Raw genomic sequence first — 132,949 nt, 5'->3', positions numbered from 1 at the left:
AGCCTATAATCATAATATTCATCAATTGATGTTTTGAAATACGTTACTGAGGGGCTGTTTACATGTGTCAAGTTGGCGAAGCGTATGATGATTTTAAGGTATTGGAATAAGTCTTTATTAAATCAAACAAGCGCAAGCTATTGTGAAGCTAAGATGATTACATCACAGGATCATGTGATACATATGTATACTTATTTCATTTCCTCAAAATCATCATTCACTTCTTTCAATCAATATTAAACGAGCTTATGTAAGCAGCCCCTGGCTTTACATTTCGTAGATGCATGGTAACATTTTTGACTGTGAGAAGGAAGACCTCCGACTTGGGTTTCAACAACATCTTTTGATGGTTCATGTGCTACAAAACTGTATTTTAATCAAAAGTTTCAAACCTATTCATTTGGTTAGGGTTTTATGATCCCGGATACTCGAGATTAAAGCAGGCGTGAAATGACTTTCAGGTATTGAAAAAAGTAAATAACATGATCTCTGGCAGTCACCTAAACTTCCCGGAATTAGATGTTATTGCTTTTATAAGCACTTACTCAAAGTTAACACAAGTAGACAGGTCTGAATTTTTGCATTCTTAGTCCCTAGTAACTATCACTGACTTAGGTCTGTTATTATACTGTTATTATACCAATTGAGTATTTTTTGCGACAGTATGATAGTACTAGTAAACAATCACAAATTGATTTGCACGCATTATTCTGTTTCCAATTAGAAAAAATCAACACACTCGATGTTCTTGCCAGTAAATATGTTTATGATGTCCCTGCCAAAGCTCGTTCTTTTCTTAGAACAGGTTTGGACGAATTTTCATCTCTGTTTCTTTCTCAGGAATATAGTGCAAGCTGCCCCATATTATTCCGCTGCTACCAGTCTGACCTGCACCAAGGTACAGGCCATTCAGGTTAGACCGATAACAATGTTTGTACCACCAAGCTCCTTTGTATCTCGTAGCACAATTATTACCGTCAGCATCATTGTCACTATCCTTGGTAGTGAACTGCATTTGATTGTGATAAGCAAGAGAATCAACTTCGTTACCTTTTAAGCAATACAATAAAATCTTCATTGGAAAAAAAGATTAAAGCAAAAGAAAATATTATTATTTAAATTTTGCATGATGAAAATTAATGCAAAGTAGGGTAGTAGCAGTGAAGTCATTGCTGTTAAATCGCATCGACGTAGGTTCAATTCGACGAGGCAAACCAAATTTGCCTGCCTTTCCTGCAATTTTGCCAGTTTGGTTTACTCGATCTCTATACGGCTAATCTGCGCGCTATCGATTGGATTGCGTTCATTCACCGTGTGAAAACCTGCTACATTTGTCAATCGGGGGAGCTCTAAATCATCTTGAAGGTCTGTAATTTTATCAACCGCTCGGTCAATTTTCTGGCCATGCTGTTTTTAGTGGTCAAGCGCTTTGTGAAATTCCTAGAAATATTCATATGAAATGGAGAATCTTTTTAAGCCATTCTTAGTTATCCTTCGTTTCATTAAAAAGATATTAAGTTCAACTTTAACAAATCGTAATGACAAAATGTGTAATAATCTTGCATTGTGCCCCAAAAGTAGCACAGAGAGAGAATGCAAGATAATTAATTTTTATGAATCGCTTGATTACCTCCTCGTTTTTTGTCACGAAAATAATAAACGAATTATTAAAAATAATTAAAATGCATAAAAATTAATATGGTGAATGCAAAACTAGTGGTGGTGTTATTAGCTGTGAAAACCAGCGTACAACCATGAAATATGATGTTTAAAATCTTTATGCATAAACTGCGTGATATAGTTCTTAAATGACTTGATATAAACAAATATTTTTGTTGAAATTAGCGTGATTCGTGTAATCGCTGCATACCTGCTATTATGTACGATTAAATAAAATGTCAAAATCTATCCCAGGGTTTGATTTACCTGAATAACTGCCAATATTCAATCTGTATTTGTCTGATTCATCAGCCACACTAAACGTTCCATATTTAGCGTAACGTTCAGCGCCATTGAAATCCATCAAATCAACTCTTAAAACATTTTGGCCAGATTTCCACAAACGATGTATTTTATCAAGGCCCAACCAGAACTCGCCGTTAAGATCACCAAAGCCTGCTTTATAGTCTGACCATCCAAGGTAGAAATCTTGACTTCCATCTTGTCTTCTTTGAAACACGGTCCAGCCTCCACCGTCTGTGCTCATATTACATCTGACTTGGAACGATCCCTGGTTGTCAGGATTGATGGTATAAACACCATCTTCCTCTCTCCTAATCCGTACAGATGGGCGCAGCTTCTAGCTAAAGAATTGTAAAATATCAAAGAATAGATCGATATGCGATATCCCCTGGAAACTGACGTTGTTGGCAATTGAAACTATTTGACTGTTCCAGTCTTTAGAGAGAGTTAAATTTGCATGTATATGAATAGAAAATTCTTAGGCACAGTGAGCAACACAGTGTACTTCAGCATATTTTATAAACGTAACAATCGGTTTACGAAGGAATCAGTAGAAAATCGTAAGACAGTTGGAATAAAAAGAACCGTCTAAGTTGTATATAATTATTTTTATTGCAGAAAAAAACCAAAATCTTCAACAGAATCCAATGCTTATAGATTCAATCGTTGATTCATAAGTATCATTTAAAAAATTAATGATTTTAAGTTTTACGTGCGTGTACGAATGTAAGAACGCGACAGCGGAAAGCAGCGCTTATTTTTGATGCTATGACGTCGTTCGTTAGACATGACGGTTCCACACATGCATGGGCTGTTAGGGTTAAAAGGCTGTGAATTAGTTTTAAATAAATAATAACGTATGATAATGCGTGCGTAAGAGGCTAAGGGGAGGAATGAGAGAAAGTTTTACTGCAATTGTCCTTCCTTGAGAATACCTGAAGTGTCATTTTTGCTCTTCTCGTCCTCCTTTCTTTCCTAAAAGAGAATGATTTTAGGGTCTGTTCACAGATCCAATTTTTTGTATCCAATTAACCTCTGACGTATGGAATATAGTGGTAATTCATAAAGCAGAACTGCGTTAGCTTCAGTGCTTTGCTGCCCATATACAAGACAATTAACAGACTATAAAACATCCATCAGAAGGGAAAATGATCCAACAAAATTCGATTTGTGTGAAGAGACCTTTGGAAATGATTGCATGAAGTACGCTGGAGTACGTATGACGAGTAAAACATGAAAGTTTAGCTAACGTTCGTCGTCTGGATGAGTTTTTTTTGCTGCCTAAGTTAAAGGTTTAATTTTACGACTTATCCGCTATATATTTCTCTCCACACAAGCTCTTTATAAACATAACTTTGCAATACATACCGCTTTATTATCGTATCCATTTCCCTTCTTCCGTTGTTTCAACGTGATTTCCCTTTCCAGTGATGTTGGTCAGTTGGCAGTTCACAACATTGATCTTGTCTCTGTAGTTGAATCCAACACATTTCGGTTCCTTTTGGCAGAGTTCGTAACATTCTATCGGGAGAATTCCGTAGTTGACGGTATGATTTGATGATTTCTTCTGGACGTAAAGACGGACCTCCTAAAAGTAGCAAAAATGGTAAGGAAAGGAAATATTCAAAGGAAAAAGTTCTCCAACATTGGAACCCGATTCGTTTTAACTAGGAAAAGCAACCGAGATATTACCGTTTCTAATAGTAATAAAAATCGGAAGAACATTTCTGTGAAGAGATACGTGCAATTTTGATTATCAGTAAGATCAAGGTTATTTCTTTAAACATGATTTCACGAGGTCGTCAACTAGCTGTGCTTTCTTCGACAAGCAGTCGCTGAAATGACACTTACATACAATCAACAAAGCAGGTATAAGTCAGCAGGTCTGGGCGTAATTATGCTAGTTATGAATATTTTATACTCTATTCATTGTAATGAGCAAGCGCATGTGTGCAGTAATAATTTCTGGTTTCATGTCTTGCGCGGAAAAAAAAAAAGACAAAATCACGCACGAGTAGCAGGAGAAGGCCGCAACATTTTTGTCTTCTGAAGCTGTAGCGTCCGCTGTGCATTACTGCAGTACACATGACGTGCAGTTATTTTATATATCAACGACTAGACGTTGAATATTTTATTATTTTTATTGCGATGTCATACTCGTTGTTGAATAATGCACTTATCGACTAATGCACTTTTGACATTAAGCCCGCCGCAAACAAGAGCTATCAGCTGTGCTAACGATTTCGCGAGGCAGTTAGTTCAGCCCGAAAACATGAGCTAACAGCACACGAGGTCTTTAGCTCAGCTGTGTGCGGCGGGTTTAAACCATACCTGTTGTAACGTACATAAAAATATCTGAAGCAAAAATATGGGACAAACCATTTTGATCTTAAATCCTCCTTCTCAACCGCCTTTTTCTGTAGTCCACATAATAGTCTCACTACACCACATACCCTACACTTTCAATAATATAAAAAACTAAGCTAATATATTATTTCTCTCTTGCGTAACTCGTAACTCATATATCGTAAAAATAGTTTAGTTTCTCAAAAGCGAAGCCGAAAGTTATTTTGACTAGGCTGAAAAGGACAAAAAACCAACCTTTCTTTGAGGGATTTGACAGATTTGTATTGCGACTGCTGCCTATGACGCGTTTCTCAAAATTAGGCTCGCAGGTATATTTCATGACTTCATGACAACCGAGAACAAATTCTGTGCATTATTTTTCATTCATCAATATGGACACAAGCAAATTATTTCTTATGTGTTTAAGCGCTGTCAAATGTGTATGCGCAATACTTTTGCGTTTTCGAATCATGCACATCATCAAATATTAACTTTCCAAGTTAGAAAGCGTCTCGTTCTAAATGGATAATCTGTACTTCTACGCATTAGCTTTTCGGTAATTATGATGTTAATATTTATCATAATAAATATAATAAAACATTAATGAACTCAAGCAATTGACGATTTTGACTACACGTACGTTGACCGGAAGCAAAGTTTTTGTTTTTCACTAATAACAATCCTTGACCCAGTCTTTTGACATAACTGATGCCGTTCGTATTGTATAAAACTTCACGTAAGCTCGACAAACGTTCATTTATTAGACAAACGTTTTACACTGGTCGTAATCCATCAACACCAGTGTCTTAAGATACCCAGCGATGTCACAAAAACGAGCTACATTCATGGAGTATGCCGCTTTCCTAATTCCTATGTGGAATCACAGGCTCGTATCAAAATGGCTGCCATTTTAGGGGCGGACTAAATATCAAATCACTCAGTGCATGATAGTATCAAACATTTAATAGTTGAAAAAAATGCAACTGTTGCTAAGAGCAAGTAAACTGCATTTTCTTATATTCTAACAAGCGATTCCAATGAGCCTGACGTCGAACACGCTGAATAAGATCGTGTGATTTATAACTTCTTATTAACCAAGCGCGACGTCTTTACCGAGAAATATTGGTTCGAGGTCTTTTTAAACCGACCGAGCTCGAAGAGCGTAGTTTGTACAAAAAGATTGAGGTGACTCTATTCAGGGCCGTAGCTAGAAGCTTAATTGGGGGTGGTGCATATTCATATATTCCTTATGCCCAAATGATTTCTTTTGTATGCTATTGTTCCTACGGTATACAAACATGAATATATAAATATACACCCCCCCCCAATTAAGCGGTCTAGCTACGGCCCTGACTCTATTCCCTCACGTGGTATACAAATCGATCAATCAAAACGTAAGTTTACAAAAAATGACTATTAAATATATTTCATCTCTACCGTAACAACTACAAAATTTCACCTGTGGACGATGGGGACGATTTCAGCCACGGAGACGAGGATGGTTTCGATAGTAACCCGGTACTCTAGCTTTTAACGGGGTGCAGGATTATTTGTACTCGGCTTAAAGTGCCTATATCACTCGTTGGATCTTTATGCATTTGAAGTGAACGTAAAAAGTTAGTTAATACATTAAAAAACATGTTTTGATTTAGTGCAATAATTTCGAAGATACAAGCCTCTAAACTACCTGCGGCTCCTGAGTCCCAACCTCCTGGGCTTAAACACGGCTATTCAATTTGAAACTGCCCATTGTTTACAGGAGCCTGGACTCGATGCAGTAGTTAAGGCTAGTCTTCAAAATTATTGCACTAAATCAAAACCTTTTTATATTAACTAACTTTTTAGATTCTTTTCGAATGCATAAAGATTCCACGAGTGATATAGGCACTTTAACCCTCCTGGTTAATGATGATGTCACTATATAAGCTATTATTTCTAAATACGATAGAATCTTTCGTTTATACGTGAACTTACTGTCACTATTAAGAAATGTTATATATATATATATATATATATATATATATATATATATATATATTTATATATATATATATATTTATATATACGTATATAATATCACTGTAAATCTAAGAGTGTTGGCACAACACCGAAACCGGTGTAAAATCTTGCAGCAATATGAGCACCAATATGGGTTTTTTTATGCTATATTTTGGGTTAAGTTACACTATTTATGGGTAAAATTTATGCAGCCATGTGTACACTATCGCGGTATAAATATACACCATTAGTGTAAACTAACACCTCTAGGTTTTCCTACACCTATTTCGCGTAAAAACTCTTGCAGCAATATGGACACCAACTTCGTGTATAAATACACCGCGAGAGTAGACTTACCCCTCCAAAGGTTTTCTACGCCTATTTAGTGTAAACGTGCTTGCAGCAATGTGGACACCGACCTGGTGAATAAATACACCGCGAGGGTAAACTTACCCTTCCAAAGGTTTTTCTACGCCTATTTAGTGCATATATGCTTGCAGTAATATGGACACCGATCTGGTGTATCAGTACACCACAAGAATAAAATACTCTTCTAAACAATGGCCTGGTGCGAAATTAATTAATTCTAGTGCAGTGGTAACATATTAAACATATTTATTTCTATATGACAGAATATATTACATTGTACATAACAAATGTACAAACTAGCCATATAACATGCATTAATGCCTATTATCATTCACTTTATAGTATTCTCAATTTTGATTGGTTAATTTACCTGCAGTTAACTGCGTGCAAATAATACTCAGCTGCAAATAATACTCTGAGCATGCGCATTAATGTCAATTTTATAAACAATGGCGACTCGCTTTGCCGAACTGTCCGATAAAACGAACTCAAAATTGAAAATTGAGTGGTGAATGAATTGAAAATTGAATGGTGAATGATAAAACAATTATTGAACTCGGTTCTCGCAAAATATCGTGATTTGTCGGTGGCTCGCAGATCAATTATTTGCCTCTGCCTTCGGCATCGGCAAATAATTGATCTGCTCGCCACCGACAAATCACGATATTTTGCTCGACCTCGTCCAATAATTGATAAATATTTAATGTTCACTGTTCCAGTTCATTTAGGAATAATAAGACTTTGGTTGGCACTCTTACCCGGTCAAAAATATTTAGAACAGTACGTTGTAAAAAAAGGAAAGTATTAAAACACTGTTTCGGGTGTTCTAAATTAAAAACATAATAAAAAACAAAAGGGACGATACTGCTGAAAAAATGTTATCTGCTTCCAAACAGACTTGCTTTTCCCCTGCAACGAACATTTTGTTCAGTATATGACTATCACTGTCCTCCACGAAGATAATGTATGGACTGATGGGGCTGGCGGCTTTCTTTCACAATACCTCTGGGTTTTCTGCCGTCTACATTTTAAATAAAAAACGTTTAAAAAATCATAACAAAGTATTCATATTCAAACTATTCACGATCGACCACTTACAGGTATATGATAATACATTTCTCCAACAGAAGGTGGTTGAATAACATTGATAAGCATTTACAAGGTACTAAAGTATATTACATACCTGATAAAGGAAATTCTCTGGATGTGGATTACTTTTTGTTTTCCTTTACAAAAGGTGTGGCAAGGTACAAAGTGCCACAACAACTTTCTCATTTAGGAAGAAAGAAAAAATTACATAATTAATTTATTGCTCTGACTCTGTTAATAAAGAATGGGAATAATCACAATAAGGTGAATATATTGAAACTACACACAGCATAATAATTTACTTTTGATAGTAGGAATATTTATTGGACCTGGAACTAGTCCCTAACCGCTGCTTCTTCTTCTTCTTCTTCTTCTCTTCTTCTTTCTTCTTCTTCTTCTTCTTCTTCTTCTTCTTCTTCTTCTTCTTCTTCTTCTTCTTATTCTTCTTCTTCTTCTTCTTCTTCTTCTTCTTCTTCTTCTTCTTCTTCTTCTTCTTCTTGTTAGTGGGCGACGCTCTTTAAAAAAAAACTAAGGCTCTATCATTACTTGTTTGATCGGAATGAAACTTGGCACAATTATTCTAAGCAATATTCCGCATCGATTGACGGAGTTCGAATTTTTACTTTTGACCGTTGAAGCAAGTTACAAGCAATTCTTGACTATATGTGCGGCAAATAATATATACATATCATTAATATTCAGCCTATATATAATTAATATTCAGCTTATATATAAGAATACGCAAACGATTAGAAATACATTGTCCTCTCTATTGTTGTAAATACAATGCAGTTCAGAAACTCGGTCACGCAGTTCCTGGTCCACTATAGTACGATCGTACTTGTTTAAATGAGTAGATACTCAAGTAGTATAGCATTACAACATTTATGTGACCAGTCATACAATGGGAATTTCTTTATGGATCAGCACATCAATTAATTAATCTGTTTAGCCAAGCTCAATATGAAAAATTCCACAAAACAAATATATTGTAACATATTATTATGAAGGAAAATGCCTTTGTACGATAGCAACGTTGGTATAAACTTTAATTGGCATGTATGTATATTTATTCATTATTACAGTACTTACCATCTGCCAATCTATTCTCCTCATCTAGTTCATTCTCATTTCTTATGCAAGCTTGAACTAGTTCTTCAAGTTGAGGCAGTTTCTTCTTGCTGGCAACTTTTAAAATCTTAGGTGCAAGCTCATGCACGTACGTTTTTAACAACCAAATCTTTATTCAATCGTTCATACTCATCTTGCAACTATAAAAAATCAATATAGAGTTATAAGAGTTATATAAAAATAACTTATCAATTATATTACCCAGTGCCGAATTATATGTTTATGCACAGATATTGTACCAATGATACTAACATGATCATTTTAAAAAGAAAGGGGTATTTCGCATCAATTTCACTATGGGAACACTTCCCAGCATTTATAAACTTTCTTCTGAAGGAGAAAGTCAATTGCGTTTTCTGCTTAACAACTCCCATGTTTGAGTCTTTTTTTTCGGTACTCCTTCTGCATCCATTGCACATGGGCTTGTGTTGAATGTTGGTCCTCAACATCTACAGCAGGAGGCTCCCAATTTATTATTCCCCTTCGCCTGCTTCCTGGCACCTGGCACTGGGAATTGTTCACTGATTTAATGCATGTTGTTGATATATTGTTTGCCCCAGTGATTGAAAAAAGTGCTACACTCTATCTTCGGCTCATAATCAGCGTGTATCTGGAACAGTTTAAAAGGCTCTATCAGTCCTGAATTAAAACATTACCAGAAATTTGCGACATGATAATTTGCATGTATACTAATTTGCATTTAACTTTCAGCATAATGGCCTTCAACTTTTATTATTAAATACATATGGTAAATATACAAAACTTAAAAATGCCGTTGCCCTAGACCTTGCCTACTGTTTCCCGACGTCTAAATGGGTAGAGCAGCTGTTTAGAAACGTTTTGGTGACCAAATTTTAGCTTGGGCATTTCTGCAATCTGCCAAATTTAAAATTATATTGCTCAACGTTTTATCCGTGTTCTGTCAACGAACTTATAAAATCGCTCACATTGATTCGAATATCTCGATTCAGGTAGTTGATGAATTGGCGTGTAATATACCAAAAAAAAATGTTAAAGATATTGTCTTTCGTATTTGCGTATAGACTCTTCTGTACGGCTCGGATTCTCACTGCAATCACTTTAAAAAATATTATCAGTCTTATCAGGAACTTAAACAATACGAAGGCTATAATCATACACATTTGTTCACAATCAGTTGGTACGTAAAAGTACCTAAGGTATATAATTCGATCATTAAAACGTTGGGAAACGGCTGTTTTATTGACCCAGAGGTCGGAAACAGTAGGCAAGGTCTAAGGCAAAGGCATTTTTAGGTTTTGTATATTTACTATATGTATTTATAGTAAAAGTTGACGGCCATTATGCTGAAAATTAAATGCAAATTAGTATAAATGCAACTGAATTATCATGTCGCAAATTTCTGGTAATGACTTATTCCAAAACAGCATTTCATGGTTCATTACCGAAACCAAATTCTAAGGTATTTTATTCATGTTGTTCTGACAGGTGGTGGCTTCAATGCTGAACACCCCAGTACATTCGATAATTTTAATTAATCAGTTTGTTCTGTACAGGGTGTATCAAAAAAAGTTTACAGTTAGAAAAATGTCACTAAATTAATCAGCGCGCAATGCTTGGTAAAACCTGTGGTGGAAATAAGTTGTTTAACGCCCAATGGTTTATCTGGCAGCAAAATTGTCTGAAAAAAGAACCATTTGTAGAGTGAGAATTTTGTTAGCGAAAAGCATTTTGAATGAGCTTGCGCCGAAAAATGACACGTTTAAAATGCAATCTGATTACATGGAGGGGAAATATGGAACATGTTGTTTTAACTAACAAAGTTTCAAAGCATTTGGTCAATACCAACCCGAACGCACAGCCGCCAAATCTTGGATTATTTTCTCTTTTTCGTTTTAAAATGTCATTTTTAAAGCCTCATTAATTATGCATTGTCATGTCTTTGCTCGCTAAGATTTTTGCATGAATTTTAACACGGATTTCCCCAAGGGACTTAACGTATAAAGCGTTTATTTAAACATTGTTTCGAACATTTGATCGTAGATATTATTAACAATATTTATTTACAATGATGTTTATTTACAAAAATACATTGTTCTGTTTAATCTTCAACGTGACCGCCATTTTGTTCCATACATAAACCAGCCCTAGCAGTCATGCTAGCGCTATTAACAGCACGACGAACCATGGTTCTCTCCTGCCTTAGAACATCCATTTCGTAACGGATTCTCATCTCGAGGTCGTCCAGATTAGCCGGCGGTGTCACATAAACTTTAGACTTGAGGTAACCCCAGAGAAAAAAATCTAACGGAATTAAATCTGGGGATCTCGGTGGCCATTCAACTGCATGGTTTAATGCAACAATTCGTTCTCCAAATAATTGTTGCAAGCGCTCTGAAACAATAATTCTCCTATGAGGTGGTGCGCCGTCTTAAATCCACCAAACACCCCCAAATCGGCCGTTTCTGTTTGGCCGAAAACGCCGCATTCTTCGTAATGCAGGAATTACTTCTTCGTTTAGCATCTCCAGATAACCCTCACCGTCCAAATTCTGTTGAAAAAAGAATGGACCATTAATGCTGCCGTTACTCATTAAGTCAACCTATACTGTCAGTTTACGGCGATCATTGCTTCGCTGGTAGTCGAAGTCTAAAGGCTTTTCACTGCGTGGTTGGTATTCTCTCATGTTGTGGGTATTCACAGTGGCATTCAACGAAAATCCAGCTTCGTCACCAATAACAACATTTTCGAGAAATTGCCGATTTTGACGACGTAGCCACTGGCAAAAATTTATTCGTCGCTGATAATCGTTGTTTAACAATTGATGTCGTTTGATCATCTGATACAGATGGAATTTCAAATCAAGTCGAGTAAGCGGTTGAATGTAGCGGATGTCAAACCAAGACTATTGCGATGGGCGCTTATCCTAGGTGCACCATCTTCCTGGTTTTCCTGTGCTTCTCGAACTGCCTGAATATTTCCTGGACATCTTTCTGTCCTGCGACGGCCAGACCTGCCCTTGTTTAGGTTGCAGCTTGTCCCGTTTACGGTGTACTTTGTCACATTCTTATAAACAGTTACACGAGATGGACAACGCACGTGAGGATACTGTTCTCGAAACCTTTCAGGAACTCGTGTAACATTTCTGTTTTTGCGATCATACTCTCTAACTAAAAACGCTCTTTGTTGAGGTGTGTACTGTGGCATAGCCATGATTTAAAAAGAGTGGCGAAACAATTGGGCCATCAGTGGGTCTGATGTTAAAAAGAATTCCTTGCAGTTCGATTCATTTTTTAATATACTTGAGAAAATTTCAGAGCTGAAATGTTGCTGAGACAGCGCAAACATACCGAAACTGACGGAGAAATAATAACAACAGGCATGACAAAGCTATTTTCCGTTCTGCTTAATTACAACATAATTACGAACACAGTAAAATTAATAACGAAATTTTGAAGAGTGTAAAGGATCGACAGTGCAACAGTTTTTATAAATAAACGCTGTAAAAAGTTCTCTAATTTATCCAAAAATCTTAGCGTGCAAAGACATGACAATGCATAATTAATGAGGCTTTAAAAATGAAGTTTTAAAACGAAAAAGAGTAAATAATCCAAGATTTAACGACTGTGCGTTCGCGTTGGTATTGACCAAATGCTTTGAAACTTTGTTAGTTAAAACAACATGTTCCATATTTCCCCCTATGTAATCAGATTGCATTTTAAACGTGTCATTTTTCGGCGCAAGCTCATTCAAAAGTGCTTTTCGCTAACAAAATTCTCACTCTACAAATGGTTCTTTTTTGAGACAATTTTGTGTGAGATAAACTAATGAGCGTCAAACAACTTATTTCCACCAAAGGTTTTACCAAGCATTGCGCGCTGATTAATTTAGCGACGTTCTTCTCATGGCAGAAGATTTTCAATGAAATATGCTATAAACATGCTCCTTATAGAGATGTAAAATTGAGAACGCAGTCACTCCCTTTGATAAATGCCGAAATTAAGCACAAAATGAATCTTCGGTTAAAAACTTTAAAAGAAGCACAACAGACTAATAATCCCGTAACATTGGCTCGGTATAAAGAACTCAGAAACCAGATCACCGCTCAGGTAAGAGCGGCTAAATATGCAACTATTATAAAGGACTGTTTAACGAGGTAAAGAACTGTACGTAAGACCTATTGGTCTTTGATAAAGAAAGACACAGAGAAAAACCGAATTCGCCCTATTATAGGGATCATGAAAGAGAATGGTGAAATTGAAATTAGTGATATCGGTAAAGCAAACATCCTAAACGAGCATTTCTCAACGGTTGGCGAGAAACTAGCTAAAGAATGCATGACGACTTATAACAAGAATTCAGCAGCTCACATAAACCGTATAAACCGTACTACCCCGACTATCATGAACATAGATGTAAGCCAGGAGGCATTAGCACGGACTTTGAATACATTAAAAGCAAACAAATCCAGGAAATTAGAATCCTTGGGCTCCTTTAAAAATACTATTGATAAACAAGAATACTTGAGCGCTACAATGTTTGACTAATTTTCTTATCTAGAAACATTGCATGGTTCTTAAAATTGTGAATAATAACACTAACTTATTTGTACATTTGTTTTTTGTAAGCGCAATTTGAATTGTTAGGATATACTGTAAGTACACAACCCCATCAGCCTTTGCTGTAAATACATATCGTGTTGAAATAAATGCTATAAAAAATAAAAAAAAGCGATGATGTAAAGCCTTACACGGTCGGTTAGCTCATTGCAAAACGACATACCAAGCTCATACTTGTCAAAATAACAATGCATTCTTACAGCAAACACTGAATTAGAAAATATATACAGCTACCACTTCAAAGATTATAAACTACGAGTCGTTCCTATTTCACCAACTGCTTCTGTGCTGTGATGATCCTTAAATATTTTATTATTGTTGTTTAAATTTGACTCCATGACTTCATTTTATATTTTTAAAAAATAGTTTGCAAAATGACGGTTAAAATGCTGACGCTTCAATGCATGCTCTCTTTTTGTCTTAGTCAATCAGCAAGTTGTAGTCGACCGTTTTTTCTTCGTTCAAATTTCGTGCATGCGCACAACTACCATGACCATTGAACGTCCATGACATTTGGGCAACTTTGGATTCGCCTATGTTCTGTCAGAATACCCGGGTGTAATTCCTAATCTCCGGGCGGGATTAGTACCCTCGCACAGCGCTTACCAAGAATGTTATGTTAACAACAAATATATCATTTTTTATGAATAACGATATTAATTTAATATAAATTATATATTATACTAATTTGTTGATGAGTATCGTTCTAAACGCTTATGCACTGCATAAGTTCAGTTTATGCACTTCATGAGTTGAATATCTTAGGGACAGACTGTTGCGAGTGTTTTGTTCATTCACAAATTAATAAACGCACGCGCTGACCATACAATGTACGAGAAATTTCAATATGGAAATTTCGAGTTCGCTGTATGGTCAGCAAGTGCGTTTATTTCTAAACAAAACACGAACATAAAGTCACTAACAGTTTTTATATACCAACTTGAGTTCATTGCATGATTGGTGCATTGAAGATCTAAGCTTCATTGCAAGCTGTCATTTTTGAATAAACAATGATTTTCATTGGGTATTGCGAATAAATTAAGATCCATGATTTTTCGCTCGGCAACAAGAAACCACGTGATTGATTTTGACCAATCGTGTGACTTGATTCAGGCCAATGCACGAAGATTGTATATTAAAAGAAATAAATTATCACCTATAGACCGACCGTTATTTCATATTGACTAACCAATCACCCTTTATTCCTTAAAGCACCTTTTTTGTGTTTCTTTGTATATACACTGGAGATGAATGGAAACATCTTTCTCAGACTCTTTCTCGATAGCAGATTTTTCTATATCACTCAATTGAAATAATTTATGGTTTCATGAAAGACGTATATTATATAGGCAATAATTGAAAAGGTTAGATTTTGCATGTGCCCAGAAAAGTCCAAAACATGCATATACATATGCATGTTTTGAGCGCCACTATGCACTATAACATGATGACTAATCTTCTATTAGCTGCTAGTGAGATACAACTCGTCACTCGAGCAACGGAAAAGACGTTGCCGATCGCTTTTGGTCATTGAAAGCGTCGAATCTGATATCCGACACAACGATATAAATATATACTACACATTATAATATTTATACATATATATAACATTGACGGAAGTGCTGATATGCCTTATATCTGGTTATTTTTAAACCCAAAAATATCGTTATGCACTTAGGTCACAAGAAATATATACATGCATATGTACCATATGCAGAATACAACACAAATTTAGATGTTCTATATCTGCTATAGACACGTATTAATTGCCACACCGGCATCGTTTTGATTTTGTTTCAGATTTCTTTGACAAGTTTATAAAATCAGTACACTTTTCAAAAAGATATGCATTGACATATTAATTAATAAGATATATTGGTCGAATTTAAAAATACCCGTATAATGTTTAAAATATTGGCCACTGAATGAACTCAGGTGCTCTTTCGATCGGCTGTTGATAGTATATACAGTTGACAGCCATTATCGAGGATGACGTGTCAAACATTACACATCTAGATTCTGGCTATGTCTATATCAGGCGAATGTCCTCTGTCAAAAGGCATTGAATCCAAGCTCTTGTATATAATACAGAATCAGGCATTGACATGAAAGAGAAAACTTTATAATTATATTCGTATAAAACTATTCCGATATGCTTTGGTAGTAATGCATGACTGCATGGCATCATCACTGCATGGCATCGTCACTGCATGGCATCATCACTGCATGGCATCATCACTGCATGGCATCATCACTGCATGGCATCATGACGCAAATAGTGGTTTGTTTGGAAAAAGTGATATTTTTTTTTTTTTTCACCCGCAATTATAGTCACTCTTCTTAATTTAATATGCAATCATACATATATAGATTGCAAATATTAAATTAATATATTTATATATATATATATATACATATAATATATATAATATATTATATTAATATATATATAATATAAATAATATATATTATATATATATATATATAATATATTATAATATATAATTATATATATATATAATATATATATTCAATATATTTGTGTCGGATATCAGTGGGTGGGCTCTAAATTTACATGCTCGATCAGCACCGTCTTTCCGAAGTCCATACTAACTTTTTGCTTTTTTAACAAAAATAGCGTGCGAGCCAGCTAAAACGAAGACGATAATATCTGCATACATACTAGAAATACATGCATGCAAAAACCCCTCGCCATTTCAAACAAAGAAAAATATTTCCTGAGCTAGCCAGACCTAACCTTCAATATTACGAAATCTCCTAAATGTAAAGCCGATAGCTGATGTTTCAAATATTTCGGAAACAAACACAGTCGTATAAAAGGTGAAGTGAAATCACCCGTTTTCTTGCTGCTTTCCGTTGCATTAAGTTATAGACTTTCATAGTTTAAGTGAGAGTAAATACTTCATTATAGTTAAACCTTCAAAACATCAAAACAGCCCAAATAATATAAATAACCAAGCAGTGAACGTCGAATGTTGTTTTTCGATTATTAAATTCATGCAGTGATTGCAGTCGACTAATATAAACCTTCAAAGTGATATTTGTTATATTAAAACTCCGAATTACACTTTTAAGGACTCTTTTGGAAGTTAAAACGATGATGGTAAAGCCTTAAATAGTCAGTCACGTCTTCGCAAAACCGAGCAAAAGGACAAACTGTACCAAGGTCATAAAATGTTTTCGTAAAGCAAACACGAAATAAACCTAAAAATAAACAAAAAAGACTCCTACCATTTCAAGGATTATAATCGAGTTGTTCCTTTTCACCGCTAATTCTTCCAGTTCTGATAATATTTTAAACTCTTTTCAGTGTTTTATCTGTTATTTGATTTCACATTTCATATTTTGTTTTCGAAACATTTTTTCAAAAAATAGTTTGCAAAATGACAGTTAAATTGCTGACGTTTTTCACTGAAACACAAACGTTTCGTCTTAGCCAATCATGAAGTTGCTGACTACCTGTCTACACTCGTTCGCATTTAGCGCATGCGCACCAGTACCATGACCATTGAACGTCCATGACATTTGGGCAACTTCGGTGCTCCGCACCGGCTCGGGGATTAACCACAAGGGAAGTTTGCAACAGCATCTGCGCGTTTGTTCATCCGGGAAAGTGATTATAACTTGATTAATGATTATACCCAAACTTCGCATGTCTACGTTTTTCCAAGAACATAAACTATATTTGTCATATTTTTGAGATTCTGCGCATGGGCTGGGAATTTCCCATTCGAGAAGGCTAACGGGTTTGCATGCATGGTTGTTAAATGAAATTTTAGTTGTACGGTATGAATTGGTTAATCAAGATACAGCAGTAGTGGACAGCGATCGGATATTAATGCTGGTTGGTAATACCATTCCCATGATCAGAACGAGCTTAACGGAATTTCGATATTTTAGGGGATTTAATATGTCTATGGCAGAAATTTTAAATGTTGCAAAATCTCAAGCAGAAAATTTGATACATGCAGAAAGTTTGCATATGCGCAGTAAAGGACTGGCAACAACAATAACGACAACGCAACGTTTTACAAGTTTATATCATATCTGCATGAATGTAATCCCCGAACATACACCGCACACGTACCCTGTCTATATGTTGTCAAAGTAAAGTAAAAAGCAAATTCCGAATAAACAAGAAATCTTGAGAATTGAAATATAATTCAAACAAGACACCGATTAAATTTTAGGCTTTATTACAAGGTCATCTTCATTCAGTCTGAAGATGACTTTGTAATAAAGTCGAAAATTTAAAGTTTCAATCTGTGTCTTGTTTAAATTATATTTGATTCGCAAGAATGTCTTGTTTGTTCGGAATTTGCTCTTTGAATTGTTGGCTGGTCATTAGTTACTCTTCTTCAGCGTGTAGTTTACAGAAATTATATGGCACAACGCAGCAGCACACAACAAAAAAGTCAGGAGAAGTAGTTCCGATATTATCCCCATCGTTTTAGCTGATTCCCACGTTATTGGTATTATAAAAGCAAAAAGTTATTATGGACATCGGAAAAGAAGGTACTGACCCATCATGTAAATTTAGAGCCCACCCACTGACATTTGATACAAATATATATATTGACCATGTATACATTCGTTTGTTTGCTTGTCCAATTCTCTTCCAATCGAGCTACTAGGTCAAGACGAATATGTGATATTTCGGATCTAGTCCCTTTCATATTTATGTAAAAACAAGTCTTGCGGATATTGTTCTATTAAATACATAGCCTAACATTGATGCATTATTTCAAACTGGAATATTGCGCTACTTAAATTAACTGAATTCAATTGGCGTGTTTCTAAGGACTGAATATAGATGTACTACTATAGATGTAAATAACGATATACTTGAATGCAGAGTTCTTGAAACACTTTAAAATACCAGTAATCTGTCTGTACCGAAATACAACTGAACCGGTCTGGCCGTTTTTCCGTATAAAGGAGAGCACCTATTGTTTGATTTAAAACCTAAAAGTCTTACCTTACAAGGACATTAAGTAAAAATTTTTAATATTAGTCTCTTGAGAAATAGCAGTTTAAAAATTGCTGTTGCGATTGTATAACGCGAGCGAGCGAAGCCTTTCTTTGGTAATAATTCCATCATGTTGTAGCCTGAAGAGCGATATTTCCCCTGAAATATGTTCGCTTAGATTTGCTTTTGGAAATTTCGACGGATTCATGTATTAATGCATTCGATTCAGCCTGAATCAGCCAGGTTGCAGCGAACAGACCAATTTAACGTGTTATGTATAAACTATATCCGAGTTCGAAGTCGAGAAGTGTCGAACTTTATTGTTTATCATGCTTATTGCGCAATCAAAAACAGGCCACCGTGTCGCACCGTGGCTCACGTGGCAAAAGCTTGCTCTGTGATTGGTTTGCTACATTGCACCGTGTCCGAACGTTACTATATTTGTAACAATTGCGCAATAATCTGCACGCTGACCGTGTCAACTAGCTGCTGTGATCGCAGCTTCGAATGCACGACTAGCTTCCGAACATACTCGGTACAATTCGGCAAGCTTTCGGCGAATTTTATAGTTCAGTGTTAACTGAACAATCATAATATGAAACAAGGAATAACAATTGGGAATTTGTTTCCACTTTTAGCAGGAATTGATAATAATATGACAACGATTACGAAAGATATTGCTCAAATTATTTGTTTTAGACATATATTTCCTTAATTTTGGTGTGATTCAAAGAATCAATATGTTATTCTAAATAATGTGTGAATATTAGATTGCAGATGGGAAAATTCTGGATGGGAAAATCTGACCGAAAATCTGAGCCACGTTCGATACGGTCTATATCCGCGCCTGTAACCTGTGTTGTTATTGTTATTTGACCTCTATATTCGCTCTTCAACGCCCAAATTTAGAAGATGGGCAGGCCTTCGAGTGTCTATATTGAATGTCAACAGAACTCGTGCCAATATTAAATCGATTCTATCGACAATGATACAGTCTACACAAACGCACTTTGAATCTAAATTCGGTTTATTGTTCTTTAGAGATTTCTTCTGCGACATACTAGCTGTGTTTATTTAATTTAGTTTATTGTGTGAACTGCTATTTTTTCGTGGCAGTATGCCAGCTACTGGACTGTCACTAGTGCTAAAAACAGCGGAAGGGGTATATCGACTTTGCAACCCCTCCCTTAGATATGAACTTCGCGTTAATTAAAAATCTCCCATACTTTGGGAGATTTTGCGCTGTAACATGACAAGCCTTAACCAAGGTCTTCGCGGCGCGGCGCGGCGTGGACCATAGAGCGTAAGTAGAAGAGCCTGGCCTCCGAGGTTGTGTAATGTAGCAGTAAATATAATTTTAAAATCGAAGGAGCACTTTTTGTTCCTACGTATGCCCATCTACATGTGCCTAAATCATTTTATGGACCAAAATCTCGCTCTACGGGTCGGTCTCCTACTGATTTTTTCTCATTCTCCCAAATTCCCACGCTGGTTTCTATTTAACAATTAGACAACGAAGGCGAGAATGAGCTCCATGCATTGCATGGAAATAAATGTTTAAGCGTTAGAGACATTTGTGAGTGTTTTGTTCACAAATTAATAAACGAACGCGCTGACCATACTATGAAGGAGAATTCTCAATATTGAAATTTCGAGTTCATTCTATGGTCAGCAAGTGCGTTTATTTGTAAACAAAACCGGAACATAAAGTCTCTAACACTTTTTATATACAATCTGAGCTCATTGATTTGTGCATTGAAGATCTAAGCTTCATTGCAAGCCGTTATTCTTGAATAAAGCATGATTTTTAAGGGGTATTACGAATAAATTATGATTCCCATGATCTGTCGCCGGGCAACAAGAAACCACGTGATTGATTTTGACCCATCGTGTGAGTAGTTTCAGGCCAATACACGAAGATTGTATATTAAAACTAAATAAATTATCACCTATATATATACATGCAACTTGAGTTTTTTTCCGTTCACCGACCGTTATTTCATATCGACAAACCAATCATCGTTTAAAGCACCTTTATTGCTTTTCTTTGTATATACACAAGAGATGAATGAAATCATCTTTGTCAGACTTTTTCTCGATGGCAGATTTTTCTATATCACTCAATTGAAAAAATTTATACTCTTCATAAAAGACGTAAGGCCATAATTGAATATGGGTTAGATTCCATTACCAGAAATTTGGGACATTTTGCGTCCGCGTTCGTGGGCAGCGTCCGCTTCTTGACCCAAGGAATTGGTGAAAATTTCATAAAATGGCTCGATGGTATAATTATGCAATTATAATTATGCTTCAAATGTATATGGCCGGATGCTTAACACACTGAAGAATCATGAAATTTCAAACGCTGTGGGAACCGTGGCGGTAAAAAATACGAAGATATTTATGAGTTGTATCGGTAGCTATATCACAGCCAAAGACATTTCCAACTCCGAAATTTGCATCGTCCAAAAGGAAAGTGGTGTATTTGACCAGATTGTAGAGCATGTTTACCGATATTACTATGGTTTATATAGCCGAATCATTCAAATTGGACTTGTATATAAATCGCACTCAGGTACCTAGAGGTTTTGCTAGTGAGTGAATATTTTTTGTTATAACTCTTCCTTTCTAAGCGATTTACAGAATTCGAACTCCGAACCAAGAAAAAAACACACATAGGAAGCGTAATTTAAAGTTTTGTGATTAAGCCATATTGTTTCGCATTAAATTTGGCCGCCATGTTTGTTTTTATCCGAATGCAAGACGCCATCTTGTCCCAAATTTCTGGTAATGCTGCATGTTTCCGGAAAAGTCTAAAACATGCATATACATATGCATGTTTTGAGCCCCATTATACACTATAACATGATGACTAATCTTTTATTAGCTGCTAGTGAGGTACAACTCGTCACTCGAGCAACGGAAAAGACGTTGCCCATCACTTTTGGTCATTGAGAGCCACGAACCTGATATCCGACACAACGATATAAATATATTATACATTATATATACAATATTTATATATAAATAACATTGACGGAAGTGTTGAATTGCCTTATATCTGGTTATTTTCAAACCCAAAAATATCGCTATTCACTTAGGTCACAAGAAGTATGTACATGCATATGTACCACATGCAGAATAAAACAGAAATTTAGATGTTCTATATCTTCTATAGACACGTATTACATAGCTTGTTAATCAGTATTTATTGCTATAGTTTTACATTGTATGTGTTCTTCTCAGTTGATTCTATAAGTGTATTTAATTAAATATCTGGTATCAGTCAGTTCAGTATGAATTTTCTAATTTATATTCTTACGTAACTTGCTACACCGGCATCGTTTTCGTTTTGTTTCAGATTCCATTAACAAGTTTATCAAATCATTATACTTTTCAAATGCATATGCATTGACGTATTACTAACCAAGATATTTTGCTAGTATTTAAAAATACCCGTATAATGTTTAAAATATTGGCCACTGAATGAACTCAGGTGCTCTTTTCCTCAGCTGTCAATTAGTATAAACAGTTGACAGCCCGATTAACGAGGATGACGTGTGAAAGATTACACATCTGTAGATTTATATATATATATATATATATATATATATATATATATATATATATATATATATATATATATATATATATATATACACCCGTTTGCAAAAGCGTTTGCCGCAGATAGATCTATAGATAGATACCCGAAATCTAATTAGAATTGCATATGTTGTGTAATATGATTGAAATCCCATGCAAATGTATTCATATACACCCATTTGCAAAAACGTTGGCCGCAGATAGATAGATAGATAGATACTTGAAGTCTAATTAGAATTGCATATGATTACATTTGCATGGGATTTCAATCATATTACACAACATATGCAAGTCTACTTAGATTTCAAGCATCTACCTATATATCTATCTGTGGTATCCATACTAACTTTTTGCTTTTTTGACACAAATAGCGTTCGAGCCAGCTAAAACGGTTAAATATCTGAACAACTTCTCCAGACTTTATTACTGCATGTGCGGTTCTTCGTTAATTGCGGCAATTTCTGTTCGATTTAAATAACACTGTCGGAATTGTTGAATTGCATTATGGCATATAGACAAACGTCGGAAGAGCTTAGCTGCATAATGTATAAATTTTTGATTATATAAAAATGCTTGATATATAGCGATCAGGCCAAAAGAGCCACAATTCATTACTTGGCTGAAGTTCGAAAGTTTTGTACATCTTCACTGTTGAAGGGATTGAGGTACGTAAGTCCATTTTAGTGTTGAAAAATTTGACGCTCAATTTTCATAATAGAATGGTTTAAAGATTTCGCGCTATTTAGCTACACGTATTGGCAGACGTACAATATTCTGAAAAAAAACTTTTCTGTTATATTATTTTCCTCAATACATGTTTTCTGTCCCCCACCTTTATCCTTGTTCCTCGATATAATTATTCCTTCACACATCTAGCAAAAATGGATTTTCGTCTGTGTCTGTTATAGGTTATCTTCGTGGCAGTTTTCGGCGTTGATGGTCGTAAACAAGTTAATAAAGGTAAGGATTTGTTATCTGTATTAAAGAAGGGTCATACATGAATGCGTGATAGAGAAGGAACTAGGTAATCCTTTCCATTCCAAAATCAAAAATGCTGACGAAATAAGTTCCCGTGAGCAAGGGTTATTAGTGTGCGCGCACTTGGAGAAAGAAGTTTGCATGAGAACATATTTCTGCATGTTCATATTGATGATCCCTATGTTCACCTGAGCAACAATTATACCAACTGGAACGATATACCCTTATTGTGGTGTGGAAGTCTGTCGTTTTCAGGAGGGCCGAAAGAATTAGTATCCTAATTTCGTTAAGTTTTGACGAATCCCTAATCCTTTTTGGCAACGTCCTACAGCAAAAGATTATCAAATCCTCTTATACATTAAATCATAAATTTCTTCGGTAAAATTTGCAACAGAATGGCTTAATTAACAAGAGAATCGTTTGAATTAATCTTAAATCCTAACACTAAATTTTAAATCAAATCCGCGGCAGTACTTTGTTGTTGTTTGCTGATAATTGTAACCAAATTCGTGCAGAGCGCGTTCGTATTTCTTTTGTGTAAAGTGGAAGTCGAGTCGGTATAAAAATAAACTGCTTCTTTAAACCTCTATATTTTTTATTTTTTTACAATTAACTCCACGTTAAATGAGTAGTAATTTCCCTCATTTTATTTATCTCCAGCCTGGTAAATGACGTATAAATTATTGTATACACATTTTAAATCATATGTTGCATTATATTATAATATATTGTAGGTGACAAGGGGTTGAAAAGAATAGCTCTAGAATGCGTACAAGTCGGTGGTGTGTGTGTTCAAGCTCTACAGGATGCTTCCGTTTACTGTCCTCCAGGATTCTACTACTGCGGCCCCATGGATTGTCCTCCTAATTACGTGTGCTGTTGGTAAGTATTATTTCGTATGCTATGTATTTTACACAAAGAAACTTTTTTGCTAATTTTTTGATGCTCGCAACTATTTGAAGAGAAAGTCGACGAATTATAAATTACATATTATCATGACGTGCGAGGCTGCTAACTCTCCTTTAGACTTGTCGTTTGCAGTTTGCTGATTTCATATTGTTGCCATGGACGGCTTCATTCTGCCCGTGCATGGGACTATAACTCATCCGTCTAATTCATATCTTATTAATTTTTATGATACGTATAATTATGAAGTAGTTTAAATTAGTTGAAATAATTCTCTTGGGATAATTCATTATAATGTAAATGTTTACCCATCACGCCATTTATCTCTCAATCGTCATCAAAATCTTTATTGAATATTATTTAAAATCAATCTAAGTTATAAGATAACTAAGGCAAGAAGAAAAAATTTAAATCTATAAAGTCTCTGAATAACTGATGCTCGAGTTCATAAGAAGTAGCTCTCGAATGTTAACAAGATATTCAATTCGATTTCTAAAAGTCGTGAATACCTAATTAAACGCGTAACTCTTTTTTAATTTCGTAAACCCAACTTGATCATAGCATCAAATGTGGTATAATAACTGCCTAGACTATAGGCGCTAAAAACACTTCTCGATGTTTCGACGACTTCTATTTCGACGTCTCCAGCTGTCGTCTCCTCGCGAATGTAAAAGACTTAAGGCCCTCCAGTCGAAACGTCGAGTTTTTGTGTATTGTGGGCAGTTGTTATACCATATTTGATGCTATGTTATTTGAAGACGCTGCCACGCTGCTCCATGCACTGACAACTTGGTCATGCATTTTTTTACCTCTCTAAAATACACAATTAACTCCGTAGTGCTAATTCCTTAACTCTGGATTTCCGTAGTTTTCTATATTTTTAGTGTATATTTACAATCGCAGAGTATATATAATTCACGTATACTAGATATGTTGTATAATGCAAACTAGTATACATAAAACTGTAGAGATCTGAAAGAGATTTCTTTATTTTTAGCCCAATGTAAGGTTGAAGTAAAAGTGGAAATGGTTCGCTCTTGGGGAATAGGAATTAATTAAAGGGGTGTAATCAGTGTTATTTTGAAAAATGTTTGGAAACATTTTTTTGTTAGTTATATGTAGGTCAATAAAAGAATTTGTTCAACTGGTATAACGTCATAATGATTGTTGATTTAGATACATATTAACCACAAGGGAGAATTGCAACAGCATCTACGCCATGGCGTAGCCAGCGTGACGATTTAGTCATGCTATGGAAATTTTATGTTATTATCTTTATTCATTTTTTTACAAATTTATTGTTTTCACAGTCAATGAACACCAAAATATTAGCATAGCATGAGTAAATTGTCGGGCTGGCTACGCCACTGCATCTGCGCGTTTGTTCATCTGGGAAGTAACTTGATTAATGATTACCCAAACTTCGCATGTCTACGTTTTTCCAAGAACATAAACTATTGGTCATATTTTTGAGATTCTGTGCACGCCTATGGTTGTGGAATGAAATTTTAGTTCTACTGTTATTCAAGGCACAGCAATAGTGGAATAATAGTTTTTCACGTTTTCATTCAGAGTTATTCACTGCTCGAAAAATTTCTAGAAATTCGGGAAATTTCTCAGCATGCATATCCTTTTGAGCTAATGCGGCAACAACTGCCTAAATTAGACAAAAGAGTTCTCCACGTACTTCTCGACTTAAGGAACTTCGTCAGGGTTAGTTTGAAAGAAATTAAGGGAGAACACATTTTTATACTATAGTATGGGGGCAAAACGCGTGATAATGGGCCATTATGAAATAAAAATCTGAAAGGCCTAATTATGGGCTAAAAATAGCCCGCAATTAAAGAATTCGAAAACTGATCTGGCAAAGGCAATATATTACATTCCATTTTCGTGCAACTGAAAACCTGACCTCCAAGTCTGTGAATGCAAGGGCGTAGCGTTCAGGGGTTGCTACACCACTCCTAAATAGGTATGAACCAATGTGTTCCGAATATTTTTATCGTGCCGAAAAGTGATTAGAGGTTATGGGAAAAGGTATCTCGGAATCACTCTCCAGAAGAATATGGAGCCCAAATATCAGTTCAGGAATCGGCGAAAGAGCATGTTTTATATTAGCCAATGCCACAAGGGAATGTGCTATTGCCTGGGCTCTGTTCTGGCAAGCTAACTGACTCCCGCAGCTACCTCATATATTCTTCCTTCTTCTCGAGCTACACTAAGAGGTCTATCCTTCTTTCGCAATTCCTTCGTTTTTGTCGCTTTTATGATTTAAATGAGGACTTCCAGTCGAAATGTTTCAAGATTCTTTGTCGATCGTAGCTACCCATCTAAAGGCTGATTTCTATATTTAATCGTTACGCTCGCATGAGTCGTTCCGATCGCTAGAAAAATTTCGTAACGATCGTGATCGCTGACATGGCTGAGATCTATCGCAACGATCAGGATCGTTACGATCATCGTGGTCGCCGGTATCGCCAGCTAGCTAATTGATTTCCATTTAGTCTCTACGGTCACCAGTAATTTTTTTTTAGTGATTGTAATGACTGAAGCCATCGTGCGATTCAATGGGAACCAGCCTTAAGGCTATCTTAACTTATTGGCACTACATGCCTTATCACATATGTACATCGCACATGTGCCCTATACTATTGTGTCTACATGAATCGTGGCCATGCGGTGGCCACGATCGTTGTTTACATGATCTGCATGTAAACCCCGAACATACACCGCACACATACCCTGTCTATGTTGTCAAAGTAAAGTAAAAGCAAATTCCGAATAAACAAGACATCTTGCGAATCCAAATATAATTCAAACAAGACACTGATTAAGACTGTAAATTTTCGACTTTTTACAAAGTCATCTCCATTCTGTCTGATTGAAGAAGGCCGTCATGACCACTTTGTGAAATCGACCCGCGATCGTTGGTTTGCTTGTCCAATTCTCTTCCAATCAAGCTACTAGGTCAAGACGAATATGTGATATTTCGGATCTAGTCCCTTCCATATTTATGTAAAAACAAGTCGTGCGGATATTGTTCTATTTTATACGTAGCCTAACATTGATGCATAATTTAAAACTGAAATATTGGATTACTTAAATTAACTGAATTCAATTGGCGTGTTTCTAAGGACTGAATATCGAGCAATGCTGTACTACAAAGCGAAGTAACCTGTGTTTTTATTGTTACTTGACCTCTATATTCGCTTTTCAACGCCCAAATTTAGAAGATGGGACAGGCCTTCGAGTATCTATTGAAGATCAACAGAACTCGTGACAATACTAAATCGATTCTATCGACAATGATACAGTCTACACACACACACTTTGGATCTAAATTCGGTTTATTGTTCTTTGGAGATTCCTGCTGCGATAATTAAAAATCTCCCATACTTTGGGAGATTTTGCGCTGTCACATGACAAGCCTTAACCAAGGTCCTCGCGGCAGCGTGGACCATGGAGCGTAGGTAGAAGAGCCTGGCCTCCGAGGTTGGGTATAATGTAGCAGTAAATATATTTTAAATCCAATTTCTTTTTGTTTCCTATGTACGCCCATCTACATGTGCCTAAGTCTTTTTATGGACCAAAAACTCGCCATATGGGTCGGTCTCCCACTGATTATTTCTCGTTCTCCGAAACTCCCACGCCTGTTTCTATTTAACAATTAGACGTCAACGAAGGCGAGAATGAGCTGCATGCATTGCATGGAAATAAATGTTTAAGGGTTAGAGCTGTTGTGAGTGTTTTGTTCACAAATTAATAAACGCACGCGCTGACCATACTATATGAAGGAGAATTCTCAATATTGAAATTTCGAGTTCATTGTATGGTCAGCAAGTGCCTTTATTTTTAAACAAAACACGAACATAAAGTCTCTAACACTTTTTATATACAATCTGAGCTCATTGATTGGTGCATTGAAGATCTTTGCTTCATCGCAAGCCGTTTTTTTAATAAAGCATGATTTTCAAGGGGTATTACGAATAAATTATGAATCCCATGATCTGTCGCTGTGCAACAAGAAACCACGTGATTGATTTGACCAATCGTGTGAGTAGATTCAGGCCAATGCACGAAGATTGTATATTAAAACGAAATAAATTATCACCTTTATATACATGCAACTTGAGTTTTTTCCGTTTACCGACCGTTATTTCATATCGACAAACCATTAATCACCGTTTAAAGCACCTTTATTGCTTTTCTTTGCATATACACAAGAGATGAATGGCAACATCTTTGTCAGACTCCTTCTCGATAGCAGATTTTCTATATCACTCAATTGAATTTATGCTCTTCATGCAGAAAGACGTAAGGCAATAATTGAATATGGGTTAGATTGTGCATGTGTCCAGAAAAGTCCAAAACATGCATATACATATGCATGTTTTGAGCCCAACTATACACTATAACATGATGACTAATGTTTTATTAGCTGCTAGTAAGGTACAACTCGTCACTCGAGCAACGTACGGAAAAGACGTTGCCCAACGCTTTTGGTCATTGAGAGCCTCGAACCTGATATCCAACACAACGATATAAATGTATTATACATTATATAATATTAATATATAACATTGACGGAACTGTTGAATTGCATTATATCAGGTTATTTTCAAACACAAAAATTTCGTTATGCACTTGGGTCACAAGAAATATGTACATGCATATGTACCACATACATGCAGAATACAACACAAATTTAGATGTTCTATATCTTCTATAGACACGTATGACATAGCTTGTTAATATTTATTGCTATAGTTTAACATTGTATGTCTTCTTCCCAGTTGGTTCTGTAAGTAGATTGATATATCAATATATTTGTGTCGGATATCAGTGGGTGGGCTCCAAATTTACATAATCGATCAGTATCGTCTTTCCGATGTCCAACTTTTTGCTTTTATAACACTAAAACGAAGGGGAAAGTATCTGAACAACTTCTCCCGACCTTTTTACTGCATATGCGGTTCTGCGGTAATTGCGGCAATTTCTCTGGGGTTTTAATAACACTGTCGGAATTGTTGAATTGCGTTATGGCATATAGACAAACGTCGGAAGTGCTGAACTGCATAATTTATAAATTTTTGATATTATGCAAATGTTTGATATATAGCGATAAGGCCACAAGAGCCACCATTCATTAACTAGCTGAAGTTCGAAAGTTTCGTAGATCTTCACTGTTGAAGCGATTGAGGTACGTAAGTTTATTTCAATGTTGAAAAATTTTACGCTCAATTTTAATAATAGAATGGTTTAAAGATTTCGCGCTATTTAGCTACACGTATAGGCAGACGTACAATATTCTGAAAAAGGACTGTTCTGTTATATTATTTTCCTCAATACATGTTTTCTGCCCCCCACCTTTATCCTTATTCCTCGACGTAATTATTCCTTCACACATCTAGCAAAAATGGATTTTCGTCTGTGTCTGTTACTGGTTATCTTCGTGGCAGTTTTCGGCGTTGATGGTCGAAAACAAGTTAATAAAGGTAAGGATTTGTTATCTGTATTAAAGAAGAGTCATACATGAATGCGTGATGGAGGAGGAACTAGGTAATCCTTTCCATTCCAAAATCAAAAGATGTTGACGAAATAAGTTCCCGTGGGCAAGCATTATCAGTGTGCGCGCACTTGGAGAAATAGGTTTAAAAATATAATTCAGTTCACATGATCGATGATCCCTATTTTAACCTGAGCAACAATTATACCAACTGGAACGATATAGCCTTATTTTGGTGTGAAAGTCTGTCTTTTTGAGGAGGGCCGAAAGAATTAGTGCCTTAATTTCGTTAAGTTTTGACGAATCCCTAATCTTTATTGGCAACGTCCTACAGCAAAAGATTATCAAATCCTCTTATACATTCATTCACCAATTTCTTCGGTAAAATTTGCATCGGAATGGCTTAAATATCAACAAGAGAATCGTATGAATTAATCTTAAATTCTAACACTAAATTTCAAAACAAATCCGCCGCAGTACTTTGTTGTTTTGTGTTTGCTTATAATTGTACCAAATTCATGCAGAGCGCGTGCGTATTTCTTTTGTGTAAACTGGAAGTCGAGTCCGTATATAAATAAACTGTTTCTTTAAACGTCTATTTTATTAATTTTTTACAATAAACTCCACGTTAAATGAGAATTAATTACCCTGATCTTATTTATCTCCAACCTGGCAAATTGTATACATATTAAATCATATGGTGCATTATATTATAACATATTGTAGGTGACAAGCCGTTGAAAAGAATACTTCTGGAATGCGAACAAGAAGGTGGTAGGTGTGTTCTAACGCCACAGGATGTTCCCGTTGACTGTCCTATAGGATACTACTACTGCGGCCGCAAGGGTTGTCCTACTAATTACGTGTGCTGCTGGTAGGTATTATTTCGTATGCTATGAGTGTATTTTGTACAAAGAAACTTTTTTACTAATTTTTTTATGCTCGCAACTATTTGAAGAGAAAGTCGACGAATTATAAATAATACCATCATGACGTGCGAGGCTGCTAACTCTACTTTAGGCTTGGCGTTTGCTGATTTCATATTGTCGCCATGGACGTTTTTATTCTGCCCGTGCATGGACAATAACCGGCCATGCATGGCTCAATTGTGAGCCAACTATAACTCATTCGTCTAATTCACACCTTATTTTACGATACGTATAATTATGAATTACGTGAAATTATTCTCTTGAAATTATTCTCTTAATAATAAATAAATAATGAATAATAAATAATAATTCTTTATAATGTAAATGTCTACCCATCACGCCTTTTATCTCTCAATCGTCATCAAAATCTTTATTGAATATTATTTAAAATTAATCTGAGTTAGATAAATGAAGGCAGGAATTAGAATTTTAAATCTATAAAGTCTCTGAATAACTGATGCCGGAGTTCATAAGAAGTATAGCTATCGAATGGTGACAAGTTACTCAATTCGATTTCTAAAAGTCGTGAATACCTAAACGCGTAACTCTGTCCTCATTTCGTAAACCCAACTTGATCATAGCATCAAATTAAGTGTGGAATAATAACTGCTTAAAGTAGGCGCCAAAAACACTTCTCGACGTTTTGACTTCCATTTCGACGTCTCCACGTGTCGTCTTCTGGCGAATTTAATTAAACGACTTAAGGCCCTCAAGTCGAAACGTCGAGTTTTTGTATAATATTTTAGGCAGTTGTTATACCACATTTGATGCCACGTTATTTGAAGACACTGCCACGCTGCACCCCTGCCAACTTCGTCATGCATTTTTTTACCTCACTAAAATGCACAATTAACGCCGTAGTTTTAACTCCGTGACTCCGGATTTCCATAGTTTTCTATGTCTTTACGTTATGTTTACAGTCGCCGAGTATAATTCACGTATACTGTTTATATATTTTATAATGCAAACTATAGGTACATAAAACTTTGGAGATCTGAAAAAAAATATTTATTTTTAGCCCAATATACCGTTGAAGTAAAAGTGGAAATGGTTGGCTCTTGGGGAATAGACATTAAAGGGGTGTAATCAGTGTTATTTTGAAAAATGTTTGGAAACATTTTTTCTTAGCTATATGTGAGTCAATAAAAGATTGTTCAACTGGTATACCGTCACAATGATTGTTGATTCAGATACATATTAACCACAAGAGATGCTTGCAACAGCATCTGCGCGTTTGTTCATCCGTTCCGGGAAAGTAACTTGATTAATGATTACCCAAACTTCGCATGTCTACGTTTTTCAAAGAACTTAAACTATTGGTCATTTTTGAGATTCTGTGCACGCGCTGGGAATTTCCCATTCGAGAAGGCTAACGGGTTTGCATGCATGGTGGTTCAATGAAATTTTTGTCGTACGGTAATGCTGGTTGGTAATACAATTCCCATGATTAGAACCAGGTTAACGGAATTTCGATATGTTAGGAGATTATGCATGTTTATGGCAGAAATTTCAAATGTTGCACAATCACAAGCAGACAATTTGATATATAGGCAAGCAGAAAAAACGGGTGCAGAAAGTCTGACTAGCATATGCGCAGTCAACAACTGGCGACAACAACATTAATAACGGCAATGCAACGCTATACAAGTTTATCTTAAAAAGTACATAGTACGCGCGTGCTGATTGGTCGGGAAGCTTGTTTAAATGAATATCAATGTTTAAAAACACCGATCATTCTCGTTGCTCTTTTTTTTTTAATTTAAAAACATACACAAAACCATTGATAGGCTAAAGAGGATTCCCTGCACAACTTATACAACAATATTATCAAACTTAGTTCTGTCATAATTATACTGTTGTTTGCGCCTACAATTTTCATTGCAGTTTGAGTGACCCTGTGAGGCCTTGTTTATATACTTGGGATGACTGTTTACGGAATGTAACACATTTTTGACGAAAGATTTTACAGTTTCTTATGGTCAGATTCATTAATATCAAAATGTCCATTTACTGTAGGCTTGCCGCTATAAATATATAGCTTTAAGGATTCAAGTTCCTTTCACGTTTTTATTCAGAGTTATTCAATGCGCGAGAAATTGCTAGAGTTGCGAGAAAATGCTAAAGATGCATATTTTCCGCATCAATTGCGAAACAAACTGCCTAAATTGGACAAAACACTCCACTTCTCGAATTAAGGGTGTTCGTCAAGAGATCGAGTTACTTTGGAAGAAAATAAGAGAGAACACATGTTTAACATGGGGGGGAAACGCGCGATAATGGGCCAATATGAAACAAAAATCAAAACGTCTGATTGTGGGCTAAAAATAGCCCACAACACAGGAATTCGAAAACTGATCTGGCAAAGGCAATAATATTACATTCCGTTTTCGTGTAAAGAAAACATGCCCTCCAAGTCTGTGGATGCCGGGCGTAGCGTGCAGGGATTACTACACCACTCCAGTTTTGACAAGGTGGTCGGGCTCGTTTGCCTTAAAGAGATATGAACAAATGTGTCCCGAATATTTTTATTGTACCGAAAAGTGATTAGAGGTTATCGCAGAAAATGGCAGGTTTCGCAGAATCACTCTCCAGGAGAATATGGAGCCCAATTATTAAACAATTCAGGGAGTCGTTAAAAGAGCATGTTTTATATTAGCCAATGCCACACAGGAATGTGCTATTATATGCCTGGGTTCTGTTCTGCAAGTCAAATGACTCCCGCAGCAGGCGCAGCTACCACGTATATTCTTCCTTAGCTTCCTCTCGAGTTACATTAAAAGATGTATCATTCTTTCGCAATTCCTTCGTTTTTATCGCCTTTGCTATTTAAACGAGGACTTCCAGACGAAATGTCTCGAGATGAAAACTTTCTTTGCCGATCGTAGCTACCCATCTAAAGGCTGGTTTCCATTTAATCGTTACGATCGCTTCAGTCGTTACGATCGCTAGAAAAATTTTGTAACGTTCGTGATCGATCACGATCGTTGCGATCATCGTGGTCGCTGGGATCGCGAGCTAATTGATTTTCATTTAATCACTACGGTTGCAAGTAATTTTTTTAGCGATCGTAATGACTGAAGCGATCGTGACGATTAAATGGAAACCATGCAGCCTTGAGGCCATCTTCACTTATTGACACTGCCTTATCACATTGTGTACAACACACTTATGTACATCACACATGTGCCCTATACTATCGTGGATACATGAATCGTGGCCAGGAAGAAATCCTGACGATTAAATGGAAACCAGCCTTAATGTTATTTTCACTTAATGACACTGCATGCTTTATCACATATGTACATCGCAAATGTGCCCTATAGGCTATCGTGTCTACATGAATCGTGGCCATGGTGGCCACATTCCTTGTTTACATGATCTGCATGTCATCCTCGACCATACGCCGCACACGTACAAATAAACAATAAAATAGTTAGTTATAAAATAATAGTTATAAAATAATAAACTAAATTTATAAAATGTATTATAACGATAAAATATATCATTTTTTACGAATAATTATATTAATTTGATATAAATTATGTGTGGTACAAAACGCGTATGCCCTGCATGAGTTTAGTTTATGCACTGCATAGAATTGAATGTTTAAGGGTTACAGACTGTTGTGAATTTTTTGTTCAGAAATTAATAAATTACAGCACGCGCTGACCATACAATGTACGAGAAATTTCATTGTATGGTCAGCAAGTGCGTTTATTTGTAAATAAAACCCGAACACTTTCTCATGTGCAATCTGAGTTCATTGATTGGTGCATTGAAAATCTATAAGCTTCATTGCAAGCGTCATTTTTGAATAAACCATGATTTTCATGGGGTATTGTGAATAAATTATGATTCCTATGATCTGTCTTCGGGCAACAAGAGACCAAGTGTTTGATTTTGACCAATCGTGTGAGTTGATTCACGCCAATGCACGAAGATTGTATATTAAAACGAAATAAATTATTACCTATATATACACGCAACTATAGAGTTTTTTACGTTTACTGACCGTTATTTCAACCAATCACCGTTTAAAGCACCTTTATTGTGTTTCTTAGTATATACACAGGAGATGAATGGCAACATCTTTGTCAGACTCCCCGATAGTTTCTATATCACTCAATGGAAATAATTCATGCTCTTCATGAAAGACGTATGGCAATAATTGAATATGGGTTAGATTGTGCACGTGTCCAGAAAAGTTCAAAACATGCATATACATATGCATGTTTTGAGCCCCACTATGCACTATAACATGATGACTAATCTTCTACTAGCTGTTCTATTAACTCGTCACTCGAGCAACGGAAAAGACGTTGCCGAACGCTTTTGGTCATTGAGAGCCTCGAACTTGATATCCGACACAACGATATAAAATATTATACATTATAATATTAATATATAAATAACATTGACAGAAGTGTTGAATAGCATTATATCTGGTTATTTTCAAACACAAAAATATCGTTATGCACTTGAGTCACAAGAAATATGTAATGCATATGTACTACATGCATTCAGAATACAACACAAATTTTGATATTCTATATTATCTTCTATAGACACGTATGACATGACTTGTTAATATTTATTGGTATAGTTTTACATTGTATGTCTTCTTCCCAGTTGGTTCTGTAAGTAGATTTAATTAAACATCTGGTATCAGTAAAAATAGTATGAATTTTCTAATTGATATTTTCCACGCAAATTGCTACACCGGTATCGTCTTGATTTTGTTTTAGATTCCATTAACAATTTTATAAAATCATTATACTTTTCAAATGGATATGCATTGACGTATTAATTACCAAGATATATTGGTAGTATTTAAAAATACCCGTATAATGTTTAAAATATTGGCCACTGAATGAACTCAGGTGCTCTTTTGATCTGTTGACAATTAGTATATATACAGTTGACAGCCATTATCGAGGATGACGTGTGAAACATTACAAATCTGTAGATTTTTGCTATGTCTATCAGGCGAATGTCCTCCTCGCCTGTCAAATAGCATTGAATCCCAGCTCTTGTATATAATTCATAATCAAGTATTGACATAAAAGAGAAAAATATATATAGTCGTATTATAACTATTCCTATATGGTTTGGTAGTAATGCATGACTGCATGGCATAATCACGCAAATAGTGGTTTGTTTAGAAAAATCTGAATTTTGTTTTTTTAATTTTCCTACCCGCAATTATTATAGTTATTCTTCTGGCTCGCACGCTAATTTACGTTATAAAAGCAAAAAGTTGGACATCGGAAAGACGATACTGATCGATCATGTAAATTTAGAGCCCACCCACTGATATCCGACACAAATATATTGATATATCAATTTGTTTGTGTCGGATATCAGAGGGTGGGCTCTGTTAAGTTACATGATCGATCAGTATCGTCTTTCCGATGTCCAACTTTTTGCTTTTATAACACTAAAACGAAGAGGAAAATACCTGAACAACTTCTCCCGACCTTTTTACTGCATGTGCGGTTCTGCGTTAATTGCGGCAATTTCTGTGGGGTTTTAATAACACTGTCGGAATTGTTGAATTGCATTATGGCATATAGACAAACGTCGGAAGTGCTGAACTGCATAATTTATAAATTTTTGATATTATGCAAATGATTGATATATAGCGATAAGGCCACAAGAGCCACCATTCATTAACTAGCTGAAGTTCGAAAGTTTTGTACATCTTCACTCTTGAAGCGATTAAGGTACGTAAGTCCGTTTTAGTGATGAAAAATTTGACGCTCAATTTTCATAATAGAATGGTTTAAAGATTTCACGCTATTTAGCTATACGTATAGGCAGACGTACAATATTCTGAAAAAGGACTGTACTGTTATATTATTTCCCTTAATACATGTTTTCTGTTCCCCGCCTTTATCCTTATTCCTCGACATAATTATTTCTTCACACATCTAGCAAAAATGGATTTTCGTCTGTGTTTGTTACTGGTTATCTTCGTGGCAGTTTTCGGCGTTGATGGTCGTAAACGAGGTAACAATATTCTGATTGGTAATTTGTATTAAAGAAGGGTCATACATGAGATGCGTGATAGAGAAGGAACTAGGTAATCCCGTCCATTCTAAAATGAAAAAATGATGTCGCAATAAGTTCACGTAGACAAAGATTATCAGTGCGCGCCCACTTGGAGAAAGGAGTTTGAGAATATACAGGGTGAGTCAAAAAAACTGACACCTTTGAAATTCAAATTAGCCGCGAATTTATGGCTGGAATTTGACAATTCCCATTGTGTACAATCAACAAGACGTCGTTAATTAATGCGAAAATGTTTAAACCAATTGAACTAATTCAACGTTCTTTTTTATTACAGAGCTTAGAATGTATTTTAACTCCCAAAGGGAACAAACTTTATATTCAAGGTTAATTAATGGCCATGTGTTCACTTATTTGATATGCTTCGTATACCCATGAGATATTTAGGCAACTTCTGTCACAATACATCCGATTACAGACACATACATTGCAGCTAACTAGAAATACATGCATGCAGCAACACCTCGCCTCGGTTAAACGAAATTAGTTAATGATTAGTTTTATGTGGTTTGGGGGTTTTGGAGGGTACATGGTATCTGATGGTATGTTAGAAATAGAATTGAGAAAAGTATGGAAATATTTTTCTGCACGTGGAAACACTGTAGTCATAGCAACTCGCAACGGCCGTATATTTTTTAAAAAGAATCAAAGTTTACCCTCATATTTTTGTGAAAAAATGGCAAAAATACGACACGATTCTTACCTTTTTCTGGAAGTTAAGTTACTCATCTATTATCAGTGTTATGGTAAATTATTTTAATTAATAAATGCCATGAAATATAACATCAGACGTCTCATACAACGCTTCGACTGGTTTTTGTACGGGAATGTTTTGATTTTGTTTTCTTTTTGTCACTATGAAAACGAAGTTTATAAATACAATTATAATGTCGTTTACAACATAACAATTCAGATTTATAGTGAAAACATTGAGCATATTAAAGTTGAGTTTGCCACAAAAGTTACTTTTTAAAGCTGTGCCGGTCTGCCGGATGAATATTATCAACTGTAAAATCTTCCGACTTCATTATACACGGTGAATTCGGTCGAAAATTTGATCTTGTTATTTGTTAAATCGTGAAAAGTCCTGACATCATTCGAGTTTCCCTCTAATTTAGTAAAAATACATATATTCCATATATATAAAATATAAATTTGTAAATTTCATCAAAATTTTGCGAAATGACAGCTATTCATTGACGTTTGAAAATACAAATTTTTGTCTCGACCAATCAAGAGCTTAGTAGTTCACACTGGCGCATGCGTAAAACGTAGAAGACCGTCCATGGCGTGAGGTCCATTGCATAATGGCGGACGACTTTGATTTCAAATTTGCATATCATGGGTATAAATATCCGGGCGGAATTAGTACCCTCGCACTGTGCTCCGCACCGGCTCGAGGTTAATTTTGAATTTCAAAGGTGTCAGTTTTTTACTCACCCTGTATTTCTGTTCACCTGATCGATAATCCCTATGTTCACCTGAGCAAAAATTATACCAACTGGAACGACATGTTTTATTTGTGTGTAGAAGTGCCTTAATTTCGCCTGAATTAAGTTTTGATGGATCCCAAATCCTTATTCGCATCGTCCTACGGCAAAAGATTTGTAATACATTCATTCATAAATTTCTTCGGTAAAATTTGAATCGAAATGGCTTAAGTAGTAACAAAAGAATCGTTTGAGTTGATCTTGAATCCTAACATGCACTGCATTTCAAAACAAATTCGCGGCAGTATTTTGTAGTTGCATGTTTGCTTATAATTGTAACCAAATTCGTGCAGGGGGTGATAAAAATATGGATCCCACTAACGAAATTTCTCGTCTCTGTACAAACCTTAATAATGCGAGCGTATTTCCTTTGTGTAAAGTGGAAGTCGAGTCCGTATACAAGTAAACTGTTTCTTTATATCTGTATATATTTTAATTTTTTACAATAAACTCAACGTTAAATAAGTAGCAATTACCCTGATCTTATTTATCTCCAGCCTGGTAAACAATGTATAAATTATTTTGTACACATATTAAATCATATGGTGCATTCATATTTTAGGCGACAAGGCGTTGAAAAGGGAACTTCTAGAATGCGAAATTCATGGTGGTGTATGTGTTCTAACGCCACAGGATACTTACGTTGACTGTCCTGATGACTACTACCCCTGCGCCATATATTGTCCTCCTAATTACGTGTGCTGTTGGTAGGTATTATTTCGTATGCTAGGAATGTATTTTCTACAAAGAAACTTTTTTCTAATTTTGTGATGCTCGCAACTATTTGAAGAGAAGTTCAACGAATTATAAAGTGTGTATTATCATGACGTGCGAGGTTGCTAACTCTACTCTAGGCTTGGCGTTTGCTGATTTCATGCTGTCGCCATGGACGGCTTCGTTGTGCCCGTGCATGGTATAATAAGCCATGCATGGCTCAATTGTGAGCCAACTATAACTCATCCGCTTGATTCACATCTTATTTTACGGCACATACGTAGTTGAAATTTTTCTCTTGCATCTATGTCTTTCTGTGTCTTTAATTTTATTGTCGCATGCAGAGTATAATTCACGTATACTCTTCATATTTTATAATGCAACCTGTACATAAAACTTTGGAGATATGAAACAATATTCTTTATTAATTTTTTAGCCCACCGTTGAAGTAAACGTGGAAATTGTTCGTTCTTGCACGGGGAGTTGGAATTAAAGGGGTGTAATCGGTGTTATTTTGAAAATTGTTTGGAAACAAATATTTGTTAGCTATATGTGAGTGAATAAATGGATTGTTGAATATGTATACCGTCACAATGATTGTTGATTTAGATATACTATTTACAAGGGAGGCTTGCAACAGCATCTGCGCGTTTGTTCATCAGGGAAAGTAACTTGATTAATGATTACCCAAACTTCGGATGTTTACGGTTTTTCTAAGAACATAAACCATTGGTCATATTTTTGAGATCCTGCGCAAGCGCTGAGAAAAGGCATTAGAATTTCACATGCGAGGAGGCTAACGAGTTTGCATGCATGTTGTTGAATGAAACATATGCGCAGTTAACAACTGGCAACAACAATAACAGCAAAGCAACGCTATACAAATTTATAATCTCCGAGCAGGCGCTGAGCGCCGTGCGAGGGTACAAATCCCGCCCGGAGATTAGGAATTACACCCGGGTATTCTGACAGAACATAGGCGAATCTAAAGTTGCCCAAATGTCATGAACGTTTAATGGTCATGGTAGTTGTGCGCATGCGCGAAATTTGAACAAAGAAAGTACGGCCGTCTACAACTTGCTGATTGGCTAAGACAAAAAGAGAGCATGCATTAAAGCGTCGGCATTTTAACCGTCATTTTGCAAACTATTTTTAAAAATATAAAATGAAATCACGGAGTCAAATATTAAAACAATAATAAAAGATTTAAAGATCATCAGAGCACAGAAACAGTTGGTGAAATTGGAACGATTCGTAGTTTATAATCTTTGAAGTGGTATAGGTGTTTATATTTTGCTTATTCAGTGTTTGCTGTAAGAAATAATGCATTTTTTTTTACAAGTACGAGCTTGGTATGTCATTTTACAAGGAGCTAACCGACCGTTTAAGGCTTTACATCATCGCTGAAACTTTAAAAAGAGTTCTCAAAAGTATACTTCAGATTTTCGATAAAACAAATATCACTTTGTAGCTTATATAGTCCCTAAAATCATTGAATAAAATAAATAATTAAAAACAACATTAGACGTTTAGTGCTTGTATGGTTGAAGGTTTAGCTATACAAAAGTTTAACACTCACTGCAACGTAATGCAGCAGGCAAACGGGTGATTTCCCTTCATTTTAACGAGTTGCCTTTGTTTCTGAAAAATTTGCACGAGTTATTTCATAATATTAGCGTAGAAAGTTAGGTCTGGGTAGCGCACGAAATACTTTGCTTCGTTTAAAATGGCGAGGGGTTGCTGCATGCATGTGTTTCTAGTATAAATTATTATATGGCACGCGGTCTAGCTTGTGACTAAATGGCGTCCGTTGATTGGTTCTTTGCCGGTCTGGAATCCCCCAGTGTTAGACCGTTGCCGTTGTAACGGTCCAACTCTCATATTTCTTAACAAAAACAAGCTTGCAATGTAGCGGAATAGCGAATAGTACGACCAACAGTCAAGTTTCGTATACCTTCATTTACATTGCGAATTGTCGTTAAAAATCGTTCCGTGTAACATCAGCTTTATGTTCTTATACAATTGTGGACATATGCATACATATACATACAACTGTGGACATATACATATATTTTGTTATTTGGTAGCTACATGTGAATATTATATTTTTTCATCTTTGATTTTGTTTATATAACTTTATCATTCTAATTTAACGAGTAAAAAACAAGGTTTTCGAAGCCACTTCAGTGCTTGCTTGGCGACTGGCCGGCGAAAGAGCCGGCAAGAATGATGCAGCGCATTGTATAAATAAATAAACTAAATACTGTATTACATGCCATATATAATAAATCCCTTATTAACCGTATACGTTCTATCCGTACTGGAAAAATATCAGACCTCGGTCTTTTATACGGACCTCGCTATCGCTCGGTCCGCACTGTCGAGACCTCGGTCTGATATTTTTCTAGTACGGACCTCAAATGATTGGTCGAGAAGCGAGTTTTTAGCCTTTCTCTTTTTAATTTCTCTTCTAATTTCTTGTTTGTCTCAAGTGTAAATAAATGCCTTATGCCATATAATAAACTTTTTATTAACCTCGCTTGCTCTGACTGTCATTACCGAGAAATATCGGACCTCGATCTTTTTGTACAAACCTCGCTCTTGGAGCTCGGTCTGTACAAAAATACCTTGGTCCAATATTTCTCGGTAAAGACCTCGCGCTCGGTTAATAATAAGTTAATAATTAATGCCTTGCTAACTAATATTACTGATCTTAAACTTGAACGCGACAAAATCATTTTCATTCGTAATTCCGCTATAATAACAATCATATACGTTCTATTTAGATAGATAGAAAGATACATAGATTGTTTAATAATTCACACACATTGCAGTTACATAGGACTGAATTATAAGTGGTGATTACAGGTGAGAGTAAGCTAAAAATTATGTTTATATTCACAATAATTGAGCTAGTATAGCTATAAAAAATTACAGTATAGTATAGTATATAGATTATAAAATTTAATTATTTATTTAGGCAACTGTTAACAATAAAAGAGTTTTTGAACCGGTCGGTAAAAAATTTAGTAGCAACCGTAGAACTCGAGTCTCAACGCAGGATAGCGATGCCATGATTCCGGCATTACACGGATGTACTGAGCTATTACATGTGTTTTGAATGTGTGTGTAGTTGAACTTGGACTGTTGCTCCATTGAAAAATCTAAAAAATGAAGATCAGTTTCGTTACCTAAACTCTAACAATTGAAAATTCCGAACTTCTTTTAAAAGTGCACAATGGATGACTTGCGCTTTAGACTAACTTTTGATCAAAGTAACTAGAGGAAAATAAATCAGCCCAGCTAGAAAGATCTTACTTAATTTAGTAAAACTGCCAAGTTTGGCTGCGAAATTTTGTAAAATACGGAAAATATAGCCATGGGAAGTTGGCAAATTTTGTATACTTTTGTATTACGTGCAGAAATGTGTAACTAATTTAGTTACAAACTTCCGGTCGTAATACAAAAGTATACAAAAATTGACAACTTCGCATGGGTATATTTTCCGTATTTTACAACAATTCGCAGTCAAACTTGGCAGTTTTACTTATTTTAGTAAGCTCTTTCAGAAAATGTCAACTCAAATGTCATTCAACAACCTTAAATTTAGTTTTTAAGTCTGCAATCAGTTCGTTCATATTCTAATTCTATAGTAACTGAAAGTTGCAATCTTCGAAAAAAGTCGCCAAATTAGCAAAACACTTAACAAAAGAATATTGGAAACTTTTAAATAATTTTTGAAAATATTTGGACAGAAGCAATACATATCATTTTACTAAAAAAACTATATTGAATAATTATAATCGTTTTGTTCGTCACACGTGAATCTAATTGAATGATTAAAAAGATTGTTACCTTAGATAGAAATAATTACCTTCATACTTCCTGACTCGTAATAAATATTCCAATTTTCACCATCATTGCTGTATGAAAACGAGGAGGATTTCGCATATCCCCCGTCAAAGCATTGGCCTTGAGTTGTCATTCCGGTCACAGTTGTCATTTTTCTCAGATTAACTTGAATCCACGAGCCTTGCATTGCTGTATTTATTGGCGACCAAGCACAATGAGTACCACCTGTCTTATCCAATCTTGCAAAGTATGGTTTGTAGTCATAGCGAAAAAACGATGATGCTGTGACTGCTGAATCAGGAATGGTGCCACTTTGCATTCCCAATGGCTTCGGGTTCGTGCATAAACCTGCATGTATGAAGCAACAATATTTTAGCTTTAATCTTTCATAATTATACACTGTTAATTACATTTACAATCGCACATTTAAGGACCCTATGAGGCCTTTTTTGTATATACCTGGAATAACTATTAGCAGAAAGTAACGTCTTTTTAACGAAAGATTTTAAAGTTTGTTATTGTCGGATTCGGTAATTAAATGTGTGTTTTTATTAATTTACCGTAGGCATGCCGCTATAGTGGTAGGGATTCAAGTCGCTTTCGCACTTTATCCTCAGAGTTATTTACTTCACCTAGTGCGAAAAGCAAACGTATTCTTGGCATCATGCAAATGCGGTATAACAACTGCTAATTAAATTATGCCGAGAAGACCTTCATTTCTCGACCCAAGGGTCAGGAGAGTTATGATGAAAAAAATAATAGAGAACACGTGCTCAGTATTGCACAACAAAACGCGTGATTATGGGCTAATAGAAAACAGACCAAAAATGAAGGCAAATTGGAATACTTTACGTGAAATGCCAAAAAATAGCGTAGTAGTATTGTGATAGTGCCCCCCGCACGCTACGCTCCTGCACCCACAGCTTAGAGATGACGTGTTGTTAACATCAAAGCAGGTTCTAATAGTTCTAATATATTTCTTTTGCCAGATAAGCCTTCCTATATTGCGGGCTAGTATTACGTATTTACGTAATGTATTCCAATTTGCTTTAATTTTTTGTTTTCTATTAGCGATTATCACCCGTTTTGCGCCATACTAGCACCCCCCGTGCTACACACGGTTGTCGGACTCTGAACAATTTTGTTGTAGAGAGCTGCGAACCAATGTGTCCAGGATATTTTTGGAGCCGAAATAACAGTTCAGGAATCAGTCAAAGAGCATGTCTTGCATTGGCCAATGCCACAAGGGAATGTATTTTGGGCTCTGTTCTCTAAGCCCACTGACTCACATAGCTACAACTTATAGCTGTATCTATTTTTCGCAATTTCTTCGTCTTTGCCACCATTAGGATGAGGAGGTCTGGAGATGAAAACATTCTTTGTGAGCGCAGCTACCCATCTTCACTTATTGACACTGTCTTATCTGCAAGGTCTTACACATTTCCCGCTTATACACCTTAAGAGACCATGTCCCCTTAGAGACCCATAGACTTTATCCAACCCCATTGTTCTCACACAACAGGAATGTTATACTTAGGAATTTTCACATCCTGCATAATGGTTTTTGTGGCACAATTTTTCTCCGATAACCCTCTATTATCTTTTCGGCACTACCAAAATATCCGGGACACATTGGTTCTCAGCTCTGCACAGAACGGTGGCACTTTCCACTTTGACCGTTTTAATTTTGTATGAACTGCTATTTCGGCTCCAAATTCAGAGATTTTTAAAGTCACGATTTCACACGCCTCTCCCTAACCTCACCTTTTGCAACTCATGCACTATTATAAATGTGGTTTACTATATATCGGCGAAACTGGAAGATCGTTTCACACACACCACATAAGAATTACTATGTCGCGAAGCGTTTGAAGACGCTGCCTCATTACCCCCTGATTATACTGCAACATGCATAAATGTATCCCGTAAAAGACGTAACTTACCTAAGGTTGAATGAGAACAGATTTCGTTCAAGCACAAATCATCTTTGCAAATCCTAGGCTGAAAGAAAAAAACAGCTGGTCTGAGAGCAAATTGCGTAGTCAAGTGAATTATCATTTCTTTCATTATATAAAACCTCGGCATGCATCTTGATGAATGATTGATCTTGAGCAATTCATTTATTCCTATAATTTTATGCTGAATTCCGTTTGTTTTTATAAAAGTAATGAAAAGAAGAAATTCAATTTTTCGTCTTTATGCTACTAGTAGGGGCAACGGAGACAAATAGCTGCTGTGTCCTCTCACGTGATAATCCAACGTTGCCGAGCCGCTCTATGACGTAATCATCTCAGGTCGGCTGAGAAAAAAATCTATACTTGTTGTAGAGCAGACACGTTTTATCTAACAAAAGCAATGTCATGAATTTTGTTTGAATTTACGTCGAATCCACTTATGAATAAAAGCATAATTATCACTCCTGCATGTGTCAATGTGAATACAAGGTATAAGGTTACAGTGGTAGTTTACGCTATTTTGGGTCGAAGGGAGTATCATTTAAATTGTGAAACAAATACTTTCCTTGGCAGATTAAAAAAAAATCGAAAAAAATGCATTAACTTGAAGCTGTGGAAAAGCTGTCTGTGAGAACACAAAAACTTTCTGTTATTGGTTATATGCAAATGTGCCAAATTTTAGCGTTTGGTTTGTAACCAAAGAGTATGTTACAATTCTGAATTTGAGCTGAATTTTACAGTAAAAACATGTTTAATGTTAAAATTAAATAATTAATTAAAAATATTACTATCATTATACTTGCAGATGAACACCTGTTTATGTTATCAAAAAAAATGTATTTGACAATGTGTCGACTTCCGATGCCGATATTATTAATCATAATAATAGTTATTCTCATATACCGATCATTTGGTGGAGGGGCATATGTGACCTTCCACGGGAAAACATACGTTAACGCTATTTCGTTCGTTCGAAAATATCGTTCGTTATCCGTTCGTTTGCCGTTCAAACGCTTGAAGCGTTCGTTGAAACGATTTTCGAGATCGTTCATCGTTCGAAATTGCCCGTTCGAATGCTTAGGAAAAAACGTTTGAAAATTGGTCCAAAAGCGTTCAACCGTTTGATTTACCGTTCGTTGAAACGTTTGCCGGAATTTCGTTCAATCGCATTGGATTTGGTTCAACATATTAGATTAAACATTTGCAATGTTACAACTTTGTAGAAGAAAGCGCAGAATGTGCTACACAGAAATACTCCCAGAAACGCATTTAGTTCCTTAGTAGAAGGCTTGTAAAGGAAATATCCCTTTAGCCTAATCGCGAATGCTATTTTGTGCGCTTCATGTTATGGTTCATGCTTAGCGTCATGATCATGCAGACATGAAGGCTATTAACATTCAGTGCATGCAATTATTTCATTAGCGTCAAATTTCACGTCGTAAGCTTTCTTTCAAAAATTTATCGTCTTTTGAATTTCGGTAATGCACTAAATGGTTAGAATTTGTGCTTTACTATACTTCTGTAGCTTCCATAAGCCAAATTTCACCGCGCGCACAAACAACGTCGCAAGCAATATATTAGCATTTACGAGCCATAATATGCCTTGGCAAGGTGCTAATTAGGTTGCATAATTGTCGGAAGTCTCTAAATGTATGTAAACAGACAAAACCAGATTTTAAAATGAATTGAGGGATTTTGCGTGTTACATATTAATATCGTACTTTTGAACCATGTGTATTTAGCTAATTTATTTACATCTGATAAACTTATCTAGCTGGGCCTCCGACGAAGCAGCTACTGATTAAAAACTATTCAAAATTAAGGACCGCATCCTAGGACGGACATTTCAGCTTGAAATTCGTTGTTTTTAATGCAGTCTGACATAGCTACAAACACTGCATGAAAAGCGCCGTATTCCAAGGTATTCACATGTGAATACGGGTGTGAATAAAACACATATTGCAAGCGTATTCCGACATGGAATATTAGTGTGAATACGGCATCGTATTCTTCAGTATTCTAAGTGTGAATACGCCGTGAATATGCCGCGTATTCTGACCAATATTCACACTTGGAATATCTCACTTCTCACTTAATCCGTGTTTCCACAAAATAAATTCATCAGCTGACATTTTTAAACTTTATTTTGAATGCTGAAAAATTGAAGTGGAATTTTATAAATAATTTGGCGCAAAAACCAAAAAGCGCGCTTTCGAGTTTAATAAACATTGAACGAGGAGATCGTGCGTTTGTGGCTGTAAGAAATCTTTTTGGCGCTTATAAATAAGGAAAGAGAGTGAAGGATGCCAAGGGCTTGGTAAAGTCTGGAAACTCTGGTCGCAGTTAAAGAGCATGCCGGCCAGTATTTGTATGCTACGATTCCCACGAAGTCTGATGAAGAAAATGCGCGAAATAGAAATGAGATTGCATGGCGCGATTTCCACAGCACCTTATGTTCGCTAATACGTGTAAAATGATAACGAATATTAACCGTATTTCAAGGATTTTTTATTGTTCAAAACCGAAAACGCATATACTGTTTGTGCGTAAGGGACCTCTTCGGTGAGTGACTAAATATCGTGCAGTTGAATTCAATAGCCGGCCTATAGACTATACCCTATGACCATGTTGGGAGTAATCTCAACATTTTATTAACAAATTACCTGGTGATAAGAGGTTAATGGGGTTAAATAATAAGAGGTTAAATAATTATCCACAGTTAATGTGGTTTATCAAGGTTGATCAAATGCAATACTAAGATTTCAGTCAATTATTTAAATTTTATACAGTCCTTAACAGATCATGTACATGTGATGGGTTACAACATTTCACATTTTATAAAATATTATTGGAACATCACAAATTGTTCAAAAATATGTAGCAAAAACACAGCCTATCATGAACTTCTACTAAGCTGTTATGATTTTCAATCTTTCATCAGCTGATTGTTAATTTATAAGCAATGTTGTTTTAGTATATATGAAACATTGCTCCTGGAGTATGTCAGAAATTATACTTAATAGTAAATTGTTGAGCAAAGCAAGTGATGTTTTTTCACTTGGTAAGATATTAAAAACTATAGGTGAGCAGATAATGAATCAGGAACTTCTTTCACTGGGTGAAAAATCCTCTTCATCTTTAGCAAAGTTAAGGCCAACTCTTTTGGGAATTTTCTCAATCTTGCAACCCCTGATGGCTAAAAACAATTAAAACCACCTTAAAGCAATTATTGATAGAATTTATGCAGTGTAATGAAATTATAATATTCCTAGGAGAATGTATATGTACAATGTACAATGTACACACCATTCATATAATTTGGAAGCTAATCAATTAGGGTAAAAATGGAAACAAATTCTTCCATGAACTTAAAGCTGTATATACACATAGCTACTCCTAGTATGCAAACATCGAGAAGCTGTAGTAAACTCATCTACACTTTAATGGTATATTCTTTAAGTATTGTGATTATAATTTAGGTACGGAAAAGTAATTGCAAACAAATCAGTAAACAGTCTCAGTTATAAATTATGATGAGGGCAATGTTAAAAGGCTTCACTTAAAAACACAGTCTAGCATGAACTTCTAAGCTGTTAAGATTTCTGTCTTTGGGCAGCTGGTTGTTAAGATTCCTATCTTTTGGCAACCAGTTTCAATAGCTATTTGTGGTAAATATTAGTGTTTAAATATAATTCATATATGCTAAAAGGAAATATAGGCCATTATTTTGTTAAAAAATATGTATTATATATAACTAAAAAACACAGTCTGGCTTTGATTTCTAAGCTGTTAAGATTTCTTGTCTTGGCAGCTGATTGTTTAAGATTTCAATCTTTTGGCAATCAATCATTAGCTATTCTGTGACAATTATATAAAAAATATATACACCTATAATATATAAATTTGCCTAAATAATAAAAAATCCTCATGAAATGCACCAATGCACCTCATTTCAATGCATCTTGAAACGTCTATCTTAAGGTTTATGTTAAAGTTATGATTACAGCAGCTTTCTGAATATTTGTGGTAGGTAAGAAAGTAATGTCCCTTTTCAGTATTGGCAAACTTTTTAAATTTGTTTGTATTGAGTATGGCTTTGAAATGGCAAACATTTGTACCTACTATAATTAGTGTGTGATGGAGGTAGGATTGATGAAAACCATCATACAATTTATTTATTTACAAGCAGGTACAGTTAGCTGTGTACAAATTAGCTACAATAAACACAATAGTAATCTATTTATAAATAACAAAAAAAAGTGATGAGCCCAGCCGTAAAAGCGTTTGGCCTCGCACTATTGTTGTTGTGTTGTGTTGTTTCAGGACTATAGTATGACATAACTCTTGTTATTATTAAATAACTTACCTGATTTTAGCGCCGCCACAAGAATTATTTTGGGGCATCGCGAATATCTTTAACAATTCAAAGTTGAACAGCTTGAACTTCTGTTGAAACCACGCATTTATATATAAGCGCCCTGGTTGAAACCAATTGACATTTGTGCCATGTTATCGTTTTGTAAACAAAGGGTACTGGACAACTTTTGCGAGGAATCATTTTTAAGACATTTATTTGTTATTGTTATACGACCTCCGAATTTCGCCATTTATTCGCAATTTCGCCGCAATTCCTTGGCGCAAAAATTGTCACTAACATGTCGAAGAGGAAATTTCCCAAAGGAAATTTCCTACGATTTCCCAACACTGAACTGTATATATTACGGATGCTTTTGACGATACAGAATCATCAACTTTCTACCCATGTGTTTACGTATCCAAGCAAAAATAAAAGTATTTTTTTATATATAACTTCTTTTACACAAGTAATTAAAGAAATTGATGGACATTTCTCTTTTTATACAGCTTTTTTACGACTTACGAGGCTACTCAGCGCTCATCGACTGAGGATATACGATACTCGACATCCCCGCGGCAGCAAAAAAAATAATCAAATAAAAATCATCGTGCGTTTGGTAACATTTATTGTCTTTATTGTCTGTCGCCTAAACAAATCAAGTGCAATTTCAATTTCTGACCGTGATGAGAAGAAATGCTGGATAACAGTTGACACCGGCATTGAACTAAAACAACCTTTGCCTATTCCGTGGTATATAAACGCATTTCCTGCAATATTTACACAATATAACTCGTTGATTATCCCGTATTCATGCGTACAATCACATTTTCTATGCCGAAGTGTGAATACTAGGTCTTGAAAAATATTCACAGAGTATTCGAAGGTATTCTAGCTCAGAATACGCGGTGTGTTTTATTCACAGGTATTCACATCGGAATACCCCCAATATTCCGAGGATATTCACAGTGAATATCTGTGAATACGTGTGAATATGGACCATATTCGAACTCATATTCGCACGTATTCACCTGTGAATACGCGGTTTTTCATGCAGTGAATTATACAACAATTGAAATACCCTAGCTAATATTTGAAGACATAAATACAGTGACCCAACGCGCGTTCGGTAGGGTTACGACGCGGAGAACTAAGAGATCCCCATTTATTGGGGGCCAGGATAGATAACGAAACATCATAGTATAAGCAAAACGTGATTTATGACAAACAGCGAATTAAGGGACCCCGCAGTACCAAGTATAGCTCAAGACCCCATCCTCGGCTCTGTTCGTTTCGCCACTGCATGAATATCATAGCAATTTAAATATGTACGTGCATCTAGTCTAAAACTGGAGCCGGAGCAACAAGATCCTCAGTGCCCCGCTTACAAAATTGTCTTATTTCCTTAAAAAGGTATCTTTGTCTCCCCAGATCTAAGCCATCTGGCTCGATCGTTGCTGGCATGTTGAAAGGTGGCAATTGCATAAATATAACTTATGGCATAAATATAACTCATGCATTGTAAATATTTATTTAGACTCTTAATTCACAAAAAAATACTTCATATATATTGATATGTGCACATTTCAGCACAATTCACTCCCCGTGTATATTTTGGTTGTAATTTGATTTCTCTCGACTTGCTCCTCGAATCGGAAACGTGGAACGCGGAAAAGACTCAAATCGTATAAATGATAGAGACTGTATGAAAGTAATGAACCTATATCAATGATGTTCATTGTGTGACATTGTTTATTACAAAAAAAATTCCGTGTTTTGTGAGGTTGAGTTTTGCGCTATGTTTTAAAATGCGTGCAGTCCTTCCTTGCGCACAACTGGGCTGACACAAGCCTAAAGGGCAAGTTGCCAAGCTAACGTTTACAAACATTTAAGTTTGACCTTTCAGATATTTTGCTACATATATTTCGCTATATATAATTCATCAGAAAAGGAGCATTGGAATTTATCTTGCTTGGACAACATATCAGCTGTTGGGAAACAGGAAAATTTTAACTAATTTTGATTTGGACTCCTTTATTGGGAAATTACATTCCGGATATTAAATTGCAATTATGCATGGTCATTGCACCTTGAAGCCTGCCAGCTAGAGCGGCAAAATGAGCAAATTTGAAATGGCGCCTATCAACTGTTTATGCGTGCATGAGCGCGCGGGTAAAGATCTTTACCAATAATTTCGCAAAGACTGTCCCAAATATACTCGGTGGATATTAGCATGTATGGAGAAGTCAAGGCGTTTTAACGCGTGCATATATAAAGGTTAATACCAGGTATGAACACTAAATGAAACATTAGCTATGATATAAGGAAAGTCATGACTGGGCCACTTTATTAGGCGCACTTGCAATTATTTTCCTCCAAGCATTGAAATCCGGCTTATCAATGAGATCATCAACAGAATTCGTATGACGGTTGGCTCGATTTAAGGTATTTTTTTCTTGAGTGTGTTTGCTTGGCTAAACTGTAGCTCTCTATTGATCCATGCATATATCGAAATATGACACGCATTCGAAGTAAGATTTCATATAGATGATCATGCAATTGTATATAACAAGGCGTTCTCAATTGCATTTTTGTATGTTAACGCGAGTAAAATGTATTCGGATATAAATGCGCACTGCAATATAACCCTTTAGATTGCTTATCATGGCCGGTGAAATCAAGTTGGGCCACGATCATCCAATCATTCCGAATAAACATGACATGAAAGGTTGCCAGACCTTCAAAATGGCTTGGCTGAGGTTAGAGTAGTTGTTAGCTTGGTGGTTACAATTTATAGGATGCATTTACTTACATTGAAACAACAATTGTTTACAAACTTTGCTGACATTTTTCATAAAAAAAGGGTAGATGCTACCTCGAAATATATATAATTATATGATATAAAAAGATTTCGCCAGACAAAATGGATTAATGCTTTCATGCATGTCTTAATTAATCTTGATTAGTTAATTTTACTGTAAGCAGGAGGCACAAATTGTGTCACAAGTAGATGTCTCGAAGATGTTGAGGATCGTTTGTTTCTTAAAATGGTGAGTATAAACTCCCCTGTGCATGCGTTTGGCATTGTCGTTTCTATATGGGCGTCAGCATTGCTATATGCTTTGCAGAAAATTATTTGCACTCTTTGTGATTTAAAAACACGGTTTCTATATGGGCCGTCTGCTATTGCTATATGCTTTAGTGAAAATAGTGTGCAATTTTTTCTTGCTGCCGGGGTTGAGTATTAAGTTGCTTTGCAGGGCGGATTTTCGGACCTTCAGGATTGCGGATTGCCGCGATCGTTTGAAATGAAGATTTCGAAAATTATCCCATTAATTTACGCGTTCTATTTCTTTAGGTCACTATTGTTAGGCTCATGCAGCTAGCATAAGTATTTACACAGTTAACTATGTAGATGGTCGAATATTTGGGGGGAAATAAAATATTTCCTGATGAATATAGTGACCACCAAGAATTTAGTTAGCTAATTTAATATCACAAGTATTAATTAGCGATATACTGGTTCATAAGTCATTACACATGCAAACGTCATCGTATGGTCACAAAACATATCACTTATATGAAAAAATATGGCGGCAGAAATAAGAACATTGCAGCTTTAGCTTTGCGAAGAAAATATGGCGATGGTGCGTGCAGTCGATAAAATAGATTATTATCATATTTTAAAATATTCTTAAGGTATAATGATGCCCTTAGTTGCTACTGACAGTACTGTGTATAGGCGACATTCCGCGACAAGCTTGACCGCAGCTAGAGGCTATTGCCGCACGGAACATATTGTGTGCACTAGGTAAATATTCAAGCTTATATTTTAAATATTTTATTACCGCGCAATGCATTGCTGAAATTTAAATGTGGATTTTCACGTGCATAAATGGTTTGGATATTTAATGTAGTAGGCTATTGATACCAAATAAGTTTTGACAGCATGCAAGCACACGTTACTACGCTGGTTCGCATACAAACGAACTTTCCGTATGCGATATTCTGTATAACTGTTATTAATGTCTGGTTATCATCTGTAAACAACTTGATCCTTGCGCTAATTAATTTAGTCGTTTGCGCGTCAAAGAGTACAAGCAAAAGTGTACAATGGAATCTCTTGTGTTTAGTTTAACATAAAAATGTATCCATGCAGTAGCTGAAACTCAACCAAACTGAGACGGTGACCAATGACATTGCCTATGATATTATTATCGAAGTCAGGCCATTTATGGCAATCTTCGTTTACTCTCGGTTTAGAGCCGTGTTAATAAAACGGATGCATGCATGATGTGTTTATATGTGTCCTTAACCACCCATACATATAGTTTGTCCGTGGAGAGATTTACAACATCTGTAACGTTGTTGCAAATAAACACGCGCTGAATATTTTGATGGGTATAGTTGCAGATGATGCATTGATTAATTCGACATAACGATGATAATTTGTACTAATAACTGAAGGCTTTCTAACGAATAAACCCGAATTTTGATGCAAAATGCAAATGTATATATGTATATAAAGTATATAATATTGTGATTTAGGTAGTATAGCTAATAATTTTAGTTAAGCATTAAAATGAAGGTATAGCTTTTTATGTACACGCATATTTGCGCCAACACATGTTACGTGTTTGAAAATATTTCCTATTCTTTTAATTATAGTCAATAATATCTTGCGTCAATCATACGCGCAACAGGCGTTCAGACTAGATCGTTAAAACCGTTCATAAACATAAAACGTTCAAACGGCTTCAGATTGAACGTTTATTTATCCGTTCGTATTCTCGACTTCAAACGTTCACTTTTTTAGCTGAATTCGTCAAAACGTTTTTTGGGTTCGTTGAAACGTTATGACAAATCGTTCACTACCCGTTCGTTATCCGTTCGTTTTGCCGTTTCAACGAAATATCGTTAACGTACGTTTTCCCGTGGAAGGTCACATATATTCATGTAATTTATTCGTTTTGTGCCACCAATTAGTTTTGAAAGTTTGCGTTTTGTTTTTAAGAAAGTGTATAGCATAATCTTGAATTCACTACCCAAAGCAAAAGGTGAAAGGATTAAGATTCTTCATTTGCCTACGCCTTGCGGGGAAAAATATGATTATATCAATTAATTAAACTAATTTTACTCATACTTGCTTGTAAACCTGTTCATGACATCATGAATAAAAAAATATTACAAAGTGGGTAGATTTTACTATTTATCGCTGTAAATATTAATAATAGTATTTTTCCTACCGCGATAATTGGATGGGGGCATATTCATATTATTCGACTTGTTTTGTGCGATTTTTCGTTTGTAAAAAAGTATATAGTATAATGTTAATTCGCAACCTAAAGTATAGGAGGCTAAAGGATTAAAATTCTTCACTTGACTAAACCATTACAGTGATTACACTTACGATATGCTTTTTTTAATTAAAAATTTATTTTAATTATACTGACCAATGAAAAACTTCTTTATGATAACAATGTGTTATAGTTGATGTTGAAATTAATTAATAGATTTCTCTTACTGACAATTGGGGGACGTGTGCTTCGACATGATTATTCGACATGATGTGTGCGATGAATTTGCTTTGAACTACGCCACTTATCGGCGTCAGTCCACTGAATGTAGTATTATTGCAATTATTAGTGTTAATATAGGATATAGATTTTATCAGCTTTTTCTGTAGTTTTTTGTTGTTAAGAATTTTGATTAAGAATTCGTAGCACCCCATTTTTTTGCAACTGGCTATACCCTCTGCCGAACCATAATTAGAATTTCAAGCCACCTCTTAAGGAGGGACCAAATGAAGTAAATAACTGTTATAAATGTAAACTGAATGAATGTAAAAATTGTTCTATATATTAACTATCGAACAGCAATGTCAACCCCATCTGAAAACTGACTGAATAAGAGTAGTTTGAATTCGTGTGAAAACCACATCATTATTGCGTAATGGTGCAATATCAATGACTGGCAATCGACTTACGCGAACTGGTTCAAGAAGGATGTAATAGTTGTAGCTTTCGTTCCTTTCAAGATACTCGGGATTTTCTGTTGCTAGAAAATGTAGCAGTTCACAGTTTTTGGTTTGGTTGTTGTTACTGCAGGCATCGTTTTTTCGGTAATTTGCAGAACGACAGCATTGGTGATTCAGGCAGTGATGAACGCAATCAGGTCCAGACGAAGAATCGACACGGTCTAGTAAGCTCACGTTGAGACGATAGCCTAAATGTATTATGGACACAGGTCATAAATTTCTTTAAAGATATGGACACCGGAACATACTGCAACTACAATGAACTTATATAGAAATACCTAATTAATACATGACATATAATGATACCGTTTAACATTTTGTTGTCTTCCTAATGTTAATAATGTAATTTGTTTATTTATTTTCAACCTTCGGCCCATGTGCCCAACATTTTTAACAACAGCAAATTTTCAAGGAAACATAAATTTCGTATTATTTTGGGGACACACAGAATAATCATTAAAAAAATTACGAACTAATACTGTGTCTTTCTAAACTTTAAACAACGCCCTGGTCACCATATAATTATTGTTAAAAGAACTGTCCTGATTTAGTAGTGAAGTTGATTCGACACCTATACGATAGGCACGAATTCATTGCATCTTTCTGAGGGGCAGCGGTTGGTTTTGAAAATCATATAATTTAAGGGCTTTGTTTTCCTAGAAAGCCTAAGGACTGTATTTTGATGTAATACGTATTTCCGCTGTAGTTTGTATTGAAAGAATTTTTAGACAACCAACACTATCTGAAGGATTTCAAATAAAAACACCTGCTTTGTGTTATGTTTGCATTGTTTAATACGAACGCCATTTCGGAGCGAAAAGTCGAGAAATCTTTGTCTATCTCACACAGGTGTTATAAAACGAGTTATTCAAAAGCACTGTCACGCCGTTTCTTATTGCTTTTTATCGGTTAACCCCGTCAATCGGTTTTACCGGTTTAACCCAGGTAAAACCTTTAGACAGAAAACGGTTTAATTGATGGACGCGCTTTCATGTTACAACATACCTTGCCTAACCTCTTTGAAGCAAAAACTCACGCCATCGTCCGCGTTAACGTTCTTTTCCTCAATACTGTTCAAAAAAGTTGATATGAATAAGACCAAACATTTTTCAATCGATTTCATGCCCGTTACAGATTGTTGCTAATAGCCGATACAGTGATAAATGGCGTCATTGGAAATTAAAACATTTGCACTATAAGAATATCGTCATAAAAAGTAATTTTCGACTTTTATCTGACCGCTATAAGCAATTTTCGTAAATTAAATTAGATGACACAAATATATAAAACTGGGTAAAATTAAAAATTTAATTTCATTGAATAATTATGTAGCGTGCAATCATTAATTATGCAGGTAAATGCAAAATATTAATACAGATGCGACATCCTGTAGTGCATGGTTTGTTGCATGATTGCGTCTTGTCAGGAACCACGCAGATAAATTTTATTGTTCATTTTTACTTTTTTACATTTTCATTTTTTTTATATCTTCAGTTTACGTCTTTAAGGTGGTCTATAACAAAATTACGATTTATCCTGTTTTGAAGATTTCAAGGGTTATACAATTAAGATAGCATAATCCTAAATAATGACTGCATATTTTTTTCTTTTATATATAAGATATGAGAAATAAACGAATACTTTAATATTCATACATTTTTTAGAGTAAATTGTTTAGTAATATAGGAAAGATAAAGTTTTCATGTAAGCCAAGAAATGTAAGCCAAGATGTCTGCCAAGCATGGGCGACTTAGCGCTAATTTAGAAATCCAAAATGAGTAAATTTAAGTCACGAAGCATTAAAATAAATTATATTTGTAAACGAAGACTTATCAACGTAACTGCACACCGTAAGACCAAAGCGTCGAAAGCTTCCACTGTTTACATGTTTTAAATAAACTCTGTTCTTTATTTGTATTCATTAAAATTGTTTATGGTAGATCATGTCTTAATTACTTACATACCGTGAATTCAATACAGTTTTAAAAGTTTGCGGTGACTTAGCTTCAAGTTTTGGTTTCCGCGCCGTTCCAGTTATTTTCATTTCACTGACTCGAACCATGCGACGTCAAAAGCATCGATAAGAGTTTGTGTTTGTTTATAATCGGGCAGTATTTGTAGTAGTAGATTGGGCAGTTGGTTGATAAAATAAAAACAATCCCCACATTGTCTTTCTCAATTCAGCAACACTGATCTAAATAATGAACTGAAAACTGGACCGTATGAGACAAAAAACACCTCAGCGGTTTGCATTTCTGGCCATGCTGCAAAATAAATAATTGTAAAAAAAGCAATATAACATTAAAGGCAACATGGCTGAATATGCCGCTTTGGAAACCGAATCAAAGCAGAGGAATGGCAATTACATCACATGCAATATTGCCTTTTTCAGGAAAGTGTTACAACCAAGTGTTACATACAAACTGTCTGTAATAATAATATTTTGTATGTTTGCGTGGTGATATTGAATATAATATAATACTGCAATATTTAATACTTACGTGGTGTACCTACAAGCTAATTTACTTGTGTTTAAAATGTTGCCTGTTATAAGTTGCCCCATGATTGCAGCTACGAGCCTGCAAATTCTGCTGCTGAACAGAACGAGCCTTCTTCTAAGTATCCAATCAAAGAGACGCCCTTGAGCAGGGACTTGTGTCAGACTGTCGCTTCCGCACTAATTTTTATTCATCCATATATAATGCACGGCCGCTGAGTTCTACTACTCACTTTCATTGAAATATAAACCGTCGTAAAATTGTCGGAGCGACACATTGTTTAGAAATGATTTGGTAAACGAATTTTTTCGACTCGAGTATTTCTTCAATCAGCTAAACTTTAAAAAAATTTGCTCCGGCAAAATTTTGCCCGTGCTCTCTCGACGAAATTATAAATATATTGACGTGTGGTGTAGCTACTGAGAAATTTAGTTCAAGATATAAATAACATTTTCCTGTACGGTCCGGATTTTTTCACTTTAAAAAATATTGTAAGACCGATCAGGCAGTTGAACCGTATATATTAAGCATGCAATATATACATATTTGAACACAATAATTTAATTGGCCAAATGTAGAGATACCCAAGGAAGTTAATTAATCATCAAAATTATGAGAAACGACTGTTCTGTTGATTTAGAGGCAGGGCCCGCTGAGCGTATCTGAAATGTGTGGGGGAGGGGTAAGTCTATATATAGGGTCGCCCCATGCAGTGAGATTATAATTTTCTAGAGGTCGGAAAACAATGGGCAAGACACAGGTAACGGCGTTTTAAGCTTTGTACTTTTACCGCGTATATCTATTTTATATAGCCAATTGTTGAAGGCTATTATGTTAAAAGATAAACTAGAATTATAATTATGCAAATGATGTCGCAAGTTTCTGGTAATTATGTACACAATAAAAAGCCACTTTTTCCAAGGGTCAAGCCATGGCTTTTCTCCTATATAGGTATACGTATATAAAATTCGTTGCGTGTATATTGGTTTCTTTTCGAAAGTATATCAGTACAGTTATATATTAGCCATTATAATGAATACTGTTTTTTTCCTCATATACGCGTTTTAATTACCCTTCCATATGCTCTCTTTGAGAGTCATTTATTTGTAGCTATGACAACAAATATACACAGATGTTACTTGAATAATATAATGAATTCAACAATTATAATATCAGGCGCAAAATTGCAGGTGTATTTATTTCTTTCAAGACTTTGCATGCATGCCACAGTTAGCATAATACTGAAATGTTATTGATGAAGTTTGTCTGTCTCATATTCCTTTGCGTTGTGAATATATGTTTTCTTTTCTTAGGAATATGTTTAAATACTTTGGTCATCATCATTTTCTACAGATCGACGCAGCTTCGAAAGAAATTGTGTTATTTCATGATCATGTTCATGTCCTGTTGCGATATGCTTGTGGTCATACCGAATCACTCTTTGATGGCTTATATTACGATTATATTGTTAAACGGAGGTGGGAATGCTATTACGGACAACTGGTTATTCATTTATGAGCTAACAACTCTCTTCATTGGTTTTTCCTGGCTTGCCGTTTTGGTTTTGAACTGCAATCAGTATTTAGCGACATATCATCCAATATATCATCGAACGTCTATAACGAAGATGAAACTTTTAGCGCTTTTTGCTGCACTTGTCTCGTCGTTACTCATTTTATCTCTAATTCTGACCTTTGTAATTTCCTACGACGTTGCTTTTCTAATTCTTCACGTTATTTTCACTCCTCCGGTATTGATTATGAACTACAAACTGTTTACGATCGCGAGGAGAAGTCGAGATAGAAGAGGCGCATCGTCTGAAGTGAGAATCGCGCTTTCAATGAAAAATATATCAAGCTGCTTGTTAACGGTCGCTTGTTTCATGGCATTGTGCATTCCCGCATTAGTCTATACTGGGCTAAGCATGAAATCGGAAACACTTTCTTTTGATGACGCTCGCCTCGTTTCCATGTTGGCTAGAACTATAGCTTCAATGAATGCTACATTCAACTGCTTGATCTTTTTTTGGAAAAACACATCTTTACGCAAAGAGGGAATAAAAGTTATTAAAAGTGTAAAAATCTGCATATGACAGTACAAATGTCTCAGGTTTCCTGAGAATAAACGAAGCGAAATGATTTTGATATTGGAACATGCATATAATTATACGACCCCGTTTTCACTATACAGATTTCACATGGTAACAATATAAGTTTATGTTATTTAACGGCATCCTTTATCAACAGAATCCTTTCATTTGGCATGTTAAAGCAATCAGGCAATCATACCTTGAGACCATGTGAATCGGTATAGTGTAAAGAGGGCTTCTGAATCTGACTTTGGACGGGTGATACCGTCATCAGTTCTTAATTAAAAAAAAACTTACTGATAAATTATACTTAATTATATTGCTAGCTAGTTATAAAAGTTCTTTACGCATCAAGGGAATAAATATATTAAAGTATAACCGTTTATTTATTTTCATTTTGTATTTTTCAGTGTGATAAAGCTTGCATGTCATTATCCTAAAAATGCCAAGATGGCGCAGCGGAGGCAGCCCGATCATTTAGTTCAACTTTTGTAATATTTTGGCGTTCTCAATGTGAAAGCAATCAATTTCTAACGAGTGTTCTCATAACGGGTCTAAGTGCCGCTTTCTACAGACGCGTATTTCATATACGCACGTTCACTCACGCACGTAAAAGTTTAAATTATTATAAAAATTATACTGTTATCTTTGAAAAAAAAACAACTGAATAAATAAATCGATATAAATAAAATTAGTTTTCGGCATATTTTAGTAGCTAGGCAAAACGTTTCTAAGCTTTTTTGGCTTATACGTGCCGGCGAATTATATAAATAACGCGTAAGTGGTAAACAGCTTTGAGTCGCCTACGACACTCCACTTGACACCAACGCGAAAGATGCATCATTCTTGTGGGATCTTTGGGCACAATCCCTATTTAGGGCACAAAGACTCGCATTAATATGCCAGGCTTCCAAACAACGCCTTTGTCCATACCACTAATGATCGTTATGGACAAAGGCGTTGTTTGGAAGCCTGGCATATTAATGCGAGTCTTTGTGCCCTAAATAGCGATGACGGAAGCTATTTGCCAAAAGAATATTTAAATTTGATTGATAGATGACTTCATTTTGAGAGTATATAAGGAACCGAGTTTCAATATCAGATCACCCCTGATGAAGACACTAGACCGGAGTGTTGAAATGTTGGGTCGTGAAAGTTAATCTTTGTGTGGTGAAATTATTTTTTTCTTGAAAAGCGCAAACTATATCGCAAGTGAAACTCTTCATGTTTACATTATAAAAGACGGCGTGTTTGCAAATCACTCCTGAGTCCCAGTCCCCCTAACCGACGTATTCTCGAACTATTTAATTATATCAAAAAAGGTTGTAGAACTTATAAACAAAATTTTCAAGCCCTATTGAAATCCGTAAAGATCCCACAAGTGATATAGGCACTTTAACTAGAAATACCTCTAGCAGCAAACCCATCGCTATTATATTTCAAACCAAGTACACAATTTCCTGATCTAACCTGACCTAAACTAAAATATCATGAAATGACTCAAAAACTCAATTATAGTCAATACTATACTATACGTAGTCTATACTATATTCCCCGAGCCGGCGTGGATTTCTTGCAAGGGTACTAATTCCGCTGGGAGATTTATTACACTAGGGTATTGTGACAGAACATAGCGGGATCCAAAGTTGCTCAAATACTATCATGGACGGTCGACGTTGCGTGGTTTTGTTAGTTATGCGCATGCACGAAATTTTGAAGGACAAGACTGCTCATCAGCAACATCCTGATTGCTGAAGCGAAATGTTTGAATTTAATTGAGAACGTCAGCAAATTATTTAACTGTCATTTGCTAAACTATTTTTTAAAAATATCTCACAGTAAAATGAGCATTTTTTTGTTTACGAGCAAACTTATCGATACCTTTTTTAAAAAGGGGATAAAATTTAAGTCTAAGCGGTTAAAGGAGAGTGATGTATAATCTATATAAGCTACCAAGTATTTTAAACATGTAGGTGGCTATTTTGTTTACTCCGCCGGTATTTCGCCGTATTGAAAAAGATGTAGTTTATTTGTAGGCTATATATTAAGCTTGATATGCTGTTTTGCAAAAATAAAATCGACTACGAAATACTATCACATCATTGCCGTTTACCTTGAAAAGGGTTTTGAAGTTTACTTTACTGGCTGAGCCAATCAGAGCATTTTGATTACAGTTGTTACTCGAACGTCGAACGTCGACCGACCACCGTCCTTGACATAGAATTTGGACAAATTTGGATTCCGCTATGTTCTCCCGGGTTCCGGGTGTAATTTCTAACCTCCGAGCGGAGTTAGTACCCTCGCAGGTGCTTTAGAAAAATTGAATTAGTAGCGGTCTCATTAATTAACTAACAAAACTAAAAAGTTTAAATGAAAGTGAAGAACGTCAATACGCAACTACGCAATACATGAAACATGCATGAAAAGCCTTTAGGGTATTGAAATACAAGTAAGTAATATGATCTAGTGATGAAAGTGAGCTGGTGATTAGCAAAATTTATAAGTTTACATATTTGCTAAATGAGTAAAAAAATTAGGAGGGGTTTTAGCTATAAAGGGCTTGAAAAAAAGAAGAGATGACAAATGAATATTTTGCGGACGAGGCATCTCTCCTACTAAGGAGAAGGGTAATTGGTAGGATTATAATTATGATATTGACAAAACGTAGAGTATAATAATTGAATTTGGTTACAAGTAGTGCTCCATGCATGAAACATCATAGTGAGAGTAGTATACGGAATCCTAATGAATGAAATTTAAAGATAGCGTAATAATAGGATATTATGCAATACACTCACTATAGAAAGTAATCATACATTCACTTTATTTTCAACGTGAAGGAAAGTTACTAGGTTGGTATGTTTCATTTTTCCAATTATATTATTTTCACAAAAATTATTATAGAATTGTTTTTTCCCAACAGTAACCTTTTAAGGCCTACCAAGATATTCAAAAATAGCTAAATATTTTGAGTTATACACATCTGTATGTTCCAGCAAATAATCACACTGGAGCATACAGATGTGTGTAACTCAAGTTACATGCATTGTACAATGCCTGAAGTAGACGCATCTCTTATCATTTTTTTATCATTAGTATAGCGCAAATGTGAGCTTTTTATCGAGAAGTTTAGATATGTTCACGTGATTGACATACATGACCAAAATTCCCAAAACTTTTTAACATTTTTGAAAATAATTGTTAATATTTCGTGTTGCATCACACAGCGAAAATTCAAGTAGTCGCAATGTCTGCTAACTTTGAGGGTTTATTTTCATTATACAACAGTTAAAAATATGGAGACAATATAGAAGTATTGTTTACTTTAAACTCATACAAGAGAGTCTACGTACACGTAGCATCATCACGAAATAATTGCAGCCGTCTTGAAAAGATAAGGACTGTAAAATTATATGATGCAAGACTAAATGAAGCGAGAAATGAAGCTAGCCTTCCATGCAAGATTAAATAAAGCGCGTGAAACGATTTCGAGGCACCGTTGAACTCTTAACAACAAAAAACGTTTTAGTTCTAAACAAGAAATTTTTTGAACTCTGCATGACCTGAGTCAATAATACCGCGTTTTTTATGCACGTATGGAAATTTAAATGCCGTTAAATTTTTATTTTTTTTTATTTTCATCTAGATCGACAAATGCATGTTTACATAATATTATGCGGAAAACTAAGATATTTTCATTTATTAATTTAGTTTTTACATATCTTTATATCTGTTTAGACTTTAGACTTTTACGTGCGTGTATGCATGTATGTATGTATGTATGTATGTATGTCAACTAACTCAATATCTTGCAGGGCATAGTTCTTAATTAGCGTCTCATTGTATGAGTTTTCTAGGTTTAGAAGCTCGACTTTCTCTATTTTCGTAACACGTGCATTTAGACCAAAACTTCCTTTCACTGATTCGAAGCGAAAACTTTGAAGTGGAAGTACCCATTAAGGTAGCGATTCGTCGCGTTTCCCTTTTTACTTCACTTTCTTGCGTGAGCTCGACTAATTTGGCGGAAACATACGAGTGACTGGCGCCGCTATCTAACAATGCGCAGAATTTCATGCCGCCCACTTTAACCACCACGATTGGGTGAACAACTGGGTTGGACAGATTTTGCGTATCGACGTTAGATGTCATAGCCGGTTCATCCTCTTTTTTTCGATCTTGTAGACCCAAGGATGTATGGTGCCTTTTCTTGCATTTTTGGCATAAGAATTTACCTTTGCATGTACTGGCAGCGTGCTGCCCCGCGGCGCAATTAAAACATAATTTGTTATCAGCCAAATATTTCTTGCGTACTTCAGGTGATGAAATTTTGTCACATTGCGTGGCTTTGTGATCGGCTTCAAAATAAACCACACTGCAATCATGCGAGTGAAATGAGTTTCCGTTTGGAAGTTCGGATCGCCTACCGTTGCGCCTTTCAATTTTAACAACCGCGTTTGTCTCTGTCCATTTTCTTAAAGCTTCGGGGAGCTCCAAAAACGACCAATCCCTCCAATCACCTGAAACATGCGTGACTAACTCGCTCTTAAGTACTTCTAATTTTTTGATGATTACGTAAAATGCCGCGCCCTCGATCGTTTCAAGTCTCTCTAGTGTCCTGAGGCTTTCAACGTTAAACAGCAGCTTTTCGTAAAACTTATTATTATTATTATTAAAGGTTTATTGAATATATAAAATTGCACCGAAGTGAAATACTTTATATTTACAAGTATTGTAACTCTATTAAAAACAAATATATAGTAGCAGGATAATTTAAATATAAAAATTCTATTTACATGATTTCTTCTACATACATGCATTAAATGTTACAAAAAGTTGTAACGATTATAAATAACTATATAGATATTGTTAAAATATTGACGATTTGGATATATACTATATGTCCAACATACGTTAAAAATATTATAATTAACTGGATATATTATTTGAATATTGGGTTAACGCTGGAAAGAAACTGCGTTTAAATCGGTCCGTACTACATTTAAAAATAGACAAGCTATCCGAGTTGCGGAGTGATCGACCATGTTTACTGAGCCTTGAATTAGGTATAAGTGCATTGAGTTTGTTATCACTATTTAACTTTATCTTTTGGAAGAGATTAAAGCACAAACGTTGTCTATTTTCATCCAGCCGCACGCAATCTGCAGCAGACAGTGCTTCTCTGTACGATAAACTTGGGTAAATTATTCTTAGAACTCTCCTCTGTAACCGTTCAATTTGGTCGCTAAGATACGATGGTAGGTTTGTGTGCCAAACTGGGCAACAGTACTCCAAGACCGAACGAATAAGTACAGTATAAATTGTTAATAAATCATCTGCGGTCAACTTGTGAATCTTGCTCACATCGCGCTCTGTGACGGGCGGCAGCTCTGGTAACGCAACGACATAATGGACGGCAACTTCGCTGGGATAACCGAATTTGTCAAGCAAGTACTTCATAGCGCGATCATATCCCTCTTCCGTAAATGGCAGACAGTCAAGAGCGCTTCTAATGCGTGGAACAATAAGCTCCTTTAGATGCGAAAACTTCGTGATCGCTGATACTTTCTGACTCCAAAGGGGTGCCGTTGAATTTTGTTATCGTGAGTTTTGGCAACTTAACCGCAGCAGACGATTTCTCACAAAGCTCCTTCTGTTTGAGTTCGGCCTGAAGGTTTTGCTCACTTAAATGCCTTTTAAACTCAATCACCGTCTCTCACCTTTTGGCTTCCTCGGCCGATTTGGCCTCATCATCTATGGCTTTAGCGCATTTTGTCAGGTCAGCGCAAGCCTTATCAGCAAGCGAAAGCTCGCGCGCAATTTCTTGCGACCACACTTCAACCGTTTCTTCCGATTCGCCCGCAGTAAACTTTCCTTCTTCGATTGAGCTGCGCAGCTCTTCGATAGCTTTAGACAAGTTTGCTCATACAGCGGATAGAGAGAGTACAACGACGAGCTAGCAAGTTTATACTAAACTTACCATTTCGCTGTTCTACCACATACCAAGAAAGATTATTGGAATGTAATCTGCTTCCGATCAGTTATTGGTATGAGTTTTTAGATCTTGAATGTCCTGCTATTTAAAGCATCAAGTGGTCTAGTTGATATCAGCGCTGAAGTGTTACCCAAGCCTAAATTATCGAGTCGATTAACACGCTCCTTCGCTGTTAGTGATGAGACTATTTTCCAACAACATTTTTGTCATACAAAAACTTATCAGACCTCTTACATAAATAGAGTCACTAGAGTTTGGAATATATTGCCCAATGATATTCGTAAAAAGAACAATTCCTTGTCGTCTTTTAAAGCTAAATTGTGGAAGTATTATACTTCTGCTTTAATTGGCTGTTACGACTCTGAAAACTCTCGGACTTAAAAGTCTATTTGTGTCCATTGTAACACGGCCCGAGGTTTGCATGCACCTATAACTTGTTGCTTTTAATTGTAGTTTCACTTTTACTTTTCCTTTGTTATAACGGGACCGCAGTAATTGGCGTATTAGCTGTTGCGATTTCCCTGCCACATTTTTCTTTTTTTTGTTTTTGTCTAGTAATGTTAGGTAATATATGTTGTAATGACTTAGTTATTATATGTCTGTGGCGAAGTTAATAAATTAAATTAAATTAAATTAGATCGAATCTCGTGACCGCTCAATGGCCTCTCTGTCACATTTTGCTAAAATTCCTTCGGTTTGTTTAAGCTTGAGACGTAAAGTTTTTAGCTTAGAGTCTATCTCCGAGAGCTGGTTTTCCATGGACATGATAAAGTTCACAGTTTACGTTTTACTTTCGCAAGTCTAGCTTGATCACGCAAGGCTCTACTTGAATAAAATTTATCTAGAACGTACTCACAGTCAAAGCTGATTTAATTATTTCTATCCCGCGTCGGAGGTGCCAGTAATGTGGGGAACACTTTGACCAAACCCACACTTTCACTAAAGTCCCAATATCACACTTTTCATATCACACAGTTTTATAAATTTCTTGTTTACTCTCTAAGTCTCAAGTACCAATAACAATAATGATAACCCCCCCCCCCAAAAGTATCCCTAACTCACATGACGTCCACGTCATCACAATAACCTAATTTATATAATTTCCGACATTCAAGCGCATTTACTCTTAGGAAAGCGGTTTCCAGTTGCGCGGTATTTATACGCACTTACACGCACGGAAAATTTGAAAGGCTTCAAAATTTTTATTATTTAACATCCAGGGACCGGTCGTTCAAAAGGCGTTTAGCTTAAACGGCGGATAAGTTTAAAATGAAAAAGAAAATGATCTCAGTCTTTATTGGACAAATGAGCTGAAATATTTCGATGTATATGGCTTAATTTTGAACGGAAATACATATTTAGTGCATAAAATGCAGGTTCCGGCATTCACAAGGTGTATCAGAGTATTTTTAAATTTTGGCTTATCCACTGTTTAGGCTAAACGCCTTTCGAACAACCGGCCCCAGGGGCGGTTTTTTCCGTGCGTGTATGTGCCTATGAAAAACGCGTAACTGGAAAGCAGCCTTAAGTACAGGTTTAACTGCACTAGACATCTCCAAAATACACTTGATGTTTAAAAGCCCGTAAAGCTAACCTCGTACACTCGTTACTCGCGAGTCGAGTCATGTATTGGTAGGCTAACTTTCGTTCAGAACAAGATACATGCAGGTTTGTCAAAAATGTAGTTATTACATCACAACTGACCAGCTTGTAAAGTTAAGATTGCAAAACACGGAGAAGCCACTCATGTACCTGAGCCAGAAGAGAAAATCCTCATCGCTTTGAGATTTTGGCTTCTGGTAGTTTTCTACAAGTTATTAGTAAAACCTTAGCTGTTGACAAGTCAGGAGTATCTGAAGTTGTTACGGATATAAGTTTGCCATGAAACAGGAGACATTATTAATAAGTTACAGCCGTACCCGGTTTATGGTTGACTGAGCCATCTAACCTATATATAGGATTGAAGAAAAATTACGTACAAACTAGGCAACATAAATCATTATACCCTAAGTGTTCCATTCATTATTTCTACTGCATAGATCGATCTCGCCGTAAGCGACATGAAATTTTTTTTATTCCGCAAATTTTTCATTAATTATCGTTGTATTTGAAATGCGACAAAGAAAACAACTTAAAATTGTCGATCATTTATAATTGCTCTGACACACTTCGTTTCCTTTACACGAAATCAGACAACGCAGCTTGCAGCCAAATGTGTGTAATAATTCCGAATAATTGTGTTCAAATAAATCTTCCTTCATGTATAAGAAGTACTTTCAAAAAATAGTTTAATGGTATATATGAGTTATTTTTTCTGTTGATCTACGTAATGATAAATGGTCAAAAATGAAAACTAACTTTAATCAAATTTAATGAAATTTTGAAATAAAGCGATGGCGCTTTATTGTTTGATATTGTTTTCTTTCTGTACGATAGACCAGGCTTTTCATAACAAACGATCGATGACCAATTTCAAGGTCGATTTTGCGTTTTTCTGCCGCAGGCTCAGGTATTATTTACTAAAAACACTGATCAGCATCGCTAAAGGGTGGGAGTTATTGATTTTTTGAACGCAGGAATCTAACTGCGACTGTGATGACGAGTATTATTGTACTGGTGGAATCGCAGCTGTCATTTGTCAACCGTCAATGTTTCTATTCTATTCATTTGTTTAGATCTAATTATCTGGCAAAATAAACAGAAATGATGGAAATGCCTTTCGTTTCAACCAAAATGTTGTTTGCTTTAACGATCTTGATATACTTTGGTGGAAATCTGATCAATTGCAATGAAGATATTCCCATTTGTGACGAGCAATTAGAACAACTGAAAGAAGACGTGAAAGACTGGGAAAAGAGATGTGTGAATGAAAGTCTGGAGAACTTGAATGAAATTGAACGATATTTTGCTGAAAGTCGACGATATGACAATGTCACTCAACGATACTTCAATGAACGTCGACGTGAGGATAATTCCTCTGGTTGCACGGCAGAAAAAGAATATCTGCAGGAAAGAATGCGTATGCACTCAGAGATGTGCTTCTATGACGGTAAGCTAAGCGATTCTTTGATTTTTTATTATATATAGGTGTGAATTTATTTTTTTTCGTTTTATTTCTAAAAAATGACTGCCATCAGTCAATAAGTCTTTACTTACAAACTATAGATGCAGTCGTGTTTAAAAATAGAACATTTTATAACTTGTTCGACTTGTAATCACACCCACTATATTTTTCATTTTCGGTAACGATTTTGCTTTTTAACTGACTTATTTCATCCAAGCTGCATGTGCGCAGTTAGTATAAAAACCCTATTTGCTTTGTGTACTGCATAAATATGATTGATGTGTATTCTTGGAAGAGTTATATAGCTGAAGACACATGCTAAAATGTGATTGCTTGACAAAATAAACAAGCGATGTCAACAAGCAAAATAAACAAACTTTCTGTGATATGATTACGCACGCATGCGCACGTTGTACATGTCCTCTTATAGACCATGGCTCTCGACCTAAGAAATGCTGCAATTCGTTACGTTATTATATAATTTCATATGATAATTTCATTATCGCAAATGTAAAATTATAGATAAAACGAAGCTTGTAGTTAATGACTCTGTAGTAGTCTGAACGCTTTACGGGAGTCGCTGAACGGGGGTGGTATATGATGTGTACTTTCATGCAATTATCTTTTGGAACTGGCGTCAAAGAGGGTAAATCAACAAAATTTCTTCCTGCTCAATATTTGCTGTTCATGACCTGGTCACGAAGTGTGCACATAAATCTCAGCAAAAATAGTATTTGGGGGACTCAAGGTTTTTGACGCCGTTGGCTAGGGAGCGCAAAAACATTGGGGCGAGCGCGCGCACGATTTCCACACAAACCTATGAGTGAGGGAAATCCACATTCACCATTATAATGAAAGATTGATAATGGAGCAAAAGATTAAGTTTTACGATTTTTTAAGAATATTTGTATGCAGTGTGCTTGTATGTAAAGATTATAGAAGGAGTAATGAACAGTCATTGTTATTAGAAAAATTTACAAAAGGAGCTGTAATAATAATTTGGAATAATTTTAATATATATGAAAATAAAGTGGAAAAGTGAGATATTAAATATTTTCATAGTGGTACTTATGGTAAAATTGAATTCAATAACATACAAATGGTATTTTGCTGCAAATTATGTACAGCAAATTAAGGCATGGTCAATTAAGACATTATAGTTTTCAATGTTCCTTAACTTCAGGGTCAAGGATGCATGCATTTAGAGCTGATGAACAGAAATATTTTTACAACTCAAGCATTGCTTCATTTCCAACTTCAAGTTGAAACAACAATGTCAGAAGGGTATTGCACAAAACATCCTATTAATTTGGAACATTTGGTAACAATGAACATCACTACCATTGAAGTAACAAAAAACAATACTATCATGATTTTGCCTTTAATTGAATGGAAAAAACAATCTATCACCAAATAGTTTCAAATCCTTGTGTTAGTAGATTGGGGAGGATGTTTATCGTTTTATTACCCCTTACGAAAAAATCCTATAGGAATTCCTAAAGGAAATTCCTACAGGATATTTTATAGGATTTTCGGACGTTTCCAATAGGAATTGTAACACGAATTTTGATAGGATTTCCTAAAGGAATTCTTATAGAGTCCTAAAGGAATTCCTGTCGAATCTGAAAGGAATTCCTATAGAATCTAAAAGGAATTCCTACAGGATCCTAAAGGAATTACGATAAAATCCTCAAGGAATTCCTATTAAATGCTAAAGGAATTTCTACGGAATCCTAAACGAATTCCTATTAAATTTTAAAGGAATTTCTAGGAATCCTAAACGAATTCCTATTAAATTTTAAAGGAATTTCTACGGAATCCTAAACGAATTCCTATTAAATGCTAAAGGAATTTCTACGGAATCCTAAACGAATTCCTATTAAATTTTAAAGGAATTTCTACCGAATCCTAAACGAATTCCTATTGAATGCTCAAGGAATTTCTACGGAATCGTGAAGGAATTTCTACTGAATCCTAAACGATTTCCCATTGAATGCTAAAGGAATTTCTACGGAATCGTAAAGAAATTCCTATAGAACCCAAAACGAATTCCTATTGAATTCTAAAGTATATCCTACAGGAATTCCTGTGGAATCCTATGTTAATTCTTATAGAATCCTAAAGAAATATTTTGCAAATGTCCGGAATTTACCAATGACCAATGGCACAAATATAAATAATAATAATGAGGATACCTTCTTCTAACGTTAACAATAATTTAATGTTGGGCCTGTCCATGCAGGCCTGTCCGTTTTTCTACAATACTGACATGGATGTACATTACATATATAAGCCTAATAAGGCCTCGTTTACACTATACTGGAATGTTATAGGAGTGGGTTACATCTAGATATTGATGGACTGTCAGGATTTTTAATGTCAAAGACTGAAAAAATTATGGCGAATATGTCAAGCTTACATAAGCATTTGCTACTTAGTATATGCATTAATTGCTTCTTTAACGGCAAACGAAAATCTCGTGATGCGAGGCGAATCCAGTATAGTGTAAATAGGGGCTCATTTAAATCAACAGATAATTTAAAATAAAGCAATAGGATATAAATAAATACTGGTACATATAATATATTACATATATATGGGTCGTATAAATAAACGTTTCATATAGTATACTTAATCATTTTTTTGTTCAACAATTTTTTGTTGTTTGCAGCACTTGATAATATTTTTTATCTTCGTTGTCATCAGGTTCCTCACTTCTTCAATTCAACAGAATAGCTGTTTTGAAATTGTGCGTTGGCTTTGATATCGACATGTCTTGGGTCCACAAAACATAATTTTTCCTTCCTTTGCAGTAAATAAGTGATAATTATTTTATTGTTATTAAGTACACATGGTTAAAATTGCCCAGCCATGCTTTTTACCTTAGAATTCAAAATAAGCTTGCCTCAACTATTTTTGATTAAAATGAAGCATTAGGCTATAACTATAGGCGAATACTAATGAATGCCTATAAATGGTATCAATATTGTACGCATTGTTAAGTCAGAACCAGAGTTTGTCTAAACAATCGCAAGCACACAGGATTGTAACCTTAAACTTATTTGACTGTATATCATGTTGAGTATAATAAAAAAGGCTTCCCAAAAAATATAATAATTACTTCAACCTCGTAGTAAATACACCAGCAAAGAACTAACATATGACACAATGCGAAGGAGATTTTAACAGTGTTGGTCCACTGCACGAGCTATCAAGTTACATAATAATTATTATTATCTCTCCCATATCATAGATCTTCGTATTTTGGATAAAATTTTCCCATTTTAGTGCTTTGTCGACACAAAAATCGAGTTAATAGATGGTGTTTGTGTATACCCAGGGCCCAAACAGCTAGCAAAAACACCTCAAGAAAGCAGCAAATTAATGTTAACACTTACCGCTCTCTGATTAACAAATACTTCCAGCCACATATTAACAAAAACCCACTTATCCTTAATAATCTTTGAAATTGACCAATTTTTTAATCGTTTTGGATTAATCGAGCAAAATGCGCAAATGTAAATTTTCATCACTCACTATAGATTTGTATGGAAAATCGCACTGCTCGCACGCTCGCCCCAATGTTTTTGACAAATAAATTTTGATCGAAATTTATCCGGCAAACAGTCACAGAAAGCACCACATTTCTACATTAGTTTTTCCATTCATAACTACGCAAACGTGTACATTAATACGCAGTATTTGATTTCAGCTGTAATCTTTTTCCAGGACCATATCCTGAGCAATATATGTTTTTGGCGAACAGCACTTCAATCTTGGCTGTCGATTTAAAGACGCTTGATGCAACAGTCGTCGTAGATGGAAAGGAATATGTATGGACGCTGGACATTGACATGACGAATAAGAAAATATATTTTGCGGAATACCATGAAGAGATTCGTCGGGCAAATTATGACGGAACTTATGAAGAAATCGTTGTGAAGGATGCTAGGACATTTGCATTAACAATTGATTGGATTGGACGTCGTATATTCTGGTGCGATTTCTTGAAGGAGACCATTAACGTGGCGACTTTAGACGGTAAAGACAGCAGAACGCTGATTAAAACTATTGGGCCTCGGTATATAGCAATTGACCCCATCGAAGGGTGAGTGTTTCCTAAATTGAGAATTATTGAGTTCAATTTAAGAAAAATATTATCAGCATAAAGACTGATTTGTAAGAAAAATTTTTGCGACGTAAGTAACTATATTATTCGGATTTTGTTTTTTTCCGATTTGTTTTAAACATGAATTCATTCTTCTTGATTATTGTTCAATTTTCGTGACTTGTCAGATGCTTTTTCGCCTTGCCGAACCTGCTTAAACGGTTTTTATTACATGTGTATAGAGATTTATGCACAGCAGAATGATGAAAGTAAAAATCGTATTCCACTGTGTAAATAAATTTCATAATGCTAGGGCCTTATCACGCTCTAGCCTCTAGTGCACTATAGTATAACAGTCCAAATTCAACTCCGGTGAATGTAGAGACAAGATCCAATAGTAGAAGCTAAATGTCGAATAGTTACTTCGGGAAACTTTGATAAATGTACACAAAGAGCAGTAATTTTATAAGTTTCATGCTTGTTGGCAAAACAGTCAAGGTAGTGCATTTTAATAAAAATCCCAAAGATTCCAGAGTTTTTGTTGGTTGCAATACCAACTTAGCATGAGGTGGTTCAATCCCTAGTTGGACACATAACTGAGTTGCATTAAAAGTAGCATCTTTGCCCAACCGGAGAGAATATTCAATGTAAATGGAGTCATGAATGTAACCGAGACAAGAGTGACCAAATTTTGATCACAGTATATGTTCGATAGTCGCATCGTTAAAGCAGTAAATTGATAAAGTTTCCCTCTCCAAAAGAATGAAAGGTATTTTCTATCGGTTGGTATTTTCTATTTTTCCAAAGTGTCCATTTTAAGAATGCGATAAGTGATAGCCTCATTTATTCCTTTAAAGTTAAAAATCACTCGAATTAAAATTGGTGAAATAATCTGACAATTCTCAGAGTGGGTTTGCTCAATTATGTTTTCAGATAAAAGTTTAAAAAACTTCTTTATCAATGGCTTGTTGTTCAGGAATCGAAAATTTGTATTCCGGATTAAAAGACTTCCTTGTTGGTGAGGATTCGTATTCAAATTGAATTTTACAATTGCTTACACAACTGAAGGCAAATGCATCTGACGTAATTCCTTGCCATTGCCCAGCTACAAACGCTGGCTGTTAGAAAACAATTCAGTTATTATATCGAAAGTATTGACCTGTGGCGGAGCGGGTGGAATTAACTTTGATTCGGCTTGTTCTGGGTGGAACTGAACTTCGCGTCTGGTCTGCGCCCATATACGAGTTGCTGTGGCCAAAAAAAGACTGAAGGGTAGAAAGTTGTTGATTGTAATTCTTTCCGCTGTTGCCTCTCATTGAGGTTGTACGACTTGATCATCTTGGTAGAAACGACAGGTAAGGGTGAAATTTCTGTCCACGTCCCCTACGGGAACCAAATAGTTTTGTTCCGAGTTTATTAGCCTTTGTGACTTCATCAATTTCTTTACCAACATCATCCCCAAACAAGATTCAACTCTCTGTTGCCAAACAAAAGGAGAGAAAAGGCATAACTCCTCCCGTTGTTTTCTCCCGTTGTTTTCTTGAACAATAACATAAATCGAGGAGTTAAATCAGGGCATTTTTTAAGGAATTTTGACTAGTGGGGTAAAGTGTGTATTAGGGCCCATGCGCAAGACAAATATGTAATAGACGATTAAGAATTATTAGCGCTTTGCATTGTGGTTATGGTGTTATTACTGACATTCAAGACAGTTTTGAATGAAAATATTGAATGTTTTCCTCACGATTTTGCTGTTGGTCATTTCTTATACACCTGCCCTAACTTTCCCAAACGCTCTTGCACAGGTGTATAGACAAAAATTTTACATGTGGCTTGACAATCAAAGATACCACTATAACCATGATGCAAAGCGCTACTAAATCTCAATAAAGGGAATCGTTTATTACATACAGATGTCTCACGTAATTACATAGGTATTTATTTCTTCGAACAAATTTCAAGACCCATATGTTACAACTGATAAATGACCAACCCTTTACAGTGACAAAAGGGCCCATTCTATCGGGGAATCAAGGTTCACTTCTGGGGCAGGCACAGGGCCTACAGGGGTAAATGCCCCAGTAGTTATACAGTTAAAAAATGCCCTGAGTTAAATAATATCTGGTACTTTTGCATGGAACTTTCCGCTATTTGGATGGCTTGTTTAAGTTGCTGCCAGACAACCTTGTTGACTTTTGGAGCGACGAGTAAATGGCAATTCTCACGTAGCAGATACTTTTGAAGTAGTTCCTTCAGTTTAGCCTTGGGTAATCGATCCGTTACAGCATCGCTGATCAGTTTCTCCAATTTCTCGTCAATCGCTAGCCCTTTTTTGTCTGCAACAAGTTCGCCAAACGAACTAGAAGTGTTGGTGGTGTTCGGCTCATGCCTTAAGATAATTCTGTATCATAGCTGTGTCTTGGGGCTCGACCTGTTGTTGTTGACTAGTTTGTTCATCAGGGTGATTACACGCCTCAGTTCCGCCAACGTAATCTTCGAAGTGCTTCAGCATAATATCATCTCGCATCTGTGACATCGTCTCGGACACCATGTCAGCTACAGACTGTAGCAACTGGTCTTTTAAAGAGGATAATGTACTTGTTTGATCGGTCGGCGACGGTTCTGTACATTGGTGCTCACTTCTGTCCTTCAATGCAACTAATTTTTTGCCAGCATTTAGACTAAATTATCAGTTATACATGAAGTGCAGTGATCTGCAGAAGGAAACTATAAACGTCTTCGCTTAAATTCAGTGGCGTAGCCAGCCTGACAATTTAGTCATTCCACTGCTAAAATAAGTTATCAACTGCGACACTGCACGAGTATCAATGAGGATTAAAATGCCTGACATGCATAAGGAAACGACAACTTTCTTTCCCTTCAAGCAAACTTCGATGGGAAACTGTCAAATTCTTTCTTAAAGCTCTGCCAAGAAACAAAATATTATGCTGAATCGATTGTATGCATGTAGAGTGCGATGTAATTGAAAACAATTATAACATGCTTGATTCTCGTTTTCTTAATGTAGTCGTTACTCTAAACTGAGGGATGCAAACTTAGGACATTGAACCTCCTTATGGTGGGCTCTTTACATGGTGGATTGAATGCCTGTCCGTATCGGTCGAGAAGCTCTCATTCTAGACCTCATCTCCACGCTCATGCATGACATTAAACCATGCAAAATTATTTTGGTTCCATTTCTTACGACTTGCTAGTTTTGCCCTCATTAATCATCAAAGCACATTTTCTGTTCGATAATTGTCAGCACATGACTATTTTCAGTATCGTTTGGCAGACACACCTCTTTTAGTGTGTTATAGCTTCTCTTTACTAAACGTACTAGTTTAGAATCTTGTATCTTCGTTGCCGTTCAGTGTTTTAAACTTGACAATATCTTGCAAGATTGTATCATGCCGATACTACAAGCAGGTCCCCGTACATAGAGTCAAAGTACTCCCATGCTCTATCATAATTAGCGCCGATGCCCCAGCAACTAATTCAGTGAAGCGGTTTTCCATTTCATGTATCTTAATATGCAATTAATTGTTCAATCTCAGTAAATATTTATAACATTTATAGGGGTCGGTTATTTGCACAAAATCAGTCGGTATTTTTCAATGTATCATGTTAATTCATAAAAATGCACGTGTCCCTGATAATTAGTTAACTCATATCCCACCAAATAACATATCTTTGGAGGAGAATTCATACGTTCACACATACGTACATACATAAAAAAAGCAAACATATATACACCCTGTGTACATGCACCAGGGGCCGGTTGTATAAAACCGTCGTTGAATTTAACTATGATTATCGATAATCACTGTAGTTAAATTCTTAACTATGATTAGTTAACTACACGACTTAACTACGTTACAGAAACTGACGTAGTTTGACGGATCACCTAGTTAACTTGCATGGAGCTTGCGTGCGGTTGGTAAACAGAGAAATAACATGAAGAATCATGAAATTATTCACCGCTGTTATTGACTTTGAACAAGACTGTGGACTCGTATTTAAAAAATTGACAGTATTTTGATCTAATATATTGGAAAAAATGCAATAAAACAAGGAAAAAGTCAGTCGGCGCACTTAATATAAAAAGGTCACTTTGAGTCAATTGCAATTGAAAATGGAGATGGCTAATCTTTGCTATAGGATCGTAATTTGGCATCGACACATCTCCCGAAGCAAAAATATACTCCGTTGCTGCCCAAATGGCAAAAATAAAAGCATATTGAAGGTTTACAAGCTTCGACGAGGCCTATTCTGAGTTGATAACGGTTGACAACCTTCTTATGTGTTGAATTTAATATTTTCTCACTCCTCAAAAGCTCAATTGACGCCATTTTTACCTACGATTTGGAAAGTGAACGATGCCCTTGAGGATGATTAGCTTTCACTACGTTTTAACTACGATTAACGCGAACTACTTTTTTAGATGCACAACTGGCTTAACTATACGTGATTAAAGTTAACGACGTTTTAACTACAAAAAAGTGATTAAAAAGTAATTAAGAGTTTTATACAACCGGCCCCAGTAAATTATCCCCTTGTTAAGTCGGTTTTCCACGAGCGATATTTTTCGCGCTAATTGACAATTTACTTTTGTTCCAGAGCTCTCAACTGCAATCATCTGGAACAAATTGCTCAAATACAAAGGAATAAAGTCGCTTCGCGCGAAAAATATCGCTAGTGGAAAACCGGCTTTAGTATCCATCAAATGACGAATAGCGCACCCAAAAACGTTTTTAACAAATCGAGTCGAGTCGAGTCCAGTCGAGTCGAGTGGGCTAGGGCCGACATTAGCAATTACTTACGGTTGGACACAAACTTGTATCAGCCACGTAGAACACATTATACAGGGTCAGTAAAAAAATGACACTTTTGAAATTCAAATTAGCCGCAAACTTATAGCTGGAATTTGACAATGCCCATTGTGTACAATCAACAAGACGTGGTTAATTATGCGAAAGTGTTTAAACCATTGAACTAATTCAACGTTCTTTTTTATTATAGAGCTTAGAATAATTTTAACTCCCAAAGGGAGCAAACTTTATGGTCAAGGTTAATTAATGGATTCACTTATCCCCTTGCTGAAATGTGTGGACTTGGTACTTCTACTATACACTTAAGTCATTGTAATTGAAATTTGAGAAGCAATTGTGTACAACCTGTGGTACGGTGCTGTCTCTTCTCTTTTTCCTTCAACAGAAAACAGATGAAAGAAAAAATAATCGACATGGAAAGAATGTGGGAATTTCCAGTCTGTTGGGCTGCAGTTCATGGTTTCCACATACCTATAAAATTTTGCAGCTGTTGTGGTAAATACTGTTGTCGTGATGGTAAATTCTGCTGTTGTTGTGGAAAATTCTGGTGTTGTTGTGATAAACACTGTTGTTGAGGTGGTAAATTCTGCTGTTGTTGCTGCTGGTGTTCTTGTTGAAGAGTTCGTGATGAGTTTTGGGCATATGGTCCTTGAGACTGACCGCAGAGAAACTTCACTTTGCCTGGATTTCTCAGCATCTTCTTTCATGAATTGGAGAAGTTCCTTGGTTGGATCATTTTTCACCATCGCCTCCAAAACATTCACAACTTTTGTGACTTGCTCCGCCACGTCGTTCTTTCTTTTGCGTTTTTTGGATGGGACAAGCAGGTTTGCCCTAGGTCGATTTTTCTCCTGTATGTCATCCTCCCCAGAATCGCTTTCTTCTACATCACCCTATGGGGTGTTCTGGAAATATGAGGGTGTGGTTTTGCTGCTTGAGGCCGATGGCTCAACAGCTTGATCTGGCTGGCACGAATCCCTACTTTTAATCAATGGGAATAGAGCAACGAACCATTTTCCAAAACCTTTATCTTCTATGAATCGCTGTATGCCAGATTTTCTGGATAATCAGCGCCACTTTCTTGCATGTACCAATGCAAAACACCTTTTAAACTTGTTTCGGACCTGCTTCATGTTGAATTGAAATAAGGCCTGTCTCTCCGTTATCTTTTGCAAAACGAGCCGATAAACATCTGTGTTCTTGGCCGTCTTGATATTTGTAAATATCAGCTTTCGCTTAAACTGTTCGCTGTTGGTTGCAGCGGGTGGTTGAACATAAGGTTCCTTTGAGACATGTGATATTGTTTACTAGCAATATTGCCTGCTATTTTTTGACTGTATAAAACATTACAAAATGATTCTTTACTACATAAATATTTCTTTCTACTATAAGTTGACAAATGTTTTAAATATCCGAAAGAATTGATAAGAATATGTCGCATTGGCACAACTGGAAAAGAACATTGCTTGAAATTACCAGCTATCTTATTTAAAATTAATGGATGACCTAGGGCTAGGGGCTTTTCTTTCAAAATATTGAAAATAATGCTTTACAGCGAAGTGGATCTACTTTTTCTCTTTTTGATAGCCAATATAATTCTTTTTAAAGGAAACCTGAAAGGTGCACGGGGTCTCTAGATCGCTTGGTATTTGTAACAACAGCTACCCGTATTGTGATCTAAATTTATACAGCTAAAGGTTAGTTTCCACTCAGGAAAAATTTCCTTTGGATCGGAACGGACAGAAAAATTTCCTTTGTCGGTGAGTTCTCAGGCGGCGTTTATACAAAGGAAACTTTCCTGTCCTGTCTGATCCAAAGGAGAATTTTCTTGAGTGGAAACTAATCGTAACAGGCTAACACAGCGAGGGATTTTACTACATAACTTTGTTCGTGTTATGTTTTTTATTCTTTTTTTCCTGGTTTTCTTGCAACTTTGGGCGTCTTGGCAAAGTACGCAATCCGGGCGCAATTTCTGAGGGAAATCCTCATGCACGAATTGCAATTCAGCCTGCCAATCTGTACTAGCTATAGTGAATGGTTGACCGGTTCTTAGCACGTTTCATATTTACCAATATTAAACATAAATTGAATGACTGCAATGCTGCGATGTTACAAGTATTACAATCGCTTCAGTTTCAGTCGGGCGTTTTTTTTAAGTCTCGGGCGGTCTTTAGTAGGACCGAACACAGCTGCTATCTATACAATATAAATGTATAATGGTTCGCTAGTGAATTTCTTTAAATTTCGTTAATCGTCTCAGAAGAGATTGTTCTGATTTTTGACCTCCGAAGAGATTGTTTTGATCTTACCTCACGAGGATAAGTTTCCATGTTCAACAGGATTTTTTGAAGCCAAAATTTCAATAACGAGTCACTAGTATATGACTGTATGTTTATATTTTCTGCATGCTTTAGGTTGTGGTGTGAGCGCGTTATAAATTTATCGCTGATTGGCTAATTATATAAGCCGATCGCTGAATGGTTATGTGTTAACATACGGTACGTTTGCAATGACAATATATCCTACAAAAAAGAGTCAGCTATCTGCCCTTCAGCTATCTCCCCTGCAATGCCGGTGCAATGCTCTTGCCACTGAGCTACAGAAGTAGCTGACAAGAGCAAGCGTGGTTAATATGTATATATAATGGTAATGCCGGAAATAGGTGAGGGTAAATCAATTATGATATTTTGCAATTTACTCGATGTACGTAAATTCACCTACATCGACCGAAGTGCCAAAAATCATAATTGATTTGCCCTCACCTATTTAAGGCATTACCATCATATATACACAATAACCACACTTGCTCTTGTCAGCTACCTCTGACTTTGAACCAATTTTTATAATAATTACAATTTTGTATTGTTGTTCACTGTAGATATCTTTTTTGGATTGCGTATGGTGGAGGAATGGTAATGCGAAGACACTTGGCTACTAAAAAAGAAAAACAAATATATGTTTTCAGAACGCAATATGGCTATCTGGCTCTGCATTGCAACAGGAAGCGAATATATGCATACGACGGATTGGAAACAGTTAAAGTCCTAATTGAAATGGATTACGATGGCCTTAACAGCAATCACACAATTGACACAACTAATTTTGGTTCACCTGTTCTTAGAGAATGGATGTTAGTGGACGTTATTGGAGATTTTCTTTACTGGAAAGAAAGAATTTCACCCATTGTCTTAAAAATGAATGTCACCAGCAGAGATATATCTCGCTATATTCCGTTACCAAAAGGCTTCGACGTGAGAGATCTTCTGGTCGTAGACAAAGATCGACAACCGGAAGGTAAGTTCATACATTCTGGTAAATGTTCAGTGTAAGCTTGACTTCTTCAATTCGCTTTTGTAAGGAAACTACCCAACAGAAATTATAATTAATCTTCCGTCGAAAAAAATAATTTTCTTGCGCTCACACACGCAGAATTTTGCAGTTTCATATATAGCTTTTATTAAAATAAAACCCCTCAATTTATTTTGATTTTTGATTTTTGTTCAACAATTTAAATTTATTATAATAAATCTGAGTTATAGCTGCTTGTGTGAGGCAAAACATCTGACAATGCAACCTCGTACTCAGGGTTTTATTACCTGGTTGCGACGGGTCACTTGAACCCCTAGAAATTTGGTGTAATTCGAATTGGCGCCATTTGCCTCTTAGAGCCAGGTGATCTGATATGGCGGGAGAGGACTAGCACTAGTTGTCATATGAAAATCTATTTCTTCGTTAAAACAACTTTTAAAATATCTCATGAAATATACTTTATTTCGGTTTCAAATTTATATCAGAGCTATAGCTCTTATAATTAAACATGAACACAAAATTTCGAATGGTTCCATCAAGAATAACAAAAGATATAATCGATTAAATACTGCACAATGGATTTTTATTTTTACAAACGTTCTGAACGCTGATTGGTTGAAATATGAGCAAGAGATCACCTGGAAAGGAGATATAGGGGCTCGAAAAAGAAGGCGCTATTTTCACCACGCCTTCTGTTAACATTGTCGCTATTGCCGCCATTGCCGCCATTGCCGCATTCTGATTGGTCTAGCACCGCAAATGTCAACAAACGCGTTGATTGGTTATTGTTTTTGGTCCCTGTTGATTAGTCAAGAACGAAAAATGTAAACAAACGCACTGATTGGCTAACATTATTCACCCTTGTTTAGTGCGAAAAAAAACCTTCTTTGTGTCGCAGAATTTGTAAATGCGAATGAGGACAGGCTTAGGAGCTATTAGGAGTTCGAGAACCAGTGTCGCACATGTCGTCGTCGTCATTTAGCGTTTCAAAACTCTCTATTATATAGCACATGCCTGCGTGGTCTACTCCACTGCGCCGCATATTTTCTCAAATGTACCAGAGAAGCCATAGAATACGCACCGATTTTAAATTACAGGAAAATGCCAATGTGTTCAAGGCTACTGTTCCATCATAAATGGTTCACGAACTTGTCATTGTGAAAGTGGTTTCAATGTCAGTGGCCACGCTTGCACAGGTGGGTATATTGCGTCCGATAGCGTAGTATTTAGACAGGTAGTATGTATCATGTATCCGATTAATTGTACATTTTGTACCGATTAATTGTACATTTTGATGTATCATGCGAGTGTAAGGGGATCTAGATCACCTTTCTAAAGAAAAGAACTTGAAGTGGTAGACGATTTTGGACTAAATGTTAAGACTGCAGAGGTTTTTTAAAGTTTTTTAGATTTTAACTTTACGTGCGAAGTACTCCTTTTCTATAAAAATTAGGAAGAACAACAATCATTATGACTTTCGAAGAGTTTAAACAGTCCATTTGAAAATGCATGGTGATTAGAATAGTTAATTTTGATCTAGTTTTATTTAGAATTCTTTTAAGTATGTATATAGTTAATTTTATCATAAATTACATTAAAGTTTTATTATATGTATGTATCATTCCTTCAACCTAGTTTGGTGTTTATTAATCTATTTTCCTTTAACTATTTCATTTAGATAATGATGAATGTTTGTCATCTCCGTGTAATCTAGCCATTTTCATCTCGTGCAACAACACCCCAGGTTCTTACGAATGTATATGTAAGAAAGGTTTCTATTCCAATGGAACGGCGTGTCTTGGTACGTATTTTTCGTGCGTAATTAGTTATTCAATCTTCTTCCTCGTCATTATCTGAATTATCTGAATTACTTTAACAGGAATTCCCCATGTTAGGACTGCTTCATGAAGCATGATTTTAGTTTTAAATATCTAAAGGGGTTTTAAATATCTAAATTCTCTATTTCATTCATGTTCTATTGAGAATTTCTGGCTCTTGAAAGAACCTGATGGTGCGAATTTCGCGTTTTTGCAAACAACATCTGGGGCCAGTTGTATAAAAGACTAGTTAACTTTTACCTGTAGTTAAGGACAGAATTGGCCAATCAGAGTCGTGCATTTGTGAGTTATGTAGGATTTAACTATATAAAATGTTGTTTAAAGTATTTTATACAACCGGCCCCCGGTTCTCGAGCCGGTGAGGGGCATTGTGCGACGGTACTAATTCCCCCTGGAGATTAGGAATTACACGCGGAACCCGGGATACATACCGGAATCCAAAGTTGTCCTGTCGTGGACGGTCGATGTTCGACAGTTTTGTCAGTTATGCCTATGCGCGAATAACGGCTGGTAATCAACAACGTTGTAACAAATCGACATCTAAAGTCCAAAGATTCAAATCGAGATCCAAAGACTATGATTTATCATGCTTCTCCTGGCGCATGGCTTTATTGGAAGAAGGGATTTTGATGAGCTGCTTAAGATTATGATTGCTTCTAGGAAGGTATCCATTAAAAAACTTTCCAAGACCTTCGCTAGTGGATAGAAATGCAGCCCTGGCAGAGATCTATGATCCGCGATTGCGTTAATGGCGAGATCACTTGCAAGACGGTCACACGGAAGGTTAATATTGAACCAGATCAGACCCCAAGTTTGGAGCAGTTTTTAGTATGTCGCCTAATACCACTCGATAAGAACCAAGGCGTTCGTCCCATCTGAATTGATGAAGTGTTTCGTAGGGTCATTGAGAAGTCAATTATCTTTGCAATCAAGCCTCAAATCATGGAAAATGCAGGTGATGTTCAGCTTTGTGCCAGACAACCAGCTGGCTGTGAGGCGGCAGTTCATGCCATGTCAGACATCTTTGCAGCCGATAAAACGGCTGTGTTATTGATGGATGCTACAAACGAGTTCAACGGGAGAATGATGTTACGCAACATTCAATACATTTTTCCTGCCAAGGCAATTAACACCTTCAACTGTTATGTCACAGCGTTAGGATTGTTTGTCCAAGGTGGGAAAAAATTACTTCTGCTGAAGGTACCACACAGGGTGTTCCATTAGCCATGCCGCTGTATACTGTCGCTATTACACCCTTGCTGCAGTTCATTAAATGTGATGAAGCTAGTGATGTTCGACATGTTGCTTTCACTGATGACCTTCGTGGTGCTGGTAGACTTCCCCAATTGCGTTCCTCCTGGGAGGACATTGCTATTTATGGTCCTCGCCTTGGTCCGCGTGCTGCTGATAAATCCTGGTTGATTGTGAACTGGAACTGGTGTTCGTATAACAACTGAAGAAAATAAGTTCCTTGGCGGATATCTTGGCTCTGAAGATGGAAAAGATAAGTACATTTTGTCTTTAGTTAGTAAATTGTGTCAGCAACTCTACATTTTAAGTGGAATTGCTAAATTCGAGCCCCAAGCCGCATATGCTGCATTTGTATCAGGGTTTCGGCACAGACTAATTTACCATATACGCACTGTTGTAGGTATGAAGAACTCAAGGACCATCTGTCAAAATCTCTCAAGCAATATCATCCATCAGAATGATGACGTTCCAGAAAATGAAAATGGAGCATCCACCTACGATTTGCGCCGTGAGATAGTTAATCATCGACATGTCCAAAACAAGCTGGTGTTGCACATTGAATCGAGAGTTCTTTGACGCGATCTACATGCGTTAGCGGTGCAATTGAAGTGCTTTACATCCTTTCCCTGCGCTTGTGGAAATATATCACCGTTGAGCATTCCTTGTTGTGCCTGAAAGATGTTTTATGACGAAATCCCTGACTTTTTCACTTCTGCCATAGACGACGTGGCCTATTACGTTCCAACAGAACCTACTCTTGCTCCTTTGACTGGCGAAGTACTTACATTCAGAGCTAATTAAGCCGACGACACAAGAGTGGACATAGCTGCGAGATGGGAAAAGTATTTTTTATGTCAGGGTGTTTAGTCCTTACGCTTCGACACATCGACGCCAAACACTTACCAGCTCGTTTGACGCCAACGAAGGTGAGAAGAAACGCCAGCTAATCAAATAATTGTTGAACAGTGCCTATAGGCTACGGTGGATGTGGAAGGGAGACTTGTCACTTCCTTTCGCTCCTAGCAGGCAAACTGGCTGAGAAAAATAGTTTTAGTACTTCCATCGTTCCCAATTGCATGTTACGCGAGAAGAAAGCTTTTGCTCTTCTTGGAACTAGGGTTGTGTCTGTCCGTGGTATAGTCGTTCTTGGAGAACTGTAAACATTCCTTCAACTACTGATATCCTGTTGTCGGAGTTGAACTCTTACATTAGCTAAAGCAGTTGGCTGTAGTTTATATTTAAGTTTATATGCGTAAAAAAAATCAACAATGTTTTGATTGCCTTAGACAAAAGTTTGTATTTCAATGGGAACGTTAGCAATTTAACTGTCATTTAAATTTTTTCAAAAACGTTTCTGCTGTTTCATAATCTTTGGGCAAAATAAAACGAGAAGAAACAAGTTAAAGAATGACATATAACTAAGAAGAGCGTGGATACAGTTCAAGACAAAGCGGTGATAGTTCCCAGACAAGGGGATAGTTCTGCAGCTCAATGGTTAACAAAACAACCTGACACTACAGCTTAATTGTTTGATCAATCATTTAATTAATAATTCAATGTTAACTATATTAATACATATAAAAATCAATATAAACAGTCAACAGTGTAATATATTAAAGAAATTAACTTACTACATTGAGCCTTTCCTCGTTTAACACAAGTCGGCTTGGTCGTCGTTGGTGTTGTATTCATATTTATATCATTCGTGCCTCCAACGATGTCAATCGATGGTTTTTCAAGACTAGAAAGAGCTTTCTTGAATTTCAACAAATGACCCGGTTTCTTGGACAAGCTAACAGTATCAAACATTTGTTGTTTCTCTTCAGCATCCATGGTCTTGATCAACTCCACAGTGTCTTTAAAACGCTGCAGATTTTCCTCAGTAAATTTCAATGAAGACATAAAATTTTCGAACGTTAAATTCTCAGCTATCTCGAATACTCACTAGATTCTCTTTCAAAACAACAACGTGACATGTGAATGATGTGATTTACAGGAATTTGAGGGACAACTGGGGATTAGACATGATATTCATTATAATTCCGATGAATTCCGATGATGTAACATCGGGTCAATTTCCGCTTTGCACAAATCTGCATATTGATTTACATAACATTCGGCATATTAAACATTGTCTTTTAATATTGTGATTGAAAACGGACATATAAAATCAAACGAAAGTATAAGTTATTATTGCACACTTTACCTGGATTTATAACTTTTATTGTATATTTGAACATAATTAACAATTGGAATGTTTATGATATTAAAATAGAGTTTTTCTTTCTCGGTTCAGTATGTTTAATAATTATTTAATTATTCGATGATGCTCCTCAAAGATGCACATGAACAGATAATGCTTGATGTTTGCTTAAATCTCTTTTTGCCAAATTGCTGTTCTGAGCAACTGTTCTGGTTTCGACCCACCTTTTTTAAGTAACAAAAAGCAACTTTTAGGCTTATACATGATCCACACTGCCAATTTCGCACTAATTATTAAATAAGACCTCCACCATTACATGAATTATTTATTCACTACAATCTGTATCACCATTCCTGCCGTTTTTACTCACGCAAGTGTCCAAACGAAGACTAACATTGATATTTACTTAAGCCATGCATAATTTGATATTGCCCATGACAGACATGCTAACTACATTTTCGAAAGGACCAAGAGTTTATTTATGTTCGAAGCAGTGCAAGGCTGGAGAAATGCAGAAATTGACCTACGAGCAAAAAATTTGTGCGTTCACTCGGGAAACATGAAGTTTAGATTGCTATGGAATGTTTTTGCGGCTATTATTGGGGCTAGAAATAGGAAATGGGTTTGATAAAAATTTGCTTGGTTGGAATAAATCGAGTTCCAAACAAACACAAGGCAGAGTAGTACAAATTCGAAATCATCTTGGAATATTTCTGAGTGGTTCTGTGAGTTCAGATATGAAACGCTACCCTATCTGTAGAGATATCGCCAGTTGTTTCGTTTGACAAACATAAATGATTATGAGCTCTTCAGTGCTTAGGGCTTCAACGAGTTGTTGTTGTTCACGCCGTTTTATACATGGCAAATGCTAGTTCTCAAGTTGAAACTGAAAAGGAGCAAAAAGAATAATAGTATGGTGAACTCACTCTTTTGTTGCCTGATTTGATATTGAATGTCCAGAAAATACGTTTTTCATCTTTCAATTACCAGCCAGTGCCTCGAACTTGGGACTAGATTTCTTGTTATAAGTCCAGCTGTGTATAAATATGAACAAATCAGAAGCCGCTTCCTTGACAAAAAGTTGTCAAAATGTCCCTCATTTTACCTACGCTCTACCGCCCACGCTGCGGCAAAGATCCTGGTCAAGGCCTGCCATGTGATTCTTTCGTTAGGTTTATCCCATGTGGGGAGAGGTAGAACACAAGTAGCGCAATTGTCCTTTCCGGTTAAAACAACATGTTTCTGAAGAGTGAAGATTGAGCGCAAAATAGCCGGTTTTGACGCAATATAAAATAAAACAATAGAAAAAATGGAAAGAGAATCGAAACTTTTGATATTCCTGGCTTGTCTACATTTCGCTTTTAGAAATAGTGTATATTCTAATGTTATTTTAAAACCAAAGCAAGTAATTTGAATAGAAATGGAACAGGCGTCTTGTTAAAGTTAAATTTCACGAGAGTATCAGTTTGTGTTAAATGGACAGAAAGGTGTGTTATCCACCGTGCCGTTATAACTAAAATTTAATGATTAAATCACATCTACGAGGTGTAGCCCTGGGAGCCAGTAGAATAATAAATTATTGTACATATAGAATATGTAATCAAGCTACGAGATTATACGTATAGAATTTATAATCAAGCTACGAGGGAATAAAGGGTGATCATCAGTGAACACTGAGGCAGAACGAAGCAGAACTTATGTTGAAGTAGAATCGATTAAGGAGTGGTCTACACGCTGAAATATACTCGATAAACTAAAGCGTACGAATTTTATTACGTGAAGCGTCGCACTTTACATTACATGGATCTTCAATGATCAAATGGTAGATCTTCAATGATCAAATGCTCTGTTATAGTCTTCAGTGACTTGAGCAAGACATTACGTTGTAAACGTGTAAGCGAAGTTATTCCGGAGAGCTCTGACATCGGGATTATCGCAGCTATAGTTGCAGAAACCACAGGAAAGGAACAATTCGCCGAAGAAAGCAAGTATACCGTAGCTTGAGAAACTTTAATAGCAATTATACTTTAATAGTTTTAGTCTTAGTTCTTTGTAAGAAAATACAAAAATATATATACTGAAATTCTGTCTATGAAGATATATTTGCCGACACCCACACAGACGGATTAAAATTCGTCACACGAGGATTTAAAACAGCTAGCTTTCACACCGCTGCATGTGATCTGGAAAAATGATTATCTGGAAAAATATATCAGTGGGCTTAGCCTTAGCCCTCGTTAATTGCCTAAAAGGTTAATATTTGATCGAATCCCCGGCTAAAGGTCTATAAATTTTATAATAATTGCAACAGAAGTTCCGTTATTGTCGGGGTAATCGTTATTTAGTAGAGGTGTCGTGGCGTTATTTTAGTCGGGGTCTCAGTAGTGACATCGTTAACAGATGCCCTACTTTTATGCTAGTTGAAAAGTCAAATTTATATCTGGCTGCAGTTTCCAAATCTACCAAAGTCAGTCACCATCCTCCAAGAAAGTCAAGAAACAAAACCGCGATCACCAGAGTCTGTGACTAGCTTGCCGCGTCGAAGACGCCGTACGTTAAAAGCTCACATGGAACTTTAGTCTTTAAATATTTAATTTACTCATCAGCTGGAGTCGTCGTCGTTATTGATGGCGCAGATCTTAAAGCATGTTTTCCATTACATTCGTTTTTTACATTCTGCTCATGCGCGCGCGGCCGTGGCGGAGCTTGAAAATGTTGAAATAAACCGCGCTTTAACACATTTTTTTATACTTTCGTTCGAACAGTTCTTTCTCTCTTTCCTTTCCAGTCTTTAATTTAGTTACTTCACAGAATTAGTTTCTTTTCAGAAATTCCCATTTTAATAATTATAAAGGCGTTCTGCAGCAAAGTAATGTTTGTGCAATTAAAAAGTCAGTCTGCGAAACAGCGGCGGCTCGTGACTCCTGAGCACAAATATTTCCTGTCAAATATTAGTTTCTTCAACAAAAATGTCGAACCTAATTAAAAAGTAACCTATCATGAAAAGAAGCTGTGCTTCTTGATAATGAGACATGACAATTAAGGAGTTTTTAGAAATATTGAATGTGTAACGTTTCACATATAATATTTACGTTGCATGCTTGGCCTTTTATACTACGTTAGTACTGACCCTATTTCATTGAAACAAAGTATTGATATGATTTTTCATCGTATTGCATAGATATTGATGAATGTAATTCATACCCGCAGTGTAACTGTCTAAGTTCAAGAAAAGAAAAGTGTATTAACACACCAGGTTCTTGCAAATGTGGATGTGTAAAGGGGTTCCATTCAGATGCTGGTGAATGTGTCGGTTAGTAATATTTATATTTTTATCATTCCTGAAAATATTTAATTTATGATCCCATCGACATTCCTGTTTGCGGTTAAAGTTCCTATATCACTTATGGGATCTTTACGGATTCGAATAGAGCTTGGAAAATTAGTTTATAAGTTCTACAATCATTTTTAATATAATTAAATAGTTTCGAAAATATTTACATCTAAACATGACGATTTGCCTAAATTTCCGTCGTGCTCGAGGCCTGGGACTCAGGAACCGAGTTCTTGTCAAACATAATATAATCAATTGTAATTTTACTTCGATCTTCCAATAACGTAAAACATTTTGAGAAAAACTCGCCCGGTTGCTACAGCTATACACAACGCACCGTTCCTGCATTTTTTTCTTGAAAAGCGCAAACTATATCGCTAGTGAAACTCTTCATGTTTACATTATAAAAGACGGCGTGTTTGCAAATCATTCCTGAGTCCCAGTCCCCCTAACCGACGTATTTTCGAAACTATTTAATTATATCAAAAAAGGTTGTAGAACTTATAAACAAATTTTTCAAGCCCTATTCAAATCCGTAAAGATCCCACAAGTGATATAGGCACTTTAATTGGAAATGAATCTTAATTGTCTTAGCTTGGGGTTTCTAAATATGACATTGTGATCTATCAGTTTGAAAATTAGAGCACTGACACAACTTGCTCTATTTCATGATTTAGGCTTTCGGAAAATGTTTAAAAAATGTTTTCCAAAATTTTCAAAATTGCCATGCCAATTAAAGAATGACGTCCAAAGTGTCGTTACTATATAAGCTCAACTGTCAAATTTAAAAAAATGCGCATGCTGTAGGCAAATGTAAGCTCTTATGTCAATCAATTGTGTTTTATATCCTGCGCGGTCGAGCATTTTAAGCATTAACGTCACAAAAAGTTTAATTCGATAAAAGCAAGAATGAAAAGTTTAAGTTGAAAGATATTGTTCACGAAAAGTACTATTTGAAAATTTTGCTAGTTGTTGATGATAAATATTTTCAGTTGAGAACATTTTTAATTATTGATCGATAAAGCAAAAGACAAACTCGAAAAGTGCGTCAAGGCCTTGAATAAACAAGATATGAGAACTGGAGCGAGCTTCTAACGCCAACCTACATCTCTAACCTACAACGCTCTTTGGCTGGGTAAAGTTCGGCGCATGTACACGCAAGGGCGTGCACAACTCCAGAAACTTCAGTGTTTCAGTGGACAAACGGAATAAAAGACATATGAAAGGTTGAAGAAGCACAACAATACAGAACAGACGAAGAAGACAGAACAGACGAAGACTCGAAGAGAGAAAGCCGATCCGAAAGCAAACATTTAAGAACTGTAGTCTAATATTGCAAATATCCCGTGCGATAGCATAATATTTAGGCAGGCAGATTTTTTATCATTCATTCAATCAAGTTTGGTGTTTATTAATATATTTTCCTTTAACCATTTCATTTAGATAATGATGAATGTTTGTCATCCCCGTGCAATCCAGCCTTCTTAATCTCGTGCAAAAACACCCCAGGTTCTTACAAATGTGTATGTAAGAAAGATTTCTCTTCCAATGGAACGATGTGTCTGGGTACGTATTTTCCGTGCGTGATTAGTTATTCAATCTTCTTCCTTGTCAACATTTCTTGTTATCCTCGTGTCCTTATTTTTCTATCCAGTTACGAATGTCACAGTAAAAATTATCTGAATTACTTTAACAGGAATTTCAAATGTTAGGACTGCTGAATGAAGTATAATTTTAGTGGGGATATAACTCGCGTGAGGAGTGATCCCCTGTTAGCAAGTGTTTGCACACACTTCGTCTTAACCGTCTCTAGTATAAATCAGGCTATTTATATACCGGATTTTGTGTATCTCTTCTCTAATAACATATGAATTGGATTGTCCCACGGGAAACGGAAAGCAACCATGAAACGTTTCGTTTTATGTGTTAATTGTTGCGTTTATCTTTAAACCATATACTTCTAGATCTTGTCTATTGTTAATTATATGGTTGACATGCGTGTCTTTTTGTTTAAGGGTCGAACTATTAATCAAATATGTCATGTTTTGAACTTAATGTTTTAACAGGAGTTTTAAATATCTAAATTCAATGTTTCATTCATGTTCCATTGAGAATTCTGGGGCTTGGAAGAACCTGATGGTGCGTATTACGCGTTTTTGCAAAAAGATATCTGTTCCCGAGCCGGCGTACTATTGCTAGGGTACTAATTCCCCCGGAGATTTGGAATTACACCCGGAACCCGGGAGTACATAGCGCAATCCAATGTTGCCATATTATGGATGGTCGACGTTCGACTGTTTTGTCAGTTATGCGCATGCGCGAGTAAAGCCTGGTAATCAACAACATTATTTCTATCAAATCGAGATGCAAAAACCATGATCCATATCCAAAGATTCAAATCGTGATCCAAAGACCATGACGTATCACGGCGTGGTCGCGGCGCATTGCTTTATGGGAGCAAGGGAATTTGGATGAGCTGCTTAAGAAATATAGCACGAACAAATCAACGCTGATTCCTACTAGGAAGGTCTCCATTGAACAACTTTCCAAGACTTTTGCTAGTCTAATGCTCCGTGGTAAAGTGAATGCACCCGTGCATTTGTTGGATGGCAATCTTCTAGGTGAGTACTACCTCTTAATAACGTTGTGTATAAGGACCTTCTGCAGAAACATCCAGCGGCACGACCCGATGATTATTATACTCCACAAGTTTGGAGCCGTTTTTAGCATGTCGCCTATTACCATTGGATAAGAAGCCAGGTGTTCGTCCCATCGGAATTGGTGAAGTGTTTCGTAGGATAATCGGAAAGTCTATTATCTTTCCAATCCAGGCTCAAATAATGCAAAATGCAGATGATGTTCAGCTTTGTGCCAGAAAACCAGCTAGCTGTGAGGCGGCAGTTCATGCTATTTTGGTAATCTTTACAGAAGATGAAACAGATGCAGCGTTATTGGTGGATGCTACAAACGCGTTCAAATCAATTAGCCAGAGAATCATGTTACCCAACATTCAGTACATTTGTCTTGCCATAGCAATTTACACCTTCAACTATTATGTCACAGCGTCAAGATTGTTTGTCCAAGGTGGGAAAGAAATTACTTCAGCTGAAGTAATCAAACAGGCGCATTAGCCATGCCGCTGTATGCTGTTTCCATTACACCCTTGCTGCAGTTGATTAAATCTGATAAAGCTAGTGATGTTCGACATAATGCTTTCGCTAATGATCTTAGTGGTGCTGGTAGACTTGTCCAATTGTGTTCCTGGTAGAAGAACATTGCTATTTATAATCCTCGCCTTGGTTACTATCCGCGTGCTGATAAATCCTGGTTGATCGTGAAGCCGCACATGGAGCAGACTGCCATAGAGATCTTCGCTGGAACTGGTGTTGGTATAACAACTGAAGAACATAAGTACCTTGGAGAATATTTTAGCTCTAAAGATGGAAAAGATAAGTACATTTTGTTTTTAGTTAACAAATGGTGTCAGCAACTCCACGTTTTAAGTGAAAATGCAAAATTCGAGCCCCAAGCCGCATATGCTGCATTTGTATCAGGGTTTCATAGCAGATTTACTTACCATATGCGCACTATTCCAGGTATCAAGAACTCAAGAATCATCTGTCAAAATCCCTCAACCAAGATCATCCATCAGAATTCGAAAAAATAATTTCGCCGAGTTGAAGGTATCCTCAGCTTGGTTGACACACTTCCACTTGCTAATGAAGGGTATGTCCTCAAGAAAGGGGAGTTCTTTGACGCAGTCTACATATGCGCTATCTGTCGTTCCTTGTCGTGCCTGAAAGGAGGTTTTAATTATCCATCGACGATGTGACGAAATCCCTGACTTTCTCGCTTCTGCTATAGACGACGTGGCCTATGACATTTCTACTAAACCTGCTCTTGCTCCTTTAACTGGCGAAGTACTTCCATCCAGTGCTAATTCAGCTGACGGCGCCAGAGTGGATATGGCCGCGCGAGTTACTGGCAGAGATGTCAAAAAGGATTTTTTAATGTCAGGGTGTTTAATCCTTACGCTTCAACTCATCGACGCCAGACTCTTACCAGCTCGTTTAACGCCAACCAACGTGAGAAGAAACGTCAGTATAATCAAAGAGTTGTTGAAGTTAAACATGACTCATTCACCCCAGTCGTTTTTAGTGCCTGTGTGCTATGGTTGATGTGGAAGCAAAACGTCTCACTTGGCTGAGAAACATGCAGAACTTTAGTACCTCCATCGTTCTCAGCTAGTTACGTGAGAAATAGCTTTTTCTCTTCTTCGATCAAGGGTTGTGTGTGTCCGTGGTATAGTAGTGCTTGGAGAACTGTAAACATTCCTTCAACTACGGATATCCCGTTGTCGGAAATGAACTCTAATACTAGTTAAAGTAGTTGGTTGTAATTTACATATCAGTTTATATCGGCGCAAGAAATTAACAACGTTTAAATTGACGTCTAAGACAAAAGTTTGTATTTCAATGAGAACGTCAGCAATTTAACTGTCATTTGGTAAACTCTTTTGCAAAAGCTTTTCTGCTGTTTCATAAAGTTTGGGCAAAGTAAAACGAGAAGAAACAAGATGAAGAGTGACAGATAACTAAGAAGAGCTTGGATACAATACAGTGCAAGACAAAGCGGTGTAAGAGAAATAATTCATAATTTGCAAGCTTAAAATTCAATGGTTAAATAATTTGTCCCGTAGTTTGCATCTCGTTTTGATTTTACCATTAAATAAATATAGGCCTCTACAGATTGTGCTCGCCAACTTTTGAACAACTTTTTAAAATTTGAACAGCTGTTCTGGTTTCGTGCTACCTGGTGCAACTTTTGCTTTTTTCAGTAACAAAAAGCAACTTTTAGGCTTATACATGATCCACACTGCCAATTTCGCACTAATTATGAAACAAAATCTCCACTATTAAAGTAATTATTTATTCTCTATCACAATCTGAATCACCATTCCTGCCGTTTTTATTCACGCAAGTGTCCAAACAAAAACTAAAAATAATATTTACTTAAGCCATGAATAATTTGATATTGCCCATGACAGAAACGCTAAATACATTTTCGAAAGGAATAAGGGTTATATGTTTGAAGCAGAGTGAGGCTGGAGAAATGCTGACATTGACTTATGAGCAGAAAATTTGTACGTTATACTCGGGAAACATCAAGTTTAGATTGCTGTGAAATGTTTTTTCAAAGGAAAAAAGTACGAATTCGAAATCATCTTGGATTATTTCTGAGTGGTTCTTTGAGTTCATATATGAAACGCTACCCTATCTGTAGAGATATCGCCGGTTGCTTGGTTTGACAAACATAAATGATTATGAGCTCTTCAGTGCTTAGGGCTTCAACGAGTTGTTGTTCGCGCCGTTTTATACATAGCAAATATTCTACTGGTTCCTAGGTTGAAACTAAAAAGGAGCAAAAAAAATAATAGTATGGTTAACTTACTCTGCTGTTGCCTGATTTGATATTGAATGTCCAGAAAATACTTTTTTCCACTTTCAATTACCAGCCAGTGCCTCGATCTTGGGACTAGATTTCTTGTTATAAGACAGAGCAGCATCCCCGACAATGTGTCAATATTTCCCTCATTTTATATTACTTCGGAACTCGAAAATTGCAAGTAATTTTATACTTTTTGTGCGGAAATACGTTTCTATTTCCCCCAAAATTATTTGGCCTTTATACTATAACTAGGAAGAACTGGGAGAAATGTTGCCTTTTGTTGAGGCGCCTTATTAAGTCTGTAAATCTTTGTTTCACTTCACCTGGCTGGCATGAGTGAATTTTCAATAAAAGGGAAGTAATATAAGGAAGTAATAAATGGAATAAAATTATCTACAAAAGGGAAGGTGATAGAAACATTAAAAATATTCAGAGGATTTTTTTAATAAAGTTTTTATGTCTTCTTCCAGCACGAGAAACACTGCGGGATGTAGGTTAAAGATACCAATTGCAGGAATTGGTAGGGTCGGTAGTTAGATGATTGTAGAATGGGTTGAATCTTTTCCCTCTTAATCAAGAAAATACCAGCTAAATTATTAATTGTAGTAAGCAGTGTGTATGATTCATGAAGACGCCAATTCTTTAAAGGAAATCGACATGTGGAGACTAGATTCCTGTTAAAATTCGAGGAATACTGTCAATGTAGAAATTTCACCAGGGATGAGATATAATTCTCTCTATTAAAGTTGTGTGAAAATATTTAGCCCGTACACTAGCTAACATGGAGTAGCCAATGTAATTTCACGGGAGTTTCATCTTGTGTTAAATGACCAGTAAGGCTGTGCAATCGCACCGTGCCATTATAACTAAAATTAATGTTTAAATCACATCCACGAGGATTTAAAACTGCTACCTTGAAACAGCTGCATGTGATCTCAGTTGGTTTTCAGCGAACATCTGAACTTTTACCATGCATTTATGAATCTGGAACTTCGATGGAAATTGTCTGGAAAATATATATATATATATATATATATATTATATATATATATATATATATATATATATATATGTATATATATAATATATATAATATATATATATATTATATATATTATATATATATATATATATATATATGTGGAGCTTTGCCCTCAGGAATTATATATATATACATATATATATATATATATATATATATATATATATATATATACACCCATTTGCAAAAACGTTGGCCGCAGATAGATAGATAGATTGATACTTGAAGTCTAATTAGAATTGCATATGATTACATTTGCATGGGATTTCAATCATATTACACAACATATGCAATTCTAATTAGATTTCGAGTATCTATCTATATATCTATCTGCGGCCAACGTTTTTGCAAATGGGTGTATATATATATAAATATATATATATATATATATATATATATATATATATATATATATATATATATATATATATATATGTGGAGCTTTGCCCTCAGGAATTACCTAAAATGGTAATATTGTATTGAATCCTTCAGCTAAAGTGCCATAAATTATTTATTACTTGAAACAGAAGTGGCGTTATATGTGACCCTCCACGGGAAAACCAACATTAACGCTTTTCCGTTTAAATGGGCAAAAAAACGGATTCAAAACGGTTAGTAAACGGATGCCGTGAAACGTTTTCACGCTTCGTTAAAACGTTAAAACGGTTCGATGAAAAAATTTAACGCTTTCAAGAAAACGTTTTTACGCTTTGGAGAAAGCGTTTGCACGGATACGAATAACCGTTTAAACGGAAAGAAAAATCAACCGTTTTTTTGGATGGGCCGATTCATCCGTGTAAACGGATAGAGAAATTTATATACCCGTTTTCACGGATGAAACCCGACGATTCTTGGGAATCCTCTGGTCCCATGTAATAATACTGGCCGTTTTAAATCAAACATCGGTAAAATATGTCAACTGTCTGTTGTACATGTTTTATTTACCGGGGAACATGATTAAGAGGAGATTTTTTAGAAAATCGCGTATTTTTGCACAAAATCGCTCAAAACTTAGCAACCAGGCCTTCGCTAAAATATGCTTTGCAGCCATTTTGAATTTACAAGTTTGGTAAAGTTTTCGTGTTGAGTGACAGCTCTTTTACTAACTTTTGGGGAATTTCAAAAGACGAAAAGCTCCTTGAAACAAAGAAGAACAACAGGTGAGTGTTCGTTCAATTGTTTTGATATTTTGAATGATATAATTTTCCATGCGTACATTTTTATTAGTGCGAAGGAGTGACACACAGTCACAGTCACACACTAATGTGTAATTGACAGTGTAAACATATTGAAATATACTGATTTTAGTGTCAACGTGGCATGTCAACGTTTTTATTTCTAGGTATCCAACATCTTGGAAAATATGAACAATAGTTTCAGATACGGACATGCCAGTAAACTCGCATTTGCGTTGGAGATGGTGGATAGTTATGTGTAGTAGCTTGAAGATCAGTTTATCTTTATCACAACAATAATAAAAAAGACCGTAAATAATTTATTCAAGAAACAACACAAAGAAAGGGAAAGTCAAACTATTTTGATTTATTTCAAAAACAACTGCCCTCTCTACTTTATTAACAATGAATTCCTTGTGTGGTGGGTACATAATATGGGACATGTAGGTGGGACAATCATGGGACAATTCATTCCAAAATTATACAGCTGTAAGTATAGGTAACATAAAATTGTAATGTGACTTTGTTGTTAAAATATTATATCATTAATTGCAATAAATAGTGTTTTTGCAATCTTGTGTTGTTTCCACTGTTTTTTCAAAGCCTGCAATAAAAAGTAATAGATATGTCAAATATGTGGCAATGGCAAATTCCTCTATAAGATATTTATCAAGACAAGTCTGGAATTAACAAGAAAGGGCTTAAGGGCATGTAGGATGTAGCATCCAGGGCCTGATTTGCACAAACTTCCAGATCTGCAACATGTGTTCAACCAGGATAAATAAAACCCTATACAATCACCATAGAAATATAAAATGGGCTGAAAGCCAATTGTTTGCACAGCTTACAGTATACATTTCATTTTATATCCAAAAATCAGATAGCAACACTGGGCTATTCAAGTAAATACATGTTGTGTATACAGCAAATCTGTTTCGTGTTGAAACAAATTGTAATTTTGTCTCCTCATTGAATATAGGCTAGTAGTAATCACCTTGCCTTTAGTCAGTAATTTTTAGGATTTTACCATTTGTAATAATATTTAAGTGAATAATATTTTTCAAAATATTGGGCAATTGGAGAAATATACATTGTAAAGATACATGCTGGACTGTACAATAAATACAGGTAGAGAATATCACACAAATCTGGTTCATTTTAAAAAGTCGAAAAATGCTCCACGGCGTACCACTCCAATTTTAATTAAATGATGGTTTTTGTAAACTAGCATACCTAGGGCAAATCATGAAATACGCCTTAGGTTGATCGGAAATGGTTCTCAGTTGATATTTAATCATTTAACTTAAGGTGAAGGTTCCCTCCATATTGGCCAAATCATGGCTTATAGAAAACCTGTGGATTTTGGGAACAAAACATGTTCAAACCATCTAAAATCATCATAGAAGTGTAAAATAGGTCGAGAGCCATGTTTGCACAGCTTGTAATATGGCGCTTCGCATTATATTCAATAAACAGATAGTAATGCTGGACTGTACAAAAAATACAGGTTGAGAATACACAAATCTGGTTCATTTTAAAAAGTCGAAAAATGCTCCACGGCGTACCACTCCAATTTTAATTAAATGATGCTTTTTGTAAACTAGCATACCTAGGGCAAATCATGAAATATGCCTTAGGTTGATCGGAAACAGTTCTATAGTAATTTACAAGTGGTGAACAACAGTTTTACAACAGACTTATGTATTCATTTTATACTCAATTACACAAAAATATTAATAACTTTTTAGATAAATTTCATGCCTAGATTTTGGGACCAGGGCAATTGTTGTAACAAAATACATCTTAGTTAAACATTAGAACGTTATGAATTATAATATGAACACTTAGCTGAAAGATAAGAGCAAAATACGGATTATAGTGACTGCATTTGTGAAAATTTAAAATTTGAATCGCTTCTAAATTTAAGCAAGATTTACTCCGAAATAACCAAGTTAAGTTTATATAAGATGCCTTAAATTAAAACTAGAATGTCTAAGGAATGTTGCAAGGTATGATTTATTGTTATCGATGGCAGTAAAATATGAAAAATCCGCAAAAATGCACGCCTACCTTCCATGCTTCTGTGAGAGTCGAATCCTTCCAACCCCTCTGTGTAACATTGCGTTGCTTTTGACTCTTCAATTACTGTTGAATTCATCTTGTTTATCATTTTACACATCATTCCAATAGTATATTGACGATATTTAACAAAATTAAACGAAAGTCAACAGTTGACTATGTGAAAACACGCAGTAAAGTACTCACACGATATAAGAACCAGCCGCCATGTTACCACCCGATTCATTCGATTAAATCTTAATTTAGTTTTGAGTGCCCAATACGCGATTTTCTAATAAAACTCCTCTTAACAGTAAAACGTAAGCAGCGGATGTAAATTAAACTACGATGTTTATGCTCGATAATCAGCTATGAGGGAGCCAGAGCTTCGATCGTTATGCGCACACCGCTCTTTATTGCTATGTAATCGCAGTACAGCATGGATAAAAATAAGAAAATTGGGTAAAGTTGTAAAATGAATACCAAAATATCTGCACTTGGCTACATGCCACTGTAGACATAGGTGATATGATATCGTCCAACAGCTTTAGGGCTAATCACGCTCCATTATTGACAGGCATAAATATTCGATCAATGTCATGTATCTAGTTGCCGAAGTTAATTAGGAATGCGAACAGCGAACAGACAAGCAACACTCTTCGGTGTTTGCAACTCGTGCGAAACAATTTGCTTTGTTGTTTATGTTATACTATAAAACCTGGCCACGTTGAATAAATCTGTATGTTCTAATTTAGCGCATTCAAATATGCGCTAACACAATGCGGTGTAAGCAGCCTTGGGAATGTTACAGACATATATAGTATATCTGCTGGCGTCGTATGAAATGCTTCATATATATGCATTAATTCATGCTGGAATTTCATCGTGATACTCGGACATTTGTTTTCACGGTAGATCTGTCGAGCAGTATACAAGGAGATTTTCGAAATATTGACTATATATATTTATTCTTAGTAATGTAGCCAGCACTATTCTTACGGATAAAGGCTTCCTATATCTATGAAATCCGTTGTTTGGATACTTTTTCCTACAAAGCAAAGTTGCTTCGAGTTTCTAAGATGAGATTACTTTAGAAGGGTGTTGATATTGCATTTCCTTGCATATACCTTAACACAGTGGATGTTTTAGCTTAACAAAGAAAAGTATGTTTTGCGAACTTTTTGTCATGCATATAAACTTCTCAGCTTTCAAAGTCGACTTCATGACATTTTTTAGCTAAGTGAGATTATATCTCCTATATTTAAAATGCTTATATTCACATTCGCACTCATAACTCATTGCGTGTGACTTACAAATGCTCTTAATACTGATCAACGAGACAGTTCCCTTAAACAATGGCAACATTTGAAGTAAAACACTGAAGATCAAGCTTTTTCGAATCGAGGGAATACCGCGGCCATAGAAACGTTTTCAGGAGATTGAGATATCCCACTTAATTGGTTTAACTTTTAAGTTTGAGTGGGCTTTGAGAATGTCGAGTGAGGTGCCAAAAATCATAATCTGTTTAACTGTTAATAACACTTTAATTAGTTTGTGAACCACAATTGTTCTTATTTGAACCACAAATTTCTTATTTATATATAATGTAGAATTAAAAATATGTCCTATGCTTTTCACACCGAACTTCATTGTTTATTGTTCAGTAATTTTTCTTGATAGGAGGATGAGCGGCATTTATTATTATACTGCTTTTGACTGTCTTCCAAATTTTTTCTTCCTCTTCCTCGGCCCATCCAAAAAATGAACCGTTTTTTTGGATGGGCCGACTCATCCGTATAAACGGTTTGACGAATTTATATACCCAATTTCACGGAAGAAACCAGACGATTTTGGGAATCCTTTGATCCTAGACCATGATACTGGTGTTTAAATCAAACAACGGTAAAATATGCGGTCAACTGCATGTTGCATGGGCATGTTTGATATACCTGAGAACATGATTAACAGGTAAACGCAAGCAGCGGATGTAACATTATACGTTGTTTATGTTCAGCTATGAGGGAGCCTGAGCTTCGATCGCTATCCGCACCCTGCTCTTTATTGCTACGTAATCCCATACAGCATGGATAATATTAAAATCATAAAATGGAGTAAAATTGTAAAAACAATAGCCAAATATACCTGAAGGACATGGCCACAATCATGACTGCAGACATATATCATGAATGATACATGCCGTCCAACAGCTTTAGGGCTATTCAATACTGTTGCCAGAGACGTGCCGGGCGGGAAGCGTATTCGAAGTATAAATATTAAAGCCCAACAAAGTGCTTTCAGTAAAGCCATAAGAGACAATCAGACCATTTGAGAATAAAAAGAATATATTTGGTAGTAACGTTTCGTCTTAACTTAAGACATCTTCAGCTTTAGGGCTAATTACGCTCCGTTGACAGCTGGACATAAATACTCGATCAATGTCATATGTACCTAATCAACGAAGTTAATTATAGGTAGTAGAAGCAAGCAGACCAGTAACACTCATAGTCATACAGTTGTGATTTGCCACTCGTGCGAAGCAATTTACTTTGTTGTTGATGTGTGACCTTCATATCGTTCATCATCCGTTCGTTTGCCGTTCAAACACTTCAAGCGTTCTGCGTTCGTTGACACGATTTTCGAGATCGTTCATCCTCGGAAATTGCCCGTTCGAACGCCTCGAGAAAAAAGTTCGAAAATGGTTCCAAAAGCGTTCAACCGTTTTGATTTACCGTTCGTTGGAACGTTTGCCGGAATTTTGTTTAATCGCATTGGATTTGGTAGAACATTAGATTAAACATTTGCAATGTTACAACTTTATAGAAGAAGCGACGAATGTGTAACACATAATACTCCTAGAAACGTATTCAGTTCCTTAACAGAAGGCTTAGCCTTAAGTAAAGGGGTTATATCATTTTAGCCGAATCGAATGCTATTTCGTGCGCTTCAAGATTTCTCTTAGCGTTCATGCAGTGCATGCAATTATGTCATTGAGGTCAAATTTCAAGTCATAAACTGAAAAAGCTTTCTTTCAAAAATTTATTGTTTTTTGAATGCCGCGGTAATGCAATGGTTAGAATCTATGCTTTAATACTTTTGTTGTTTCCATAAAGCTTTGGTTCAACGCGCGCACAAACATGCAACGTCGCTAGCCATATATGCATTAAAACAGCATTACGTAGAATTGCATTGTTGTTGTGTGGTTGTTGGAAGTCGTTTAAATAGTCATTGGGATAGATACGAAACAACCTGATAGTATGAGCAAAACCGGATAACTGTATACTTTATAGTATTGCTATTAAGTATGCAATGATTAAAACCCTTATATAGTTGTGTAAGCAATGAAATAAATCTAAATAACTATTAGACTACATCGCAATAATTGTATCAACAACCTAGGGCGATCAGAATAAAACATTTTGCAACTTTCGGCAAAGTCAGATGCACCAAGCACTGAAGCACATTTAGAATCAGGCATCTTATGTTTGGTTATAATTTGATTTCCCTCGACTAGCTCCTCGAATCGGAAACGTGGAACGCGGAAAAGCTCAAATTGTACAAATGATAGAGATTGTATGAAAGTGATGAAAAAAATAGAACCACAAGAAAGGCGCCCAATGAACATCGTAATATTGTTCACTGAAATTTAGCGTAAAACTTTGATAGGCACAAAACACAAGCCATACTATCTGTTCAAAATAATCAGGACCATGTGACAAATATAACAAGCCAGAAATTATAATCGATATTATACCATTTAACTATATATAAGCACTATAGCATAAGCAATAAAAGACACGGTCTACATATTGCGCGTTTTACGAGGTTGAGTTTTAGCGCTATGTTTTTTCCAAGTGTGTGCAGTCCTTGCGCACAACTGGCACAAGCCCAATGGGTAAGATTGGCAGTTGACATGCTGCAGCGTATAAGCCTAATACAATATTTGACGATATTTTATATCTAAAAGAAACTCAATTCGTTCTATTATCATAGGTCTTACAAACATTTAAGTTTGATCTCCTCGATATTTTGCTTTATATAATGTCGTTATTAATTCATCAGAAAATGAACATTGGAATTTATACTTAACAGCTCCTGGGACAATAGGAAAATATTCACTAATTTTGATTTGGGTTCTCTTTATAAGGAAATTGCATTCCGGATATTAAATTGTAATCATGCATTTGGCATGTATGGTCATTGCAAATTTGCACTTTGAAGCCTGCTGCCAGCTATAGAGCGGCGAAATGAACAAATATGAAATGACGCCAATCAAGTTCATATAAGCGCGCGGCTAAAGATCTTTAACAATAATTTCGCAAAGCCCTGCTATCCCAAATATTTGCTGGATATTGATATCTATGGATACGTCGAGGTGTTTTAACACGTGCATATAAAGGTATGAACACATATTGAATATTTATTAATTTAATTTCTAGACTGTAGTGTTGGATATAAGGCATGTTTAATAAAAATACTTTATGAGTCACGCTTGGAAATAATTCCCGTCAAGCATTGAAATCAGGCTCTATCGATGAAATCATGAATCATCAGATCTCGTATTACTGTTGGCTCGATCAAAACTTTATTTTTTTTGCCTTGTGTGCATATATTTATATGTTAAGTGCCAACTGCAATACAGTGTATTACTATAACGTAATGACGTAAATAGAACATATATAACACTTGTACACTCTAAGGCTTATATGAAATTTTTGTAGACTATATGACAAAAGAAAGTTGCTGTTTGGTCAAGATCACTTTGGTTCAGTCGAACATCGTAAAATCGGACATCGTTTGCCAGAGGTTCAAAGAGGTTTGAGAACTTTAATTGGGTGGTCACAAAACTGAGATAACATAAATAGGTGCATCTGCACTCAAACCACCAAAAATGTTTCTTTACCAAAAATTGTATGCAAATTCCCAAGTAATTTGTGTGCAGATGCAACCTTATTAACTGCTAAGCTGAGACAGGCAGGACAAGCAAATAAGATTTCTCCAGACACGAGAGTCAGTAGATACATTTTATGCATCAACACATAATATTTCTGGAGAAGTCTTGCTTGGGTTATCGTAGGCAGGGGGCACAAATTGTGTCACAATTAGATGTCTCGAAGATGATGTGGATTGATTTTTTTGTTATGATGGTGAGTATAAACTCCCCCGTGCGTGCGTTTCGGATTGTCGTTTCTATATGGGCGACTGCACTGCTATATGCTTTGCAAAAAGGTTGTGCGCATTTTTGAGACTTTCGAACCGCTGTTTCTATATGAGCAGTATGCTATTGCTATATGCTTTAGTTAAAAATTTTGTTCACCTTAATTGGCGCCGGGATGGAGTATTAAGTTGCTTTTCAGGGCGAAAATCTTGACCTTCGGATTACGGAACGTCGGGCCTTCCTATATTATTGAACTAACAAAAACTTCTTTTTCATGCAGGGTATATATAGTAGCGCAGATAGCGTATGCAGATAACATTCTATTCTACTGTTAATGTTTGAGCAGATGCTCTAAAGTATGGAAGGAAATAAAGTATTTCCTGATGAAATTTTTAGAGATATTTTGTGACCACCAATAATTTTTAGTTAAATAAGAATAGCTATTGACATGGAGCTAAAATTTTTCCGACAGAGGTCAAATCTTTTCAATGACATCTAAATTTTTGCGTATATTTTAAGTACGGATTAGAATAATCTCATTAATCTGGTTATACAGCATAACACTATATTAATTATTATCTGACAGCAAGTGTAGTCGTGCATGTGCTCTCAAAATGAAAGCATATATATACATAACTACAGTCAAAAAAGGCGATATGGCAGAAAAATGGCGAGTTTATATATATCATGTCGATTTTTTACCAACCCATTTTCAAACTTCGACACGCATGCACTGGCGAAAATTGGTTAAATTCACCTTGTTGAAAATATTGTGCGTATTATGTGTAGTATAGCGTGTATATGCTATAATGTATATGTTATATAGCTACTGTATACATGCATGCATCCACTACAATGTATGCATGTAATAGGTAAATAGGATGAAAGTTGATGAAAAATAACAGGAAGCTTGCACACGATGCTATAACGCAATAATTAGTTGTTTTTGCCAAAAATGGATCGCGAAATGCATGGTTATGAATGTGAAAGTTGTTTGGTCGTGCCAAATTAGTGTTTATATAGGAGATAAAAGAATGTGCGTCAAAACAGTTCCCGAACCAGAACTATAAGTAATTGTGTATATAGAACTTTATTATACGTATTGGAATCTGTATAAGTATTTTCATAAAAACAAATATGAGATATTTCCCGTTATAGTTTTATTATATTTACATCCCAGATAGTTGCTTAGTAGATATATGTATAGAATCTAATTGCTGTCATAAATCTTAATTTAGATATCTTCACACACGCATTAGAAATATAATCGCGAAAAAACCTAGGATTTTTGGGACCCGGGTGATTATATTTCAAAATCACATTTTTTCTGGCAATGCAAGCTGGCAAATCACCAGTGGCGGCATCACCGTGTCTTCTGTGATAATATACTTTATTGAAAGATCCTCAACAGACACATATTTTGGGTCAATCATACTTCTTTGTACGCAATAATCAGTGATAGGGATTTCAATTGGGTATTCGACAGATTTTGCTTGCCTTCGATATACAATATACTTTGATATGTAGTTTTATACGATATTAAACTTTTCAAGGGCCCCGACTGTCGGATAGATATATTTAATTGCACGCTAGCGGAAACGTTTGAGTGGTTAGGTGAAACCTGATTACGAAAACATTTTCACGGTTTTATTTAAACGTTTTGACGGCCCTACCAAAACGTTTTTACGGCTCTATCAAAACGTTTTCACGGCTTTACCAAAACGTTTTTACGGCCCTATCAAAACGTTTTTACAGCTGTACCAAAATGTTTTCACGGATCGGTCAAAACGTTTTCACGGATCAGTCAAAACGTTTTCACGTTTTGAACAAACCGTTTAAACGCCAAGCCAAAAAATTTAAACGGGCGTTTAAATTTTTTTCACGGCAACCGTTTTTGATTTTCACGGATAGAAAACGGATAGCAAACGGTATTTCAGCCCGTTTTTTCAAACCGTTAATGTCGGTTTTCCCGTGGAGGGTCACATATATAGTCGGTGTATAGTCGTGATTTTAGTCGGGGTGACAGTAGTAACATAGTTAACAGATGCCCTACTTTTATGGTGGATGAAAAGTATAATTTCTATCTTGCTGCACTTTTCAAATATACCAAAGTCAGTCACCATCCTCCAAGAAAAACAAGGAACAAAGCCACGATCACCAGAGTCTGACTAGCTTGCTGCGTCGAAGATGCCGTACGTTAAAAACTCACATAGAACTTTGAATATTTGATTTACTTATTATCAGCTGGCCTCATCGTCCTTATTGAAGGGGCAGATCTTAAAGCCTGTTTTCTATTACATTCGCTTTTGAAATTGTGCTTATGCGGCCGTGGCGGAGCTTGAAATAAAACGCGCTTCGCCAGCGTGGGGGATTCGTATTAAACGTTTAACACATTTTTTCATATTTTTGATCCAACAGATCTTTCCTCCGTTCCTTTCCAGGTTTTAATTTCGTTACTTCACAGCATTCGTTTCTTTTCAGAATTTACCATTTTAATATAAAGGCGTCCTGACAGCAAAATAATGTTAGCGCAATTAAAAAGTCCGTCTGTGAAACAACAGACCACAAATATATTTCCTGTAAAATATTAATTTGTTCAACCAAAATGTCAAACCTAATTTAAAAGTAACCTATCATGAAAAGAGGCTATGCTTCTTGATAATGAGACACGACAATTGAAAAAAAGTATAAATCATGATTTTGTACTTAGATATTAATGAATGTCGGAGATACCCGTACTGTAACTGTCAACGTCCACAGGAAAGATGCAATAACACAAAAGGTTCTTGCAATTGTGTATGTGCAGAGGGGTTCCATTCAAATGGCGGTGAATGTGTTGGTTAGTAACATTTCATGGCCAGAAAATTCGGACATAGTTAACATTCTACTTCCGCCTAAATTTGCATATGGTGTCAAAAAAAAGCTTCGTGAGTTTATAGTAAACTGTAATGTGCACAGTACTAAACGCTAAAAATACACCTTTAGGTAGGTCGATTATAATTTGCCTTAATTGCTCGTTGCAGAGCAAGTTAATCTTAATATTTTTATATAGTATTTCAAAATGTTTTATCAATATTCGTTCTGCATTTTCAAAACAAAGTTTTGGTCATTTATCACGTTGAATACCATATAAAACGAAAACCGTAATAGCGTAGAAATAAAATAAAAATGCAGAGCCGACATAAACCTTTGCCAGCAAAATATTACCTCAGGATCTTCAATATGACACGAGTTACAAGAAACAACCAGGGCAAATAGCAAAGATGCAATGATTTTCTTAAATTTTGCAAAATTTAAGAATGCGCAATATAATTTATAGTTCTGCAAACGAATAATATTTGAACAGATATGCAAATTTGCTACGGCAATCTGCATATTCCATGTCCGCAATTTCTGGCCATGATCCTTCCTGAAAATATTTTCTTAGCTTCGAGTTTTTAAATGTGACCTTATGATAAGGGAATCTATCAGCGGGAAAATTAGACACTGATACAACTTGCTCTATTTCATGATTGAAAAACGTTTTGCAAAATATTTTGTAATTTTACCTAATTACTGTAAGCCTGAAAATTGCGATGAAAACGAGTAACGTCCATGTGCGCATTTACTGTGTTATGTCTAATTGGTTGGGACATTAAATAATTATATTTATAATGGCAAAAACAAATTGCCGCCAAAATCATATAGGAAAAATTACACGTGTGAAGAATTTCGTATATATATATACCTATAGGTCCAATCAAAAGCCGTGTGTGGAATTTTACACGCGTGAAAAAATCAGATTGCATTTACCTAGCGAAATACGATTTTTATTCAATCATTCTGCTGTGCATAAGTAGCTTAATTATTTTTTTCTTGCGGTCCGAATTAATATTTTAGCGTTTCTTGCAATCTGATTGTCTACGTGTGCGGTCCGTATGAGGCCGCTTGAGATTTAAAAGCACAGAGCCAACGCTAAAATATGAATTCGGACCGCAAAAAACACAAACTATTATTTACCAGTTTAGTCGGTCCGTATAGGGAAATATTTCCCACGGTCTCAAAACGTCCCTCGACCTTCGGCCTCGGGCTGTTTTTGATACCTCGGGAAATATTTCCCTATACGGACCTCCAATCTGGTAAATAAAATATATTTATTTTTTCGTTAAGATATTGATGAATGTGCATCATCTTCATGCAATCTTACGGAGTTCGTTTCATGTCAAAACACCTATGGTTCTTACAGATGCAGTTTGTGTAAGAACGGGTTTATTTCCAGCGGAAAGGATTGTTTTTGTAAGTATTAAATTGTATTCCTAACCGGACATGTTTCGCCCACAATTTAGATTGAAATTTACAAAACCAAAATACATTACATTTTGTAGGAAAAATGCTTTAAAAATTTTGAACTCGGCATCCCATGCGTTATGCTACCGAGAAACTTTGCTTTATAGTAAGCGCTTATTGTGTTGGAGTGGGTTATTTCAGTTGTTCCTTGTTGTCTTAAGTACAATGCAGAAGTATTCGGGAGCATGCACATAAACATTTTCATCGTCGGCTATAATGAAAAAGAGGGTCGGGCACGTAATTAAGATACGTTTGTTTAGCGTTTCAAGTCAATGTCATGGAATGATGAGCCAGAAGGCAAGTGATATTTGATATCGGACATTCTGGTTCGAGTTTCTCTTTTTGAAAAAAACCTTGTTTGTCGAGATCTCATCCGCAAATATTTCTAGTAAATTAAGTCAGGGTTTGATATAGACATTTTAATGAAATACGAAAATTTGAATTCTACTAAGTGATAGTTTCGTTTGTCTTGTCGCTATGTAAAAAAAGTCACTAACTCTAGCAACTTTAGCTCTTTTTTTTCCTAAATACCCCCACTGCCTCATATCGAAAATAGAATGACATTGAAACGAGTATCATTTCGATGTTTGAATATGTGTACCGGTCAGACAAAACAACTCGCGCGCAAATATATATCTAGTTAATCGATATGGGCATAACAATGCGTACGTTTACATCCGCAAGGTTTTGCTTAACTTAAACTGCACAAAAAATAAAAAAGCAAAGACGTGATATGCGAATAACAATGTAGTTCTTTTATTTCGATTTGTTGTCTTTAATTTTGGCAAAACAAGTGGTTGCAAATCAATACCCGCGATCATTTCTTCACTTAAAAGTCAGCTTTTATGTTCTCTTCCTGATAAATATTGTAACGGGCCGAGCTGTCTGAGACACACACACGTTCGATCCAGTTTCTAAGTGTCTTTTATTTCATCCTCGTGCTCCCTATATACATGTGCTCAAGACTCTCATATTTCTAATTACAATAGTGCACTGTTACTTTATCTAATTACAATAGTGCACTGTCACATTATCTCATCACAATAGGTGCACTGTTACATTTTCCCCTCACTTAAGTTTTCGTCCCCGAAAACAACATATTTTTACATAGTCGACGATTTAGCTAATCGTAAGCATAACGTTCGGGAGGACGTATGTTTTGCCGAAGTTGATAACGTTGGGGGTCACCTCTAGGCCTACGGGGAGGTGGTTGTAACACGGGGTGCTCGGGCAATGCGTGAACCACTGCGAAATCACCCGACTCACGACCAGGAGCAACGATTCGGCCGCTATCCAGTGGTATATAGCCTGTCTTAAGGTTGTCGTGGTGAACTACCATAACTTTTCCATCATTCGAGCTAACTCGATAGGTCGTCCCCATTCTCTTCACTACCTTATACGGCCCTATCCACTTCCTACCGAACTTACCTTTCTTTGGGCGTTTCACCCAAACGGTCTGACCTACTGCATGCGGCTTCCAGTTCTTATTGTCGTGATTTGAACACCTGGTTGACCTTACCTTATCTAAGTGCTCTCTAGCTAGCTGCCTAACATTCTTAAGGTTATTGCGGACTTTCTGTGCGTACTCTGGTTGAGTGCTTGGATTCCCAGTCGTTACACCGAATTCTAATTCCAGAGGCATGCGAGGTGTTTTTCCGAATACGAGTTCGTACGGGGAGAGCCCAGTAGATTCATGTTTGCTTGTATTATAGGCAAAGAGAACGGGATCTAGCCAAACATCCCAATCGTCAGCATTGTTAGACACATAATGCGCAAGCATATCTTGTAGCGTGCGATTCTGTCGCTCCACTTGGCCATCCCCGGAAGGGTGGTATGCTGTGGTTCGTGTTTTCGTTATCCCCATAATGTTACAAATTTCGTGCATTAAGATACTTTCAAAGTTTGACCCTTGGTCTGAGTGCAGCACGAGCGGCGGTCCAAAACGCGAGAATACTTTGGATATTAAACAGTCGGCCACGGTTGAGGCCTTTTGATCTTTCGTAGGGAACGCCTCGCACCATTTGGTAAAATGGTCCATGATAACGAGTATATATTTATTCCCCCTCGCGGTCTCCGATATGGGGCCCATGTAATCTAATGCCCAAAATGTAAAAGGCTCACTAACACTGATCGTTTTCATAGGCGCTTTATCTGGATTCGAAGGTGATTTGCGGCGCTGGCAAGATACGCAATGTTGGATATGGGCTTGCACAGAGGCACGCAGATTTGCCCAATAAAATCTTTCGCGAATACGCTGTTCGGTTCGTGCTGAGCCGAGATGACCGCACGACGGACTATCATGCATACCGTCGAGTATCTTAGGCACTATGGATTGTGGAATCACAATGGCGTGATCAGGATATGTGTACTGGTTGTGGCGAGATCGTACTAGTAAACCATTATGTATAAATAAGCGATCGTAATTATGCCAAAAATTTTTCAGAACTGGGTCAATGCTCCACTCCTTGAAATCTGGGCGTGGTTTCTTGTGCATCTTAAATTCCAAAACTTTCGAGATATTGCTGTCCTGCCGTTGTGCTTCATGTAGGTTTATAGTTGGGCTTACAGTAATTGAGTTAATTTTTTCATGCCTAAAGACAGGTGTATTCTCAGTTGCTTGTGTTTGCGGTTGGAAAGCGCGCGCGTGTGGGTTGAGTAATTTGTTTGTAGTGCATTTTTGCGGCAATGTGATAAAATCGATAGCGCGTGCACAACTAGCCCAAAGCATGAAAAGGAGCCCAAGCACATAGATAACAGGCGCTGTTATGAGACGCTTTGCCGTCGCTTTCCATTCAGTTAGCATTGAAGGAATCGTGTGGATAGCGGAAGTTTGACATGTTTCCTCGCATTTCTTAGCTACTAGGCGTGATAAGACATCTGCATTCAAATGCGATTTACCCGGTCGATGTTGAACCACAAATTCGAACTCTTGCAAATCCATTAGCCATCTGGCTAAACGCCCTTTCGGCTCGATGGAATTTAGCCAACGAAGTGCATTATGATCAGTAATTATTCTGAATTTGCGCCCTAAGAGGTATAGACGAAAGTGTTGGGTGCCGTAATGAATTGCCAACGCTTCTTTTTCAGTGGTCGCATAATTGCGTTCCCGTTGCGTCAGACTGCGAGAGCCGTATGCGATGACTCTTTCTATACCATTGTCATCGTGCTGGGCAAGTACAATACCTAAACCAACATCTGATGCGTCCGTGTAAAGAGTAAACTCGCGATCGAATTTTGGGTAAGCTAATAAGGGTGCGGAACAGAGCTGACGTTTAATTTCCTTAAAAGATATTTCGCACTCGTTCGACCAATCAAAAGGTGTTCTGGCGGCTTCTTTTGTTGTAAGTTTAGTTAGAGGCGCGGCGACTGTTGCAAAATTCGCAATAAAGCGGCGATAGTAACTGGCGAGTCCTAAAAAACTACGCAACTCTGTTATACATGTTGGCGCACTGATGTTCTGTACTGCCTCGACTTTCTGTGGGTCAGGGCTGATGCCGTCTTTAGAAATGACATGACCTAAGAATGCAACCCTAGTTTCCGCAAACCGACATTTTTCCAACTTAACGCGCAAGTTGTGCTGCCGAAACCTGTCAAGGACTGCTCTCAATCTGTCATTGTGTTCGCCAAGGTTGCGCCCAAAGCAAATAACATCATCAAGATAACATAAACATATTTCGAACGTGAGACCTGCTAAGACTATTTCCATAGCACGCTGAAAAGTTGCCGGAGCCGTTTTTAAGCCAAAACTCATGCGGTTAAACTCAAACAGACCCGAGCTTGTCACGAAAGCCGTTTTTGGCCGATCACGGGGGTCAACGTTAATTTGCCAGTACCCGCTGCGTAGATCTAATGTTGAAAAATATGTTGCGTCGCCCAAAGAATCTAGTATGTCCGCAATGTTTGGAATTGGATGCGAGTCGTTGAGTGTTACTTCGTTTAATTTCCGATAATCTACACAAAAACGTAGTTCCCCTGACCGCTTTTTAACTAACACAATAGGGCTTGCCCATGGGCTGGTACTAGGACTTATAATACCTTGTGCTAACATATCTTTGATTTGTCTGTCAGCCTCTTCTCGATACGCGTACGGCAAACGGCGAGGGCGATGTTTAATGGGGTTAGAGTTACCTGTATCGATGTTATGTGTCACTACATTTGTGTGCCCTAATGTAGCCTCAAACACATCTTCGAACTCGGATAGGACTTCAAGAACACAGCTTTTATCGGCCTGATTTAAATTAGAATTTACAACACCTTCAAATTTGTTTGTTTCGCCCTTTCCGTTATTTGCCTTAATACCACAGCTTGCGCTACTTATTTTGCTGTGAGATTGGACTAGAGGGCTAAATGCTGCGATTTTGGTACCGAATTTTAGCTCGCTAGGTTCGCTATGTGCGTTCATGACTCGTAAAACAATGTTTCTACCTTGCGGGCAGACTACTGTATGTGCCACATGAATGTCGTTACCTGACTCGCTCTTTAGAGGCGCTATCATGCCTATTTCTGTCTGTGCTGATTTTACTAATCTACCCTCTACAATCATCTCAGATCTCGCGGGCACGACAACATTTTGGTCTAAAACTACGGCAATTTCGGCTTTCATACGAGACTGGATAAGGAAAGTTGAATCGTTCTCCACGCATGTTTTGGGCGTTTCGCCAGAAGGGTCACCACTTGCCTCAGTCACTCCAGATATCAGTCCACCATTGGAAAGGGGTGATAAAAGAACTTCAGTCCGCCCGTGAGACCCCGTTAAGTAATAGGGGCTAGACCCACTGCGAATATCCCCCTGTAGACTCAACCTATTTGCTTCGAGGAAGTCCCACCCCAACACACAGTCGTAACTGATGTTGTCGCTAACAAGAAGACGTCCTTTGTACGCTCGCTTACTTTTGGGGAACGTTATGTTTGTGTCGAGGCACCCAAGGATATTTAAACTACCGCCGGTGATGGATACGCAACGTTCTGCGACAGTAGTGTTAATAATTTACTATCAAAGTCAATAATCCTGTGTAAAGTATGGCTTATAAATGTTCTCATGGAACCAGTGTCAATAAGTGCATGAACTTCAACATTATTTACAAAACATTTAACATATGGTTGTGTGGATAATGAAACATTGAAGGTATTAAAACTTACCCCAGGGCGATCTTTGATCCCACTTATCGTATCGCCCGCTGGGAGTTTAAACGATTCGCACAGTCTTTGGCAAAATGTCCGTATCCCTGGCATTCATAACATCTGTTTGTGGAATCAAACGTCTGGCTTTGCTGTTGTGGATTGTGCCAACAGTCCCTGGCGATGTGGCCCATTTTCTTGCAGACAAAACATTTTCTGTTGCTTCGATCTTTCGTTTGCGCCGATAGATCATCTCGTTTATTCCGCGATAACTTCTCCTCCAGATTCTTTTGTCGTACGGCGATGTCGGACACCAGCGCCACCAATTTGGTCATTTCTTCACCACTCTTTTCGCTTGCCACACCAGCACTCTGCGTCACATTCCCTTGGTCGTTAAATTCCTGAATTGCCCTGTACCGTTGAACAAATGACACCATTTTTTTCAGATCTGGCGTAGGGTCACTCTCTAGCAACTTCATTCGAATGTTTTTGGGTAAACCTTTCATGAACTGCCTCGTTAACAACGCGGTTTTCGCTCCGGCATCAATATCTGGTTGAGCTTTCGATAAAATTTGCTCCAACTCCCACTTGTACACCGTCGGGTCCTCGCCTGGCTTTAAAAGTCTCGCTTCGAACTCGGCGAAGTACACTTCTTTACACGCCGCAGGACACATGGTCTCTTTTAGGGCTTTCGTAACAGCGTCATATGTTTCACGAGCTTCCTCGTCCAGTGCGTAAAAATGGCTCGCTGCTTCGCCCCGGAGAAAAGCTGGGAATTTCTTGATTTTCGCATCTGCGTTCCACCCATTTGCCTCAGCGCAAGCATCAAATTCGCGCAGCCAAATTGTTAAATCTCCCCGCTCAAACTTCGAGGGAAGAATTGCTGTAGACATCTCTATAAACCGTTCTTTAAATCGCACCGCTGCTCACCAAATTGTAACGGGCCGAGCTGTCTGAGACACACACACGTTCGATCCAGTTTCTAAGTGTCTTTTATTTCATCCTCGTGCTCCCTATATACATGTGCTCAAGACTCTCATATTTCTAATTACAATAGTGCACTGTTACTTTATCTAATTACAATAGTGCACTGTCACATTATCTCATCACAATAGGTGCACTGTTACAATATACAAAGATATTGATATCGAGTTGCTGGAAAAATGATTCGCTGTTTTAGTGATATCGTTCCAGACACTCACTCGCTGCATGGAATATTTTCTATATACGGGATACATACTCTTTTAGATCGTGTAAAGTAATAAAAACTTATGACGCACAGCGTGAAAACTGCATTGGCGTTTAGATAGAGGGCATGCGTGAAACGCGCTCTCCGATCGAATATGTTTAGGATGTTTTTGTATTGTAACGACGAAGTAGTGACTAGGGAATCGTTTGAGAGTTTTTCCCTATATAGTTGAAATTTATAAGATAACTTGACAATAACGATTGGTGCGTTTGATAGATCGTTTGTTTCCATCCATGCATTGGTATTAGCTAGGTGTGCAACAATTTTGCAAGGCTAGCTCACCTTTTTAACCTACAAATAATTTCCTAAAGCAAGTTATATGCATGGTTAATATTATCAAACTGGGTTCGCTCAGCACTAGGCTGCCAGTTTATAAAACTCTTAACTGAAGTTAGTTAAAACGTAGTTAACTTTCAGGAGCTGGCTACGTAGCTAGCGTTAGCTGTAGTTAAAATCTAGTTAAAGTAAACTATCCTCAGGGGCATAGTTAACTAATCTATAGCAGCGCTCAATAATCTTTAGATACTTCATTCTATTTCTCTGTTTAACAACCACACGCAAGCTCCATGCAAGTTAGCTATATATAAGTACGTGATTTCTTAGGCCCCGTTTAAACTATATACCGGATTGCATCGGAGCGCAGCGATTTTTGTACCGGATTGGGCCGCTTTTTACACTACTCCACTGTAATCCGGTACATGCCGCGGAGCGAAAATCACTCCGGTTTCGAGGTGATATAAAAAGTAATCCGGTATGTATCGAAGCAGTGTAAACAGACTAATCCGGTACAAAACTTCTTTTGGCGCGAAATTTGTGAGCCAAGTCGTGCCTTACGAGAATGACTCAGACAGTATTTGGCGGGAAAGTGGCTTTGTTTTTATGGCAACATCAAAAAGTGATGAGCTGGCAACAAAGCGAAACGGTGCAATCCGGCATAGGGTAAACACCCTTATTTTTTGCCTCGGAGTGAAAATTAATTCGGTATGGAATGTAATCCGGTATAGTGTAAACGGGGCCTTAATCATCCTACAATCTAAGTTTTGTGGAACGCAGTGAAGTCGTGTGGTTCATATCAGATCATGGTCAAAGTTAACGACGTTTTTATTCAACCAGCACCAGGTCTTAGGTCAAATTGCGTTGGTAGTGCATAAAAGTGCGTTATATCTAACAATACGAATTGATAATATTTTATATTTCGCGCATTATTTAAATTTGGGATTTACAGTGATAAGTGATGGCCAATGCACAACTGTTTATTCATGAGGAAATGAAATTACTGGGTTCTGACTACCACACGTTGCAGCGCATTTGATAAAGTAAGTTTCGCGATCAGTTTCGGATTTGGAAAATTGACGATAGTTCGTGACTATACAGAATACATGTAAACTATACTGCATGTGCAAAATACCTTGTAAGTTAGTTTTTAAGTGGGCGAAGGTAATGCGAGTGTCAAGATAACAAAGAATTCCAGAAATCGCATATCATTGTGGAATACATTAAACAAAAGGTTGGGGTAAATTATTCCGCAACAGAGAAGTTTATTAAAACACATATTGTTATAAAAAAGAATATTATCAAATTTGCTATAGGTCATTCTTGGATGTTTAATTGCGTCTTCACTTTACATTGTTATGCAATAACTGGCCTGCCTATCTTTTGTCGTATTTTTATGTATAGTTTATGTAACAAAACTGACTGTACTTTCCCAAAATACTCATTAGTTCAGAGGTTCGTACTAGAAAATAAATTTCTAGTTTTACAAAATTGAATGGCTTGGTACTGACTACTTCACGTTAGAGTCATTACGCAAAACGGTTGCCGATTGCTTCAGCCTCATTAACAATTGTGTATGAAAGTACAACCCATACATTTTGTGTTTAAATTTGCATGGCATGTATTGCGTGGAATTACACATTTTGTGATTGTGATTTTTGTGATTGCTTCAAGCAACTTTATACAGCGCGGCGGGTGGCGCCTACCTTTGGCTTGTTGGGAAAGGTTTAATAAAATATGTCTTTTTTAGTCGCAAATATTATTAAGAGCGCGCTACTGACCTTAGTTTTAATCCGGCCTAATTCGTAAGTGTTAGAGATGTGTGTTGATGAGTAAAGTTGTTGATGAAGTCTTAAGGTCAGATAACGTTACTGACGTGTAGTGTTGGTCTCATTCAGAGACATGCAGCTTTGTGTCGGATTGAGGGTAAACAAAGTTTGTAGTATTGGCCATAGTTTATGGAGGGAGAACGTGGTTAGGAAACGCGGCAAACTTCAAAGACGGATGTTGATTTCGCCATGGTTTATATCACGTGACTAAAGACCGTGCACAACAGGTGCACGATCTATCTGGTTTAATATTGACTTTAACAAATATGGTGAAATAAACCTATATCTAGTTTCATCTGCGAAATGCCTGGCGATAACTGCGCTGTTGTCGGTTGTGGGACTTCCCGGAGGACAAAAGGAGTCGGTATTTTTAAACTTCCAGCGCCAAAGAACGAGGAATACAAGGCATGGCGATCACAATGGTTGAACGAGCTCACTAAAACAAGGGTAATTGATAAACATTTCCAAGCACAGATTGAAAACGACAGGGTTTTTACCTGCGAAAGACATTTCAGAGAACAAGACATCCAAAAATGTAATTACTGTGCTTTATATTAAATACAATATACGTTTGAGCTATTCATATATAAAATAACGAGTATATTTACATATTCACCGTCGAGTCCCTCCTCATCAGTTCACAAGCAAACTATGTAATTGCATATCACGAGTTATCTTTGTGATATTACCATGGATTAATGAATATTCGAAGTGATAATGATTCGTAGGTAGAGCTCTTAGTAGAGAACACAGAGAAAGTTTAAATAAACTTGAAAATTCATATTAGCTATTACAATTGTCTGCAATGATGCTTTAATTTTATAATGTACATTGTGTTCAGTGGGGATATTTTAAACGTTTTCATACTATAATAACACACTTTTAACAGTAAGAATGCTTTTTTTATTTAAACATAGTTTATCATTTAAATTTTAAACTTACACATAAAGTCGTTCTTTTGCTAGTTGTAACTGACAAAATGACAAAGAAGACTCCAGTATTTGGTGCCTTACCAGTACTCAACATGCCAAGTCGACTCCACGATGAAGAAAAAATTCCTCCTAGACGCACTTTGCATATCGTGCACAAGCTCCAGTTTGTTCTCAGAAGTTTGACTCTCTTGCAGATGTTTGCAGGCATGTTTCCAAATTAAAAGAATTGAGAGACTGGAATGTTGCAACACTGGATGATAGAATAACAATGCAGAAGATGCATTCACCATATCTTTTGCCTGAGTATGAAATTGTGGTTGATGACAGTCTTGGATTTACCCTGTCCGTGTTTCATTGGCTTTTACCAGAAAATCATGAAATATATAAGAAATATTATAGGTCAATAAAACAAGTCAGTATAAAGCAGTTGACTGGGGAGATAATGGATTATACCCTCTGTACTGGAGTAACTAATGAAATGCAAAAATGTGATGATGTAAAGCACCATGTCATTCCTAAATCATATGATCCATTATGGGATGAGGGTAATGAGGTTGAATTTGGTGAGTCCTACCACCATGATGATTATCATCGATCCATCAATTGTCAGCTACTAATGCCACCTGCATCTGTGACTAAGTCATGCAAGTCATGCACAGCTTTCTCTTCTACTCAAGTTAAAAAGATACAGAAAGCTAGCAAGAAAGGACAGGTAATGCCAGCTAAACTGAAAGCTCCCATTTCTAAAACAGCACCTGAAAGAATCAAGCTAGCCCTTCAAGAACAACGGCTGAAATGTGCTAAATTAGAAAAAGAAATAGAAGAAATGAAGGTTGAAATTGAAAAGGCAAGCATTCCAGTTGATGATGAAATAAGCAATGATGTTGTAAGTATTTTTTCAAAAATTGGCAACAAAGAAATGACACCATTCTTGCAATTGTTTTGGCAACAGCAGAAAAATATGCTGCAAACAAGTAGCAAAGGAATTCGCTACCACCCAATGATTATTCGCTTTTGTCTGTCCCTGGCCACTAAATCTCCCTCTTGCTATGAAGAACTTAGAAACAGCGGAGTTCTTGTTCTACCCAGTCAAAGGACACTGAGAGATTATAGAAATGCTATAAGACCAAAAGTTGGATTTAATGCAGAGGTAATCAAGGATTTGATTACTTTAACCTCAGCATACTTCAACACACAAAGGTATGTTGTGTTACTTTTTGATGAGATGACTGTAAAATCAAATCTTGTGTTTCAAAAAGAATCAGGTGAACTAATTGGTTTTACAGACCTTGGTGATCCTGAAGTCAATTACAACACCTTGGAAAAGTGTGATGAGCTTGCTACACATGCTTTGGTATTTCTACTCAGAGGCGTTTGTTCTAATCTTAAGTTTGCATTGGCGTATTTTGCCACAACTGATATAAGATGTGAACAGATCCTGCCTATGTTTCGGGAAGCTATTTACATCTTAGAAGTTACTTGCAACTTGTGGGTCATTGCTACAACTTCAGATGGCGCTTCACCAAATCGAGCATTCTATCGCATGCATCAACAGCTTGATGGTGGTTCTGACAAAGATGTTTGCTACAGAACTATTAATCTCTATGCAAAATACAGATACATCTTTTTTTTTGTGATGCCCCGCACCTTGTAAAGACGGCAAGAAACTGTCTTTCTCATTCCCGCAGTGGAGGTTCTCGATACATGTGGAATGCTGGAATGACCATAATCTGGGAACATATTTGCCAGCTCTACTATCAGGATATTGACAATGGTCTGAAGTTATTGCCAAGACTCACTAATGATCATATTCACTTGTCATCTTATGGTGTAATGCGAGTTAACCTAGCTGCTCAAGTATTGAGTGCTTCTGTTGCAGCAGCTCTCGAAGCCTTTGGACCACCAGAAGCCGCAGGAACTGCTGTATTTGCACTGATGATGGACAAGTTTTTTGATTGTCTTAATGTCAGAAGCATCAATGAGCATAAACTTAGACGAAAGCCTTACCTTGCACCTTATACATCTATTGTTGATGAAAGATTCTCGTGGCTAGAAAACGATTTTCTATCCTATTTTAAAGAGTGGAAGAGAAGTACAACTGATTGTGTTGGCAACTACACCCCAAATGCAAGAACCAAGATGTTTATTTCTTGGCAAACCTACGAAGGTCTGCAAATGACCTGTTTGGCTACAATCGAGGCAACCAAATTCTTGCTCACAGAAGGTCTTGATTATGTCTTGACCGAAAGGTTCTGCCAAGATCCAGTTGAGGAATATTTCGGAAACCAACGAAAATTGGGCCGTCGATCAGACAACCCAGACATGTTTACGTTTGGATATAACACAAACACACTACGAATCCAACGGGAGGTTTCTATTACCAGTGGCAACATGAGAGGGCGAAAGGACAAAAGAAAGTCATGGGAAAATATTTCAGAAGAAGCTGTGCTTAAAAGAAAGGTACTACGTACTAAAAAACTTTAAAACTAGACTAGCTTACAGATAGTTGTGTTTATTTGCCCCCTTAACTACATGAAATATTTTACTGTATATCAGTATATACTATTTAGAGACAGAAAAAGTTCAATTAAAACTGAGAACCCTGTTAGCTTGGCTTTATTTATACTCTATCTCCATGTAATATTCATACAAAGAATGATACATTGGCTAGTATTTTATATATACTCATTTATATTCTCTTCTGGCTTAACTTCAGCAGCTCTTTGGATCTCTTTTCTTAAAGCCTTTTGTTTGCACTTACTTTTTGTAGCTAACTTGTACTTTTGAACTATGTCTTTGGCAAGGGAAAATGCTCGTACTTTAATGTACAGATAAACAATTGAATGTAAAACATCTTTGGCAACTTGTTTTTCTGGATTTAGTTCAGAGTTGGCAATTAAAGAATAAAATGCTGATAAAATTTCTGGGTGAGACAATGATCTGAACAATATTGTATCAACTTCTACCTTATTTTTCTTAATACATGTAGTTAAATCCCTAAATAGGCATTCAGTTTTAATTATAATTACTTGGGCATATGAATTTATAGCCCACGTACAATCCACCTCGGTTTAAACAAGAACCAATTTTTGGTCTTCCATATAGCCGTTGGGAACACGTGCAGCTTCAAGAATGGCAATTGCTTGTTGACACTCTGGTGATTTCCAGCTTGGGCTGTTTTTCAATTTCTTATGCAGGTTGTGAAAAACATAACCACCAAGGTATTGCCCTCCATATACTTCCCTTCCTGACAAGATGTTATCAGTAGAAGTAAGTATACTACTACCCTGCACATGGATTAACAGGTACTGATTTCTTTGCAGTAAACAACATATGATCAGCAACTTTGGTGGCAAGGAAGGTGGCTGTCTTTTCAGAGAGCCCTGGAAAGTATCTTGTGGCATTGAGTGGTACTTCACTAAAATACTGTGTATAAAATTTTTCAACATTGCCCTTTTTCTGATATTCTCTGTAAATCTTTTGCATCATTTTCATTTCACAAGTCTCTTTCCCATAAACTACACTGTATGACACAAGCTCATCTTGTGCTGCCTTAGGATAACAAGCATTTTTGCTCAGTTTTAATGCAGTTTCTTTAACAATCTGGGAAAAAAGCTGAATTGTTAAGCCATCTTCATCTTGACAAGCGGTTTCTCCAGAACCATGCTTTGCATTTATGTGTCGTTTTAAACCAGATTTACTTTTGCATTTTTTGTCACACAAATCGCAAATATATTGTCCAGTTTCGACCTAGTATTAACGACACAACAATATCGTGTATTAAACTGGCACCCAAATACAATGCGCTAAAAAAATTTATTCTGCTATAATAACGTGGAATGTTATGACCCCCCAAAATACAGGACGAATGTATACAAACATGTAAAAACAAAGTCGACAAATTGCTGCTCGCCCGTCAAAATAAATTTGTTTTCTTTAATGTAAGCTAAAGTCGCTACTCATTTTTTCATGGCGTGTCGAGCCCGGAGTATAGACTACATGGACTGCATTCATATTTCTGGGTTGCATTTTGTATGGTAGTAGTTAGCAAATTTTGATCAATTTTGTGGCTTTTAATATATTTTATTTTGATTAATTTTAATCAACCTTTTAAATTTAGCCCTTTTCCCAAAAAATAAATAAAATATGCTAACTGTCCGGGCCACTGGTACTGTCATGCATTGCGTTAAATTGCCGCTGCAAATATAATTCTGACTTTATAATGTTTACCTATATCTGAATTTGTATAAATCAGTTTGCACACAAGCACTCGCTAGTGATCATACTGATTTCGTCTGCTTTTTGTCATTTGATCTTGATCTAGAAAGCGTAGTTATTTGCAGATTCTTCAAAATCACATTTCGTATGACTAGCAGCCATTTCCAGTCATTTTAAAACTATAAGAAATTAAATTTAGCATACATCATAATTATATGTGTGTATCTTGTGGTTAGAGAATCGCAACAAAACCATGAATGTACTCAATTAGCTAAGGTGCTTTGTAGAGACGCTTGCTATACGAGCAATATATATATACAACCATAGTCAGCAATTTTGATCCCATCATTATTTCAACCACGTGGAAAACGCATAAAACTGACAAGTCAGTGAAATTTAGCAATTTTTGCGAAGTACAGTAAAAGTAACTTAGGGTCTGCATGATTACATGAGTCTTTTCAGCCCGGGCTGAGTTCCAGTCCGGCTTACAGGGCTGAAAATTCAGCCCGGTATTGTTACGAAATGCCAATAAAATGTACCTCGCGATTATATGACAATAATTTCAGCCCGGGCACCGTTTTCAGCTCTTTTTAAGCTACACGGGCTGGGACCGGATTGTCATGTAATCATAAACAAACTTAAACCCGGACAGAAAACTTTGCCTTGACAATGACTTTTCGTTTGTTTATTTCATTTTTATGTGCAATCATAGTCCCTTAAAAGACAAGATATTGTCATTTCGGGTTTTAAAGGGCTCAAAGAATCGAAATAGTTCTACTATCAGCCTTTAGAAACTCAGCCCGGGCTGAAATTTTAGCCTCGTCTTAAAATAATTCTGAAACACAGCCTGGGCTGAAACTGGCCATTTAATTGTTTGCCAGGCTGAAACGACACCATGTAAACAGCCTCTAAGTACGGCAACTGTTTTTATGTGTCCGTTTTATCATCATAAAACTTTCTTTTTAAAAATCCGCTGTTCTGATTGGTTGACGAGGAGCCGAAAAACCCATGTCCGGACCTCGGACCGCATATTCTGTATCTGTGCTAGTATCTCGGTTGTTGACCTTTGCGTGATCCTCGCTTCTACGTCCCTCGATCACTATACTAAAAAGCCTCGGTCTGATATTTCACAGTACAGACCACACGCTCAACCAATAATCAGTTATTATTTTCGCAAGATCAATTTGAATTTATCAATAAACTTTGCAAATTAGCAAACATCATCATGCAGATCATCAACGAAATCTGTGCTTTTGCTCTAAGAATTTGCACAGCTTTTTTCTAATTGTGTGTTGGGCGGATGATCCATGCATCCATTTCTCAGTTTTTAATTATACAGTAGTAGGCAGTAGGCAGTAGGCAGCAGGCAGGGATGATAATGGAAGCAACAAAATGTTCGAATGTTGGTTGTGATTTAATGTTAATCTTTTCTTAACAGTATATAGCCCAAATGAAGTTATATAGTAGCAATACGATGATTGTATTAATGCTGGCTTTATTTGTTACCAACGAAACAGAAAATTTTAAACATAAATTATCGAATCGGTGATGTGCGTTGAATTTTAACAAAATTTAATGTCTCTTAGCTCAGTATAACCAAAATTGTTAAGGACTGAAAAACTGGAAGTTGTCTTTCCTTAACATGTGTAATTGTCTATATGTTATAGCCAACTCTGAACTGATAATAAGATTGAATGGTTCAAGTAGCAATATGAGTGGAAGAGTGGAAATCTATCATCCAACACTTGGCTGGGGCACAGTGTGTCATTGGGGCGGTAGTGACCATTTGAAGATCAATGAAGGTAACGTCATCTGTCGTCAGTTGGGTTTCTCTGGAGCGACCAAGATCATACTCCAGACTTACTATGGCCACGGAAGTGGTCCTGTAGGTCCTGTATTGCTTTCTCTTGTTCGATGCTCTGGGGATGAGTCATTCATCTGGGATTGCAGTCATGGTGGATGGAATAATCCTCCCCGGTACTGCGACCATAGTCGTGATGTCGGTGTGGATTGTTACTGAGATCACAATCATTCAAGGACACTGGGTTAGATAATAGACTAGATTTTCTTTTTCTTGCTGCTTAATTACATAGTTAATAATAATTAATTGGGACGCGACTGCAGAAAACAACGGCGACGTCTAGTGTAAAATATCGGTACTGCGTGACATGCGACCACTGCACACTAACACATCCCAAGACACCAATGACTGGTCTAAACATAAATATCTTACTAAAAACATCACTGAAATTAAAATATTTCCTACTAGAATATTACATACTGACTATATGACATAAATATACATACATGCAGTAAACAATCTAACTCTTCATTGGTTTAATTATAAGGAAAATTTAATCGCCTGTGAAATTTTGTCCGCTTAAAAAAAGATATAAAACAACACTAACTCCGAAAATTAAAAATCTGATAAATTTCAGCTTAATTATATTATGCTAAAATGTTCATAATCGGTTTGTTTGATTTTTATAACAAATATTACCCGCGTGCATTTCGAATTGCATAGGCCTACGTAGTAGAACATTTGGTCAAATTTTATTAAATTTAAATAAAGTTCAGAAATTTTGGCTAAAAATTGTGATAAAATTACGGCAAATGGTGTATTATGAGTTTACGCATAAACGAAAGTTAATATCTTAAGAACTGCACATGAACAGCTAGTCAAGGCGGTATCTAAGCGCCTAGGAGTAGGCTCATTGCCCTTAAAGAAGAAGACATATTGGAAGATAAGCACGAAAGGCAGACATTGGTGTGTTTGGTAGAAGCAAACGGATGTAGTTAGCACATAACTTAACAAACGGTCTGGTCCCTTTGTATATGTGATTCATGACAGAACTGCATGTGTAGCGGATGCTACGTAAATCAGGAGCGTGGCGCTGCAATGTAATGACGGCATTCCTACAATAAACCAGCTGGGAATCGACACAGTGTGAAAGGTTCAGTTCCTGGTAACAGACACGTCTGCAGCTAACCATCTGCCCTGCTAACTATATTGAGGTCCGAGACTGATAGCGCGTAAAACGTGGGCTTAAAAGTCGCGTGCACAAAAGCAGTTGACAGGAAATTTCCGGTTTCCTACTAGCAATGATTCTTACGAGAAACGATCTTTTACTTCGCTTCAAAGTTCTCAGCAGCAACCATCAAGGGCCAGTTGTATTAAACTCTTTAACTATATTTGCATAGTTAAATCCTAGTTAACTCAGAAATACACGACTCTGATTGATCAATTCTGTCCTTAAGTATAGTTAAAAGTTACCTAGTGTTTTATACAACTGTCCCCTGGAATAAATTGTTTAGATACAAAAAAGTAAATTTGCTGGCGTAAAAAACATGACTCTGAAAAACCAGCCAAAGTCCTCTACGACGAGATCGAGCGCAACAAACAATTAGGAAAGCAATCAAAGAACACGCTTTTAGCTGATACCAAACATGCATGCACTAGTCAGAAATTTGCGGAAGGATTTTGATGTTCCTTATATGGCTAAAATGACAAACCCAAACGACGCGGCCTGGGAGAATGCCAGGTAAAGGTCAACTTCTTAATTTTGTTGTAAAAAATGCGCAAAACAATTTCCAAGACGCCGCCTTTGTATTCTGCGGAACCATTTCTGTTTGAGTGATTCGTTCATATTCTATAATATTATTTGAGGCTTTATAATTGCTATGTAAAAAAAAAATTTCTTCACAGCGCACAAATCTATCATTATCATGTTTATCATGATTTTAACAGGTTATAATTAGTAATTTTGACAAGATAATATCTTCGAAAGGTAAGTTTATTTGCTAAACGTGAAAAAAATTATCTTAAACGTCGAAAAAATTAACTTTTTCGAAAAATAAAACACGGCCTGTTGGCCTTAACAATCGTAAAAAGAAATAACTATATACTAAAATTTCAACTTCGGGATAATTAATGGACTGACATTCATTATGGATTTCGTTGCGAATGTTTTTTTCTGGTGAACGAGTTTAAATGATAATCCACTTATGTTGAGAAGAATTGTCGTTCGTGACCAAAATATAGGAGTTCATGACAATACCATGTTTTGGCGAAAGAAAAAGTAATCACTGATCATCATGACAAAATAATGCTTTTGTGCCAAAGGGAATAGATATTGAATTTTTGTGTGCAACATGGTGTAAACGCCCTTTTATGGCTTAAAAAGGCATCCCATATGGTGCAACTCGCTCTATATTTCATTTAGATTGCAATTTGTAGGATTTGTAGTTAATTGTATACAACAGTATTTTGTAGTTTTTAGACGCGTCCCAATGAAAGATTGTGAGTCAGCATATTGGTCAGTCAGTCTGTTCCAACTTTACTTTATGTTAATGCTTATGAGAACTAATTTGTGTAAGCGATTATGGCTGATAATTGAAAGACGCGTCATTAGCGCTTATTTGATTCTTGTTCTTGTTATATTATAATCAATTATGTAATTAGTATAGCTTTGTCATAACTGGCAGTTGTTATTGAATTTCCACCCAGTAAAAGTTTAAAAATTCCAACTTTCTTGTGTTGTTTTAATTCTGCTAAGTTATCTCAAACTGATGGTAATGTACTCGAGTAGTGGGTTATTCCATAGTATGGTTACTATGACAGTGGCGTATTTATTCCTGTGTTGAATAAAACCAAATAACTTTTAAATAACTAATTTCTAAGGATAAAATTGTTTACGCACCCATGGGTTAGTATAACAGTAAGACATCTCTTTTTCTTGTTGGAGACCGATGACACAGCATATAATTGGGTAGTTGTCAAGGTAATGGAATGGGATATATATTCAATGGGTGTGATGTAAAAACGTGCAATCGATTTAGATTCTAAAGAGGAGTGTTGTGGTGTATGTGTGATCAATGAATTTGTTTAAAACCTAAAGTTTTTTTGTGATTTGTCGGAGATTACAGTGCACGGAGGCGGACATTCTCGACACGTGGTACCTCCGAGACGGGACGACGGAAACGCCACAATCATGGACAAAACCTGTTAATAACGCTGTTTGTAAAGTACAATTTTCATTTCATTCCGATTAACTTACTTGTTTCATGCGATATTCTCCCCCCATTCCCTTGGCAATGTTGAGTTTAGCAAGCAAAGGCAACTTGACAGGATATCCAACATTGATTGGGGGGGTAAAGGGGGGAAACACTTGCTTCAAGTTGCACCAAAACATTTTTTTAAGATTTGAATACTTTTATTAACCGTTTGTCCAGGATTGCAGTTGAATTAAAACGGATCACCAAGATCAATGCAGTATGGAGAAGCTTCAGACGCGGCTTAAACAGTTGAGTATTGGAGCCCAGCAAACGAAGAATATTTTGGACTTAGGTAAGCCATGAAACTATTAAGGTGGCTCCCTACAGTTATTCGAAAATTTTAAATGTACATTTTAAACGGGGATATTCAGCATCTAAACGTTTGACTAGAAGACTAAGATTTTATATAACTTTCTGGCAACATACCTAGAGCGGAAATCTATTCAGAACTTGTGCCTGGCAGTCATCGCTATAGGGTGAAGGCTATTTCAGATAATTATTGAAAATTACATGAACAAAACAAAAGTTAGACTAGTAAGATACATTCATTTCCATGAGCATATATAGGGCAAGCTCCCCCACTGCCTCAGCATCCTTAAAATTACTTGTTGTGTTAGTTACTCCGAAAATGACTAATTAGAAAGGTCTAACACCTTTGTCGAGATAACATTGATATTTTGTCAGCAAATAACTAGGTTTAATCAAGGAAAAATTGGCAACATAATGCAGTAAAATGTGTTTCCAAGAGTCCTTTACGACTCTTTAACTTTAAGAATATTAATACATTCCAAAATTTCTCAAAGTGAGCAAGATGCTAAACCCTCTAACATCTTTGTGAAAAAAATGACACTTTGCTTACCCCTTGGGAAATTTCTAAGCCCCACCCATGATTTTTCAATAAAAGGCCAATTTTCCAAAACACTTGGCACTTTGTTCTTGTTCAAAGCTCAATTTTGATCTGATGACAGAGTGTGTTGGTTGTGGTTTGCAAGATGTGGGTTCTACTTAAGACCAACTTGCCTGGCAAAGAGTGTTAAAAATGAGTGGTCAGACAATATACAACCCTCTCTTATAATGGAGTAGGCAATTCACTTAGGGTATATGTTCAGGAGGGCAGGAGATGGTACGTGCTTTTGCTTTTCTTAGTTGTCTAGTAGTTTGCACATTTGACTTTGTTGTCACTCATCTGATCTTCAACTCTACATAGTGGACACTTAGTTGTCTTGGAACTCTCACAAACGCATTTTCCAGCATCATGTTGCCAAATTTCCCTTTGAATAAAACTAGTTATTTTTATGATAAATATCAATATTTTCTCAACAAAGAGGTTAGACCTTTCTAATTAAATTTAACAAAATACTTAATGGTATTATAAGTTTTAACAAATGTATATGTTGCTTTTTGAATACAATTAAAATAATAATAAGATAAATATAAGTGCTTTCCTGCAGTTATTTGACCCAGAAACTCTGGACAGTTGTTTTTAGCTCCAAATTAAACAATTTCGGACCTGGGGAGTCTTGTCTGCCAGGAGAGCCAGTGTAGCTTTTCCAAATTAAAGATTGTCTAGCTTCTTGCAGTTTGTTCATATAATTTTCAATAATTGAATAAAGACAGACTTGGTAAACTAAGGTGGCAAGGTGCCTTACCTGTTATGCTACACCCCGCATGCCCTTGATTGCTTCCGGTGCCTCTGAGTAGATAGCAGCTACTAGGCTGGCAAGTGTCAGCTGGAACAGTAAGTTTAAACTTATATTCTATTAAGTTTACAATAATGTACTTGTATTAATCATTCTGAAATTAATTCTATTGTGGGAAAAAATTAAACTAAATTTGCACGCAAACTTAACGTATTTTTAAGGATTTTTAAAATATACACTCCTCGTGTCTGGTCGCCATATTTGATATTGTGGCCGAGTATGATTTGGAGGCCTGGTGACAAGGGGCTATGGTGCTCCGTAATGTGTATGTGACCATACTTATCTACGTCCCAGGCTTATCTCCCGACAGATGTGGTGCACAGCTTTGGCTAATTTTTCGATGCGCGATTTCATTTTGCTCGCATGATACGGCAATTCCTCCAAAAGGAACAAATAAACCGCTCTTTTCATGCTGCTCGATTAAGTTTAGATTGAATTGGGGTGAGAATATATTTAATACATGTAGATTCTGCCATTCTGGTCCTATTTTAATAATATCGCTGCTATTTCGCCGTTTAACAAGGTGATGTGGTCGTGTATGGGCGCGTTTACACGTGGTAGTTTGCACAGGATTGAAGATTTAATATAACTATATAAGCGCGAATTCCAAAGGCAAAGTGTAAGACAAACGGAATGTATCATGCGGTTTATTTACATTTTTGAAAAATTGAACTTCTATACTTTATCAAGTACGATGTGCTTCTGAATTTCGCGATTGAACATTAGGTTAGTAAGGCGTCGAAATTCGAATATGAACTGTATTGTTAATTGTTTATGTTCAGAAGCTCTATATTGAAGACAGGCACGTGCGCCGGAGTTAACGCCAGAACAGGCGTCTTGTTTATTGTTTAAACACAATTAGTTATCATATACGCTATAGTATTTTAAATTTTGCTACCGTGTATCTACGCTATATAATAAGCGCTTCTTGTGCTTCGGATGGTTAAGATATTCTTCATGACTTAAGTACAAATACAGCGGAATTCGGAAGCAATCATATAAATTATGCCAATTGGTCAAATTTAATTGGTTTCGTTATCCAATGTCATGCTAATAGTTATCAACTCTTAAAAAGTGGGGAGAGTCATAGTCTTACCGGAGTGTGGGTAAATCATCAACCCCGAAGATGGTCAGGCACCTTACGTATTTTATAAAATACGTTTGTTCCGCACTCCTGGATATTTCATAAAGTTTCCAGTCAATAGCAATGAATATGAGAAGCCAGAGAGAAAAAGGCATTGATTACACCACTTGCTGCCGGTCGATTCCTAGCTTGGACCATTTCGTTCAAAAAACTTTGGTTGTTGAGTTTCTTATTTCCAGTATTTTAACGATTTCAAGTGAATTAACCCAGGTTATGATATGGGAGTACTAAGAAATTATGCAACTTTAGCCTTCTGCAAGTTCCTTCTCTGAGCTGGCTCTGCAGGCGAAAGCGCTGCGGCTAGCGCTGGGCTTTTCTGGTCCCTAAAGAATGTGATAATTTGATAATTTATTAAAATAAACTGACGTTGTAACCGTAGGTTAAATTACATCAGTTTTTGTAAGGAAAAATGGCTAAAAACTAATTCACATGCACTAAAATTGGCTATCTAATATCAACAAACTATCTAATCGCACACAAGGGATGAATGTCCTCAATTAGCTAAAGGTGCTTTGTAGAGACACTTGTATACGAGTTAATATACAACCATAGTCCGCAACCTTGATGGGCTGAGATTCAGTCCGGCTTACAGCTTTTCAGCCCTGTAAATTCAGCGTGGTATTTTTATGAAATGCCAATAAAAAATACCTCAAGATTATATGACAATGATTTCAGCCCGGGCTCAATTTTCAGCTCGTTTTAAGCTACCCGGGCTGGGATTGTCATGTAATCGTAAAAAAACTTAAACCCAGACAGAAAACTTTGCCTTGACAATGATTTTTCGTTTTGTTATTTCACTTTTATGTGCAATCATACTCCCTTAAAGGTCAAGTTATTGTAATTCGGGGTTCTAAAGCGCTCGAAGAATCGAAATAGGGTTACTACCAGCCTTTAGAAATTCAGCCCAGGCTTAAATTTCAGCCTTTTCTTAAAATAATGACGTGTCATAAACACAGCCCCGGCTGAAACTTGCCATTTATTTGAAAAATACTTTAGGCCCGGTTTGCCAGGCTGAAATGACACCATGTAATCAGCCTCTAAATATACAGTAATTGCTTTTATGTGTCCGTTTTATCATTAAAAACTTTCTTTTTAAAAATCTTCTGTTCTGATTGGTTGCCGAAAAATCCATATCCTGACCTTGGTCGGCATATTCCGTATCTGAACCAGTATCTCGGTTGTTGACCTTTGCGCGATCCTCGCTTCTACGTCCCTCGATCCCCTACTAAAATGCCTCGGTCTGATATTTCACAGCACAGACCACACGCTCGATCAATAATCAGATATCATTTTCGATATCAGATATCATCAGATAACATCATCATGCAGATCATCAACGAAATCTGTGCTTTTGCTCTAAGAATTTGCAGAGCTTTTTTGTAATTGTGTGTTGGGCGGATGATCCATGCATCCATTTCTCAGTTTTTATTTATACAATGTACACAAATCGATAATCAGACAAATTATTTTTCTTTGCAGAAGCTCGTCAAGACTGACATGCAGTTTGCTAAATATGACATGCAGGTCTACTAAATATGGACCTGTTCGTTTACTCAACAGTTCCTAAACTCCGTGCCTACTCTATCTCTTCGCCATTCCAAATTTAAAATGCCGACGTTAATCTTTTGTTAGTCATGTAGCAGGGAGGGATGATAATGCAAGTAACAAAATATTCGAATATTGGTTGTGATTTATTGTTAATCTGTTTTTAGCAGTATAGAGCCCAAATGAGGCTATATGTGACCTTCCACGGGAAAACGTACGTTAACGATATTTCGTTGAAACGGCTAAACGAACGGATAACGAACGGGTAGTGAACGATCTGTCATAACGTTTCAACGAACCCAAAAAACGTTTTGACGAATTCAGCTAAAAATGTGAACGTTTAAAGTCGAAAATACGAACGGATAAATAAACGTTCAATCTGAAGCCGTTTGAACGATTTATGTTTATGAACGGTTTTAACGAATTAGTCTGAACGCCTGTTGCGCGTATGATTGACGCAAGATATTATTGACTAATAGGAAATATTTTCAAACACGTAACATGTGTTGGCGCAAGTATGCGTGTAGGCTACATATAAATAGCTATACCTTCATTTGAATGTTTAACTAAATTTATTAGCTAAACTACCTAAATCACATTATTTTATACCTTATATACATATATAGGTACATTTGCATTTTGTATCAAAATTCGGGTTTATTCGTTAGAAAGCCTTCAGTTATTAGTGCAAATTATCATCGTTATGTCAAATTAATCAATGCATCATCTGCAACTATACCCATCAAAATATTCAGCGCGTGTTTATTTGCAACAACGTTATAGATGTTGTAAATCTCTCCACGGACAAACTATATGTATGGTGGTTAAGGACATATAAACACATCATGCATGCTGCATGCATCCGCTTTATTAACACGGCTCTAAACCGAGAGTAAACGAAGATTGCAATAAATGGCCTGGCTTCGATAATAATATCATAGGCAATATGTCATTGGTCACCGTCTCAGTTTAGTTGAGTTTCAGCTACTGGATACATATTTTATGTTAAGCTAAACACAAGAGATTCCATTGTACACTATTGCTTATACTCTTTGACGCGCAGACGACTAAATTAATTAGCGCAAGGTCAAGTTATTTACAGATGATAACCAGACATCAATAACAGTTATACATGCAGAATATCGCATACGCAAAGTTCGTTTGTATGCGAACCAGCGTAGTAACGTATGCTTGCATGCTGTCAAAACTTATTTGGTACAAATAGCCTACTGCATTAAATATCCAAACCATTTATGCACGTGAAAATCCCCATTTAAATTTCAGCAAT

At 36.4% G+C, this 132,949-nt stretch overlaps 4 protein-coding genes, 1 long non-coding RNA gene and 2 pseudogenes across 5 annotated transcripts; 4 read left to right on the top strand and 3 right to left on the bottom strand.

The window, feature by feature from the left end:
- Window positions 1-796: 796 nt before the first annotated feature.
- Window positions 797-2,023, bottom strand: LOC114538499 (ryncolin-1-like). Its single transcript, XM_028559677.1, has 2 exons — window positions 1,927-2,023; window positions 797-1,050 (listed from the first exon to the last, which is right to left on the bottom strand). The coding sequence occupies exons 1-2, from the start codon at window positions 2,021-2,023 to the stop codon at window positions 797-799; spliced, it is 351 nt and encodes a 116-aa protein (XP_028415478.1).
- Window positions 2,024-41,552: 39,529 nt separating this feature from the next.
- LOC114538498 (lactadherin-like) lies at window positions 41,553-42,956 on the bottom strand. Its single transcript, XM_028559676.1, has 3 exons — window positions 42,941-42,956; window positions 42,553-42,878; window positions 41,553-41,842 (listed from the first exon to the last, which is right to left on the bottom strand). Exons 1-3 carry the CDS (start codon window positions 42,954-42,956, stop codon window positions 41,705-41,707), a joined length of 480 nt encoding a protein of 159 aa, XP_028415477.1. The 3' UTR covers window positions 41,553-41,704.
- Window positions 42,957-68,134: 25,178 nt separating this feature from the next.
- LOC114538497 (low-density lipoprotein receptor-related protein 4-like) lies at window positions 68,135-72,631 on the top strand. Its single transcript, XM_028559675.1, has 2 exons — window positions 68,135-68,504; window positions 72,249-72,631. The coding sequence occupies exons 1-2, from the start codon at window positions 68,159-68,161 to the stop codon at window positions 72,629-72,631; spliced, it is 729 nt and encodes a 242-aa protein (XP_028415476.1). The 5' UTR covers window positions 68,135-68,158.
- A 7,934-nt stretch (window positions 72,632-80,565) lies between these two features.
- On the top strand, window positions 80,566-91,375 carry LOC114538496 (nidogen-1-like). Its single transcript, XM_028559674.1, has 6 exons — window positions 80,566-80,753; window positions 81,866-81,964; window positions 82,447-82,569; window positions 89,242-89,373; window positions 90,838-90,960; window positions 91,359-91,375. The coding sequence occupies exons 1-6, from the start codon at window positions 80,588-80,590 to the stop codon at window positions 91,373-91,375; spliced, it is 660 nt and encodes a 219-aa protein (XP_028415475.1). The 5' UTR covers window positions 80,566-80,587.
- A 6,036-nt stretch (window positions 91,376-97,411) lies between these two features.
- LOC114538487 lies at window positions 97,412-99,363 on the bottom strand. The gene is made up of 2 exons (XR_003688754.1): window positions 99,130-99,363; window positions 97,412-97,663 (listed from the first exon to the last, which is right to left on the bottom strand). It is a non-coding gene; the product is annotated as an uncharacterized LOC114538487 (long non-coding RNA).
- Window positions 99,364-117,370: 18,007 nt separating this feature from the next.
- LOC114538495 lies at window positions 117,371-119,153 on the top strand (annotated as a pseudogene).
- Window positions 119,154-119,224: 71 nt separating this feature from the next.
- Window positions 119,225-120,823, top strand: LOC114538494 (annotated as a pseudogene).
- Window positions 120,824-132,949: the final 12,126 nt, after the last annotated feature.

This window comes from Dendronephthya gigantea, unplaced genomic scaffold (genome assembly GCF_004324835.1).
Source record: "Dendronephthya gigantea isolate DGI-Jeju-01 unplaced genomic scaffold, DenGig_1.0 000186F, whole genome shotgun sequence".
NCBI classification, from domain to species: domain Eukaryota; kingdom Metazoa; phylum Cnidaria; class Anthozoa; order Malacalcyonacea; family Nephtheidae; genus Dendronephthya; species Dendronephthya gigantea.
The sequence above is the reverse complement of the archived record's forward strand: the minus strand, read 5'-3'. Positions and strand labels throughout refer to the sequence as shown.

What these genes read in the sequence shown, in the direction of transcription:
- LOC114538496 (XM_028559674.1), top strand. Translation starts at nt 80,588, where the DNA reads ATGTTAGTGGACGTTATTGGAGATTTTCTTTACTGGAAAGAAAGAATT. An exon ending in CAAAGATCGACAACCGGAAG is followed by an intron (nt 80,754 to 81,865) that starts GTAAGTTCATAC and finishes TTTAAATTACAG; the next exon opens with GAAAATGCCAATGTGTTCAA. An exon ending in CAGTGGCCACGCTTGCACAG is followed by an intron (nt 81,965 to 82,446) that starts GTGGGTATATTG and finishes TATTTCATTTAG; the next exon opens with ATAATGATGAATGTTTGTCA.
- LOC114538499 (XM_028559677.1), bottom strand. Translation starts at nt 2,023, where the DNA reads ATGGATTTCAATGGCGCTGAACGTTACGCTAAATATGGAACGTTTAGT. An exon ending in GAATATTGGCAGTTATTCAG is followed by an intron (nt 1,051 to 1,926) that starts GTAAATCAAACC and finishes ATTGCTTAAAAG; the next exon opens with GTAACGAAGTTGATTCTCTT.
- LOC114538497 (XM_028559675.1), top strand. Translation starts at nt 68,159, where the DNA reads ATGATGGAAATGCCTTTCGTTTCAACCAAAATGTTGTTTGCTTTAACG. An exon ending in AGAGATGTGCTTCTATGACG is followed by an intron (nt 68,505 to 72,248) that starts GTAAGCTAAGCG and finishes ATCTTTTTCCAG; the next exon opens with GACCATATCCTGAGCAATAT.
- LOC114538498 (XM_028559676.1), bottom strand. An exon ending in ACGAGTCAGGAAGTATGAAG is followed by an intron (nt 41,843 to 42,552) that starts GTAATTATTTCT and finishes TTCATTTTTTAG; the next exon opens with ATTTTTCAATGGAGCAACAG.